The 125,416-nt window shown below is 43.6% G+C and overlaps 1 protein-coding gene and 1 pseudogene across 2 annotated transcripts; one reads left to right on the plus strand and one right to left on the minus strand.

The window, feature by feature from the left end:
• Positions 1-11,168: 11,168 nt before the first annotated feature.
• On the minus strand, positions 11,169-91,046 carry PDGFRB (platelet derived growth factor receptor beta). Of its 2 annotated transcripts, none has more exons than XM_033140286.1 (23): positions 90,694-91,046; positions 56,910-56,992; positions 50,797-51,069; positions 49,971-50,237; positions 49,297-49,439; positions 48,121-48,295; positions 45,965-46,157; positions 44,572-44,687; positions 39,305-39,431; positions 37,793-37,998; positions 28,810-28,904; positions 27,711-27,843; positions 26,745-26,849; positions 26,006-26,116; positions 24,286-24,439; positions 23,454-23,632; positions 23,091-23,200; positions 19,604-19,726; positions 17,286-17,397; positions 15,798-15,897; positions 15,266-15,371; positions 14,577-14,824; positions 11,169-13,990 (listed from the first exon to the last, which is right to left on the minus strand). In XM_033140286.1, the coding sequence occupies exons 2-23, from the start codon at positions 56,962-56,964 to the stop codon at positions 13,855-13,857; spliced, it is 3,267 nt and encodes a 1,088-aa protein (XP_032996177.1). In that variant the 5' UTR covers positions 56,965-56,992; positions 90,694-91,046; the 3' UTR covers positions 11,169-13,854. The 2 variants fall into 2 exon arrangements, with proteins under 2 accessions (XP_032996177.1, XP_032996178.1); XM_033140287.1 differs by lacking the exon at positions 90,694-91,046 and adding an exon at positions 67,582-67,664.
• LOC117043052 lies at positions 41,595-41,663 on the plus strand (annotated as a pseudogene).
• Positions 91,047-125,416: the final 34,370 nt, after the last annotated feature.

Here is a 125,416-nt window from a genome sequence, read left to right on the forward strand (position 1 = left end):
CACTATGCTGATTAGGCGGTTTGGGGGGACGACTAAACCCAGCCCTCTGTTTCCCCCCTCCCAAACCACGGATAGGTTCAATAACACTGGACTGGAAAGAGTCGCTGAATTTGTGCATAAGGGTCCTCATCCTGCTAGGAATATGTGTATGGAAACCTGGATCAGTGTATCTCATGGCTGAGTATCTCTTGGTTGTACTCTTGTTTGGTATTGTTTTGATTGGTTCTGACTCCCAAATGATGTGCCACACCCCATTGCTGCATTCAGCCAGAGAAGCACTCGTATACCTAAAATTGCAATTTAGGGCATTTTGACAGGTGTGGCTTATCTGCATTTAACAGTATTTCAATTGATAGTTTATGGAAATTAGTCATTGAAACCCCATAAAATGATTACAGTATTGTAAGTAGTTAGAGCAATGGATTTGGACAAGGGGAAAACCTGCATTTAAATCTCCAGCCGGCCCTGAAGCTCACTGGGTGACCATTGAGCCAATCACTGCACCTGTCAGCCTAACTCACCTCATTGGGTTGTTGTAAGGATATAATTGGATACTGGCCTAAGGCAGTAAGAAGAGCCTTGCTAGACCTAGACCAAATTATCTTCATCTAGCAGCCTGGTATTATACAGCGGCCAGTAAGATGCTTCCTGAGTAAGGACAAACAAGGCATGAAGTTCCTGAGCTCCTTGGGGAAAGGCCAGGCCATAAATGTGATAAATACATAATAAAGCACTTGCATTTCAAGGTCAACATTTACATTTCAGATGCAAACTGGAATGCCAAAATCTGAAATGCTGGCAAATTTTGAATATTTGCAGAAACGCTCCTTTCAGTTCCAGCAGGAACAATTCAGAATGATAGCTAGGACCAAAATGCAATGACCCCTATCACCCTTAAGCTAGCCTGGAGGAATCCATGCTTTCCTGCCTGATGTTGATGAAACCAATGAGTCACCTATGAGGGAATTGTTGTCAGTGTTGTGAAAAATCAAGAGCGGGCTGGCTTTTTGACACACAACTCTGTCCCAATTCCAAAACAAGCAATGAGGAATCCTTTGTCAGCTACAAGGGCATTTGTTGAGCTGAAAGGTTCCCTTCCTTTCAAAACAAAATAAAATAAAAAAATTCTTTCCAGTAGCACCTTAGAGACCAACTAAGTTTGTTCTTGGTATGAGCTTTTGTGTTAGTTGGTCTCTAAGGTGCTACTGGAAAGAATTTTTTTATTTTATTTTGTTTTGACTATGGCAGACCAACACAGCTACCCACCTGTAACCCTTCCTTTCAGTTCATGGTTGGAGTCAGCCACCTCTTATCATTGGGCATCTGCTAGGGTCTCTATACCCTGCCAGGGGGCACTGCTGATACCTGCCCTAACCTCCACACTCTACTTCTACTACTGCTACTGCTACTACTACTACTATTCATTTCCTTTGTATACAGCTTTATATTTTTTAGGGGGAGGGGACTCAAAGCAGTTTACAACCTATATCAAAACATCGAGTAAAACAATCCAGAATAAAACATTACTGAAGAAAGTCAAATGCAAAGTATACATCCAAAGCTACATAATATTTTAGTTAATTATCTTAAAAGAGTTCAACTACTGAATGCATATCAAATGCAGCAAAGTTAACATTTTTTTTAAATCTTAAACAATTCAGAAGGAAGTCATATATAAATACACATTTAAAACAGCATAATTAGTAAGAGAATAAAATATTAACTTAAGCCTTGGACCTATCTGCTGTTGTTGCTGCCAATGGTGGACAGTGGCTGTGGAAGCTCAGGCTTCATGACCTGGGTCTTCACTAAGAGACAGCCAAGATGGCCTCTGGCTTCTTCAGCAGCCTCAGCTTTTGCAGCTGGAGTAAATCAAGGCCCCTCCCTCCCAGGCCAGGTGGGGAAAGTCCTGTAAGGCAGAGAGCAGGTCTTCCAGGACTTACAGCCTAGACCATCTTTAAAATACGGGGTCTTGCAAGAAGTACCACACACCTAGATCTCACCGCCCTTTTAATTTCCCCAAATGCTGCTGACCTAGTCTCACTGTGGGGCATAGTGAGAAATTGAAAGGTTGCCCAGTTCAATGTGTGAGCATTGACCCCACAGTCAGGTATGCTCATCAGAGTCCACCAGAGGACATTTGTACTAGAGCCCCTTAAAATTACACCCGGCCCTATTTATGCTGCAGTCCTGTACACATTTACCCACTTACTCAATGTGTCCAATTCCGGGCACCACAATTTAAAAACGATGTTGACAATTTGGAACGTGTGCAAAGGAGCGCAACCAAGATGATCAAGGGTCTAGAGCAGGGGTCAGCAACCTTTTTCAGCCGTGGGCCGGTCCACCATCCCTCAGACCATGTTGTGGGCCGGACTATACTTTTTTGGGGGGGGGGTATGAACGAATTCCTATGCCCCACAAATAACCCAGAGCTGCATTTTAAATAAAAGCACACATTCTACTCATGTAAAAACACCAGGCAGGCCCCACAAATAACCCAGAGATGCATTTTAAATAAAAGGACAGATTTTACTCAGGTAGAAACACGCTAATTCCCAGACCATCCGTGGGCCGGATTGAGAAGGCGATTGGGCTGCATCCGGCCCCCGAGCCTTAGGTTGCCTACCCCTGGTCTAGAAACTAAGCCTTATTAGGAGCGCTTGAAGGAGCTGGGTATGTTTAGCCTGGAAAAGAGGAGACTGAGAGGAGATATGATAGCCATCTTCATATATCTCAAGGGCTGCCACATGGAGGAGGGAGGGAGCATGCTTGTTTTCTCCTGCTCTGTAGGGTAGGACTCGAACCAATGACTTCAAGTTGCAAGAAAGAAGATTCCAACTAAACATCGGGGGGGGGGGGTATTTTCTGACAGTAAGAGCTGTTCAGCAGTGGAACAGACTCCCACAAGAGGTGGTGGACTCTCCTTCCTTGGAGGTTTTTAAACAGAGGTTGGATGGCCATCTGTCATAGAAGCTTTAGCTCAGATTCCTGCATTGCAGGGGGTCAGACTAGATGACCATTGGGTCCCTTCCAACTCTATGAATCTATGATTTGTGCACTAGAACTGCAGTAAACAATGAGTGATTTGTGAGAACAGTAATACAAATCTTTTGTTTTACTACTAGATTTTTTGAGCATAGAGTTAAGGATACCATCCTGGCTGGTAATGCCACTGCTCAAAAGTCTTGACCAATGCATATTTTTAACAGAAGGTTGTTTTTTAAAAAAGATGTTTATTTCCTTATTTATCCGTTTTTCCAGGAACAAATGCCAACTCAAAAGGAACTGACTCAAATATTAACTTGCTTGCCCAGAGAGGAAACTATCTCTCAGTGGTATGTCAATCGTTTCTATCCACAGATGAATGCCAGACAATTGTTAGGTCTAAAAACTGACATTATCAGTTCATATGTTACTTTCGTTAAAGGGTCTGGGGTTACATTTAGGTTATGAGGACTGTGTCAGCATCGAGCAATTCAATAACTGGAAATAATTACCTAGAATGTGGTCACAGAACCACCATACATTTAACTGTTTTCACCTGTCTGTCTTGGGAGACAATGTAGCAGATCCTCCAAGTGTCCCTATTTTCCAGGGTTGTCCCTTATTTAGAGAAGCTGTCCCGGTTTCTGTAATAATAATAATAATAATAATAATAATAATAATAATAATAATAATAATAATATCCTGGAATCAGTGGCGTCGCAATGGGGGTGCAGGGGGTGCAGTGCGCCTCAGGTGCCATGGCAGCGGGGGGTGACAAGAAGGCACCCCATGGGGGCTCGCCCCACTGCAGCGGCACAAGCAGACATTGCGCCTCCACAGCTGCATGTGGAGGATCCTCCATTCGCAGCTGTAGCCGCGAGCAGAGGATCCCAGTGCCGGCAGCAAACCGCTATGTACAGCACATGCGCGGCGTTGCACACATATGCTGTATGTAATGATGCGCTGTACATAGCGGTTTGCCACCGGCGCTGCTTGAGCACCGTACAGGTGGCGGTGGGATTCCTTTGTCACTGCTACAGCAGCATGTGGAGCGGCACCGCCAGCAAACCACTATGTACAGCACATGTGCAGGGTCGCTACGTATGGCACATGCGACGCCGTGCCCCGGGTGTCACAACGCCTTCGTTCGCCCCTGCCTGGAATGTCCTACTTTTCCTTAGGATGTCCCTATTTTCATTAGAAATGTTGGAGGGTATGGCGTTATCTGACCCCCATGCCGTTTGAAGGCAATCCTGTATAGAGGTTTTTTTTATTAAAAAAAATGTTTAATGTTTAATGTTTTGATATATGTTGGAAACTCCCCAGAGTCGCTGAGTAAACCCAGTAAGATGTGTGGGCTATAAATAGTAAAATTATCATTATGGAATGGGACATCCCTATTTTCATTAGAGAAATATTGGAGGGTATAATGTACAGTAAGAGTATGCCTTGGGGGTTAAGTGCTTCTTATTTGGGTTGAGGAAAAAGAAATTGCCTGCAATGTCAACCTTCAAGCAGGTTCTGGTTTATTATTCAAGCCAACCAGGTGGGTTCTGATTAAGGCCCAATTAAGACAAGCTGTGTCAGGTGTAAGAGGCCCCATAACATGACCCAGAAAGTGTGTGTTATTCCAGCAGAAATTATAAACTTTTCTATTTGCATATATAGGCAAGGTTACAACTAAAAACATATATATCTTGCAATAAGCCTATTTGCATTTGAAATATCTTTAACGGAAAACAGCTTACGATTTCTTGCTTGACATATGTAAGAACTTTTAATGTTCAGCAACACAGGAGCACACATGCAGTTTGCACTTACTAAATGGAAGCGGCGATAAATTTAAAACTGTTTTGTGACGTTTTCACGAGCAAACTCATGGAAATTTAGTAGAAAATAATTGGAGGCCCTTCGTAAATGGAGCCCCTAAGCTATAGCTTACTTAGCTTGTGCATAAATCTGACACTGGTTCTGAGGTAATTTTTGTTTGGACAGCCCTAATGCTCAGGTAACTTAATGTCTGCTTCCATTTGAGGGGTGTCTATGGTTTACCCCACAGCCACTGAAGTTTGTTGAGTTCTTTTCTTTCCCCAAAGGCTTAACATAAAAAGGGTTTGTATATATGCAATATTTTTTGATGGGTTAAGGGTGATTATTTTCCCTTCTTTGTTGACTCAACTATTAATGACTGTTGGTGGACAGAGCTGCCGGTCTTCACAACAACATCTCAGCCTCCGCCTATGAATCATGCCTTCTCCAATGAAAAAGCCATCAAGCTGTTCTCCTCAGCTTAGTCGCAGTTCATCTGTGTCCAGGGAAATCAGCCTCAGGAAGCTTTGACTGGGATGTCTTCTAGCTTTGGGACTGAAGCTGCACCTTTATGGTACATTTCAGGGTCTTAAATCAGGCTCGTTTTACACATGCACATGAATCATCTTCTATAGGCTTACACAGTTTACTAGCTGACACAAGCAGGAAGGAGGACAAAAACACAGCATGCTGTAGCCACAGCATCACATTTATTTTAAAGGCAATGAGTTTTGAGAGTTTCAGCTAACTGGATGCAGCGGCGTAGCAAGCCCAGACTGCACCTGGTGCAAAAAAAAATTAGCACCCCGTACGGACTGCGCATGTGCGGCATCCTGCGCAGTCCGTCTGTGCTGCTGTCATGCGTGGCAACTCATAAGGCTGCCATGCACAAGCAGCAGTATGGACAGGGTGCCACAGCCCATCCGTGCTGCTGTTCGCGCGCAGCAGCCTTATGAGTTGCCACTCGCTCAGCGGCTCATAAGGTTGCCGCAAGAGCAGCTGCACAGATGGACTGTGCATGTGCGGCATTCCGTACAGAGTGCGCATGTGCGGGACGCCGCACATGCGCAGTCTGTCCATGCTGCTGCTCGCGTGCAGCAACCTTACAAGCTGCTGAGCGAGGCTTTTTACTGGGTGGCGGGGCTCGGCTTGGGAGTCGCAGGGAGCCGCCAAGTGTCACCCTCCTCCAGGGTGGTACCTGGGGCGGACCGCCCCCCAATGCACCCACCTTGCTCCGCCCCTGACTGGATGTGCCAAGGATGCTCATTTTACCATCTCTTTTCAGAAAACCATCTCATTAGTCACCTGCACCCAGTTTGCTAGCAAACATTCATTGAAGATGCATTAAAACAGCTGTTTTACAAGACGGAATCATTTTTTACTAAATTAGCAATACAAGGGAGAGGGAGAGGGAATTTAAGGGTTTGACAAAATGCTGAACCAGCTGTTGCATCGGATAATCTGCAGTAGCTGAAACGTGGCACAGGAAATGTGTGAGAGACTCCAACCAGGACAGGCATACAGATGGTCTTGCAAATGGGGGGGGGGATATTGGGCAACAAATAATCATTTAGACCAGGCATGACATGCCCGCAGACCACGTGATGCTTTCTGCAGCTGTCCTTGGCTGGATCTAGACACTTCAAAGAAGCGTTTCAGTTAAACACGATGTAAACTTTGTATGAGAAATTGGGTTGGCAAAAACGGAACTCCACAGCACCATCTGGTGTCACAGTGTTATAATGCATACACAATGCATATAAAGCACTCTTTTTTTTTTTTTTTGGTCAATGTAGCCAAGTCCCTTGTGTCCCCTGATAAAGACCAATCTCCTGGGTCTGGGTTACTTTTGGTTTTTGCCTTGTGGCTGGGTTGCATTTTTAGGTGAGCCACACAGTTAGTTGACTGCGTAGAATTCAAACGAATACATGCAAAAAGCAACAGCCCCACTTTTCCCCAGGACAGGTGGGGCAATCATTTACTGGTATTTAATGCAATTTATAACCCCACCCCTTTTCTTTCTTCATGGAACTCAAAGTGGCATACATGGAATTCTCACACTGTCTCCCATCCAAGGACTGGCTGGTCCTCACCTTGCCTGACCATCTCAGGGCAGCACCATGAGCCTCAACCTTTGATGTAAAATATAAGCTTGGTATTACACCTCTCACTTTTCCTCAGCTGGAGAAGAATGTGCAACTTAAGGGCAATTTAAACATGAAAATTCTCTGCACAGATGACACTTCAATATAGGAAATAGCATACATATGTGTATTTTGCAGAGTCTGTATGCTGTTCTGGGAAGCTGCAAATAAATGAATGTATATGATAATCATCCCTGATGATGAACACACATTTTGTATTTAGTTTCCCCCATGGAATTGGAGAAGAGCTCTCATAGTTCAGAGAGGTTGGATGGAAGAAACATTTTCAAGCTAGCCTCCAGTGTTGATTTATGCTAGGGCAAGGCTTGTATGTTCTCTCAGGTGAAGCATTTTCATTGGACACTACTTGAATGCACTGCAATAGGCAAGATAAAAAGGTAAAGGGACCCCTGACCATCAGGTCCAGTCATTTCCGACTCTGGGGTTGCGGCGCTCATCTCGCTCTATAGGCTGAGGGAGCCGGCGTTTGTCCACAGACAGCTTCTGGGTCATGTGGCCAGCATGACAAAGCCACTTCTGGCAAACCAGAGCAGCGCACGGAAATGCCGTTTACCTTCCCGCTGGAGTGGTCCCTATTTATCTACTTGCACTTTCACGTGCTTTCAAACTGCTAGGTGGGCAGGAGCTGGGACCGAGCAATGGGAGCTCACCCTGTGGCAGGGATTCGAACCACCGACCTTCTGATCAGCAAGCCCTAGACTCTGTGGTTTAACCCACAGCACCACCTGGGTTCCTATAGGCAAGATAGGTCCTGATAAATTAATTGGTAGGATTCCAAATATTGCAGGAGACCTCAAAGTCTTGGCTCACACGTCTCAGAGGCACATACAAACAACAGACCAGGTCTATGCTGTTGGCAGACCTGCTTGTATGTCTTCTTACACACCTACACAGCACCTGTAAGCTCTTCTTTCCACTTACCTTTTTTCATGCAGTCCACTGAGTCTTCATCTGCTCACAGACTCCGTCTCCATTGGCATATCATTTTTGCTATATAAGTCTTTTTTCTTTCTCTCCCTCTCTCTGTCACGTACACTCTTTCCCTGGTACTGCAGATAAGCTCTCTCTAAGCCCAGGAGTTATATTAACCATGTTCAACAAAGAGTCTTGTGGCACCTAAGCATATTAACATTCTTCCTCTCAATGCTGTTAATTCATTTGCTAAGAAATTCAGGAGAAACTGCCTCAACCCCCCATGTTTTCTAAGAAATATAGGCAGTAGTAAGATCACAGAGAAGCCCCAGGGTTTTTTTTAAAAAGCTCTTTTAATTTTAAAAATCTTTTTAGAAAACACATATGACAAGTTTACAGCATAAAAAATAATATCTCACTGGTATAAATGTGGCTTAATAAGAGTCTTAACATACATTTGTAAACCTAGGATAACATTAAATCTTTGGTACCTTAGTTCAAGACACCTTTCTGTATTTCACTCCCATGATGGTGTACAAAGGATTAAAAAGACAAGAAATGGATTTTGTTTCCCATTCAGAGACTGCTGTCAGTTGCTATAAGAAAGAGTCTCTATGGCTCTGCCCAGAGACAAGGATTGGGAATGCCAAAAAGGTGCCTGGAAAGTGAAACAACTTCCTCCACAAAGAGGAGATTTGATGGATGAAGAGGAAGAGATACGTTGCGATTCATTTCTAATGTTATTTCCCCCCTATTCATTACTTTAAGATACATGTAACAAAACAAGAATAAAGTGGACATTTTTGTAGGTGTCTAAAGATTATTAAGTCCAAGTCTGATACACACAAATGACAAAGTTCTTCTATCTGATTCATCAGAATCAGTGGCAATCTTGGCCATTTTGTCTCAGATTCTTTAAATTAATAGAAGAAACATAACATGGAACTGACCCTTTTTTAGAGGTGTTCAGATTATCTTAATACTGACCATATAATAACTGCCTATAATAATTGTCAATAAGATTTGCATTATGAGTGCCTGTAAAGAAAGTAATCTGAGAAAGGATTCCCTTTTGCTTGGAACATGTGCAATGCTTTGCAAATCAAATGGAACTGGTTTGGTTCTCCAGTCCTCAATTTAGTGTTTACTGGTTTCCAAACTGTTTTTGAATGGTCTGCTTATTTCAGCAAGCTGGTGAGACTATGAAGAAGGGAGCTTAAATGCCAATATTGGCCAACTTCAATAACATTGTTTAATTGCACTTCTATCTCCTGTCTTTCGATCTACGAAGGACACGTTGGCCCTTGGAAAAGTAGACAAAGCAACTCATTGTCCACCATACTAAAGGCAACTAAAGTCCACCATAATATGGATCACACAACAGCAACAGAAAGTAAAACTCTGCCATTCTCTGCATCCCTCACTTAATAAAAACAACACAGTCAAACAGAAATGGAAAGGCAGAGACAAAAAAAAAAACTGTATACATATCAATCTCATAAGCATTTCAAAGCACAGAAAACATAAAAAACATAATTTTGTAATGTGACAATATTCCTCTGGTACATTCTGGCTACATAGCAGTAGTGTGTGGCTGGAGAAAGGTGCTTATATTTGAACTGATAACAGTGAAACAGCTGCAGATTAAAATATTACAGAGACTATACTAATATGCTAGAAATGAGGCCAAGATTGCAAAAATGAATTTGAGACATTTCTAAAATTTAGCATGTTTCAGTCAGGGATTTGGTTAGCCAATATTCTAAAAATATAAAATAAAGCTAAGCAAACCCAAATGACAATAATGCAAAAATACAAAAGAGCAATGGACCCCTGGGGGAGGGAGACTCATAGGCCAAACCATGGCCATAAAAGTTGTGGAAACAGAAGAGATCTTTGGTTAAGTACCTCTTCCTACCTCGCACTCTAGTCTTGCCAGTGTCGGGGTCTAATTTGCAAAGCTCAGCTTTCTTCTATTAGTGTGAAAGTTTTATTACCTAGAACCCGTTGCAGCTGGTGCCACCTGGAGACTGGGGCCCAGCAGGTACGAATGAATTGCAGTGTTTGAAAAAAAACAACATGGTACCCAGCAGTTTGAAACAGTGGAATGAAAATGCCTAGTGACTTCAGATTTCCTATCTGTTTTTTGTTGGTGAGGAGTTTGGCTCTGTGCAAAAAGTGACGCCTAATCCTCAATTTCAATTGTTTTGTGTCCTTGCTATACAAGCTATGAGAACATCCACTGGTGCTGCTTCAACCCAGGGAGGGGTGGGTGGGTACCTTGGCATTTGGCAGTGTCACTTGGCTGCTCCACTGGCCTCGGCTGGAGTCATTTTCGCTTGCAGCAACACTGTTAAGATGCGAAACTGAAAAAATGATCCAGCTGAGTGGAGCAGAAAGCAAATCAGGTTGTTCATCCTTGTCAAGGAACCTTAGGTGCAGCATATCTGCCCAGTTACAACTATAGCCCACTGAGCTATATATATAATTATATGTGGCTACTGTGCTCTTTAAAATGCTGGCTTTCATTTCAGGTCACACCAAAATCCCATCACAGAGCATAGGAAGGTGCCTGACAGCACAGCAGACTAAACTGACTGGCAATAGCTCTCCGGGATCTCAGTAAATGTCTTGGCCAATGCCAGGGAGAATGTCTGCATGGAAAGCATTGTGTGCTGTTGCCACTGGGCTACAGGTCTCTGGCCATGGAAAAGTACTAAGCCCATTGGGCTAACACTGCTTAAGCCAGCTGGGATAAACATTGTCCGTGCGTGCTATGGCAATTTATGAACATGGTGTAGTTACTATACTACATAGGTAGCACTTAAAAAGAAGCTATGCCATAGTGGTCTTACCCATCCCCACCCAGAGATATTTCCATCATATCAGTGTCCTAAAGTAGAATACCAATAGGTCATTTCTACAGGCAGCAATATCATCAAGTAGGTTACTACTTTGAATTACGAGTGTAATTCAAAGACTGATTGAAAAAGATGTGTCTTTCAGTTGGAAAGAGATAAACCTGGCACTGCCCATGATTTATGAAATATACTTTCTTGCTGCCATAACACTGATCCTTTTAAGTGGCACATTCTTTTGAAAACACTATTACTAGTACTTAAATCTAAATGTATAACAAGAAAATTAGCAAATACAACATTGGGAGTGGGGTAGTGGTAGGTAATAATGCTTTTTTTTAAAAAAAGTCACCATTATAGTAAATGTACTGAAAACCCATATTTCTCTTTCTTTCTTTCTTTCTTTCTTTCTTTCTTTCTTTCTTTCTAATGTCTCCTTTAAAAAAAATTCCTAACTTGACTCACCACCCCTCCCCCATCTATATCTATGGAAGGCAGTGAAAGATATGGTACAAAACAAAATAAAGAACATTTTGTTAACAGAATGCATATTTAGTGAATTGGAGGAGACATTAGAGTCAACTCTGCCAGGAGTTGCTTCTGTTAAGGAAGGCTTCGAGAAAAAGCAGTTTTCCAACTGGGGCATTTCTGGCTGAGGCAAGTTTGGAGTTGATCTACAGATTATGAAGAATGAGAACCAAATTTGTCAGTTCATGACCACAGTGAGAAACCATATTTTTAAAGCCCTTTGCATGTAATAGGCCAGCACTCTAAAGAGAAGGCTACACAGCTCTGCTGTGCTATACATAGTGATTTTCTTTTTTACAAGGGAGAATATTCAAAGTGTGCCACCCCCCACCTGTAATTTGAAGTAGCATGGGAAAGAACTCTGCTAGCTCATTCTGTCTAAAATGTAGATTAGCTCTGAGGCACACTGGCAGGAATTTTTCATGATTCTCTTAAATAGAATATATTGAGAACCTCACCTACCATCTACTGCTCATCTTTGGAGTAGAATCTCCTCTGCCCATCCTCATCATCTCCCAATGCTTTGTGCTTAAAACAAGAAAAGAAAAGGTTCTCTATATAAGTCTGATATGAGATGCAGGCTATGCCATATGGTAGGCTTTGGCGACCTGGTGCCCTCCACTTGTTTTGGACTAACTTCCATCAGCTCCAACCAGCATATGCAGCTGAAGGGAGTTTCTACTGCTACACTGTGGAAGACAATTATTATCTCAAGGAGATTTGGGTGGTGCCCAGCAATTGCCTCTCTCATGTCCAGATAATATTTAAAAATCCTGTGGGTCTGGGCCCTTTAGGTGGTTACTTATGTTTATTCCACAAACTAGTAGTTTCTCACAGTTCATCATGCTGAGACAGCACTGTGTGGAAAACATGACCTTCTAGATAAGCTTTCACAGGGATATAATCCTGACACCTGCTATAGGGAGCATTAGCTAGCTCTGGAAGTGATCTGTGTTGACTTCCTGCCAAATATTAGTTAGTCTTTTGCTCTGGTGGGAAACTGATGTATCGCCCAAATTCCAGCTGTGTATATATACCCCCAAGAGCATGATTGTTAGTCAGAACCTCTACACTAGGCTACCTGGAAAGTGCTGTATACTGGCCAAGCTCCACCTGCAGGAATCATGCCCACTGTCTGTTGATGGGCTTTCCAACAGCATCATGGATGTATGAAAATGGTAATGCTTTGTGGCTTTCTTTGGGCTGTTTAATAAAATCTTCAGCCTTCATCCCATTGTGTTCTGAATCCAAAACAACCATTGCCCCTTTGGGTGCAACAGAATTGTAGTCCAAAACATTTGGTGGGCATCAGGTTGGCAAAGGCTGCCATATGCACAACCTGCATTTTTCCTGAAAGAACCTGCCAACAATCCTTTCCCCTTAGAGACAGAATGGGACAGACCAACGACAACTGCTATCAATCAACCTCCAAGGTAAAACAAATACCTGTATAGTGCAGTTGCCTTTCCTCGCAAGGTACACTAGCATCCTCCTACTGGCCTCAGAAAGACCCACTTGTTCCTTTTAAAATGAGAAGTGTGATAAAAGACAGAATGCAGAGAAATGTAGCCATGGACTGTCCTGCTGTTGCCACAGCTGAGTCATTAGTTCATGGTCTCCATTTGCTCAGTATGTCCTTGGGCGATAAAGTTGCGGCTTTAGGTCTAGCCTAGACAATCTCTGATCCTTGAGATCTATTAGTACCTGTAATCCACGGTACCTGTATCTGTACCATCATTCTTGTGATCCTGGAACTACTCAGCAAAAGCAGTGGAGAACCAAGGCAATGAAGAGCAGAACCCGAGTGAAATGTCTGATGTTGCTCTTCTGTTGCTCATCATCATAATACTGCCCTGAACAGAGAATCCATGTCTGTACATTGGATAAAACTGTGGGCAGATCACTTCTCTGTGTCTCCTTCACTAGCAAAGCAAAACACACACACACACACACACACACACACACACACACACACACACCACTGTCCATACATACGTACATTCATACCCCACCCACACTTTCAGGATAAGTTTTAAAAGGTGTAATTTAATAATCCATTGATTAGAAAATTCATTGAACAGTTGGTGGCCTAAAAAATAAGCTTGCAAAAATAGAAAGTGAAACAATTAGAGTAAAGGCACTCCTCAAGAGAACCACTGGAGGTTTTTCTCTTTGGCTTGATACAAGGGGGACATGCCTTATTGTGGAGAGATTAGTCTTATATGAAGGTTCATTCCGCTGCAGCAATAAGGTAGTGAGGCTGTCAAGCAAAGAGTGACATTTCTCATCATGATAGTCTTGGTTAGCAGAGACAAGTATGAATGGAGAATGAATTCTGCATTAGGCAATGGAACGAAAATAGTCTCGGTTATGAAGCGTGAGGAGCCATATAAACTTCTACTCAATCCTGGCTGCAGAAAGTCTCTTCAGCGCTACAGTTTCTGGGTTCTGCTGTGGGCTGAAGAGAATGGAAGATAATGGCATATTGCAGTAGGGCTGAAGGAGAGGGAAGCACCAATTTGTGACCAGAACTCCCCAGCACCACTATGCATGCACACACACGTGCTCTCTCTCTCACACCTCTCTTAACAATCCTAGCAGTCTAGCTTTAGTTCTGGTGCCTTTTCTTCTTTTTCTTCTTCTTCTTTTTCTTTTTCTTCTTCTTCCTGTGGGGCTAGAGGGCTGTCGCAGGATATAGTAGACGATGTGTGCGCTTCATTCAATGAAGAGCTATTGGTGGAAATAGCAAAAAAGAGAAAGAGAAAGAATCAAGTTTCAGCTTTAATCAGGAGTCAATACATTACGAAAGCCTTAGCTGGGTGCCATGTGGGCTGCCGTTCTGATTTCTGAAACCAGTTCTTCTTCTTAAAGAAAATCCCATAAGAAGCTTTGGATAACCATGTCCCCCATCTCCAAAATGGAGTAAATATATGGGGGCCATTCAGTGACTATACTGAAAGGTCCTTCAAAATATGGGTTTCGAAATCTGCAGTCATTCTACCTAAGATTATTTTCTCCATTTGTACTTCATGATCATTTGGCTGTTAGGCTACCACCACTTCAGGGTGTTCCAGGTGCCCTGATATTTCAGGATACTTCAACAGGAAGAGCAATAGGTGAGAAAAACCTTTGGGAACCACCACTTCAAGGCACACAGAGCCAAGACTACCAGTAATCCACTCAGCTTCCATATTGGCCACTGAGTATAAAAACAGTTTAGTCTACTTCACCTGCCAGATAACCAGTTGGTAGAATAGAGATAATGGAGGTCTGGGAGTGAATAATATCACAGTGGAAGAAAGATTAAGATTCCAACCTTGCCCGACTGCTGGAGGCCTCCTGCGGGTTTTCATTGGCTCCCTCTGGTTTAAGGTCCGGCAAAGGAATGATGTAATCATTGTCCAGTCCATTCTGTTCAACAGCTGTATAAAGGACAGTGCCTGAGGTGGCGCTGGAATTGATGGCAGTGGACCTGGAATTGTTGAGACCTGAGTTCCAGGGCCTTGTGCGAACAATAGCAGGGTGGTCGCTTTTCAAGAATTCTTCATTGACTTGTTGGTACTTCTGCTCTCATATAAGGCAGATAGGACAGAAAGTGCTTGTGAGTGCATGAATACCACATGTAATGTTTCTGCACATGGCATTTTCACACAAGGACAAGGTTATTACACAAGATAAAGGCAATGCTGAATTTTTATTGATTCTAAATATATGGATAGCCCTGATGAATCTACAGTTTCTTAAGAGCACAAGTCTGTGAAAAAGGCTAGCTCCAGATCTGGAACTGAAAATGGCAATGAAGAAACCAGAATCGTACTAGAAAATATTATAATGTTAGACAGCCCACTTTCCCCACCACTTTCCCTCTGTAATCAGATTTACTCCCAATCTTTTGCACAATCTGTTGCACGCTGATGTCAACAGTCATGGACTAGTTTAGAAATGAGGCTGTTTTCTGTGCTCTCCTCCTATCATTTTTATCCTCTCAGCCCAACCCAACCCTACCTTCTTATAGCTGTCTGCCAGCAGGTTCCCCACGAGTACCACCAGTTGAGAGAAAGAAGGTCGGATCTCAAATTTCTCATCCCAGCATTTCTGCATGATTTCATAGCTGGAGAGACACAAAAAGCAAATAATAATAATTTGGGAAGTGCTATACTGGCTTGCCGATCAGAAGGTTGGCTGTTCGAATCCCTGCAATGGGGTGAGCTCCCATTGCTTGGTCCCTGCTCCTGCCAACCTAGCAGTTCGAAAGCAAGCAGTGCAAGTAGATAAATAGGTAGCACTCCAGCGGGAAGGTAAACGGCGTTTCCGTGTGCTGCTCTGGTTCGCCAGAAGTGGCTTAGTCATGCTGGCCATAGGACCCGGAAGCTGTACGCAGGCTCCCTCGGCCAGTAAAGTGAGATGAGCGCCGCAACCCCAGAGTCGTCTGCGACTGGACCTAATGGTCTGGGGTCCCTTTACCTTTTTCATACTGAGAGAAAGGAAGGGACTTTTTTCTGTACAAGATAGGCAAACATATGCTGTTAACGCTTACATTTCATCAGAAGCATGTGTAGGCTTGGACATACGATAGCCGCGTTTGATAGCATTGTAGAATTGCTCATTCATGGGCAGTTCAGGATATGGAGTCCCACCTAGGGATAAAAAAGGAGGTCAAGCAAAAACAGTTAGTGAGGAAACTTCTGTATACTGCATGCCAATGCCAGCACCACCCCATTCTAGTCTCTCTCACTACCAGTACAGCAATGGTAATGGCAACAGGCTATTGTTTGGTGGCCCCTCTGAGGACCGCACTGACACTACACATGAAATTTACCACATGGACTTTCAGGTCAAACTTCTTCATTCACAAATTGCCAGTACAGGGATTCCAGCCTGTATCAGAATGCTGGCCCTGCCCCACCCCCACTTATCCCTTTGCCCCTACTGTGGTCTCATTTCAGATCAAGGGGTCTGTGCCTGCAATTTGCATTGGGGGAAAGAACTCGAATTCACTCCACTCGTGAGTTTTTCCTCAATGCAAGCTGGATGGATAAAGGGTTATAGCCCTACTAAGCCCATGCCATGGTCCCAGTCTAGCCCACACACAGGAACGTGGTCAGTGAATGAACTAACAAATGATGTGAATAACTTGCAGACCCAGGCTGCGCACTCCCAACCCCCAACCCCCGCTCAGGTGAGCTGCCAATAAAGGAGAACACACAGTTGAATGGGACTAAATCAGGCTACAACTTTATTGACTACAGATGAAGTGGTTTGGCATAAGCATTGGGTAAGCATTTATTTCCGGGCTGCCTACCGTAAATGACACCAGCATCCACCCGGCAGCAGGGATTCCTATGACTTACATCAAATAGGGGGATCCCCACAGGGATCCCCACCTCTAGGAGCGCTGAGGCCCAAGCCTGTCTGGGCAAATGGACAGAAGCAACTCCATCACAGATCCCTTTAACGGGATACCCTATTTCTGGAGGGAAAGGTGAGGGTACAACTAGGCAAGGGTACAATTAGGCTAAGGTTACCCAATGCCTAAACCGCCACTGAGCTGGGCGTTGGGGGCCGGCGTGGGCTGTTTTAAGTCCACTGGGAGAAGACCTGAGGGAAGCCTGATTGTTCCCTCAAGCCCACCCCCAGAGAGCCCAGCCCTCCGTGCCAGCCTGCCATTTGCCAATTCGGGAGGCTGATGCAGAGCAGGATTTCAAGTCAGGAGGGCGAGCTCAATCTCGCGCTCCGGCAGGGATCAGACCCTGATGCCCAGTCCTGCATTGTAGGCAGGAGAGGAGGCGCTGGCCATCCTGCAAAGCCGCTGCATCACTAAAAATGGGTAAGCGGACATCATGCATAGTTTAGTCCTTAGCTTGAAAGATGAAGGATGCTGGGCTTGTGTGAAGGTACTTATAGTGTGGCATGAAGCACATGTAGATTAAAGAGAGTGGGAAACATTGTTTTCATTCCGTACACAGGAAATCCAGTAAGTGGGATGGATCAAACGGAGTCTGGGTGACACTGACCAGTTGCTTACCCAGAGTGAATATTTCCCAGAGGAGGATTCCAAAGGACCACACATCACTCAAGGTGGTGTAGAGGTTGTTGAAGATGCTCTCAGGTGCCATCCATTTCAATGGCAAGAAGGTCTATAACCAAAAGACACAGCAGAAATGCAGTGATCTTCAATGAATTTTCATCTGTTTGCTAACAGTGAGGGACTTCCATGTAACTTTTGATGAAACCTAGTCTGTAGCATAGGACCCAGGTGGCGCTGTGGGTTAAACCAGACTCTAGGGCTTGCCGACCAGAAGGTCGGCGGTTTGAATCCCTGCGACAGGGTGAGCTCCCGTTGCTCGGTCCCAGCTCCTGCCCATCTAGCAGTTTGAAAGCACATCAAAGTGCAAGGAAGGGACTTTGGCAGGAAGGTAAACGGCGTTTCCGTGCGCTGCTCTGGTTCGCCAGAAGTGGCTTTGTCATGCTGGCCACATGACCTGGAAGCTGTCTGCGGACAAACGCCGGCTCCCTTGGCCTATAGAGCGAGATTAGCGCCGCAACCCCAGAGTCGGACACGACTGGACCTAATGGTCAGGGGCCCCTTCACCTTTACCTTTTAGTCTGTAGCATGGGAAAAGCCACCAGGTATTCTATTTAGGATTATGGTATATTCCAGGGGAAATATATGCATGGAGACTTTTATGCACATAGACTTCCCTGCATAGAAATCTGTGTGTGTAGGCTTTCCGTGCTCAGACATCCATGTTCAATGCATGAGCATTGGGGTGGTGTGTGTGTGGAGGGGGGGGGGAGAGATGACACCAGAGAACAGTGAAACACCAAGGACAGGGCCTGTAGCACATAGAATCCCCTTCAACATGGCAAGTCCTCTTCCCATCTATAATGTGTGAAGGGAGTTAGTGAGTTTCCAGTAGTCGGAGCTAAATGCTTATAAACACGCAAACCCTGGGCAGGAACAGTCAGGTTAGGCAGTGTGCCTGATAGAAAAGAATGAACATGATGAACATAAGAGGCTCTGGCAAAAGGGACAGACATACAGTTCTTGCTACCCTCATTTCCTGTACTTGTCTCCGCAGTTTCCAGCCCACACTTATTTGTGACATATGAAACTAGCCTGCTTCTGGTTTTCTCTCTAGCAGCTTGCGTGCTGCTTTCCTATTACAATTCCCTGAACTCTGAGTGGACTTATTTGTGCAACCAGCATCAAAAATAATCTCCAGGGAGGATTGCGAAGGACCACGGTTTCATTTCCCTGTTCATCTAAGAGAGTGGTCGCGTAAGGGAGATTCAGAGATGTGCAAGGTGACTCACAGTGGTTAGATTATTTATGCTTCTGAAAACCTCAGCCTGTGCATTCACACAATCAGCTCAAGACAAAATAATCAGATATGTGGCTCTTGAGGATAACAGCAGAGTTCTTTGAGCCTTGTGTATATGGGTATTTTTTTATTAGAACAAGATGCTATCCAATGACAGCAGGAGCCAAATGTCTCAGTGGCCCATATGTAACTACAATGGTTGTTTCAGTGGATATTTGGGGTAGTCCCACATATAGGAATGTGCCATCACAGACTGCAGGTTGTAGCTTCTAGAAAGTTCTTGAAGAATACTCTTTCCATGCCCCATCCACCATAGCCGTCTGTGCTGAGAAGCCTCCTTGCTCAGATTCCCAGAAATTTGGGAAACCAAAATTGGCAAGGCTAGCATGGATCAGCAAGGATGCAAGGAATTTTGTTGTCTAGTATCTAGTAAGATGACTCATGGAATTAAAAGGGAACAGAGGAAATGCATAAACCATTGTGAAGCAATCCATTGTTGAACACATGAAGGGCTTTGGTGCAGAAACAAGAAAATGGATGTGGGCCTTGTGCTGTGAGAAGGTTAGAGGCCTAGAGCTGAGACATGCCAGTCAATGTAGTATAGAGGAGGAGATGGAAGGCAAAGATGTGAGAGGAAAGGAGCAGAAGAACCCAAAGCTAGAGGGGGTGCACCCACAACCTTGCAATTAGAACCAGGAAGGGGGGTGTCCGGTGTGCAGATTTTCAGGGGTGGAATATGTTGTAAAATTAATTGCTTAGATAAGCAGCAGCGGGCTGGACTGGTTTCGGTGGCTCACAATCTGGGTCCACGCGCTTCCTCCTGTGCATTCGTCTCACAGTTCAAAGCAGAGCAGAGCAGTTCTTAGCAGAGCAGAGCAGCGCAGCTTAGTCCCTGAGAATAAGGCTTCTGGAGTCTGTAGTCTTTTATCTACAAACTACTGTCATATGGCCCTTACACAAGACAAGACTCATGGAAGTTCAAAGGGACACTCAGAGTCCATGTAATCAAGTCACTCACATTGCCTTTGGAGATGTAATTTGAATCCCGCATTATGTCTCTAGCTAGACCAAAGTCACAGATCTTCACCAGTTTCCCCTCGCAGATCAACACATTCCTTGCAGCCAGGTCTCGGTGCACACACTGTGGAATAGGGAACAGACACAGTGTATAAACTGTTAAACAGTTATGATTTTTCAAGAAATCTGCTGCTTTCAGCAGGAAGCACCTTCAGACTTTGAGGACCATCCCTTCCATTAGGCAGATCTCAGGCGGCAGATACTAAGGAGCAGTGAGGTGACAGACAACAGAGCTGTATGTGTGCCATGCAGCCTGCCCTACACCCCTTAAGCTAGCATGTTGTCCTCAGATGCAGTAGAGGACACAGTCCCATCCCCAGTGTTGAAGTCTCTGCCAGTCTGGTGTTATTTCATCCCTCCTATTGCCTGTGGTTCATACATTGGTGGGGCTTTTCTTCTCCTGTCAGGCTCCAGTTTCTAGTTTTGCAGGGTTTTGTAGTGCTTCAAGTAAGACTCTGAAAAACCTGAATGCAATCAGCCCTAATGCAGAAGACACACATATTATAAAATGACTGGTGCAGGTTTTGAGCTGCTTTATTAATGATGTGGAAATGCAAATGCATAGCCAACCGCTTTACAAAGCAGGAAGAGGGGGTGTAAGGCCTGCTGTTCAGAGCATTTTTTTGTGTAGTGTCCCTTTTATTCTTGACACTGACTACTGTCATAGAATCATAGAATTACAGTGCAGGAATATGCAGCTGTCCCATATGAGGATCTAACCTGCAACCTTGCCGTTATCAGCATCACACTCTAACCCAGGGGTTGTCAACCTGGTCCCTACCGCCCACTAGTGGGAATTTCAGGATTCTAGGTGGGCGGTAGAGGGTTCTACGGCACAAGCTGAATCCTCCTTCCATTGAGCACTGGTGGGCGGTAAGGAAATTTTACCATCAAGAAAGATGCATTAGTGGGCAGTAGGTATAAAAAGGTTGACTACCCCTGCTCTAACCTTTGATTTGCCTGGGGTAGTTGTTTCCATTTCTCATTTTTCCAATCTTAAATTTAGTTCTCCACATTTCCACATCAACTTGTGATTTTTTTTAAGTGTTCATGAAAATTCACCAGCTTTTTATTGTAGATTTATTCTAATGTATAAATCTGTATGCACTTTATTTATGCAATTTTCCTTAAAATAATACATTTTAGTTTGCTACTTTTACTGATATATGCATTTTTATGCACATCTTCCCTTAGTATTTTTGTATACATTACTTGGCTGGAGAATTGCAATGCAGAACTTGTGAATTTTGAAGGGTGGCTGTGTTGTGGTTCACACATTGTTGTAGGAAGTGCAGATTGGGTAGGTTTGCCTTGAAATGCAAACTGAACCAAATTTACCTTTCCTATGCGGGACATACGTAAGAAATTGCAGTTTAGGAATCAGAGCAGGAAAGCAGTGAAAATATGCTCTCCACGTTATATATGATGATGGTTGCAAAGGAATAATAATTGCACACAGCCTGAGAATCTAACATTGTGGAATTAATTAACTGTGTTTTCTTGAACCTTTGTGCTTTTAGTCTCAGAGTTCATTACTGAACGGAACCTCTCACGAGGGATGACACCTTTATTGCATGCAATTGTCTTGCCATTTTCACTTCTCCATTCTCTTGCACAAGTCTGTTGCCTAACAAAAGCCTTTATATTAGCACTGCTTCAGTATGCTTACCTGCGGTACCATTAATAGCCTGTGGCATTTGTGTTGTATGTGTAATGTTTCAGAACAACTGTGGCTTGCGGGAATGCTCTCTGGGAAATAACCACAGGGCTTAGGTGTGGTAACTCTTAGCAGTAACTTGGCCTGCACGAGTTTGACCACTTTCCCCATGCTTCCTTTTCCCATAGTTGTGTTTTTTTTAAAAAATACCTTCTGTGAAAAGGATGACTCAGCAAGGATCAAAAATAATACGGCATCACTGAAATGCCATTGGGTGATTTACAGTCTGAAGTTATCCCAGTGAAATGGCAATTGTGTTAGTTTGTGGCAGCAAACATTACTTTGCAATTCAGCTTTAAGAATACTTACATTGTCTAATGCATGCTATGCCACGTAGGGGGGGGGCTGTGTTTAGTGTGTGACTATACATCACAAGGGCATACATTCAGACTGGCTATGCAATTAATCACCTTGAGAGACTTGGTCTTTCTTTCTTTCTTTCTTTCTTTCTTTCTTTCTTTCTTTCTTTCTTTCTTTCAATTTTAAAGTAAGTTTAGCCCTCTAAGAGTCAGAGGAAGTACCGGTATACAGAAATTACAGAAACCAGTAAGGGAACAAAGCAGTATTTGCAGTGGCCAGGTGGTGGGACTGCAGTGGCTGCATAGCTTTTTGCTTTCCCCCCCCTTCCCCCATGACTACGAGAACCAAAATAAACTATGTAAAATATATGCAAATTTATTAACTTGTAAAATTTATACCAGTCAAAAAATGTAGGTTTTCTTGCACAGAACTTGAGTCACCTTAACAAAAAATTTTTTAGCAGTCTTACATGAATAATGATTTCTACATTGAAACGGGGAAGGTAACTTCCTCAGCGTGGAAGAGGATTGCTTTCAGGAATAGTACTGGCAGATGCATTTTTAATGGTATCTCCATAGTCCATATTAGCACCAAAAAGACCTGAAATAGGGACTGAGTATTGCGTGACTAAACTCTGGTCTGTCTTGAGCCAGGAAGAGATACTACTGACTTATAAAGCCTTAAACAGCTTAGTACCAGGGTACCTAACAGATCACCTTCCCTACTACAAGTCATATCAACATGGCCAGCACCTCTGTGAGGTGAGGTGAGGCAGCTGCCTCGGGCAGCAGAAGCCTAAGAAGCAATGCCCCCATAGATGCCCTGCCCATTCTGCTGCCTCCGCTGCCAGTGGAGAAGCAGCGATGGCTTCTGGCAAGATGTCACAGAGCACATGACATATCTCCAGAAGAGATGGATTTCTAGTGTGTGTGTGTGTGTGTGTAAAATACTTTTGATTTTACAGTGAAGCTAGACTGCATATCATTGCATTATAATAAGTTTATTCATTCATATTTCATTGTATTATAAACCACTGAAGGTTTTGCTAAAAATGTAAGTGGGATAGAAATTACCTGAATGAATGAATGAATGAATGAATTAACTTATTAAAATGCAATGATATGCAGCCTACCTTCACTGTGTCATGTCTCTGGTCCGCACCCTCATGTAATGAGATAATATTGCCTGTTCCCAAGATGAAGGAAGAAGCAGCAATGTCTAAAGGATGGCTAAGTACGACATGACTCAAACATCCTGTCTCTGTTTATAACGAAATGTACTAAAGCTAGCTGATCCTAAACCCCTCTACCTGCTTCCATTTATTTCATATTCCACAGACATGCACAAAAAGACTTTGAAGCCAGTCATCGCTAGGTATTATTACATCATTCTGAATATAAAAAGTACTTGCATTTTTGGAGGCTAGGAACTCCATTCCATTGGCAACCTGAAAACTAATTCCAACAAGATCCACATAGCTGAGGAGAGGAGACTCATTTATCAATGCCACCCTTTCAGAAGCTGAAAACAAAGAGCAGAGATACAATCAGACACCACACAGGTCTAAGTACACCTACACCCACACAATAAAACCTTGCTAAAACATGGGACCAAGGAGATATCAGGAGTAATATTAGATGCTTACTTCTCCTGACATTGAAAAAACAATTTAAGGATGACACAGACAACACCTTCAGTTCTGCATATTGGATTTTGAAGCAATTAAACCGTTTCACATTGGTATGACTGGACACCCCTCTGTCACTTCTCTTACCTGATGGTGAATAGCTGTCCAGCTCATAGGTAGTACCATAATTAGAGGCATCAATGTCCACGTACTTGATTTCACCCTTCATATCTGACATGGGCACTGCCATGGGCACATAATCCAATGACTCATCCTTGCTCATATCCATGTAGCCCCCATCACTTTCCACAGATAAGGAAGCATGGCTGCAAGGGGGTGGGGAGAGAAGTTTATTTAAACCATGAAATAATCTTCCTGGTTTCCTTCCTTAGTGGGCATTTTTGTTTGTTTTTTATTTAGTTTGGTCTGAGGGAATTTCTTCAACCATCTGCATTGTTCTGCTAAAATATTATTGCACATCTGGAATGGGATCAACAGTTGGCCTTTGATTTTCTATATGCTGCAATTCTCGATAATCTCAACGCAGTGAATTAAGCAGTAAAGAATCACATGTGGGGCAAATGCCTATGCATTTTTGTTACATGGAACTTGAGTTCCAGGTGGCTCTCACTTTGGGGCAATTCCAAATGTCAGCCCCATGATTGAGGGAAATGCTTATGTAAATCCTCTTTCAGCAAAACAAACAACACAGAGAAAATTGTACTGGAATCTAGATGTCAACTCCCTTGATACCGATTGCAAAAGAGCCCGCCTTAGAAATGTAGAACTAACATAAGCACACACACAAATGCAAGGGAAAGCCAACTCTGTGCTGCATTTGCTATCCTTTAAACTTGTTTACAGAGACGCTATAATTCACAGGTTTCCGTTTCAGAAAGGCCACACTCCTGTATGTAGATGGCAATGGAACAATAGTAGCATGCACTAAAGAAAGGGAAGAGTGTCGAACAGCAGGTACCTCTGCACCCTGTCCTCAGGGGGGGCATTCCCATACACCTCTGCTTCCTGCTTGGCTTTCTCACTGCAGCACTGCAGGAAGGTGTGCTTGTTCCTGTGCAAGTAGTCCACCAGGTCTCCATAGCGACAGTACTCTGTTATGATGTAGATAGGGCCTGCCGAGGAGAAGAAGAACAGCTCTAGCCATCCAGGTGTGAGTATTGCTTTCCTTGAATATGACTCAAGAATAGGGCAATTGTGGCCTTACAGAAATGGTAATCCACTTCAGACTGCAAGTGTGGGGCTCATGTTTCTGAATGCTTCCACAAACAAGAACAAGAACAACAAGAACAACAAGAACAAGAACAAGAACAACAACAACAACAACAACAACAACAACAACGCCATCCCTTTGCAATGAAAACATACATGCCTGGAGGGATATTCTGTTAAGTGAATCTCTGCTGGCAGTGGTGCAGCTAGACATAGATTTTACCAGCCAAGTGTGAAAACTAGGTATGTGTGTGTGCATTATTTCTTTATCAGAGTTGAAAGCAACATTGCTTGCTTTGTCTCCACACGTTTTAAAGTAAGCAGGTAATAAAATCAGCACACTTAATAACGGGCAGTGCTATTTTAGAATGCTGTTGTCATTTGTCTGTGTTCAAAGAGAGAGAAAAGTAGCATTCAAGTGGGTTGCTCATTTTGATATGAAGTGTGTATATGATGGCTAAACCCCGTTCCCTACAGCTGATGTATGGGCCAATTCATGTATACACCTGGCTGAGGATCCTTCCCGAGTGATGCGAGAGTGGGTGCATAGCTCCTTCTTCCCCGCATCAATTAATGTAAGAGCCAAACACTCTGTGCTTAGACTTGTGCTTGTGTAAACTTGATTTGAGCAATCTCCCTCTGAAGCACTTGTGTTGCATGTTGCCTCCTGCCTGCTATTTGACCACACAGCACGGATCCCGTGCAAGGTTAGTGTACGAACCAGGCCCTTTGTTGCTAAAGGCTGCCTGTTTGCATTTACATTTCACATTTTCCGCTTTCATTTATTTAGATTAAGTAGAGGCATTTTCTGAGGAGTTGCATAGATGTGTGCATAAGATTGTGTGGACCTCCACTAGCACTGGTCCATGTTCGTAAGTATGCAGGCCGGCCGGCCAAACAACTATTCATTTCTATAAGTGTCAGGAAGTGTGTAAGGACTATGCATGCATTGTATCAAAATAACTGTTTTGCTTCCAGCTATTTTGCTGCCCCTCCCCCACTGTGTCTAACTTGTCTTGTTGTGAGATCAGTCTCTATAGCACTAAAGGCCTAGAAAAAAATGGAAAACATGGTTTTGAAAATAATGGGACGATTAAAAATTATCAGAGCAAAATAACAATGGAAACATTAAAAGTGCACAATGGGGGGGGGGGCTATCATTCTGGTGGGCAGTCTAAAATAAAAAGGTGGAGAGGGTGGATGAACCTTTCTTTCAGTTCCATAACATGTAGGTTTCTATAGTGACAGGGCAATTGGCAGGTTTTCTTCGCCTGCCAGAAAACAATCACATGGAACAGCACTTTAGTTGATGGAACAGCAAAGCATGAAACCCTCCTGACTCTCCCTGCCCCAATGCAGGTTTGTTATTTTCTCAGGTTAAAATAAGACCTGTTAATGATAAACGTTTCAATGTGCATGGAGGGGAAGAGAAAGGCAAGGGCACAGGAACACAGTCCTGAAGTTGTTACCTCCTTTGGTGCAGGCTCCAAGCAGGTTGACAATGTTCAGATGAGGCCCAAGGTGACTCATGATCTTCAGTTCCGACATTAGCGCCTGCTTCTCACTGCTTCTGGCTGTAGCTGTAAGATGGGTGGATCAAATTATGAAATGCAGAACAGCAGCTTAAAAATACAAGGGGGGGAGTGCTCTAGACAAATCCATTTTCAGAAAAATGTTAACATCGGATAGACACAGAGGGAGGATCAGTAGGTGACCAGTGGGAAGAAAGAGACAACAGGTGACAACAGGTAAGGGGGAGCCTCCTCTGGATTGTACACTTGAGGGCTGACAGCACAATCCTATACGTGACTACTCAGAAGTATTGGGTTCAAATAAGATTACATCCATGTGAGCATAGATTGCAGTATGATCCAAACATCACTCACCTCACCTGGCCACTACCAAAAAGTAGATTTCCATGTGGCTGTATTTCATACTGTTATATTGTGGCTACCACATAAGCAAGCTACAAACCACAAGTGATTTCACATCACCTTGGATTCAGGAAATGGCTAAAGGTTACTATGTAAAAAATTTTGGGAGGGGGACAGTTTGCTTAATGGCATGCTTTTACGCGTGTCACATGAGCAAGGCCAGTGAATACTGAAGACACAGGCAGAAGATGGTGAAAATATATTAGAAAACAAGGTGCATGGAAAGGGGATGCGAACACTTGGCAGCAAGGAGGAGAGAAGATTCCAAACTCACACTTAAGCATTTTCACAGCAACCCTCATGGTAGACTGTGAGTGGCTGAGGCTGTGGGCTATTGCTTCCACCACACGCCCAAAGGCCCCGGAGCCCAGTGTGCGTCCTGCAGCAGGAAGATGAAGGCATATTCTCCATCAGAAACAACATAAGAAAATCATAACTTTAGGACTTTCCAGCTATTAACAGTAATGGGAGGCGTCTGCAGAACAGCTGCATGGAAAATGAACGATTGGACAGCATGAGTTATTCCACTGGGGAATGACTAAAGTTGGGAGCTATGATGTCTGGGCAAGAGATGGTTTCCGCATGACCGATAAGACTCCTGCACTAGTCACGCTTTCTTCTAAACAACATTGGATGCATTCTACTTGGGACCGCTAGGTGGGGAGTTTATTGCAAATTCCACAGCATCTCATTCCTAGCTGCTTATCTCTTTACATATTCTCTGATTATGAGAATATGTGCCTAGTGGACTCAGTATAATTGGGAACCGATCCCCATTAGTGCATTTGTTGATCACACTCCACCCGCTATTGTATGGCGCTGCTTCCTCTTCTCTGCCTGGCAGGGGTTTTTCTGTACCGCTCCTTCTAAGACAGGAGCAACTTGCAAATTAATGCTATTGCTGAACAAGTGTCGCAATAGCATGCCACAGCTTTCTGGTTCCCCCTAGTGGTGCATTGGCTACCTGAAAGTTGAGTTAGTTCTGCAGCTATTGAATTCTGCTATGGAAACTTGAAGTGCTTTTTCTGTGTACTGCCCCCCAGTATCCAAATGCAGAGGACTGAAGAAGGTGGCTCTACGAGGGACTACAAAAATTATTCCTCATCTCTTGTAGTATTGGAAGTTGTAGTCTAAGCAAGACATGGAGGTAGTAGTCCTCGAACAGACCTGCCCTTATTATGCTTAGTGGCACTAACCATTTAAGCATGAATCCTTTCCCATGGCCTGTTCTTCCCCTCACCTAGCACAAGCTTGTCTCTGGGAACCTCCCAGCTGGAGTCATATGGAAGCTGCATGGGGTCCACATAGATATATTCATGTCCATCAGAGCTGACTGACTCAATCACCTTCCAGCGGATTTCATAGCGAGGCTTCTAAGGAAAGGAAAAGGAAGGTGTTAGAAAGGACTGTGCTGTGTTGGTATCCAGGAAGCCTGGCAAGATTAGGTGTCCATGTAGTTTTCAGTAAGCGCATCCACACATTTCCCCAATCTCCACATATCAAGGGATGGTTTCTGACTCTCCAGGAAGGCTAATCAACTGAAGTGATGACATTGTGAACACAATGACACAGAATTATGCACAGCTAAGTCTTATAGAAATCAATGAGGATTAAGTGAGCACAGCCATTCTGAATTGTTCTATAGCTTTATCTAAAGCCCACCATGGAACAGCCACATGAAAGCAGCCACACTTCCATTGCTATTTATCATCTTATCAAAAGGAAGCACTTCCCCAAAGTTCCAAATGTCCATTCAGTTCCTGAAACCATCCATTTTTAACTAACTGGTGGGTTGTTGTTTTTTAAACTAAGTTGGCAATTCATAATGGGGGGAAATTATTTTACAATCTGGAAAATATATTGTGTGTCTCCTACTAGCTCTGGTGAGTAAGATTCTCCTGCAGACGTTAGTGGATTTTCTGGGAATAATTCCTTATTTATATTCCAGGCTTATTCTAGACATGCATGCTTAAATCCTTGTCCACTCACAGTTCATAGTGGTAACTGAACTGCTTCAGCCTAGCAACTATTACCACTGGATCCCTGAGGTTCCCTGTAGCTGAATAGCTAAAGCTTCATGGTTGCTCAGCATAGGAACATAGAAAGCTGCCTTGCACCAAGTCAGACTATTAGTCCATCTAGTTCAGTATTTTATACACTGACTACCAGCAGATCTCTGGGGTTTGGGTCAGGAGTCTGTCCCCTAGTCCTTCAGGCCCTTTTCCAAATTGTTGAACTCATTCTGTCAAAAAAGGCTTAGCAGTAGGGAAGTCATATCACTACCAGTCTCTGTATAGGACTTTCACTGAGACACAGAAAAGAGTCAAGCATGCTCTTACCTTTCGCCACACAGCAACGAGGATCACCAGGAAAAGAAACATGAGCACCAGCAAGGCCAGGATAACTGAGATGATTATCACTTTAAAGGGCAAATCTGAAACATTAAATGTATAAAGAAACATAAGGTCCAATTCTAGTTCAGAGAATACCAAAACACATTTTATTTGCTTAGATGTATATTTTAAAGCCACTTTTCAGCTAGAGATGCTTACAATAAGAGAAATAAAAAGAATACACCATTGTTTAAAAAAACAAAATGCACAAACACTGCCAAAGGCTCACCTTATATTAAAACCAGAAACAATGAGCAAACCTGTAAACCTTCCCCACTCAAGAGGGAAGTGTTGAGAACTGAGTGGGCAGTGCTGGGACACTCAGGGACATTTGAAGGTGGGCCTTGTGTGTGTCTGATTCTGAAGGTCATGGGTTGGAGTCAACTATCTTTTACTCAACAGGCTTAAGTTACTCATGGCCATTCATTTCAGTAGGTCTACTCTGAGTAAACATTAGTTGACTACAACCCCATATATCCAAGCAAATGCCCAAACAGGACTCTTATCAGTGTAAATTACCTGCTTGGAGCTATCCAAGGTCCTGCAACTCCTGCCAGATACTATTTATATATAATGGGAAGCCACCTCAAATATCTGTCATAATCCGTGGGGTCCTACTCTGGTTACAGCAAGACACCATTACAGACATTATTTTAAAAACAAAACAAAACATGAAAGAGAGGTGGAATGGGACTGCAGGTGCCTGACCTCTATGCATCCATAAAAAAGGTCTGAAAAGGACCTCTGCCCTGCATGTACACCTGAGCATATACATCTCCAAGCCCTAAGTGGTTATTTTTCTTTTTCCTCTGCATGTGCCAGTGCTTTTCTAAACAGGCATGTCTTCAAGAGGAATGTCTTGTGTGAGTGACTCACCACCATTTCTCAACACAGGCTGACATCTCTGCTACTTCTCATCAGTCTCTGCAGTTGTTAATGCATTGAACATTAAGAATAACTGGGATGTGGGCATGTGCCAAAACAATTGCATTGACTGTTTTGTCACATACTCAACTTCATTGCTCAGCTTGCATCGTTGGTCTCCTTCAGAGTTTTGTAAAGCAGCTCATATAGGTTCTGACAAAGAAGTCAGAGAAGCCATAGCTATATAGAGCCACAGAGAACAGCAAAGGATTGAGAAACACAATGCAATGTTGCCGTATGTTGCTGATTGCTTTGCTGCCTTATCTGGTATGGGAAGGACTGTAGCTCCATGGCAGAGCTCATGCTTTGCACACGAAAGGTCCCAGGTTCAATTCCTGGCATGTCCAGGCAGGGCTTGGAAAGACTCCTGCCTGAAACCCCGGGGTGAGACTGTGAGTAAACAATGTTGAACTAAATGCATCATTAGCCTGACTCAGTATATCCCTGATATACTGAGAAGTATATGTGAAGAAGAATATACTGAGAAGAAGTATCTGAAGAAGTGTGCATGCACACGAAAGCTCATACCAAGAACAAACTTAGTTGGTCTCTAAGGTGCTACTGGAAGGAATTGTTTTATTTTGTTTTGACTATGGCAGACCAACACGGCTATCTACCTGTAATCAGTATATCCCTGTGAGGGATTGGGGGGCGGGGCGAGAAAACGGAAACATTTTAAAAGATTGTACACTCCCATCCCCTTTGCCTTTCTCAAACCTTTAATGGTTTGGGGCACACAGAGGATAACTGCAGTCAAAAGGAATGGTGGTGGCAAGCTTTGCAGGCACTGGACTGTAGTGGAAACTCGCGGAAGATCTTTGTAATCACGAGGAGTCAGGTTACATGTCCTATTCCCTTTTCCTCCTCTAATTAGCAAAGTAAGGTTGCTTGTGAGGAGGATGCAATTAGTCGAGAACACCTTCAGCTGCCAATGACCTTGGCCAAGCCACACTCAGGTGCCTGATTCCCTGACCATTCGGGAATGGTGCATGATGGCCAGGTGAAAACAATCAAACTTAAGTCGGCTATATAAGCAAGGGAATGGAGGGGACAGATTGGGGCTTCGCCACAGACTAGGTCTTGGGTGCTGTGGGGTTTCTGGTGTGAGGGATCTCTCCCGCTGCTCTCTTGAAGCCCCGGGCGGCAGAAGAGGAGGAGATTTGTGTTTGGGCGTTGGTCAGGTACGCTACGTTTGTCTGATTGTATCTAGAAAATTAAAGCATACTTTTTTTGTGTTCTTCTTCCATCTGTGTGTTTTATTGGATCCAGATTCAAAAAAAGGAGAACCCTGCCCCTTGGCAGAACATTTGGCGCTGTGAGCAGGATCTGGAGACAATGCCCTGGTGGAAGAAGAAAAGCCCTAGGCAGGAGGATGGCCAGAGCCATATCCCTGGTTGGCCCAGCACTAGTGCTTGGGCACCAGTGGCTCAAATTTTGAACCAGTTGACCCCACCAGTGTCATGGGATGCTGAGATGGCTGGGTTTGGAGGTGCTACCCCTATGGCTGTGTCTAAGTGTTTGCAGCTAATGGGGATAGAGAAAGGTGCGGGGCAGAAGACAGTGGGGGGGCTTGGATGGGTCCTACTCACTGCGCTCCGGAGTGTTTGGGAGCAATTAGAAGCCTCTCAGAGGAAGGTACAGCAGCAATTAGAGGACATCGCTGCTTTAAAGGACCAGCAGGCAATTCTTAAGGAGGTGCTAGAAAGCGCTCGGGGGAGGGAAGAACTGGCTAAGGAGCGGGCTGCCACTATGGCTATTCGCTTCGCTAAAATGAAACACCAAAAGCGGGTAAGAAAGAAGTGTATCCCTAACCCTCGGAAGGTTAGAGCCCTCATTGCTTCCCGGGAATGGGACCCCAAGACATGGAGTGGGGACATTTGGGATTCTAGTGATGAGGAGTCAGAATGGACAGAGGGAGAAGATGAGGGGAATGAAGAGGAATGGGTTGCTGAGGCACGTCCTCTAGTGACCAACAAGAGTAAGGGACCGCCAGGTAACCCACAAGCGGCCCAGGCCACCCGGATAGTACGGGATTACACTCAGCAGGAGTTGGCGGAAATGGCAAAGACAAACAGGCAAAAACCCGGGGAGGGGTTGAGCCAATGGCTGGTTAGGTTGTGGGACCAGGGAACTACCAGTCTTTACTTGACGGGGGAGGAGTTGGTAAAATTGGGGACCCTATCTCGTGATACATTGGTTAATCAGTTTTTGCGCATGCCTAATTTGGGTGCAACAGGTTCCCTATTTCAGTGGTGTGTAGAGGCTGTATACGCCAGATACCCCGCCCCAATGGATTGGGAAGAACAGCCAGGCCCCTGGCAAACCATTGAGGAAGCCATAGAACAGCTGCGTGGCATGGCTTTGCAGGCTGGGATCTATCAGCAAGGGTTCCAGGGACCAGAGAGTCAGCGTCTCACTGCCGGCATGAGGGCGCGGCTGTTAAAGGGCGCACCTTCACATATGCGTGGCCCATTGTTAGCGCTGCTGGGCCCCGCCCAAGGGAGACCTGTTGGTGAAGTTGCTCTCTTGATAGGACAATTAGGGGAGGCAGAGAGAGAAAATGTCGCTAAACCCCGCGCCCGAATAGCACAGGAGAAGGGAAAATCAGGGACTGATAAGAAGTCCTTCACCAGGACAGATAAAACATCCTCCACCCCTAAGGTGACGAGGAAGCAGATGTTTTTGGAATTATTGGAAGCAGGGGTTCGCAAGGAAGATATAGATGGCATTCCCACTGCAGAAATGTACAACTTGTGGAAGCAAAAATGTGCAGGGAAAATTAAAAAGGAGGGGACTGGCCCCCGGGTCAGGGGCACGGTTACGCCGACTGCCCCACCCCCGGAGTCACTGTACCCCTCTTTGTCAGAACATAGGTGGGAAATACCCCAACCTACTGGATAGGGGTGTGGCAGGGCTCCAGCGGTGAGGCCAATAAAGACGGCTATCCCTGGGGACCCGCGCCCACACATTCCCTTAACCATTCATTGGTCCAAAGCAAATGTGCAGCGAGTGTTAGCTCTCATGGATACTGGAGCTGAGGTCACTCTGATACATGGTAATCCGGCAAAACATAAGGGAGAGATTGTATATATTAACGCGTATGGGGATGGGGAAGAACTCACCACCCGAGTAAGACTGCGTGTGGCTTTGGGGGATTCGCTCCCCTTTTGGGCAAGAGTCTACATATCCCATGTACCAGAGTACATCATTGGGATAGACCTGTTGCAAGGTCGGGAGTTTTATACCCCGCTAGGAAGATACGTTTTTGGGGTCAGAGCAATCACAGTAGGTAGGGCCAAGTGGACCCCACTCAAGATACCACCACCTGCCAAGCCTGTAAATGTTAAACAATATCGGCTTCCAGGTGGCCATGAAGAAATATCTCGTACAATCCAAGGGCTCCTTGAGGTGGGGATATTAAGGCCGGCTGCATCTCCCTTTAACGCCCCCGTGTGGCCAGTGAAAAAGCCTGACGGTACATGGAGGATGACGGTAGATTATCGTCAACTGAACAAACATGCCCCGCCCCTGGCCGTAGCTGTACCTGATATGGTAACTTTGTTAGAACATATTGAGAAGAACGCCGGGGTGTGGCATGCGGTAATTGACTTAGCAAATGCCTTCTTCTCTATCCCAATTGATGCAGAATCGCAAGATCAGTTTGCTTTTACATGGGAGGGAAGACAGTATACTTTCCAAGTCTTACCGCAAGGGTATCTGCATAGTCCCACCTTATGTCATGGGCTAGTGGCTAGGGACCTGCAGCAGATTACACTGAGCCTAGCCCTGTTTTTAGCCCACTACATTGATGATGTCTTTATCTCGGGACCCACGGAAGAAGATGTGCAGCAAGGGTTAATAACAGTGATTGACCATATGCGGTCCCGAGGGTGGGAGATCAACCCCAAGAAAATTCAGGGCCCTGCTCAGCAGGTACAATTCCTAGGGGTGGTGTGGGCTGGACCAGTGAGGCATATCCCTGAAAAAGTTCTGAATGTAATCGCTACCCTCCAGGCTCCTACGTCCAAAACCGAAGCCCAGCGGCTGGTAGGACTGATGGGGTACTGGAGACAGCATATACCACATCTAGCCCAGATACTAAGACCCGTGTATAACGTGACACGAAAGAAGGCTCAGTTTGAATGGGGGGAGCTGCAGGAGAAAGCTCTGTCTGATGCCAAAGCGGCCGTGGCAGCTGCTATGCCTTTAGGTCCTTACCTTAAAGGGCAACCATTTGAGTTACAAGTCTCTGCAAATAAGGAAGTTGCAGTCTGGAGCTTGTGGCAGAAAAGCCTGCAGGGGAAGCGCGTCCCCCTAGGATTTTGGTCTCGTAAATTGCCCACGGTTCAGTACACCCCTTTTGAAAAGCAGCTTTTAGCATGCTATTGGGCCTTGGTTGAAACTGCTAGGCTAACTGGATCCGACCCTGTTGTATTACGACCAGCCATTCCTATCATGGCTTGGGTGAATGATAATTCTACCAGTCCCAGGGTAGGGAGAGCTCAACAATCTTCCCTTATAAAGTGGAAGTGGTATATTGCAGAAAGAGCTAGACCTGGTTCTCATGGGGTGAGCGCACTGCAGGAGCAAGTGTTGGCTGTGACTCCTACAGGGGAAGAAATCCAAGAAATTCCTAGCTTAGAACTTAAAGATCCCCCAGCACAGGAAGCTCCCCCGTATGAGCAGGTTACTCATGACGAAGTCTGGTTCACCGATGGCTCCGCCCGTTACCAGGGAAATGAGCGAGTCTGGCGTGCCGCCGCTTTAAATCCTCGAAAACAAATTACTCTGACCAGAGGAGGAAAAGGGAAGTCCAGCCAATATGCTGAGTTAATGGCTGTATTAATGGTCATGGAACATGCAATTGAGCAAGGAGGGGATGTTGTATATATCTATACTGATTCTTGGGCTGTGTTTAAAGGGCTGACTGTATGGTTTCCAAAGTGGAAACAGGATGGCTTTTGCATCCACAACCGACCATTGTGGGGGCAGGACCTCTGGATAAAACTGGATCAAATGCTCTCAAAAGTACAAATGCACATTGGACATGTAGATGGACATACAACAGGGACACCTGTTGCCCTGTACAATCAGGCTGCTGATCGGTTAGCAAGAGTACGGACAGCTACTCCAGAAGACGAAGACGAAGAGTTATTGGTATTAGCACGCTGGGCGCATGTCAAGGCAGGGCATCTGGGGGCCAAAGCCACCAAAGAATGGGCCATCAAGAGAGGCATTCCATGTTCAGTGAGTGCCGCTGCCACAGTGGTTGCTAATTGTCAAGTGTGCTCCCAGGTGAGACAGATGCCTCTGTCAAAGACACCCATGGGAAAATTACATCGGGGAAGTGGTCCTGGGCAAATATGGCAGATTGATTATATAGGACCCTTACCCAAATGTGGACGTTGGCAGTATGCATTAACCATGGTAGACACCTTTTCAGGGTATCTTTTGACTTACCCCTGCGCACGAGCGAACCAGCAGAACACCATAAAGGGGTTGGAGATGTTAATACGGAGGTATGGAGCGCCCCTTCAGGTACAGAGTGACAATGGGAGTCATTTTGCAGGGGGAGAGGTAAAAGATTGGGCAAATGAATGGAATATCCAGTGGATATATCATATTCCTCACCACCCACAGGCTTCTGGGTTGGTAGAACGGCTAAATGGGTTACTAAAGCAAAAGCTTAAACAGTTGACCCCCACCCATACCCTGAAGGGGTGGGGTAAAGTTCTAGATCAGGCGGAATTTGAACTAAATAGCCGTCCACTATGCGCTGGCCAAACACCATTGCAACGAATGATAAGTTTGCCAGCGCCAGCACCAGTGGAGTACCTAAAGGTCTGGAAACTCCAACCTTATGGCCAGCCACCCCTCCGAGCGACGCCCGATAGTGCTGGGGCTGACCTCATAACCCCTAAGGATGTGGTGGTACCAGCCGGAGGGCAGGTACTAGTACCCTTGGGGATTGGGGTCACCGTTCCCCATGGAACCTATGGGCGCATCGCACCTCGATCCAGCCTAGCCTTAAAAGGCTTGCAGGTTTTAGGAGGGGTGGTGGACGCCGACTACCAAGGAGAAGTAAAGGTGCTCCTCCATAATGTCAGCACTCAAGATGCATCTCTGCTAACAGGACAACGAATAGCGCAACTCATTTGCGAGCGTATCAGTGTACCCGATATTCAGGAAGCACCAGGTCCACCTCCATCTACTGTCAGGAGGAGAGGAGAGTTTGGATCTACAGATACCACTCTCACCTCTGGACAGAAGGTATGGGTGGTATACCCCGATCAGCCAAACAGACCTGGAGAGATTGTTAGTAAGGGACCTGGGGCCACCTACTGGGTGCTTTTGGCAAATGCTACTGCACCCATATGTTTAGATGCAGCCAAGCTGAAGCGGCGAGAATAATGACTCTCCTATTTCTTTGTAATACGCCATAATAATTTTCTTATTATATGCTTCTAGGACACCATGAATTGGTGGTGGTGGGTAATAGTCTGCCTCTGTGCGCACATCTATGATCAATCGAATCCTCCTGAGTTGAACACGACTACGCTGCTGCTGTGTGAACAACCAGCTCTGTCTCAAAGGCGATGGCTCCCCGGCATCCATGGCAGATGTATGAATGTGACTGGACAGGGGACATGGATGATGTCTGGCAAACGACTGTACTTCTCCATCCCATGGACGTATGATAATTTTACGCTGTCATGGTCCATCACATGGAATGTCACTTTCCAATATTTTAATGGCCAACGATGGATAACGCAGGGGAGTTGGCAGGATATCACTAGGTGGAAAGATTCCGGAGGACAGATTGAGGGGGGATCATATAGATAGTCATGAGTATAGTTTTTTCTTTGTAAATTTGATTAAAGGAATGATGTTAAAAATTAAACATGAGGGAGCAGAGTTAGTGCGAGTGATGCGAGATGTTGGGGATCTCACTGTGCATCATTGGTGGGACATATTCTCCGGATGGAGTCCCACCATGACCAATATTTTGAACCTGGCCTTGCATCCGGTTATCATTGTTTTGGTGATTATATGTATTTCCATGATCTTCACTTGTTTTTTGTTTGTTAAAATTAAGCAGCTGTATGCAAAGGTGCAACCTATGTGGGCTATACTCAATCAAATGACACCGAGGATGAAAAGGAAATAGGATATGTTAAGGGGTGGAGTGTAGTGGAAACTCGCGGAAGATCTTTGTAATCACGAGGAGTCAGGTTACATGTCCTATTCCCTTTTCCTCCTCTAATTAGCAAAGTAAGGTTGCTTGTGAGGAAGATGCAATTAGTCGAGAACACCTTCAGCTGCCAATGACCTTGGCCAAGCCACACTCAGGTGCCTGATTCCCTGACCATTCGGGAATGGTGCATGATGGCCAGGTGAAAACAATCAAACTTAAGTCGGCTATATAAGCAAGGGAATGGAGGGGACAGATTGGGGCTTCGCCACAGACTAGGTCTTGGGTGCTGTGGGGTTTCTGGTGTGAGGGATCTCTCCCGCTGCTCTCTTGAAGCCCCGGGCGGCAGAAGAGGAGGAGATTTGTGTTTGGGCGTTGGTCAGGTACGCTACGTTTGTCTGATTGTATCTAGAAAATTAAAGCATACTTTTTTGTGTTCTTCTTCCATCTGTGTGTTTTATTGGATCCAGATTCAAAAAAAGGAGAACCCTGCCCCTTGGCAGAACATGGACCTGTAGGAGAAGCTAGGCTATGCATTTATCACATTCATGCTTCCCTGTTCAGTATTTTCTCACTAACTTAACACCATCTGCTTTTGGAACTATGCCTCTTCGTTTTCTCTTACTGTGCCTCTATAACTTGTGCTCCTGTGAGTTAATTTAAACACTGCCATATAATTCTAGGGATATCAGATGGGACATATGGCATAAGTCGAGGACATGACGATGTTCCTGCAATCCTACGCTGAAATAAACAATGCTGTGTGCGTGCGTGCACACACACGTATTATACAAGACATGCTGTGGAACTCACTGTCTGGGACCAGGGTGATGTTCTGAGTATCTGTGCCCAAGAGGTTTTGAGTAGCACAACTGAGGAAGACCGGCTCATCTACTCTGTGGAGGTGCAGCTTGCTTGTCACGATGTAAATCCTCATGTCATCTCGGTAGGTGGTGTTTGTTTCCAGAACCATCTCTTCAGAGGTATTCACCAGGAGTTTGGTGGCTTCTGCATCACACCTGTTGTTGAAGATAATCAGCCAATGGAAGGCAGCCCAGCTGAAGTGGTATCTTCAGATGTTTGATTCATTCATACTGCACCTGAACTGCTGCAACCCACTCCTATGCCTGCTTACTTAAAAGTAAGTGTGTACAGGATTGTATGCTAGGTCTAGTTGGAGACATTCAGTGCAACACTGAGTATGACCCTGAAAGTACAGGATGCAGCCCCCTTGCTGAAGCTGCATCTGGTCAGTGACCACCTTGGAACCCCAAGTGCACCACCTTGAGTTCCATGAGGGAAGGAAGGCAGGATATAAGTGTAATACAACATTTTTTATTGGGGTTGATCTGCAAGCTGAAGAGGCCTGAGACCATATTGGCTGTGAGTTGCAGAAAACCTGCTGCCTGCCTTGCAGGCCTTTCCCACCTGGCTTTGACTGACTCCAGCTACAAAAGCTGAGGCTGCTGAACAGACTCTTGGATGGGGTATTTTTTGAGGGTTTTATGGGAGTGTTGTTGCTGCTATTACTGGCATTAATTTTTTGTATCTATATTTTAAACCTTACAATTTGGGTGGAAATTGTTCAGTTTGGTTGTATACTTTTTGAAGTTTTATTTATTGTTTATTACTACTTTTGTTACATTGGAATTATGGTATCTCCCCCCTTGTTGTAAGCCTCCTTGAACGTGGTTTGAACTATGGAAAGGCAGCATACAAATAAAATTATGTATGTATGTAATTCAAGTTCAAAATGTTTGGAGTGCTGAAACTGTGAAAATAGCTATATGAAAAGCATGGTCAATAGAAGCTATTAATCCTTTTAATAGGGAAGTCAGGTGTTATGGCCAAAACTGATAAAGTAGAGAAAGGTGTATCAACATGCTTAGGTGAGGTTTGCAGAAGTAAAAAATACTTTTAAAAAAACCTGTAATGGGGCATAGTAAAAAAAAAAAAACCAGCCTAATGAGATCTGATCATGATCAGTACTCACAGAATGTTGGCTGTCACTTGGAAAAGAAAAATGAGGGCAAACAAGAGGTGATGGAATAAACTGCTAGAGAAGGATCTGGCTGCCTGGAGCACTGAAAAGGAGGAGTATTCCATCCAAACAGGAGGTGAGAAATATTGCAACATTCTGTTGCAGACCCCATCTGCCATGCACTTATTTCAACCCTTTGATGAGTAGCATGCCTATTGGAATCCATTCTCTGTGTTATACAGTTACTGAGACTCCTATTCCATCATATTTTAATTCCATCCTATGCTACTGGAAGTCCCAAGTACAAATGTACCGAACAGGCCCTTCAGAAGTGATCTCCTTACCATTTGGCATTATTGCAGGTATACCAGGCAACCTCTGGCTGGGGCATTCCTTCTGTGATGCAGGTCACTGTCTGCTCCCCACTGGTCGTGTTGCTGTCCTCTCTCAAATGGGTCACCTTTGCTGGTACTGGTTATATTGGAGGAAAGAACACAAGAGAACAAGGAGCTGCTTAAAAGGCAGGAAAGAGGTGGTAGGAATAAACAATTCTCAGAAAGAAGACCCCCCCCACCCCTGCCACCTGAAAGAAACATTTGCATTACAAATGATACTATTATTGATAAATACCCAGAATCAGAAACATAGTAGTCCAATTTGAGTCCCTAATTTTGATAGTGTATATATAAACATCCCATTTCCTGATTTCCCATCCTAATAATCAGAGCATTTACATGTGTGCTGAATTTCAGGGCTCAAATTCATTGAAAATTGCCCTAACAATTGTGATGTTCTTGTGAGTCAACTGGTTACAGAGAAATCCTGTGCTTTTGCTGCACTGTAGGTTGCTAATGCTGGTGTGTGTGTGTCAATATATAGTCATGATCCTGTGCACTTTCAGAGAGAACAGACAGAGCAGCACCCATCATAGGACATTTGTGACCTTCCAGCTGCCCAACCCTTGAACCTAGTCATATACAGCAACCCTTAGGAGCCACCAGATGGAACTGTTGCTCTGTACAACAGTGCAGGTTTAACACACATGAGATTCCAGGTTCAAAGCCTACATGTGGTCACATGGTAGAACAGGCTAGGAGGTCAGAGGCTAGAACATGAAAGCACCATAGCCAGTCAGAGGAAGTAATTCCATGGACTGACTTGTGGGTGCTTGTCATCCTTCCCACCTCCTTGATCCTATTCACCCACATGTGGTTTTCCATTGTCTGCTGCTTATTGCTCCAGCGGATCTTGTTATGCATCTGCCCCTCCAGCCTTCATTTCAGGCTAGATCTACGCACCTATTTTTAAAAAATGCTCTGAAAATGATCTGCCAAAAAACAAAAACATTGCAAAGCTCACAATTGAAAATATCATTGAGTTGTGATTTCAGCTCTACAGCGCCACCTGGTGCCACAGTGTTATAAAGCATTTATAACGCAGTATTTGGACTAATTTAGCGGAGTCTTCACACAGTCCGATTGTATAGTTCACCAGGGAGATGGTGAGGTACCAGGATGCTGTCCTCTTGCTAGAGAACATAAGACCAGCCTGCTGGATGAGGCCATTGGCTCATATAGTCCAGCATCCTGTTCCCACATTGGCCAACTAGATGCCCATGGAAACCTGCAAGCAGTCTGCCCACAAGAAATTTCCAGCAACTGGTATTCAGAGGCATAATGCCTCTGACGTTGAAGGTAGAACATAGGCATTGTCTAATCTTCTCTTAAAGCCTTCCAGGTTGGTGCCCATCACTGCCTCCTGGGAGAGTTCCATAGTTGAACTATGTGCTGTGTGAAGAAGTACTTTCTTCTGCTTGTCCTGAAACTGCCAACATTCGGCTTCATTGTGTGTCCATGAGTTCTATTATGAAAGAGGGAGGGGAAAATTTTCTCTATCCACTTTCTACATGCAATGCATCACTTAATAAACTTCTATCGTGTCGTCTCTGACTCACCTTTTCTCTACACCAAAAAGTCCCAAATGCTACAATATTTTCTCATAGGAGTACTGCTCCATTCCTTTAATTTTGGTTGCCCTTTGCTGGACCTTTTTCAAATCCTACCTACAACATATTTTGTTTTTTTGAGGTGAGGCAGCCAGAACTGTACACGCTATTTCAAATGCAGTCACACCATAGATTTGTATAATGGCATTATGATATCTGCAGCTTTATTTTCATTTTTTTATAAGAATTTATTATATTTTGATAAAACAACAAAAACAAAACACTAAAAAGATTACACAAAAACAAAAAACAAAAATACAAATACAAAAATACAAAACCAAAAATCTCAACATAAACAAAAACACATATTTAATTATACTCACACTATTACTTAACATTATTAGGGGTCCTCCTCACATCCTCTCTTTCTACGTTCATTGCATATCCTCTTTAGTAATTTCAAAACATTATATAATCATTCTCTTCTAATCTTATTTCAAAAAGAAATTCTATTACCTAATTCTTATCTCCTATCTTAAACTAACTAATTTCATAAATGTAACCTTATAAGTCCTCTGATTCCATTCTCAAATAGCAATCTTTACATGCTGTTTCAAATAGTCTTTAAATTTCTTCCAATCCTCCTGCACAAGGATGACACGCAAATTCGTGAAGCGTTCCATATTTTTGTGCTCGCTTCGGCAGCACATATACTAAAATTGGAACGATACAGAGAAGATTAGCATGGCCCCTGTGCAGCTTTATTTTCAATTCCTTTCCTGAAGATCCCGAGCAAGGAATTTGCCTTTTTTACAGCTGCCACACACTGGCTTGACATCTTCATTTAGCTATCTACTATGACTTCCAAGGTCTTGCTCTTGGTCAGTCACTGCCCATTTAGATTCCATGAGCAAATTTGTGAAATTAAGATTTTTCGCTCCAACATGCATCACTTTATACTTGCTTATGCTGAATTCCATTTGCCATTTTAACACCTTTTCACTCAGTTTGGAGAGGTCCTTTTGGAGCTCTTCACAATCTTTTTGTTTTAATGACCACAAACAATTTAGTATCATCAGCAAACCTGTCCACCTCATTGCTCACCCCTATCCCCAGATCATTTATAACAAGTTAAAAAGCACAGGTCCCAATACTGATCTTTAGGGGACTCAACTTTCTACATCTCTCCATTCAGAAGTTGAATACAATGCATAACCTGAGCTCTGGTGGGATGTGGGAGTGTTTAATGCTTTAGGCTAGGGATGAGGAACTTGTGGCATTCAAATATGTTGTTGCTGAACTCCTGCTCCCATCAGCAGTGGCCAGGAATGATAGAAGTTGCAGTCCTCCCAGCAACACGTGCAGGGCCAAAAGTGCTTCATTCCTGCCACAGACCCTCTTCCATTAGGAGCTCCATTGCGAAGGTGGGTAGGAAAATCCCTTTCTGCTTTGTGTTATTATCACACAGAAACAGTTGTCAAACAAGCAAATTTTTATTGAACAGCCACAGTGGGAGAATAGGTTCAGAAATTAAGATGGGCACATGGGGTTCCCAACTTTCTTGTTCCAGCAGGGCTCCTAGGCCTTTGAAAGCTGCATGAAACACAACAGAGTACCAGGAACATATTTCGCTGTTACTGCATCCACATCCTAGAGTGTGACTGCACCTGCTACATGGCTGTCTGTGAAGCAGCTTGCACAGGTACAGGAACACTTTGAAAGCAAATGATGGTAATCCCATGTGGAAACAATTGCATTCACTCTGGTAGCTGTTGTTGTGGCAGGTCTTGCTGCAGGCCTCGACCACAGCCCACATTCTGTTGGACTTGGAACCAGACTTGCACCTGCACCTGTTGGAGGGTTACCTGGAAAGAGAGACACAGGGGCAGTGATGAGTAATGGCCAATAGCTATGTTGTTCTGGTGCCCAACAGGTGATTGTGAACAAGTGACGAAAACAAAATGTTTTAACCTTAGTGCTCTTCCACATCCCATGCCCCAGACCGCCCCCCCCCCCCGGGCCTGGAGACACCTGGTAACTACATTCAGAGACTCATCTGGCCATGGTTGCAGAAACAAAGCTCACCTATCCCATGTAGGGGGGCTGTAGTGGAATTCTGGCTGCTACTGCTGTTTATTCCTCTTCATGTGCCAAGTGCTGATCCTGCAAAGAAAAAGAGGTCATGTGTTTTTGGCCAGAAGCAGCTGCTGTGGTGGTTGAAATGAGTGCTTGGTTTTCTCCAGCAGAAATAGTTGTGCTTTCTGCTGCCTTCACGGTGTCTGGTGTAGTTCTTCCTCCCTATTTATGCTGTGTGCCCTGTGTGGGATAAAGTTGTGCTATCTGCTGAGCAGTGGCAATGGGTGAGGTGGGGTGGAGCCACCCTCCCAACACTGCTTATCTGAGATAGTGGAGAGATAGTGGAGAGATTGGGGCCATGGGTGGGTCTGCTACCAGCATTCCATTACTTCCACCAGGACATCCATATGGCCCTAACCTCACTGTCATCTTGACTTGTCATAGGCCTGCCCAGATATGCCACAGTAATGCTGGCATTGCAGGTATGGCTCCGCAGCTCGATCCCACTATATATGTCTCTATTCTGCTGCTGGGAAGGGTTGTTTACCAATATGAAGTTCCCAACATTGTGAGGAACTGGGAACATGGAAGGTATGTCATGTCATGTCATGTGCAGAATTCGTACTTTGAGGCATGGAGTTCCCCTTCCTTGCTTACCTGTGTGGAGAACTTTGTCCTTGCATCCTCTGTCGCAGGAGTGAAGCAAAGTTTCCCTTGGGGTGTTTGTCTCTGAAGTCCCGAGGCGAAGTTATCTGCAAGGGTTTTTGCTCTCTATTGATCCAGCAAAGCAATTCTTATGGACTTAGCAAGTACACCGTGAAAGAGAGAGCAGAATGAGAGGGCCAAGAGAGAGTGGCATGGACTTACCTACAAAAACATTCTAGGATGCTTGGCTTGCCATGTTTAAATGCACCTGTCACATGGGCAGGCCCATTCATGGGCAACACTCACACAGTACTGCCATACACAACCGCACTGCTGATTGCAAGCATGCTAAAACTCCACATGTGGTGGCAGAGTAAACACACATAAACATGAGCACAGATGTAACTTTTGCATGAAAAATGTACCCACTCTTTCTGAGTGCTTAATACAGTACAGCAAAGTGGTCAGAGACTTGATGAAACATGAACAGCCCGACAAAGTACGTTTTCCTTTCCTAAGTTCTGCGAATAGAAACCTGCAATCAGTTAATCCTCCGGTCTTGCATGTGAGTCTTTGGCAAGGTCTGCAGTGCAGTGGGAGGGAGCCAGGGATGTAAAATATGCACCACTCCGATTTTATTGGTGCGCCTCTGTCATCAATGCTGTTCCCTACAATTGGTTTTTGTTTGTTTACTGTGCTATGGCTTTGTTTGTATTTGTACTTCAAAACAATAAAGCATATTTGAAAGAAAAAAGAAAAAAGAAAAAAAAAAGAAAAGAGACTCATTTGTTCAGTGGTACAGAAATGAGTGCAGTGTCAATCCCTTTGGCAGTGGGACAATGCTTGTTCCCTGCCCTTGACATTTGTGTTGCTTTTGTTTAAATGAGCTGGGTTGATAAATAATCGTCTAGTGCAAGATGAATTTTTGCAAATAAATCTGCTCACCATTAATCTGTAAGGTGAAGGAGAGCTCTTTCAAGTCATCTTCATGGAATGCTCGGACAGTATATAAACCTCCCTCACTCTGTTTCACTCTCACAAGGGTTAGAGTAGTATGGTACCTGGAGGAATTAGAACCTTATGTAAATTAAGATGCTGGGGCAGATGATCAGCTCAGGTAGAAGCATGAAACCTGCTACAGTTAAAGTGGCACTTCTGCCAAGTCCCTTCAATCAAACTAAATTTGAAGAGTCCTGTGAAATTATTGGAGCAATCCAGAAAATTGCCCATCATGGGCTAAAAGAGAATTTTTCTTTGTTTCAAGGTAGAATTCCCCCCCACAACTATATATAGAAAAGGAAAGCCACAGTGCTTTTGAAACATACTGTAGTCACAGTACTTGCTCTGTCATCTCTTTCCCATCATCCTGGTTTGTTCATGCAGGCTGGCAGGGTGTGTGTGTGTGACCATGTGGATCCAGGCAATGGTTAATGCATCTTTGTATGAGGAGATGGTCCCTGTCGCTTTGAAGGAGGTGGTAGTGTATCCACCCCAGAAAAACATGATCCCTGGACTCTGAGGTACCTGACAACTACTGATTGGTCACTAAGATCCTCTTTTTGGGCAAGGTGCTCAAGGGGGGAGTGGTGGTTCAGCTGCAGGAACTTTTGGGGAAAATTGATTATTTGGACCCATTCCAATCTGGGTTCAGGCCAGGTTTCAGACCAGAAATTCACCTTGGTTGCTCTGATGGATGCCATTTTCTGAACAAGATTGCCAGTGTATGAGTGGTGGTGGCACCATCTGAAGCTGGCGATAGGCACTCTTTGCCACAGAGGAGACTTGGGCCTCCATGTGCAAAGGTGCTCCCAATACCCTCAACAGCATACCTATTCCTTCAGAAGCAGTGCAACCCCTTCTAGAAAAGGCGAAATCCCCAGTTCCTGGACCTAGGAACCACTCAGACACAGTGTCACTGCTTTTAACGGGATTCATTTTGTGAGCCCTCATTCACAAAGCAGGCACTGGTTCAGCTTGTGCACAGCCTTAATGAAGACTCACAACTGGGTGTGGTCAGGATTGTGCACCCCAGAAACCTCTGGTGACTAATCCCAATGGCTTCATATAGATGCTAAGTAGCATCAGGGATAAAATAGTGCCTTGTGACACCCTGCAGCTATGTTGCTAGGGTGTGGCATAGACTCCCGATACCATTCTTTGAGACTAGTCTTGCAGGTAGGAGCAGAACCACAATAGATCAGTGCCTTCAACTCACAGAGATCTTCTTGGAGGATGCAGCGGTCGACAGCATTAACAGCCACTGATAGATCCAGAAGGAGCAACCAGGGTCACACTCCCTGGCCTGATTTTGCTAGCTCATCTGACAGCAGACACTTACTTGGTTTCTGAGGAATTCCTGGTGCTGATGGCAAATTCACTGTTGCTCTCTGAAGTCAGGGGATGATTATTCTGAAGCCAAATGATGGTTGGGCTTGGATATGCCTCAATCAGCACATGGAAGGTGTGGCTTTTGTGCAGTTCAGCAGACACTGTGTCATTCAGAATAGTGTGGAAGGTCACAAAGCCATGCTCTAGGTAAGAAAAAGTGGGGGAGAGAATTCACAGGTAAGCAGAGTGGCTTTGACTTTACCATCTTTCCAGCTTCCTTTCAGATCTATGTGCTCTTCAGTTTGAACAGCTGAACAGAAAGCAAAGCGACTGAGTAGGAAGGAAATGGGATCAAGTTGAGAGGTCGGAGGTAGGAAAACAGAGCGACCAGTGGGGAGCAAGGGGAGAATGTAGGGTGTCACAAGGGGAAAAGAGAAAGAACAGAGTCTCCAAGGCAGTGCAGGTGCACACATGTTGGATCCAGTAAAACAGATGGTTTTAATATTGCACTTCTTTCATGGGTTACCAACATCCCACCATCAAGTCACGGTTCACACCTGTTTCTTAATGGAAACAACAGCAAAATCACAGATCTGACACTTTCCAATGCTGCCATGATGCAAAAGCATGGATCTGAGGCATGGATCCTTAGGGATCTTTGTAATTTTTACAATTCCTCTCAAAACCACCATCAAAACATAGGTCACCTTTGTGTACACAGGTGTGTTTGTGACTTCTTGGTGGTTTTGTTGTCATTTAGTATAAACAGAGCCGTCTCATTCATAGGGGCAGGTGGCGCGGTGCACCAGGGCGCCAGGCCCCCCAGGGGCGCCCCCGCGAGCCCGCCGGCATACCGGGCGCCCCCTCCCCAACCTGCCCCCGCCCCTATGGGGCGGGGGATGAGGGGCCTGGCACTGCAAGCCAGCCACCCTCCGGAGCCCCAGCTGGAGCGCTGGGAAGGGCGCGCAAAGCCCCTCGCTGCTCCAGCGCCACGTCCATCATCCCCCGAGGGGCGGCCAGCGCGGGAGGGAGGTGGGCGAGTGGGGGATGAGGGGCGTGGCGCTGCAAGCCGGCCACCCTCCGGAGCCCCAGCTGGAGTGCTGGGAAGGGCGCGCAAAGCTCCGCGCCGCTCCAGCGCCACGCCCCTCATCCCCCGCTCGCCCGCCTCCCTCCCGCGCTGGCCGCCCCTCGGGGGATGATGGACGTGGCGCTGGAGCAGCGCGGGGCTTTGCGCGCCCTTCCCAGCGCTCCAGCTGGGGCGCCGGAGGGTGGCCGGCTTGCAGCGCCACGCCCCCCTCCCCGGCTCGCCCACCCCCCCCTCCCGAGGGGCGGCCAGCGCGGGAGGGAGGGGGGCGGAGAGGCGGCCCACCGGGGGCGCCGAGGGATCGTCGCGCCAGGGCGCACGATCCCTTTGAGACGGCCCTGAGTATAAAAACCATGAATACATGTGAGGCTCTGTGTTTTGGAACAATGCTTTTGCACTCCTCAGAAACACCAGATCTGTGATTTTAACATTTCACCAGTGCAAGCTTTTGGGGGAACCCACTGAAAATTATACAGTCAGGAGAATCTACTTTAATTCTACTGGATATCCAGACCCCATGGAAAAGTGTTCATGCTTTATGCTTTTCTGTCTGTTGATGTATGACCTGGCTGAAAAGGGAAATAAGTGACCAGAGGGAGAGGTATATATATATATAAAAGGATGTCATATAGAGGAGGGAGAAAGGTTGTTTACTGCTGCTCCAGAGAAGCGGACACGGGGCAATGGATTCCAACTACAAGAAAGAAGATTTCACCTAAACATTAGGAAGAACTTCCTGATAGTAAGAGCTGTTCGACAGTGGAATTTGCTGCCAAGGAGTGTGGTGGAGTCTCCTTCTTTGGAGGTCTTTAAGCAGAGGCCTGACAGCCATCTGTCAGGAATGCTTTGATGGTGTTTCCTGCTTGGCAGGGGGTTGGACTGGATGGCCCTTGTGGTTTCTTCCAACTCTATGATTCTATGATTCTAGGTGCCCATAGGCCCCACAAAGGTTGGCAACTCCTTTGCAAGATAATAGTTCAGTAAAATAATCAAAGCTCCAAAAAACAAATGGTTTATAGAGTCAGTTCAACACCATCTAATTAAATTTCACCATGCTGATGGAATTTTATATGCAAACATACCAATCACTCTGATAAAGATGCTTTGTGTTTCTTTTTGCCCATGATAGGTGTCAGTGGCCTCACAGATATAATCTCCTTCATCCTCCAGCTCTGCATTGTGGATGGTTAAGGTGGTACTAGTATCACGACTGCCCCTTGTTCCAACATCGGTCCATGGTTTTACCTCCTTGCCTACCTGCAGAAGAATGGCAAAACGATTACATGATGTAAATAGTGCTTAGCATTGCAGGAGTTTTTTCAAGTGTGTCGAAGGGTTTGTTGACCCCCACATAGCCATGCTCAAATGATTGAAGGTAAGAGCATAAGAAAGTGAGATAAGCCTGTTGGATCAGGCCAATCGCCCATTTAGTCCAGCATCCTGTTCTCACAGTGGATGACCAGGTGCCTATGCAAAGCCTGAAAGCTGGATAATGCCCCTTGAAGTGGAGGTAGAGCATAACAATCATGACTACTAACTACTGATACATAGGTAAAGGAGCCTCTATAGGAGTCATTCAGGGATGTGCAAATTACTTCTCTGTTGTTCATATGGCACTTGCATTTGGCATCTATTTTCCATCTAACAAATCAACACATCTGATGCTGAAAGGCCCTTAGAAGAAAGCACCATGGCAGTTTGCTAATACATAAGTAATAAGGCAGCTTGGTATGCTTTTCCCCATTCTTCTACTCAAGCAGCAGATTGCTTTCACTCTTTTATTTATATTTTATTTTTAATAGGAGTATTTATATATTACCATCTCATAAAGTAACAAGGCAGTGAACAGCAATGGAGGGCACTTTATTAATGAATTCATTAATATTTCCATCCTATCCTAGGTGCTCATGGAGTATTCAGTTATCAAATTGTTAAATAATATTTATATGTTACCCTGCAACCATGTTCCCAGGGCATTTTACCACAAAAATCAAGCAAGTTAATGATGCAATCTTGCACATGCCTTCTCGGAACAGACTTACTCCCAGGTAAGTGTGCATAGGTATGCAGTCCCAAAATAGTTACTGATTGTGGGAGGGAGTGTCCAACATTTGGCTTTGTAGCCCAGTTTTTACACTCAAACAGTTGCCTCTCTGCTGTAATGACTGCCCACCCTTCTACAGAGAAGACAACATGGCAATTAGTCCATCACTCCTCTCCCTCCCAGCCACTCCCCACTCCCCCGGCCCTTTACTTACCTTCTGGCCAGGATAACTCCAAGTATAATTGACCAGATCAATGCCTCTCACTGCACAAGTCACACTGATATTTTCCCCTTTTTTCAAAATAGTTTGCACAGCACTGACAGTGACATTGATGACGGAGGTAGGAGAAGAGGAAACTATAAAAGGGGAAATTTCAGATTAGTATGAAAAGCTGCCAAAATTACAGGAAGACAGTTTCACGTGACTGAAAATGCACATGGGATGTGCACCAAGTCCATATTGCTCGCTTCGTGGTTGTTGTATGATTATTCCTTAGCACATTAAGTTTAATTTTCCTCTCCATGAAGATGTGAGTAATCCTACTGCCACCTCTCCCCTCAAAAGATAAATCTCAGGATAGGCTGAAGAATAAACATGGCAACACAATGGAGTAATACATCAGGCAATTGTTCCAGGTGCAAAGCACACTGAACACTATGTGGACACGGCCAATTTTAACTGAGCAGGTCCACTTCCAAAAGGTTGCCTTGCACTTTGGGCAGGAGGGTGGAGTGGCTTCATCTGCTACATGTTGTTCAATGGGTGAGACTGAACACCAAAACACAAAATTAGGCTGCTATATTTCAGTACAGAAAAACAGTAACTTTTAGCTGAAGAGCAACTCCTTTGCCCACATTAGATGGGGAAAGTATTATGAAAAAGTTCACCTTGGATACTGTACACATAAAATGTTTCAGAGTCAAACTCCTGCTCGTCTAATGTTGCCCTGCAGATGTAGGACGTGTCTTCAAAGTACCCCTTGAAGCCTTGTTGTGCAAAATAAGTGCTGGGGATTGGGTCATCGATCTTCTTTTCATAAAGGGTCACTCTTGTGTTGGGGTCTGTCACACGGCATGGGATAATGTCTTCACCATGGCCTGTGGTGAAAACAAATGTGTCCTCTTGGCTGCTAGGTAGGAATGGCAAAGAGGGGTCTATAGGTGGAAGAAGGTGGAGAGAAACCAATTAATTGTGCAACGGCACAGATAATATTCAGTAGCAATAATAAAAAAGATGAATTCCTGACATAAGACATTTGTAAACTGAATGATGAATAAGGATGAATTAGAAGAGACTCAGCATAAGGTTTAGTGTTATTGGAATACTACAGTCCTGTTTTCTCTCTAGCTCGGACAAAGCAGTGTTTCCCTCTTGTCAGACTGGAGTTGTTGCAAAATAAGATTATAGATATCTAAGTTAAATTATTTCTTTAAGGTGGGCCATCTCTGGAGATGGTAGGGTTTTGTGGAAACTGGACATGGTAAAGAAAAGAGGAATGGGGTTAGAAGCACACTGTCCACAAGAGTTTGGGTTGTTTGTTTATTGCATATGCCACAAAGTTAAAACCTGTAGTATTCACAGTCCCAAACCACACCACAGATCACTCTGTCACCTTTCTTCAACATCTTCCTATATATTCTAGTCTTCCAGATCTCCATGCATGCACACCAACGCAGAGACTTAAAAGGAGCAAGGCACTGCAATCACCAATACCTGGTACGAAAATGTAGATGGCTTTTTCCTCTGTGGATTGTTTGTAGAGACAGGAATATTCACCCGTATCATAGCCGGTCACATTCCTGAGTGTAAGGATGCTAATAAAAGTGTTGTCCCTTCTCTCTAGCCCAGTGTCTAATACATGTTTGCTGTCCTTTTTCCAGTAAATCTCATTCTCCCCTGAGCATATCACAGAAAAATCACTGTAGAGACTGAGGATGACTTCTTGGTCATTAGGAGAAATCTCCAGGGAGCTGGTTTGTGGCAATCCTTGAAGAAAAACAAATCATAAGAGAAACATTAAAGTCCCACAGTTCAGAAGCTGAGGTGGGTGGTGTTAAAACTTGTTTGCCACTTGTTACCCAAAGGTCTCCAAGCAACTTACAATACATGGCGGTAGAATGTGCAGTGGTGAATTCAGAAAGTGAGATCGGAAATGGAAGCAACACATTCATAATGCATTCATTGTTTTAACTCTTGAATTGCATGTAAAGCTCAACCGCAATCCTGATTGCTTTAGTGGTTCTAACACACAGGTCAATCACAGATGTTTCATGAAAATTCATAGGCATATATGAGATAATTGGCCTATTTGCCAACCAAAAGTGAGAGCCTGCTGTTGGTCCTTAATTGCTTTGTTATGGCAAAACCAAACATTATAAAGAAAACACAGATTTGCTCAATGATGATTATATGGTGTGAATGGATAATTAAGGTTGCAATCCTCTACGCACTTATCAAGAGACAGGTTACATACCGGGTAGCTGTCAACCCTCCCTGCTGTTCCCCACTGCTATATACAATACACAGCTGTCAACCCTCCCTGCTGTTTCCCAATACTATAATAAGGGTATTTCCCGCAAAAAAGGGAAAGGTTGACAGCTATGGACAGGTACCATTATATTAAATGTGATTTACTTCTGAGTAGACGTGTATAGGATTGCACTGTCAGACATCAGCACAGGTCCATAGGCAGGCATAGGCAAACTTGGCCCTGCAGCTGTTTTGGCACTACAACTCCCATCATCCCTGACCCCTGGTTCTGTTAGCTAGGGATGATGGGAGTTGTAGTCCCAAAACAGCTGCAGGGCCAAGTTTTCCTATGCCTGGCCATAGGAAAGCCACAGGATAATGCATATATTTTCATCTCCTAGAATGTTTAATATTCTGGCTTTTAATACTGAGTTGAAGAAGAAGGGGAGACTCATAGGAACAAGCTGCATTTCATTGCTCTTTTCTATCATGTATTTAAAAAGTGATGTATCTTCCATGACACTTATTTCCATTATGTGATTTCATTAGCAGGTTGCGTTGGACAGATCCAGTCATGTTCCAAATGTGAGAGGAAAATCACAACAGAACTAAAAGTAAAATTGCCAGGAAATCCTTCGGAAATGTTAAGGTAGACAATGTCTTCCTGAATTACTTCCTATGAGCCCATCACAGCTGCCAGCTTCCTAGCTCTTGCAGAGAGGTTTCCCAATGTTACTAGAGAGTGGAAACAGCCATATAAGAAGGATATGCTATACTCCACTTAACTGTCCTTCTTCTCATTGTGTAATTGTGCTCCCACAGTTCATGCAAGTACAACAGTCATGCAAGTACAACAGTCACAAATCATTTCCCATTGCATAGGACAATGAAAGGAGAGTGTAAAATGCTTTGGTTTAAAAATGTGCACTGCAGCTTGTCCTTAGAAAGACAGAAAGATTCTTGCAGATTTATCACCAGGCTATGTCTCCATGTAGTACTGCCAATTCCAGGATTTCAAAACTCATCAATCTGAGCTTCCAAAATATGGATTACTTTATTTATTTATGGTGCTTTTCAGTACAGTACCCTGCCTTTCCATTAAGAGGTGGCTTACAAATGTTAAAAACAATGAAATAATCCACAACAAAAATGGAAAAATATAATAAAGGGACCCAAAATATTTGAAAGACTTTTGTTTTTGTTGTTGTTTTTTTAAAGAAAATGAACAGCCACCCTGATCTGCTTTTCAAACATATTTTGCCCACATCTAAATTAAATAAAAAAAGTTCCCCACAAATGCAGCAACAGAGACTTACTATGCTCGGGACATTTACAAAATAACATGAATAAAAGGTGTAATTGTAGCAGGGGAAAAACAGGATGTTAAGGGACAGCAGTGGAGACTGAAGCAGTAAGTTTTAAGCGTGGGCATCTAGGAAGCAGTTCTGGCCTTGCTCTTGGAGCATAAAGAAAGTGAAGGTACTCATGTTGATTCATTTGGTGCCAAGGCACAAAATCTTTATTTTTAAGGTCCCTTGCCTGAAGGATGTCAGAGAGACAGCTTCTTCAGCTGCCAGAAAACCTCTGCCAGAAATCTTCCATTTGTGTAGAAAGAAGGAGAAAAACACTGTAAGAGACCTGCACAACTTGCAAATAGGGATGAACAGATCATTTTATTTCTGGTCTGTATTAGTTTGCATGTGCTCCATTTTCCATTTAATCTCCAATTTTAAAATAATTCAAAATTCATATTTTTGAATGTATCTTTTCTAATAAATATACATTTTGAAACTCTCCCCCCTCAAAACACACATTTCTAAATGTATTTCTCCATCTTTATATGCATTAGGGTATTCTTTTTAAGGCAAGAAAGGTGCAAAGCCTGAGGGATAACTGTGTTCCAATCTGCGTAGTAATCCAGGAGATGTGGATCAGATCAGTTCATGTTGAAATTCACAAATAATGGTTCCGGCGGCGACACCATCGCGGGCGGTCGTGGGTTGCCTCGGCAGCGAGGCGACCCAGGCTGGCCCGGCGGTTGGAGCCCCGCTACCGCTAAGCGGGGCTCCGGTGAGGCGCGGGAAGAGCGTCCCACGCCTCGGGCTCCCCGGCGGGCCCACTAAGGCTCCGAACCCTTCCCTCGTTCCCCCTGTAAAGGCGGAGTGGGGGTGAAGGGACAACGGAGCTGGGCCATTAGGGGACATGCCCCAACCGGGTCAGCGAAGCGGCGGCCGCCGCCCGCGGTTAGCGACATCGTTCTCCCTGCAGGAAAAGAAACAAGGAAGCCCGGTGGCTGTGAGTACATGATCAGACTTATTTTTCACATTTAACGATCCGGGAGGTATTATGGAAAGGAAGCCTGCCTCCCTCCCTTTGGTGAAAAGAAAATAACTGTTTTGAGAGACTGCTGTTACAGTGATGGTTACAAAGTATTGCTTTTTTGACAAGTGAGACTATTTAGACCTCCCTGTGGGGGAGCAAGACTGTGGAGAATATCTCTTTTTAAAATTATATTCTTTGCGCCCTGGCTCCAGGGAAAATGGCTGCGAAAGCTTGAGATTGAGTGGAAAACTACTGGTACTAAGATGGAAAAAGACTGAAATTGAAACTGAAATTTGATACCAATGCCCGCTTCTGCCATGCTGGGTTTCGTTTTTGAGTTGGTTCTAAACCACGGATTGACTGATGAACAAAGGATTACTTTTTTGAGACTGGAACTGCTTAATCAGAAATTGGTGATATTGAACTGGACATGGCAGAAAAGGTATTGCCCACAGAGGAGACTTTTCAGGACATGGCTGCAATAGAAGAGAGCCTTGGCAAAGAGCTGAAGGGGATGATTGAAGAACAGAGCAAAATGGCTTGGCGACTCCGGAAAAAAGAAACGTCCTTTGGGGGTGGCAGACCCAGGACGGGAAAAGAAGAATGGAATATTGAATCGGAGAAGCTGGAAGAAGATGATCTGTGTACCCTGATGCTCTATGCAAGGATTGTTGTGGACTTTGTCTGGATCTGTGGACTTACAAGAAAAGAGGACAATTTGAGGAGTGGTTCCGAAGTACGTCGGAGAAGGAAAATGGTCAGAAGGGGGATAGGGTGAATTGTGTTAAGGGTAAAGTAAAAATGTTTTATTACGGTACCCTGAAGCCGAGGTGTCAAGATTTTAAGTTTTTGAACTAGAAAAAGGGATATTTTGATTTCTTTTTATTAGCAGCAGTTTAAGGGAAAGAAGATGTCTGTTATGATTTGATTTAAGAATAATACGTTAAGACATGGAGTTTTGTTACTAATTATTATGAAGCTATAATATGATCTGATTTTAGTTAGTTAACAAGTGGAATATTATTGTAAACTAAAAAATAAGATTTTAAGAAGAATGTTTAGTTCTGAATTTTTAAATGAATTAAATTTTTAGAATGTGAAGTTATTAAAGTAGAATCTGGAATTGGAGCCGAAGGAGAGAAGGCAGGGGAAGTCAACTGTAATGATTCGACCAAGAAATTTTTTTTTTGTATCTAAACAAGAAGAAGAATCGTTGGTATGTTTGTATTTGTTTAGTTTTAGTTGTGGTGGGTAAGTGTTGGGTTAATGTTGGTGAAGGTGTTGGATTGTTCTTTGTTATGGAAAAACCAATAAATTCTTTATATATATAAAAAAAGAAATTCACAAATAATGAATTCCTTAAACATTGCTGTTTGTAGGTGACCAAGGTGAGCTCAGTCCATCCAACAGCAACGCCAACTTCAAGCGAAGTGCTTCAATGAATGGATCTGCCAATGTCTGCTTTTATATAATAATAATAATAATAATAATAATAATAATAATAATAATAATAATAATAATAATAATAATTTTATACCCCGCCCATCTGGCTGGGTTTCAGGAGACACAGCAGCATGATGAAAAGCTGGCAACCCTACTATGCACACACAAACATTTCTTTCATCCCACCATCACTTCTGATAAAGCAGGTTTTTCAATTTTTTGAAGCAATACCACAACATCTGAAAAAAGCAGGAAGAATGTACAGCAAACCTCTAGAAGCATCCCTTTTTTAAAAGTGACTTAAACTTTCTGGGAAAAACCCCCCACAATCCTTTAATTTGGTTTGGCTTCAGAGAAGCATGAGGGTGCTTCTGCTTAAACACAGGTTATTTTCAACTTCCCTTTTCTGATAGCAACCCTTATTTTCCCCTTAAAGTCTCCCTAAAGGTTTTGGGTGGCACTGTGGATTAAACCACAGAGCCTAGGGCTTGCTGATCAGAAGGTTGGCGGTTCGAAACCCTGTCATGGGGTGAGCGCCCATTGCTCGGTCCCAGCTCCTGCCCACCTAGCAGTTCAAAAGCACGTCAAAGTGCAAGTAGATAAATAGGTACCACTCCAGCGGGAAGGTAAACGGCGTTTCCATGCACTGCTCTGGTTCGCCAGAAGTGGCTTAGTCATGCTGGCCACATGACCCGGAAGCTGTCTGCAGACAAACGCCGGCTCCCTCGGCCTATAAAGTGAGATGAGCACCGCAACCCCAGAGTCGGACACGACTGGACCTGATAGTCAGGGTCCTTATATGCGGTTCTTATCAGATTGTTTGCAATTGTATATTGAATCATTTTGAATTGTTTCACTTACAAGGCAGTGAAATGACTTTAAAGAGAGGTGGAATAGAAATGTTTTAAATAAATAATAAACAACAGAATAAATGATATTTATTTACTTTTGGCATTTATTGACAACCTACTAATAACACCCTATAGGAAGAAAAGAGAACATTTAAACATTAAACTAGTACATGCTTGAGAAAGCCTCCAACCTTCAAGACAGAGCTTGAGAACCTGAAGTCCTCCAGATGTTGTTGGACTCCAATTCGCAGCCTGCATGGCCAATTGGCAGAGATTAAAGGGGTTGCAGTCCAGCAACTTCTAAAGGGCCACAGGCTCCCCATTCTTGTTTTAGGGGCTACCACTGATAAGCAAAATTAGCCTTTCCCTTGCCTATACAGAAGCACATTGCACATACTTGGGTTCATCCAAGTCTCTGTCTACAACCTAAATCTAGTTCCTTGTAGCTGTTATAAATGAAATTGTGGGCTGCATATTTATTCCTGTTTTGTGAGTTGTACAGGCCTGCTCTACAAGAACAGGGAAATGAGCATGTCGCAGCCTATGAAGTGGGGAAATGTCTTTTTTTTAAATGCTACTGTGTCTGCACACTAACACTGCATGCACATGGCTAAGACAGGGGGACATGTCTCAACAGGAGAATTGCCATATCTGCACCTCCTTTTCTCTTCATCTGTCCTGTGCACCGTGGGGATTCCTCGAGCAGTTCACACAGACACACTTAGTCATGTGTTTGCTTACCTGTGAGAAAGAACAGCAAGAAGAGGAGCATCTTCAAAAACAGAAGTCGCATCATGGGAGTTCCTTTCGTAGCAAGCAATGCCCTGTTAAAAAAGCAAATTCTTGTGAGCAGAAAGCTGGAGAATACCCAAGTTTCTTTGGAGAAAACATGAGATTACAAATGTGACTAGCAATTCCACAGGAGAAATCTTCTCCCTGTAGACTTTATTAGTAACATCCTCTTTCTCAGCCCCAGACAAGGGACCACCTGTGTAGGTGGAGAGAGGAAATCAGCAAGGGAAATCCAAGGTAATCAAAAGTTCAATATGGTTTTTGGCTGCCAACCTTTTGACAGTGAACACTGAAGCGAGCCTCATACAGAAGGCAAATCCACAAGGTGCAAATCCTTGGACTGGTCATACACTGGATCAATGTTGGTGAACAGCCAGACTATGCTATCTTCCTCCACACTATAGGTTGGTTGTGTATTGAGTGCATGCTGATTGCTGAAGATCCAAACAGAGTCTGCAGGGATTGTTCATAATTCCTCAGCTTTAATTTTGGAACAGGGTTAGCATAGGATCATAACCACAGCATTCCAGATTAATGAGCTACGAAGCATCTTTGTGATGACTCATGGTACTTCCTGCGTCATCTAAGGGCCAATTTATTTTACTAGCTGGATATAGTAGGTGTACAGAGTGTGTATGTTTAAAGCACTACAACTCATTTGGTTTTTATATATGTCTTCTGACCAACAACACTTCTCCTGTACATGTGAAGATTACTACTAATCATAACACTTGGGGTTTATAGAGTGATTTTATTTTTTTTTGCAACGTTAGCAAATTAGAAAATTATAGAACTGTGGAGTAAATTCCTTTTATTCCCACTTTACAGATGAGACAGTGAGCCTGAAGATGGAGGCTTACTCAAGGCCACCCTCTTTATTTAGCAATTGGCTGTAGTACTTTTTACTATGTTCTTATGAATATTCAGTATGCCACTCAGGGTACTTTTAGTAAAATAGTGAATGAGTATGAGCAGGACAACACATCCTGTATTGCCACTCAATGCAAAACAGGAAGTGCCAACCTGCCCTGCCCTGACGCACCACCCACTAGGCCACCTGCACCAAAGAAGTGGTGCTGTTTTCCAGCAAGATCTCACTGAAATCTTGTGAGATATTGTGCACTCCACAATATCTTGTGAGATTTTGGTGAGATCAGCACTTCCACCTCATGGGTGTGCTGTGCCTGGTTATGTGATTGATGTCTAACACTCACAGTTTCTTTAAAATCCTTTCTTTAAAAAATCTAAAATATATGGGGCAGGGTTACATATGGATTTGCTGTTGTCATCCATTGCCTATATATCATATGGTGTGTGACTGATTCTATTTAAAAACAAACAAACCCAACTTTCCTATGTTCAGTGGCCAATTAGAAATTCATTGTATTCTTATGACTCTTTGAAAGTTCTCATGACTCTTCAGGGGACAAGCCCAGGGATTCAGAGGAAATATCATTGCCATATGTTCCCACTGCACCAGAAGGTTTAGCATAAGCAGAGTCTGAGTTGCCAGCACCTCCCTAGTCTGGTGAGTTCATATTGCCTCAGTGAAACCATAATTTCCCCTGGTTGCTGAATTGGGCTAGACCCCTTTAAATGAAGAGGCTTTGAGCACTGGAAGGGGAGATCACCACCCCGGAAAGAGCTGCTGTTCTATTTAGGGCTCGCTTTGTGTTTGCCTGCCATTGAAGCATTTTGAATTTGCTTGCATGACCTTTCAGCCTGAGCTTTGCATGGAGCTATCCAGGGTGCTACTTGCTTTGCTCGAACTTTGCCTTGCTGGAACCTGACCCTTACCTTATTTGGCATTGCCTTACCAGAACCGGAATCTGGCTTTGCCTTGCTGGAATCTGAATCACTCACCCAGCTCCCTTCCCACCACCGATACTTGGGATAGAATCCTATCTGGCTGAGACCACTGAAAGAATAAATAAATTCCAATAGACAGTTGGTGTAATTTGTACGCCCCTTCCTGTGATATGTTTTCCTTTGCAAAATGAAATATGTGCCTTTCCAGCATGCAGAGATTAGTACATTACAGATTTCAGTTTATACAATCTGTTTATCATATTTCTTGTGTTAAGTATATATAATGAATATTTTTGCAAGGTTTTTTTTTAAAGACTTCGTTTGAAGAAGACATATTCGGCCATAATTCTATCATTCCACAGTTCTAGTGACTAGAATTATGGAACTACTGTATAGGGACACATGTTGGCGTGCAAAGAAGATTCCTCCTTCTCTCATGAGCTTTCTTTGCCACCACCATCAGCAGCAAGAGGGCTGGGCAGGGGTCTTTGTACATCACTCGTCCATAGTGACTCCAGTGACTTTTGCTCGTAATAGCTCTATGAACTGTGATCGATTGATACCACATGCCCAGCGATGGTAGCAGTAGTGGCAGAAGAAACACTAGTTTAACTGGGGAAAGGGCTCTCAAAAACATGATGCTCAAAAACATTTCCTTACCCCTACTCCCCTGGTGGACCTTCCTTGATACAACACATGATACAAGACTTGCTATTCCAGATCTATCACTCTGACTGTCTATGTATCAGCCGGGTTTTATTATTGTGAAGTGCTTTGTGAGCCATTATGACGGACATGCATTATGGGCAAGTGTTGTAAAACAATGAATGGATAAATGAATTCCAGAAAAGTTAGGCTGCCATTCTATGTACACATACTTGGGTATAGGTTACACTAAACCCAATGTGCATGCATAGGATTAGAGTATTACTATTTGTGAACAGAAACGAGAACTTCTCCACACCCCACAAGGACTAACTTTCATATCACAATGGTAGCTTGATAACTGTGTAAATGTAATGGGGTGAGAATCTCATATATATGGAAATGCCTATTCATTCAATTTTCCTATGTGCAGCTGCTCCCTTTATTCCCATAGGGTTCAAAGGGATATTATTTATTTATTTATTTATTTATTTATTTATTTATTTATACATACCCCGCCCTCCCTGGCAAAGACTGGGCTCAGGGCAGCTAACACCAAATATATAATACATTAAAAACACGAAGTCAAATGATTGGTTAAAATACAGTTCAAAATCACATTTAAAATGAGAATAAAATTAAGTGGGAACCCACGAATCCCAGCCGTAGGGGTAAGGAATATTAAATGTTCACCAGGCCCAACCACCCATGCTGGTCTCATAGGGGCCGATAGAAAGAGCCAAGGAGGCCACTTACATACAGGGTCCCACAGAAAAAAGGGGGTCAGACTGGGCCTGGACCAAAGGCCTGGCAGAACAGCTCAGATATGAAATTCACTAGGCTATGTCACAAAACACATGATCCAGTCAATTTCTTCCCCCCCGTCCTTTACCTTGTACTCTGTTTCTTTCAAAGGTTTTTCATCCCTCTGTCTCTCATTCACTCACTCACTGTTTGGCCAGAGCAAAGTAAGACAACCAATTTGTGTCATATTAGTTAGTATCAAATAGAATAGATAGTCTACTATAACCCCTAACAGCAAACCAGATTGAGCTTCGCTCACTAAAAGTACTAGCCTCTTCCTCACAAAACCCTAGTTCATCCCTTGTGCTGGGGGAGAAATGCTTAGAAAAGGAAAACCACAGAGCCAAAGAAACAAACAGAAAGGAGAATGTTCCACTTGCAAAAGAACAAAGAAGATGGCAAATTCCTGGGAAATTAAAAACACTTGAGGGGGGAAAGTTGGCTAGGATTGCCACGAGATAGCAACTTGTTCAGCAAGAAGCAGCACTTGCTGTAACTGTCTGCCTGAAGAGAGCATGCCCATATCATGTATAGAAATAACATTTGTGGATCTGATTTTATCAGCAAAGGAGTACAGTGTTCTCCTCCCTAGTGGCTTATTCCCCCAGTTTTCTTCCCCGAGTGCTTACCTCATCAACCTGGGATGGGGACTATGCAAAGGAACCAGCACCCTTCACTCGCACACCTGCTTGCTGTATCAAAATTGGATTCTTCTCTCCGTTATGTGATTTGCACAACTCACCTGAATAATATTGCAGCCATGATCATTAGCTCCCTTCTCTTTCTTGGTTTTAGCCTACATAAAAAGTCTTAAATGGTTTAAGCCCCATATATCGTCAAGACTAGGTCCTCTCATATACAGTATCCCATTCCAATCTGTAAGATCAGCCAAGAACATCTTCTTTCTGATACTGTTTTCACACAGCAATAAGGCATTCTCTGTGGCCGTTCCCTAGATACGGAACAGTCTCACCCTGCAGGTGTAAAAAAATCCACCAAGCAGAGTCCTATCAGTCTGGGCTGGCTTTCAGACTGAAGGTGGCAGAAGGTGCACATAGGGTAGCTTTTAATAATGGCATCTCACTCTTAAAAATACATATTTTGTTATCCTCTTGAGCTTTCAGATTGAAGAAGGCTAGAAAAACAAAGAAGCAAATAAATATTCTTTTCCCAAGAAGTAGTCCCTTTCCAGACAACTGTTTCAAGGGAATGTGCAGACATCAACCAGCTGCACAGGAAATCCAAATGTTTCCCCTCCAGATAGTACATCAGTTGTGGGGAAATTTCATTTTGCAAGCCCTCAAACCACAAGTTAATGGTGCTGGGAAATGCAACCCCCCCCCCCAAGGCTCCCCCGCCCACCCGCTCTGCTGGTTCTCCTATTTTGATTTATTGTGCCTTGTGGAAGGACCTTGCTTGGATGTCATGTGCAGCTGACGGATGGTGCCCATGGCATCATTGGTGACCAAAGGCATACTCTTGCTCATTGCTGCTCATGGCATTGTTGAGAACCTTTTGGGAAGCTATTTGCCCATGTTAAAAATTGCTTTTCTAAGAAGCTGAGCTTTCTCTGCCCTATCAGACTATCAGGTTCATATAACCTTTACATTTAAAAAAAAAAAACACCATAATAATCCTGGTGAACACCAGCACCTTTCACCACTGCACTTTCATCCCCTGCCCTCTAGTTTCTTCCTATTTTATTCCTCTTTGGCTCTGCACTCCTCTTCAGTAATCACCTCTGCAGCATGCATGTACTCTGTTTTCATTTTTGGTTTTTTTTTGGGGGGGGGGTGGAATAGCAAACAGGCACAGTACAGAGCTATTTCTCACTGCAGCAAGGAGTTAATAGTGGGACTAAGAAACTGCATTACTAGTGCAAATCAAGCCAGCCCTATGTTACCATACTAACATAAGTATTTATTTATTTATTTTACTTTAAAAAACATTTTTATGGTCCACAGGATGTGGCTCTCAATCAGCTTTCCCGCTGGAAATTAAACACTGGTCCTTGCCATTATGGCTCAGTCACCAAACTTTATCCTCGTGAGAAAAGTGACGAGTCGTTGTCTCCAGCGCACAGAAAAAAGGCTGACAAACAGGAAATACCTTAAGGCCTAAACCATTTAACATGTCGTACTTTTGAACAGCCTGGACCCCCAAGATGCAGGACCATAAAAGTGAATGCCACAAATAAATCTGTTTGGGTGCAATTCGTATACTGAAGATTTGGCAGGTGGGAAGGCTAAATCTGTTTGGGTGCAATTCGTATACTGAAGATTTGGCAGGTGGGAAGGCTATGGGATTTGGTAGGCCGCACTATGGCTGCAGAATGTCAGATTCTGCACTGCCACCATGTCAGAAATCCCAGTTTATAATATCTAGATAGTAATACCAACTCAACTACAGGCCAAACTGCACTTTACGTTAAACATACTGTTTGGTGATAAAAGTTTCCACATTTTTAAGTTAAATTGTAGCCATTGGTGGTGGGGATCAGGATCTAGACTATGGTACAAAAGGATGGGAGTTTAGCACTTTCCAGTATGAAACTTGCCCCTGCTGAAACTGCTGCTTGGCACATGAGGGAAGCTGCTATTTGCAGCTGCTGTTAAACTTGATGAAGAAATAATAATAATAATAATAATAATAATAATAATAATAATAATAATAGTTAGTAGTAGTAGTAGTAGCAGCAGCAGTATATCCAACATAAAGAGAAGTAGTATTAGTGTCAGCACTAATCTGGATTTACTGGACAGAATAATGCAAAAAGACAGTTTTCTTCCTCTGGTGGCATGAGAAGCAAAAACTAAACCAGAAGTCATGCCAAAATCTTACAGCAGAGCTCCTAAAGACTGTGCCAGGTCTGGCTGCAAGAGCTGCTATTGAACCAGTATGTTGTGTCTTGGCCTCCTGGTTGCCTGCTCAGCTTTGAAGGGGAAATGAGTTTTTAAATTATGTGTGGTCACCAGATATTTTTCTTATTCCATCACTTCAGCTTAAATTAATTGATTTACCAGCAAATCTTAATGTGTTTCTGATTTACTCATTAACTTTTCCCAAAGTCTTGTGGGTTTTTTTTTCCTGCTTTCCCAGGTCTTGTTCACATGGAAGAATTTACTTCCTGTTTACTTAGCTTTTTAAACAGTCATATGCCATATAAGCAGCCTAGCTGCATTTATATCCATCTCCATTGTAAAATAACCCTGATGTAAAGTAAGGATTTTCTTCTAGGGAGGCTCAGATTTATTTCAATTGTAATCTGAATTTTTAAACCAATTCTATATATATTGACACAATTTCCAATTACATGCAAAGAACATAGATTTAAACTGGAGCTGTTATGCCAGGAGATCTGGCAATTATTTCATATTACACAAAAAAATAGATTTGAATATTTTTTGCTGGAGCGTAATGTTTCTTACTCTATGTATTTATGAATGAAGACTATAGATTAAAGAGACATGGTTTTCACTAGTGCCAACCTCTACATTCTAAAAAAAATCATTAATTAGATTTATTTAGCTAATATAATTTCTAGATCACTCTCAGCATAAAATTTCTAGCACAGCATGCAACTGATCAGCTTTGAATAAAAAAGCATGAAACAAAAAAATAAAAGCATATAAACAGAGGCCATAAATCCAGTAAAATCTATCAGAGCAATGCTATACTACATTCCTGGGAGTACAGTGGTACCTCAGGTTACAGACACTTCAGGTTACAGACACTTCTGGTTACAGACTCCGCTAACCCAGAAATAGTACCTCAGGTTAATAACTTTGCTTCAGGATGAGAACAGAAATCGCATAGTGGTGGCACAGCAGCAGTGGGAGGCCCCATTAGCTAAAGTGGTACCTCAGGTTAAGAACAGTTTCAGGTTAAGAACGGACCTCCAGAACAAATTAAGTTCTTAACCCAAGGTACCACTGTATAAAAATGTCTTCTCTGATACCAAAGGGACAGCAGAATTGGTGCCAGTCTGCATTTCATAGGAAGGTCATTCATTGCACTATGACCAAAGAGCCTGTCTCTGTCCAGTCACCTCTGCCTAATCTCACATCAAGAATGTTATCCAGTGAAAAACAGAGGGTTCAGGCTGGCTTGTGTGGAAGAAGGCAGTTCTTCAGGCAGTCAGCTCCCAAACCATTTAGGTAGTAACTAACCTGTCCCATTTAGCAAACTAGCCGCTGTGTTTGTACTAACTGAAGTTCCATAGAAGTCTTCAAAGGCAGTTCCATGTACAATGTTTTGGAGTGGCCATGTTGGCTATCTCTGTCCAGGAGGGGCTGCGGTTCATGCAGCTGCTATAGCTGGTGAAGGCACTGTGAGGTATGGTTGTATCAGTACCACCAAATTGTGAATCTGATCCTTTAAGGGGAGTGTGACTCCACCCAGGACAGGTTGAACACAACTTCTCTAAAATTATACCTGCCCTTTAAAAAAACAAAAAAACAAAACCTATACATACAATCTTGGTAGAAGGGGTTTGTCCGTGAGAATAAAATCTATTTCAGAATAAAGTAGGACACAGCAAGAAAAGGAAAATGATGTGAGATGAGAAAAGTGAAGCAAGTAGAGTGCTGCTTGATGTGAATGAACCTTTTAGGGAGTTTTCAGGACCTGCTGATTTTCAGGAATCAGCACTGCCCCCAACTTAGAGAGATTTTATAAACAAGGCTTAAATTGGTTGCTCCAAATCTGTCTAATAATGTGCTTGCAGAGCCAATGTTGCCCAAACTGTCCATCCTATTGTCTCTGCTGCAAAACCTTCCACATTAACAAGATTCACATTTTGCATTGTGAAGCCAAAGAGGCTTAAATATGCTTTTATTTTAGCGTCACATGTAAAAACATCATTTAAAATGAAGGTTAGAATTAACATAAGTGTGAGAGGCAATTGCTACAGTGTTATTTCCAGACAGCCTTCTCACATCTGTGTTCATAGCTCATTTCAATCGAACAATTTGCAGTAAAGTAGCAGACCCTTCAAGTGTCCCTATTTTCTAGGGATGTCCCTAATTTAGAGAAGCTATCCCGGTTTCTGATTTGATCCCGGAATGTCCCGCTTTCCCTTAGGATGTCCCTATTTTCATTGGAGAAATGTTGGAGGGTATGGAGTTATTTGACTCTTGTCTGTCTGAAGGCAATCCTGTATAGGGATTTTTTTTTTAATGTTTAATGATGTTTTTATATATGTTGAAAGCTGCCCAGAGTGGCTGGGGGAACCCAGTAAGATGTGTGGTGTGGGGTATAAATAGTAAAATTATCATCATGGAATAGGACATCCCTATTTTCATTTGAGAAATGTTGGAGTGTATGAGGTAGTGCTTACAATGGTGTCTTTACATTGTCCTTTGTATATCTGCCTTGGTGGAATGATTAAACATGAATACCTCGAGAAAATATTGGGGATTTCCAATCTCTATGAAAATGTTCATCATTCCTAGCTCTTTTTCTTTCAAATTTTGACTTCATGACTGGAAGAGATAAAAGGAAAATAAGAGAGGGGGCACTCCTGTTTATTCAACATGGCCCTTTCCCAGAAGGATTCAATGTACTACACTGGAGAACAAATCTTTCTGTTGCTCACTAAAGCTGTTCTCATACTCCTATAAAGGGATTTCATGCTGACTCAAAGACTACATTTCATTTAAAATCCATGTGGCTTCCATCAAATGCCATGCATTTGACCTTACCAGATGGAATACAAATAATTAACGTCATGTACTTGCATCTGGTGATAGGAAGGCATATCAAGAAGTTGGGGGGGGGATGAGTAAGAGGTGATAAAATGGGTTAAAAGGGATAAGCTGTAGTTGCGTTAGGCTGGGAGAGAGGGGCTGCAATGAAAAATATGTTCGTGTTTGTAGCAGAGCTGCAAAATTGAGTGTGCCCTTTTTATCTCTTTGAACCTCTTTCAATGTTACTTTTTCCTGCTTACATCAATAGGCAAGTAAGGAAAGAGGAAAATAATGTCCACCTTCTTTAATGGCCAAATAGTCGGCTGTAAATCTGTCGCATGGATGTTGTGAATCTCTTATGTGTGGCCTGCAAGATCTGTGATCCAGACTCATACGTAACCCTCCGGACCAGGCATCCCCAAACTGCGGCCCTCCAAATGTTTTGGCCTACAACTCCCATAGCTAACAGGACCAGTGGTCAGGGATGATGAGAACTGTAGTCCAAAACATCTGGAGGGCCGAAGTTTGGGGATGCCTGCTCCAGACTCTTTGTTGGGTGTTTGTGTTTCTGTCCTTTCAACTTGCATCGTTAAGATTCTAACAGAGAAAATCCATTTTGCAGCAGCTGTTATTACTAAAGGATGACATTTGCATTAGCCTTTCTCAATGTAGTGCCCTTTGGCTTCTGTGGACCAAAACTCCAATCAGAGCTGAGAGTTGTAGAACAAAACATCTGGAGAGTTTCAGACCATATGCAATCGACTGAGAATGAGGATCTTACACTGTTGCTCTGTAGAAGAGGGGATCTTGGCAGGTGTAACTGGTCCTTTGTCAGAGTAATTTCTATCATAGCTCATCAGCAGGTTGCATCAACAGCTGGCACTAAAAGCACCAGTACAGTGGCAGAGTGACTATCTCTGTGCCTCATGGAATGGGTACACCTCACCTCTTTACTCCTCACTTCAAGGAAATAGGCAGAGGCACAATGTCTTTTCACACGCAGCTTAACAGTGTAGCAGTCAAGTCAGTCAAGTACGGTATAATATGATGCAGCTACCACTCAAACCCCAGGTAATTAAAAGATGAGAAGAACAAGAAAAGTACTGTTCCAGAACTGAAGAAAGGCGCTCGAGTGAGCATCCTCTGACAAGCTAATTGCACAGTACCCTCCTTAGCCCCCTACATCTTTGGAACGTAAGAATATATGCATACGTTCAAAATCCATCCAAGTGCCAGCTACGGTGAGGTCCAAATAAACCCAGAAAAAGCCTCATTGTGTTTACACAACCCTTATCTTTCTCCATTGGCTGTTGTTTATTTTTTCTCTCTCTCTCAACCACCACTATTCCTTTAGGATTTATACTGTAGCAACAGAAATGATTCTGGTCACCCTTTTTGCCCCTACCACAGAACTGCTCAACAGGAAATAGTTGGGAGCCTATCATGGGAATGATTTGTTATTGTAAAAAAGGAATGTGACTGGAAGAGGAGACGAGAGGTCACTTCACTCTGGGGTACAGCCTCTTCTAAATGGGAAACAGGCACTTCAGTCCCTGAAAAGCACAGTGCCAGATGTAGTGAACAGCTCAAATCAGTTTTGGACTATCTCAGCACCTAGTGTCAGACAGGATTTCCCACAACACAGCCATACACATGTACAGCTCCTGAACACTTACCCTGGCAGTCAACAAGCTAGTAGAGTTTCTTTGCTTGTATCAAAAAGAACAGACCAACTGAAAGGGACTGGTTATTTCTGTGCTGGCAACTTGTTCAGCACTGTGTGTGTGTGTGTGTGTGTGTGTGAGAGAGAGAGAGAGAGAGAGAGAGAGAGAGAGAGAATGGAGTCCATCTTGAGATAGGGCTTAGAAACCAAGATAGCTGAAAACTACTCTTTTTAAAAACTTGGTTTCAGGTTTTTTTAATAATATGTTTTCAAGTATATCCATGGGTCAATGAACGTCAAAAACCTACTCCTTTCCATTAAATTAAAGGAAATTATTAAAATCCTTCACATCATTCACTAAAATTAATAGGAAGAGTTAGGGGTGGCCACAGGGCTCATTACTGCCCTCGGGGGCTGCATTGAATTGTTATCAGCACTAGGAAAAGAATACGGATACCAGCTACTACTACGCATGACTTCGCATTGTGTCCAAACTGTAATGTCTTGCCTTTCTTCCAATCTCGTTATCACTCTGCCTTGCATAGTTTAGAAATGCTTGCATCCAGGGGCATAGCGAGCCGCTTTGCCGCCCAGAGCAGCAAAGCGGGGGCACCCCCCTGGGGGTGGGGTGCCGCCCCCTAGCGCGCGCGCCGTGACATCACGGTGTGTGTGCGCAGCATCCTGGAGGGACTGCGCATGCGCACACCACCCAAGATGGCGGGCGCAAGTGGCTGGCACCCCTTCCGACCGTGCGGTGGTGGCACAGCAAGTTTTAGGGCTGCAGTGCACGAACAGCAGCACAGACGCTGTGCTGCTGTTCACGCACTGCAGCCTTAAAAGTTGCCATGCGTCGGCGGCGCTGATCACAGGGACAGGGTGCCGCCCCATGTGTCACCCCTCCAGGGCGGTACCCGGGGCAGCCCGCCCCCCTGCCCCTTGCTCCACCCCTGCTTGCATCTCAACAGATAAACTGCTCAGTAGTTTCCTTTGATGGAAGATGTCAGTTTGCAGCCTATGGTCACTAGTATCCAGAGAGGAGGGAGATGTGTGACTCGTTTAGCTTGCAAAAAAGCGGGGCGGGGAGAGCCTTTTTTCAGCACTAATATAACAAAGAGCAGATTATTCTGGCCTCAATGTAGGCAAAGTGTGGGCAGATGCTGGGCACATACAGCTCATTTTTTACATTTTATTATGTGTTTATGTAGCACACTTCAACTTATCCATTCACATTGCAGTTCAGCATTATAATTGTACATACTGCAGTAATTTAGGATCTTTCTCTCCATATGTTCAAGCAAAAGCCTCTTTTCCCATGAGAATTTTTTCTGAACCTACTACTGAAATATAAAATATTATTGTTGCTAAATCATATTGATTAATTGTGTGCAGAGCTTGACTTATTGATTACTCTTGCTGTGTGCCGTGATCTTGTATGAGGTCCATGCTGATGCACAAAACAGGCTGCATGAGTTTAGGCACAACAGTCAAAATAGTATTATGGGCTATGTTAATGCAACAACTTTGATTTTGTTGCACCTCTGGCACTTATTTTCTGTTTACTAAAAACAGCAAAACACTTAAATACATGATAATGGACAATAATGAATGACGCTGTGCTGCAAACATGCAGATCAGGATTTATTCTGTTAAATTTTTACCCATATAGCTAAAATTTTAAATATGCATCTTTTCCAGCTCTTTCCTAGACACAGTTCAATGAGGTTCTTCATTGTTATTTCTATCTCACTTATCCTGAAAGGTCATGATTTGAAAGGTTTACCCAAGGCCAATGTGTCTGACGTCAGGACTGAATCTACCGGGTGCAAATCCAACTCTAAGTTATTAGACCCTGCTAGTTTATATATACAAATGGGGAAATCTGAGCCTTGAATTATACAGTGTAGATTAACCCACTGATCAGGTCTGACCTTTTTTCCCATTGCAAGGCCATTTTTTAAATTAAAAAAACCATCTTATGGTCGATATCATCCATATCTCAATTTCCTGAACGAGCCAGTGTGTGTTCAGATTTTAGGCCATTGTGAAGAAGAAGAAGAAGAAGAAGAAGAAGAAGAAGAAGAAGAAGAAGAAGAAGAAGAAGAAGAAGAAGAAGAAGGGGTTCATCCATTGTTGTGGCATTTGTTGAACCTCTAGTCTGCAGCACCTATCAATATGATCAGCTATAGGTTAACTTGAAATGGAGGGGGAAATACGTTAATCCACTTGAAGGGCACTTCCAGGCAAAATGTTGTTTTTCTTCCTCTCTTAATAGCAGGTATGCTGATTCAGCATGCCCGACACTTCTAAGCCATGTAGAAACTATGCCAACCACCATGTTTATCCTTTGCTAGCCAAATCCTGTACTTCTCCAAGCTAGCCAAAAGGCAGACTGAGGATTAGTAGGATCAACATGAATGATAAATCTCTCAGCTGCAGCTGTTTCACCCAGATGTGTGCACGTGCACACACAAACCCTGATGTAGTGCTTAATTGAAGCATCAAAAGAATTGATGCTTTTGAATTATGGTGCTGGAGGAGACTCTTGAAAGTCCCATGGACTGCAAGAAGATCAAACCTATCCATTCTTAAAGAAATCAGCCCTGAGTGCTCACTAGAAGGGCAGATCCTGAAGTTGAGGCTCCAGTACTTTGGCCACCTCAGTCGGACCTTCAGTCGGACACGACTGAATGACTGAACAACAACAGTGCTTAATTCTTTCCTGTGGCCTCTTTTCTTCTACTCCTGGGTTAGTATTACCACAAAAAGAGTAAAATCCAATGGGTGCCATTTTGTTAATAGAAGGCATCTGTCTATGGAACAGGAAGGTAATATTTAGTACTTCCCCTTCCCCCCCCCTGCAGCCCCCCTTCCATGCCTGCAACATCTGCTCTGCAGGGCCCCCTAACCATTACTACCAACCAGAACCAGCTGGCATTATGAACAAGGCTATCTGCAGAGGAAACTGTTGGATACTCACGAAAGTTGTTGTTTTGGAAGACCCCAAAATTGTTGAGCTTCTGCCTTTGAGATCCCTACTCAAACACCAAAAGATACCTCCAAGGCTATGCAGCTTTCATTTCAAAGATTTCTGTTCATGCAATGGGGCTCCTCTTCTCCCCACTGCAGCCACCAATACACCCTCACAATCTACTCTACAGTGGTACCTCTAGTTACGAACTTAATTTGTTCTGGAGGTCCGTTCTTAACCTGAAACTGTTCTTAACTAGAGGCGTGCTTTCGCTAATGGGGTCTCTTGCTGCCACTGCGCCACCAGCACACGATTTCCGTTCTCATCCTGGGGCAAAGTTCTCAACTTGAGGTAACTCTTCCAGTTTAGCGGAGTCTGTAACCTGAAGTGTTTGTAACCTGAGGCGTTTGTAACTTGAGGTACCACTGTATAGGCTTGGGGGACCCTGTGGAGCACATTTTGGGGGGTCTTATGTGGGACTGGAACTCTCTGACAATTTCTCAGGCACCTACATTCAATGCATTTAATTGAGTGATAAAGATGTTTTTATGGTCTCTAACTTTTAATATCATTTGATTTTATTGTTGTTTTGTTACTGGTTACTGACTGAGCTAATTGTAAATGTTTTGGCAGTTCCAATATGTCTTTTCTTTTAAAATTTTGTTAGGCACCTTGAGAGTCTGTCTGAAAGGGAAAATGAAAATACTTATAAAGAAAAACAACCAAACAAGTTTTCTCACAACTTAGGCAATGGTCACTCCCCCCCCCAAAAAAAAACACGCCCCAAAAAGTATCTGTTTCCAACTCTATAACTCTTTATATTTGCTCATTACAAAGGTTAAGATGACCCCTTATTCCAGCTAAGTGGATCCAGGAGCAAAGGGAAGAAGGTGGGGGGAAATGTAGAACTCTGATCCACATGCACTCTCAACAACCAATGAGTCTATGAATAGTCACTCTTTCCCTCTCATTTTTCTTTTTTAATTCCCTGGGGTGTTTAGCTAGGAAGATAAATAAATTTGGGAAGCTCATGGCCCAGCAGAATGCTTTACTTGACCTAAAACAACATCTTATTTATTTATTATTTAGAATATTTATTATCAAATTCCAGAGTGGTTTACAAATCACATTAAAACAGTAATAAGTTCAAACCATAAATACATTAATGCACAATAAAAAAAGAAAACATATCACTAAAGGCTACAAGTTAAATCTTCATTTAACTCCATTTAAAAATTATGAATTTGGACCTGGATCCTGCCTTTTTCTAGTCTACTGGAAACAGTGTCTATTTTAGAAACTGCTGCTTAACTGGCCTGCACTTTCAGGATTTCCCACAATGCCTTGCTAGACTGAGACACTGCCAAGCAAGCAGAGCACAGCTGTTACAAATTAGAAGAAAATAAAATACATTTTATTTTTGCTTTTAAAAATGTATCTGAGTCATTAAGTGAGATCATACATGCCCGTGTGTAATGAGGAAGCACTGTCAGAGCCCCAATACTATTCTGGCACGTACCAATGTCTCAAGCAAGGTTCTGGTTTGATTAAAAAGTTCTAAGCATTTCACATTTTTTGGCAACAAATTATTCTTCCCGGGACAAGCCAAGGTAAACTGTAAAAATGCCCCATCTAACACGTGGATCTGCCTTTGCAATAAGCACTAACCCTCCTTCTTCCTGTCAACCTGGCCTCCTCTCCAAGTCCATTTCTTTCCCACTCTATAATCTAAATAAATCAAAGCATTTTATGGTTGTTGTGTTTTGTTTTTTTTATTATTGCAACATCTGTCCTCTGGAGTCTTCAGAGTCCCATGACACCATGTTTACTCATAGTCCAGATTATCACGAGAAAGCCATTTTCCCATCCCCTCATTGAAATCCAGAAGAGCAGACACATGTGGGGAGCCTTTGAAAGTGCATAAACAATTTATGATAAAACGCAGATGTTTGAAAACTGCAACTAAGCTAAGACTGATGGTCTCAGGAGGCTGGTGGTCTCTGTCCCTGAGAAGTACAAAGTCTCAGGGATCCTCTTTCGATTATTGTTGTTGTTATGATTATTGATTAGTCACTTTACACATGGGAATGACTCAAAGCAACTAACAGACACAACAGAAAGCCAATTACAATAAAACACAATTTTAAAAAACAAAATAAACATCTTCAGGTTTTGTGTTGTTTTTTTTAAAAAAGCATACAGCTTCTAGATAACTTCCACTTAAGAGTGGTAAAAACTTCCACCTTATCTAATCTGTACAATCAAAGAGAGGAAGATGCTGCAATTTGGGTCAGAATTTTGGCCCATAGTGTAAGCAATTGGTAAAATTGTGAGGCTAATGGCAGAGGAAAGGGAAACAGAACCCGCCCGCCCCCCTCAGCCAATGTCATTATTTCCAGTGCTTTTTTCTGGGGGTTTGCAGGGGTACGCATACCCCTAAACGTTTTGTGAATCTAAGTTTGGCCTCATTGAGGGGCAGTATTTCAATATAAGTTGGAAAAGGAGAATACTCCCATATATATATATACACACACACACATACATACATACATATATTAGGGGGGAAAGCACTGTTTATTTCTATAAAGCATTTATGTCTCACCTTTCTGATGCACAAGCATGACTCAGGAAAGTTTACAACGTTTAAATATAGATTCCCCCCCCCCCAAAGCAACAATATACAACAGCCAACCAGGCAGACAGAATCAGCAGTATAAAAGATCAAGCATAAACGCCTTATCTGCCACATGCAACAAAAAACCTGCAAGAATAAAACAATCTTTAGGAACAGACAAAAAACAGGAAGGAAGGGGCCAACCGTACTTCTCAGGGCAAGATGTTCCATCATCTGGGTGCAGTCCCTGTGAAGGCCCTCTCTCTTGTCCCAGTCATACATGGTTCCACCCTAGGTGGGACATGAAGGACAGTCTCTCCTTCTGATTGAAGGGAGTAGGTTTGATAGCATGGAATAAGGAGGTCCCTAATATATCCTGGAGGACCCAGGTGGCGCTGTGGGTTAAACCACAGAGTCTAGGGCTTGCCGATCAGAAGGTCGGCGGTTCAAATCCCTGCCATGGGGTGAGCTCCCGTTGCTCGGTCCCAGCTCCTGCCCACCTAGCAGTTCAAAAAGCACGTCAAAGTGCAAGTAGATAAATAGGTACTGCTCCAGCGGGAAGGTAAATGGCGTTACCATGTGCTGCTCTGGTTCGCCAAAAGCGGCTTTGTCATGCTGGCCACATGACCCGGAAGCTGTCTGCAGACAAACGCCGGCTCCCTCGGCCTATAGAGCGAGATGAGCGCCGCAACCCCAGAGTCGGACACGACTGGACCTGATGGTCAGGGGTCCCTTTACCTTTACCTTTAATATATCCTGGATCTAGGCATTTAGGGCTGTTTGTGCCCCTGCTTATTACGCTGAATTGCAGCAAGCTGAATTGCAGAAAGGTTTGGTTACAGTTTCAGGAAGATCTCCTATCTCACTGACTGTACAGGACCAGGCCTGTATTATGAACCTGTTAAAGAGACTCCATTTGTCATCCTGTGGAAAGGGGAAGTACAACAGTATGAACATAAAGGCCGATGTAGGTAAATAACAGCCTGGGAGCTGCTTTATTAATGCAGGCTTTCTCAAACGCCAATGAAAACATATACAATGCATGTGTTGGGGGAGCTGATCCTGTTGCTGTCCAGCACCATGCTGAATCTGGCTCTAGTCTGACACTACTCACCCTCCTTTAATTTGGGTAATTGTAATGGAGAACTAAAAACCAAGGCAAGGATACTGATGCCTAGAATATAAAATAGTAGCATCAGCCTGTAGACAAAGACTAGCAGTGGGAACAAAGAAAAGAAACAGCTTTGTTCCATGGGCTAAATGTGGTAATGAATCATGAGGGCTGAGCAGCTTTCATACTGTGCTGGAATGTGCTTGCTGATAGATAATCTCTGGTAGAGCGCCCATAGCAGGCGTGCTGCTAACAGCAATGGGTTGTGGATCAGGTCGCTAATGTGTCAGTTTATCCTCTACTGCCATTCCCTCCTTCCATTTCAGAATGAGTGGAATACTCCAGATGGACACAAATAGCTCTTTTCTTTAAACAGTAAGATCCATGCCCTTCACTGATGCAGGGATCTGTGACCAAGACTGATTTCACATTAGGCTGGCTCAGTCCTTGCACTCCACTCTGGGAAAAGAACCGCACCGTCCCCATGCCTTGTGGAGTCTCAAGGCTCCACCTTGATGAAAAGCCACATTCTGGGATTCAAGAGCTTTGACTGACAGCCATGCTATATTTAGATCCATGAAGGATAGCAGTTCACACTGAGCTTTGGCTACAATGGCCTGTTTCTGACAGCAGGCAAAAGTACCAGTCAAAGAAAGGGTGTTTGCCTATATATCCACATGCTCTTAAGTGAGACCAAGGTGGGCACATGCATTTGTCTGTAATTAGTGACAGACATGTGAAACAACCCCAAGTTTCCGAATGTTTATTGCTAAGTGCAGGGCTTGACCTTTCAAAACACTTGGCAAGGGCTAGTAATGAGAAACACAGTTACAATAGAGGAAATGACTATTGGAAACAATGATGGGTGCTTTTCTGTATTATGCAGTGAGTGCCCCAGTTGTGTGACTCAGCTATTTTCTCATAACAAAACCAGACTGCCTCTGAGGTTCACAAGTGTTCAGTATTAGTTTATGTGTGCAGGGTTTTCTGCATTTTTGTGCATGCATGTGTGGGTCAGCCTCGCTAATCTGGAAGTGTGTCTGAGTGTAAAGCCAGGAACGTGAATGATATGTTATGTGTGATCCCAATACTAAAGTGCTGCTATGAGTCTATTCACCACATTTCTTAGGAGAGCACAAAGCATCCCTATTCTAAGCTTTCCAGGGGATGCGGGATCAAGTCATAGTATGCTCCCCCACCCCATTCGGGTCTATGGGGGCAGTAGAAATGGGAGCCTGCGTTGTTTAAGTTTAAAATAAAATGGAACATCTGTTTGGCAAGCTGCCAGTGTTATAAATAATTCCTCAGTCTTGGAGCATTGATATTATTCACCCCGCTCACTGCGTATGCTTCCTCTGCCCCCAGCTTCATGTTAAAAGAACAGCCCCACAGTGCATTCGCTTGCTTCTGAATAAAGAGAAATCTTGGAACTGTTCATGGGAAAATATCTCAATGTATACAGATGGGGCAGGCACAGAGGATGCAGAATGGCTTTCCTGAAGATAGAGCTGGGAGCAAAAAATAAAATAAAGCCCCTTCCGCCCTTAGAAAGGAGGGGGGGTTGCAGGCTATCACGAGCCCTTCACGTGCTCAGGGGATGCCAGCATCCCCTGGCACTATTGGGCGAGCTCTGGGTGCGGTGCCCAGCCGGCTGGCCAACCGGCTCAGCCGGCTAGGGCGTGCCCACCGCATTTAAGTGGGCACGCAGCCAGAGCTCGCCCTCTTTCTCCTGGGCTCCCGAACTCTCCAGCTTTCCCTTCCCACCCTCCCCTTTTTAGGTTAGGTTTTATTGACCTTGCTATGGATCACGATTGGTCGCCGTTGAGGGGCCAGGTAGGAATTTTTCCACCTGGCAAATTGGCTCCGCCTTGTGGTTTTTTCGCCTACCTCGTAGCAACGCGTCACAACTTTGGTTTGGCGGTTAGGCATTGGATAAGGTCAGGAAGGTCAGGATGTGGGGGGGGGGAGGACGGGCCAGCACCTCCCCCCAAGCGCTGAAGGGTACTTCGTAAAGGAGTCCGGGGGGCGTTTCCGTGTCCGAAGCCATGGGTGGTGAGGGCCTAAGGCACGCCCCGGATCGGTGATCACGGGGTGTGTCCTTAGCTGATGTGCAGCAGCAAGGGCTCACCCCAACAGTGGTTAACCCTTCCTGGACTGCCAGCACGACGTACTGGAGTCGGATATAGTCTAGTTAGATCCAATGCCTAATGCCAATACCGCTCAACAACCGGAACCAATAAAGTTGTGGCCTTTTATTCTCCATTTAACCTTACTTTACGGTGTCTTGTGTCGTTATTTCACGGGAGGGATCGGGATATCGACATGCAAAAACCAGTAGGGAAGGACTAGTTATACCTCCACACAACTTTGTAGCCACAGCTATTACAGTCCATTTTAGAGAAATGCACACAGATAGATGCAATTACATGCAACCACTTGATTTCTTCCAGAGCTTATCACAACCCTCTTCTCCTATCCCATAATTCCAGATTTGCCGTCTCTATAGATGAAACTACTTCAACTGGTTACTAAGCTCCCATTCACTGGCCCATAAAGATCAGTGCTGGCCTGTGTCTCTGATTCTGCCAATTTTGCATGTCTGCTCCATTTGAGATGTGTTGTCACTTCTAATGGCACGGAGCACTTTCTCATGGCAGCATCTGCAGAGTCTGCCCTCCAGACTGCAACTGTCTCTCCCTCAACCCCACCCCACCAACTGCATATTTGGCATCTGGAACTAGGACATAAGGTTTGTCTGGGTTTGCAAAGTCACTTTCTCTATAAATGCAAGCAGTTTGGAACCATCCCGAGTGATGAGGACATCCCTTGTGTTTCTGGGACCAGCTCACCCTTCGTGAACTGGAGCAAGAAACCTAGGTCAATGATGCCATCAGATCAGGACTTCTGGGTGGGGCCTAGATCAGCAGAATGGGCATAGCTGTGTGTCCAAGCACAGATGGGCTGGCTTTTCTCACCCACTTTGGATCAAGTGAAGTTAATACACATTGCTATCTAAAGAGCAGTCTAAGGGCGTGGAGTGTCTATTAAACCAGAATCTAAAATTACCATACTGCACCACTGGTTTAAATTCAAGTGGGTGAGAAAAAGCTTTTAAAAAAAACCAAACAAAAAAACACACACCAGAGAACTGGATAGAAAAATTATCTGGTTGTGAGGAGAAGAATCCCTTTAAATGAACAGAAAGAGAAGTTTTTGTGTTGTCAGACAAATTCGAAACTGCTAGGAAACTGTGATCCATCATCAGCTTTTATTAATTAAAGAAAAATGTTTTTCTAAGGAGTACATGAGGAAAGAACAGAAAGGAAGAAAGACTAATATGCTACTGGTGTGTGGGAGGGATACATCCTTCAGCTGCTTAGTTACAATCACTTCAACTTTGTCACTGTGGTAAAAACTAAACTAGGAGCAGATTCAGACATCCTCCCATGTATCGACCAGCTGCAGTCGTTCTTTAATGATAGACCAGATGAAGAGGAAAAGAGGAAGGGAGCTAATTTGAAAGCCAGGAAACACCCACCCTCTCATGAATCCTCATCATTAAGAATAACAAGGATGAGAGTGCTGAGAAGAAAACAAATCTAGGCAGTAAAAGGGATCTTATAGTCTCGCTAATTCACCTGAATATACAGACTCAAATTAATGTATGTTCCCACTGCATGAATTGTTCACCTAATCTGAGTACCATAGGAGAACTTCTGCGCAACATGAAGCTTTCAAGTTGCTGCCCAAAGTCCTTGTGGATACTTTGTGTTAGGCTATGTGCTGCGGCTGTTTCCAGACTGTCACTATTTTGCAGGTATGAGTCAATCCAAAGCCCAGCAAATTTTGTTTGCGCAGTTAAAATGGATTTAGCGCTCTTGCAAACAAAGCTGCTTCCAATGAAACCCTGCATTTTTTGTGGTAAGAAAAGGGGCAGGAAAGTGCTATGGAAATGTGGGATAATGGCTACATCGGGCAACAACATACAAGTTCCACACAAACAAATCAGAATGAATGCTCAATAAACAGTGATGTCATATAACCTCAGCATAATTTTTCAACAAACAAATCAGGATGAATGCTCAATGAACAGGTCATCTGGAAAAGCCCTATGTCTTCATGCTGCTTCCCAGGGGGAGGCATAAAGCCAACACCAGGAATATACACTGCCTCACCTTCTATTTTGCACTCACCAATATGAACTCCCCTGCTCACTTTCCTTGTTGAACTTAACCATGGTTGAACATTACATTTATGTGGACAGTGCACTAACAATTACTAACACTAACCAGGGTTCCCATTTCATTGAGATTAAGAGGTGGGTTTTAAGTGGTTAAAAGGAATCCAGATTAGCATTCAGAAGGGCTGTGCAGAGAGTGGGTGGAACAGGACTGGATCTCCCGCCATTAGATAAAAACAAAACAGAGCCTACATGGGTACAAGATGCACATAGACCAGGGGTCAGCAAACTTTTTCAGCAGGAGGCCGGTCCACTGTCCCTCAGACCTTGTGGGGGGCAGGACTATTTTTGGGGGGGGGGGATGAACGAATTCCTACGCCCCACAAATAACACAGAGATGCATTTTAAATAAAAGGACACATTCTACTCATGCTGATTCCAGACCGTCTGCGGGCCGGATTTAGAAGGTGATTGGGCCAGATCTGGCCCCCGGGCCTTAGTTTGCCTACCCATAACATAGACTCTGTCTGTATAAATGGGAATAATAGAACAGCAGGGTCCCAAGTTCCATGAAGCCTCCTGCATGGCTAAGGTGCCCTTTGTCTTCCTTGCAGAACAAAGCCTGGGAATGCTGAACATGGATGGAAAAGGAAGTACAGTGGAGCCTCGGTTTTTTAGCGTCTCAGAAGCTGAACGATTTGGAACCCAAATGCCGAAAACCCGGAAGTAACTGCTTCCGTTTTCGAACACGCCTCGGAAGTCAAACAGCTTCCAAGGCGTGTTTCTCAATTTCCCCCATTGAACTTGCTGACAGCCCATTGTGCCTCAGTTGTTGAATATTTCGGAAGTCGAACAGTCTTCCAGAACGGATTACATTCGACAACCAAGGTCCCGCCATATACCTAACAATAATGTAGCAATATGATGAGCTGATGTATGGGCAGCTTCCAGTTAGGAGAACCCTGAACCCTGTGCATACAACATATTTGCAAGCGCTAATGTATATACTGGAGGATGCAAGGTCACTCCTGCTGCCCCTGACTTGCCCCTGACCTCTGAGAGTTCAGCCACAGGTCCGACCAAAGCCTACAGCTGTGCAACTGAACAGGACGTTTGCTTTTCCCAGGATTCTTGATCATGAAACCTGATCATATACATGTAGGCCCTATTCAAGCATTCGGCTCTGTACAAGCAATCACCAAGCATGATCCCAATGTCCCAAATCCACACATTTATGGATATATTATTTTCAATGAATTTTTTTCCAGTAGAAAAGCAGTGGGTCAGGTGTCAGCCTGGCCTAATTTCCAGGTCTGCTTCTACCTTTTTGGTTGAAAAGAAGGTGTTTCAGTGACTCATTCTTTTCCACATTAAATCTAAAAAAAAACCATGCCACTTTAAATTTCTCTACAGAGTAAATCTTTGAGTAAATACGTATATGCACAGGGCCTAGCACAATGTACCCCTTCTCTTCACTTAAGGTGTGCAAACCCAACTAGCATGCAAATTATGTATTTCAAAAGAAAAAGGTATTTCTGTAAGCCTCCCTACAAATACAATTGAAGGGTGGAATAAAAATACTTATAATAAATAAGCAAAAACACTCTTCTACATCAAGGGTCAGAGTGGCACCTCAGGTCTGGGAACTAAATGTGACCCTCCAGGCCTCTCTATCTGCCCCAGCCACATTCTCTCCTCAGGTCGTACCCATCACCTGCCCTGCTCTGCACTCTCGTTGAGTGCTTTTGCTCAACTGGAATGTGTTTTTGAAGTGTAATAATGCCTCTTGCTTGCCTGTATGAAGGATGGAGTGGTGTGTGTGTGTGTGTGTGTGAAGCTGCTTGCCTGGTAGGGTGGAAGCATATGACACTAGCTTTCTGGCTTTGACATCACTGCTGCTTACTGAGAGATGGTGGCAGGAAGTTGGAGCTGCATGGGTGCACTGGTAGAGCCAATGCAGCCATCTATGCTTGCGCCCAGGGCACCAGAATGGAGGGGGCGCTGGCCAGGCTTGGGCGGGGGGGGCGGCTAGCAGCAGCTTCTCCGCTGTAGTGGAGAGGTGCTGCTTGCCCCCAACACCACCCCCCGGCTCCCGCTAAAGCAGGCTTTGGCGGGGGGCGGGGCGGGCGAACAGCAGCTTCTCCGCTACAGCGGAGAAACTGCTGCTTGCCTCTCCACCACCCCCACCTCCCGCTAAAGCAGGCTTTGGCAGGGGGAGGGCGGAGGGGGGTGCCAGAAGGTGGTCTCGCCTAGGGCGCAAGAAACCCTAGCGCCGGTCCTGCTTGCGCCCACCTAGTAAGCAGGGCACTGAAGCTGGGAAGGTAGCACTGTTTCTGCCATGGCTTTTTCAGTTGACTGGGAGACCTTGCTTGATCCTTGTCTCTTTCTTCTATCAGTCCTCCTCGGTATTGATCTCCTAGAAAGGTACAGTAGTGCCTTGTGGGGTGGGTGAGAATGCCTTGCTCTTCCGCCTTCACAACAGAGCTGCATTGTTGCAACTTGACTGAGAGGAGACACAAGGCACAGGGAGCTCAGTATGGAGCATGGTGGTGGAGCCAGTCTGGACACCAAGCTCCCTGTGCCTCACCCCTTCTCCTCTCAGTAAGCAACAGCAATGTGATGTACTGGGAATGCAGGAGAGCAATACGACCCTATTCACACTGCCCCACCAGCCACCATGGGGAAAAGGATATTATTCACCCTGCATGCAGCTCATAGACCATCTCATCTGCCTTGCTTACTGAAGCAATTCAACAAGTGCCCCTTTTCTTATGTAGCACAGAGAATGCAAATGCTACTGAAATGACTGGCTTGTTAGCTGCCCCATCCTCAGCAAAGCTCAGCCCTCTGTAGCAGCAGGAGGAGGCCTGGTACACAGAGAACATTCTGTTAGTTCCATGAGCCTCTCCATCTCTCAGGGATACGAAAGCCACAAGAAGGAAAAGGGGGAAACAAGCCAAGATATACTCATTCCAGGCCTGGCATACCATCAGCCGCAGCCACACACAGAAATTCCAGCTTTTTTGCACAATGCCAAGCAGCAAACTTGCAGCTAGATTTTGCAGGACGCTTCAGTCAGACAGATGGGATATAGTTACTGGATATTAGCTGTGCCTCCCCACCCACCCCAATTCAGATATAAAAGCTCTTTTCAGGGTCAGCCCAAATGGCTCTGACCTTCAACAGTCAGTGGGTTCAGGTGGATGGCTGAAGGGGCTTCACCACTGCCTCCCCCACCACCCAGCATCAAGCACCTGAGGTAGCCACTTCACTAACAGGGATTGGCCCTGGAAGTTTGGGTAGTGATTTTGAGTGGAAAACTAGCTGTCCGAGGAAGGGTTAATCAGCCCCACCACCTGCTATTTTTCCATTTAAACTCACAGTCTTTTAAGGTTTTGTTGGTTGGTTAGTTGTTTTAAAGCCAGGGGAAAGATTCCCATGCCTTCATGTCACATCTAGTTTGGACCTGAGCCATGTGTTGTGCATGTGTGAGGGGGGGGGGGTGGAGAGAGGAAGAGTGTGCATTTCACACATAGTCACAATTCCCTTATAGTAGTGATGCCATTGTGAAGGCAGCTTGGGAGTTACTAAAATGCACCCAAACATTGTTAAAATCAATGCAAACCAAAGAAAGAGGGGGGATCATTCAAACTGATACAGAAAGGAAATCCCAGGTGTGAATGCTTGGATGCTAATTCAAACAGAGCTGTCACTGTTTCATGGCGTGCTCTGCATTGATATGAATACCTATTCTTCCAGGGAGAAAATGCACCACGGGTGTCATGGGAAAAAACCTACAGTGAAATAGCAGAAGGCAACACGACACCAACTTCCAGCAGATTCTAGCCAAAAAGGAATGAAAACAGACAGAAATAGAAAATGGTGTGAAACATGAAGTTAGCAAAATAATTAGCAAATGGTCCATCAGACAGTACGTCCTTTAAACAGGGGAAATATTCTTTTTTCTGAACTAATAGGCATAGTTGCTGAATCAGGTAAACAGTCATTCTGTCATCTAGCATGGAACTAGAAGCTTGGTGTGTTGCGCTTTAGTGTCTTACAGTCTTTTTCTTAACTGTTAATAAGGAAGAAAGCTAGACCACTGTGATTTGCATCCTTCTTCAGCTGGTAGCACAGACACCATAGCTCTGCAATATATCTTATTTTTAACCTCCTAATCTGACATCCTTGGAATAACAAACAAACCTAACTCTCAGTGCTTACCAGGAACATAACTACAGCCAGTCAAATCTCAAGTCTCCTTTCCACACACACCCCAACACTAAAAAAGTGCATCTTTACCAACTACCCCTGGTATATACTTACAGTCAGAGAGCAGTATGTCTCTGAATGCCAGCTACTGGGGAGTGCAAGTGGAGAGAGTGCCTTTGTGCTCAAGTTGCACTCATAAATTGTGGTCTTGTTTGTTTATTAGGTATATTTATAAGCCCACTTAGCACCATCATCATAGTACATCAGCATACAACAATAAAAACAGGACAACTAGAAACAGGTGAAACTGTTCTTTAAAAGCATCCAGCTACTTCATGCGAATAAACATCCTTGTGGGGAAGCCTGTAAAAATAATGCACTTTTTAGCACCTGACAAAACGTTATCAATTATTGGAGTTGCAATGGGCTGTGTGTTGCACAGGGCAGGAACTGCTGTCTTGAAGGCCCTAGTCTGAACTGCCATGGAATCTACCTCTGGCTGCATTCAGCATTTCAAGAAGGACCCGCACATGTAACTGCATCAACAGGCAGGTATACAGTGGGACCTCAGCTATTTTGTCCCAAAGTTCTTTAGGGCTTTATGTACACAAACAATAAAATCTTAAACTCAGACCCATCTTAAGCTCGGACCAATAGCATTTTAGCAGTTCCCTCAACAATGATGTTATGTGCTGATACATAACAAGGCAATCCTGGCCACAAGCCATGTTGCTGCATTTTGCACTAGCTACAGCTTCTGGAGCAAGCAGAAGGGCAGCCCAACATAGTGCTTCTAGAATACATACCTATTCCTTCAGAGGGAATGCAACCCCATCCAGAAGAGGTAACTGACCTTTGCCCTGGAAAGTAGAACCACTGGTTGCAGGACCTCTGTCATATCAGAATTCAGTTTCAGTTTCAGCCCTCATCCAGGCCTGCACTGCATGCAGACACTGGCCCAGTCCTGATTCAGATATCACAGCGAAACAGAACTGGGTCTCATACTGATGACAAAAATCTCCTAGTACACAATTCCCAGTGTAGCTATTAAACAGCTTGGGAGTTCCCCATAGGCATCTGGTGTGCCATTGTGGGGACAGAATACTGGGCTAGATTGGGCAGGGCTCTTCTCATGTACTTATACTTTGAGCATTTGAATCAAGATCTGATTTTTGGATCTCTGAGGACTGAAGAGTTAATGCCCTGGTTTCCCCATCTTGAAAGAATTCTTCTCCTAGCTGCAACTATGTATTGGAAAATTCCCAAGTTTGGAAGGGGGAAATCTGCAGTACTTTAAGAAAAAGGGACGGCACACACACACACACACACACACACACACACACACACACACAAAATGCACAAGCCTCAGACAAGCAGGTATTCTATTTTACAGCTTGTTGGAGGCAAAAATAAATGAATAAATCAGTACTCTGGAACTGAGGTGGCATCCAGCTTGCAAAGGGAGAATATGCCTTCAGAGAAAGAGGCTCAAGATGGTTTAGTTTCTCCTGGCCCTGATTCAGAGCAAACCACAAAGCAAACATACTTTCAGTATAAATAAGACAGTGTGTCTCGCCAGTTAAAGCAATTCAAACATGAATGTAGCAATTTAATTGGTGCCAATTACTGTTTCTCGGTAGCATTAAGAATTTAGTCACAGCTCCTTAAAATACTGCAAACACCAAGAAAAAGAAGGTAGTGCTCAGAAAAGTGGCCCTGTACCAATGACTAGCCCTGTTGAGCTTGCAGTCTATCTTCTGGCCATAGTTTTCTGCTAAACAAGCAGATGCAAGAAAGGCTCATCCAAGCATGGAAGCCAGGTTATGGTGAGTGGTGAATAAATCAGCAATTAGTACCCATTCCATCCCACTGGAAACTTCTAGGATTATCTTCCAGAATTATTTTTCTCCTAGGAACAGAAATGCCCTGGTTTCCCCTGGGTGATAGCCTCAAACTCAGGTCTTCTCTTTTGCAGCAGGTGCCATACATGGCTAAACAAGCTAAGACACTGATCCAACAAGGGAGGTGGCACCAGGATGGAAGCTGAAGCTGGCACTGGTGCCAGGGGCAAAGTAGGCAGCATACATGGGGATGAAGTGGAGTGCAGGGGGCAAGCTGTACTGCTCAGAGAAGTTACAGGTAGGTAGCCATGTTGGTCTGCCATAGTCAAAACAAAACAAAATAAAAAAATTCCTTCCAGTAGCACCTTAGAGACCAACTAAGTTTGTTCTTGGTATGAGCTTTCGTGTGCATGCACACTTCTTCAGATACACAGGTGCTCAGAGAAGATTTGCGTTGTGTGTGTGGCACACAAAGGGAAGGGTTTCTTTGCACAAGGAGAAATCCTTGCATTGATGAGACAAATTACTTGGATACTGCCCTATGAAATCTTGTGGTCTTGTTGTCCCATTACTTGCAAGATCATCCTCCATACATGTTCCTCAAGTATAATAATATTCAAATATGGGAAAATAGCACACATTCCTTCATTCATTGTTCCTTTGTCACTACAGTTTCCCAGTCCAATGGATGTTTCAGTTTGGTTTTCTCCTCTACCATCTCAGACCTTGCCAAAATATTGTGCATTCTTGGAAAGAATAAAAAAGGCAATCCATAAAAATCTGTATTTGGCCAAATTGTGCAAACTAAACATGTTTTGTGAAATGCACAACTTTTACTTTGGCTTTCAAGTGCAAATAAATATAACTTTAAAACAATATTATAAATAAATGTGTGTGTGTGTGTGGCTCTCGAGGATGAATTAGAATGGTGGGGCAACCCAGCCACATGGGTGGGGTGTTGGTGTTGTTTTTGTTGTTGTATTGAAAACTGGCCTGTTAACATCACAATGTGAGATACAGATAATAAAACGTATTTGAGAATTATGGCCCTGTGCTATTTTGAAATGTATTATGAATTTGCCATTTTTCTTTGGATGGTTTGCTAGAGCACTGATCCTATGACTAGGCAGTGTCTGTGGCATTTTATTATTAGATTTCTATGAATGCAAACTCTCACTACAAACACTGAGCAAGTAGGACCGTTCTTTATTGGAGCAAATGATGTAAACAATGCTGATAGAAAACTTTTTGAGTCATCCTGATTTCTTATCCTAGTACAGGAAATTTGAGGCGAGTAGAAGATAACTGCATTGTTAGGGTGCTGCTTGCTATCTTTTCTGCTTTTTTTCTAATGAAAAGATCAGTTCTTGAAAGTGTTCTTCCTTTGTTTGTAATGAAACTATTGTTTCCCTTGCTCTACAGTTCTTTTTCAAACACACCATGGGGCCACCGTTAAAGCAATCTATCTATATAGCTAGATGTTTCATTTTCATTTCATTTCATTTCACAAAATTGAAACACTGCTTGATTGTAATAAAAAAAACCTCTAAGCAGTTTACAACAAATAAAAATAAAATATATTTGAAGGAAATATGGTTGTTTATTCATTCCAAACATTTGAATGCTGTATTTCCAAGGTGGCTTCCACCCCTCCCCCCCAAAAAACAAGCATAAAATAGTGTCAAATTATAAAAATGAACAGACTAGACAACAAGAATATATGTCCATGAAAATGATATATATTGCAACCCCACCCCCCAAAAAAGGCCAGTGAGAAGTCACTACACACTTCTGGACAGAGTTGTTTTTTCGTCGTCTTCAAGCAACTGATACAGAGGCTTTACTTCTAGTTGTGACAGTAGTTCACATGGAGTAGGGACACAAATCAAGGCCTGATTAGAAGACTGACATCGGAATGGAGCTTTATATCCCAGGAGTATTACTACCAGAGACCCCTGAACACCTTTCAGCACTATTGCGTCTTGAACAGACATGTGTAAACAATGGACGGGATTCAAGTCCCCATGCCCACCCATAAGCATTTCAAATTATGCACAAGCGCTTTTGCAATGTGCTCTTCTAGCTACCAGCTTTTTGCACTATACTAGATGTCTGGCTGATGGTGGACTTTCAGAAATGGCTCTTTGGAATGCTTAGTGTCAGCAGCAAGGTTAGCAATGTGAGTAAGAGGAGAAGAAGAGAACAAGCCTACGATTTATGAGTTCTACTAAGATAAGTCTATCAATTGCAACAATTGTTACACTGATATATATTTGGAGACTATATAAGCCACCTACTTAATTGTGCCCTATTTATCCATCAGTTCAAAAAGGCTCTCTAGAGCTGTTTCAGCATCTCAGGAAACAATGCACAGCTCATGGTGTTCCTATCAAAAATATTATGTTTGGGATTTCTCTCTCTTTAAATGAAAGTAAACTCCCAGCAGCATTTTGACTCCAACCTCTGCCTCACTTTTTTGAGTTGGGAGAAGCAAACCCCAAATAATTCCAAAGTTATAACAAAGCCTTCTTCCATTAAAATCAATGAGAACATTCTGAGAAACTGTAACAGGATGAAAGGACACAAACCGCAATTCCCAGGTCACAGAGTCACAGCTTGCCCTGGATGTTTCTTTTTTTGGGGGGGGGGTAGTGGGAACCACATGTCCTTTTACACCAGAGTCAAAGGAAATGGAAGCAGTCAATGGGACTACAGTATACTGTACAATCTATTCATTTGGGAAACAACTCTTGGAAACAAATAATTTTCTTCTTGTTGTGAAGAAAACACATTTGCATGGAGAAAAGTAATGTGTTAACTGTCCTATCACTCAACAACTGTGGCACATCCTGCAGTCATCATGGCAGAAAACAGTACCGCCACAGGAAATGTTTCTGGCCATATCTATTATCATGAGTTTTCCTATTACAGCTTGGGCATTTGGGTCAATATGGTTCACATATAGAGGAAAAGCATTGTGTGAATGCTAATAAACAGCTAATAAATTCTAATAATGAATACTAATAAACAGCCCCACACCACACACAAATCCCCATCCTAATATTTTGCGCTAATAAATCTGGAATAACTCATGTGCTGGAAGAGTGGGGTGAAACAGCTTTTTATTTTTTAAAAAAGCCATTAAGTGTGAATATCTATTACAATTTTCACTGCATTGTGCTGTCATTGCTGTCATTATTATTGTGATTGACAGCCATTGCCACAGATGGCACTATTATTTCTTGCTTTAAGTATATAGTCAGAAAAAAGTAGGATACAAGTTTTACAAACTAATGAATTAATGATGCAAGAACAAAACGGTACTGAATGTGCTGATACTATCATGCAACAGCATATAGTGGTGGGCAGTTTTTCATTTGAAATGTGGCAAGCAGTTTTGAATTATTATTATTTTTTAAAGAAACTTTTTAAAAAAAAATGATGCCATTTTTGAAGAGAGTGATAAACATGCTGAAACATTAATACCAGAGGCTGTTTCAGTACTTTGATCACTCAGGTCATCATCCAGAGATGTTGCTATGCATGAAGATCTGCCCTTTGAACAGATGTATAACACTGTCTGTGATGGTTGTCCTTAAGTGTAAAATTGGAAACAGATGCTACAATCAGTTTTTCTCTCCATCCTCAATACACTGTCAGTTGATAGTGCTGATCATCTGTATGCAGATTGATTGTGGGTTTTGATACAGCAAAGGTTTTGTGTATGCAAATGTGTGTTAGTTGTGCATTTTTTGTCTATGCTACATACCTTTCACACAAGAAGTCCAATTTAAAATGCATCCACATACATATCATTCATGGGCATACAGATGAATTTTTCCAGGAGGGACAAATTAAATACTCCAAATGAATAAATAAATGTACACAAGTAGGATCAGAGAATGGGTTAACCATTTCTTGTAGCTCAGTTGACTGAGCAGCAATAAGCCCTGGGTAGCCTTGGCGGCTGAGAAACTAATATTCCAGGTCTGCTTCTCTGTTGTTTCTCAACAGATAGATGAGAGATTCATCAATGAATAGATCTGGCATCCCACCCACAGCTGAAACACTCAGTTATTTCACTGGCACTCTTCATCTCCTCCAGCGCTCCCCACTTAGGATCCCCAGTAGCTAGTATTCAGAGACGTGCATCTCTATGCATGTAAATATATAATATGGGTAGTTGGCAAAAACTATGCTGGGTCCTTAGCATGATGAGTCGTATTAGCATACTTGCATGGTATTTTGTCAAGGCCACAGCACTGATGGATGGGAATAGCCCAATCCAAGTTGATAGCTCAGTTGGTTAGAGTGTGGTGCTGTTAACAGCAAGGTTGTAGATTCAATCCCCACATGGGACAGCTGCATATCCTTACATCACAGGGAATTGGACTAGATGGTCCTTATCATCCCTTCCAAAATTATTTTTTAAGTATAGAACCTCACCATATTGTTATGATTGCAACATTATAATGAAATGACAGTGTAGGCACTCAAGAAAGTCACAACAGAAACTCTGCTTCCAGTAAGGATCACAATGAATGCCCTTATCAAACAGTGATAAGCACCTGTGGTAACAATAGTTGCAAATCATCAGTCAATTTACCGGTGCTCAGTAAAAACATAGCTTTTTGGGTTGTTGACTGTGAAAACAGTAAAAATGATCATGCCAAGCAGAAGCAAGTTGTCTGTCTACATCAGTGTTGGTTTGACAGACACAAAGAGTGAGAGAACATTTTGTGGTTACGAAGGAGGTGCCAATCAGTTTCAGGTGGACTTGTGATTATGAAAAGTCACCGAAAACAGGATATAGTGAAGGAAACCTATTTATTAATTAAATTTGTTTCCCACCCTTCCTCCCAAAGGAGCCCTTCTATTGATTGAAACAACCTATTGTTATTTGGGGAGGGGAATGCTATTGACCAATGGCTTTGCCAGGTTTTAGCATAAAGGTAATAGAGACAGCAATGGAAGTGCATAAAGATGAGGGCTCTCAGCCACTTCTGAAACATCCAGGCAAACTCTCTGTCAATGTAGGTAACATCAAGCACAGGAGAGTCCCTCCTTTCTATTTGCTTAAGCTCTTTTAAAGTGTTTGGTGCTTTTGCTCTTGTGTGTATAAGAAACTTGTTTGTTATCTTTCCAGCTAGTAAACAAAGTGTCCAAATCAGCAGTTAACCATGTTTTGATTGTGCACTACTACTGGTAGTACAACTGGCATCTGCTGACCCTCCCACCTACAGGTTTGGGGAGTTCCTGCCAATGTGAGCTGCGACCCATCTGCAACTCTTCAATGATAAACAGTTCTAACCCCAGACATGGGTTAGAATCTAATCTTTCAGCATACAAATAGCCTGTTCTGATGCAAGACAGATGTTCCTTGCGGATGTTAGAGTGGCAGTGATGGGGAAAGATTCTCCTCTGTCCAATCAATCCACCATCCACCCTAGGAAACTAAGCTCCAAGAAGTTTTGAGCATGGGAAAGTTATTTTCACACATCAGGATCACAGGCATTCTCTTTCTGCTGGTTAAGAAAAAAGACAGACCCAATAATAGCACTTTGTGCATCCCATAGCTTAGAACTAGCTTAGATCCGTTGCATGGATAGATAGATGGGCAACGTACAGCACAGCGAGGGAGATGCCAGAGCACTGCTGCCTCTCCTTACCAGACCTTACAAGAAGCAACAGGCTTCCTCCTCCCCACCCGGCTCTACTCTGGAGCCTGCAGGATGCTGAGAACAGTTCGTCCATGGAGGGGCATCCATCCAAGGAGTTTGGGGTGGGAAGGAGGAGGCTAGGCAAGGAGACAACCTCATTTCAATCCCCGGAACCGTCTTCATGGTGACGGCTGGGCTGAGGGGTTCAGCTCCTTTCCGGCCCTCTTGCAAGAGGCAGCCCCCCTGAAGCAGCAAAGGTGGCGGTGGGGAGGTCCTCACCGCATCCCCTCTGCCCGGTTCCTTTGGAAAGCAGCGGAGAAAGAAAGCGAGGGTGCCGAGAGATGCAGGCGAAGGATCCAGGCGTCTGCAAAGGAAACTGGCTGGGTTTGGCCTTTTGGAAACTTGTTATGGAGAAAAGGAACAAGGCTGCGGGCTCTCCACATCTGGATTTGTTAAAGGAGAGTTTCCATTCGCAGACTGGGAAAGCGAAAAGGAGGCGAGCTGCTGGGAGTGAAGGAGAGAGACCGCTTAGCGCTTACCTTACTTCGCAGAGGGGGCAGGACGACTTTCGCCAAATCGCGCCCAGAACTTGCGGGGACTTTCACCCCCACTTCTCTCTGCCAGCTTTCTCTTTTATCCTTCTCCTGAAGTTTCCCCGGTTGCTTTGAGTACGCGACCCCAGCTTCCTTCGGCTGAGCTGCGCAGCCCTTTGCAGAGCCTGCGGGGAGGGAGAGTCGTCTGCAGCCCGGAGAGGCGGGACTGGGCGATGGTGGGGGTGGGGTGTCCCCGCTGTCCAGCGCGCCGGCTGCCTTGCTGGTGCCTCTAGCGCATTTTATTACCCCCCAGAGCATTCGCCAGCATCCAAGGCTGCGCGGCTTTCTCGCAGCTCCGGAGCCTTCTTTTTCTATTTTCCTTCAGAACAACAAGATGCCACGAATGGTGTGCGCGCGCGCGTGTATTTGAGCTCCTACTTGGCTCAAACTTTTTGGTCCACTCTCGCAAAGAAAGATGTAGGGCAGGGGAATAAGGCTGGATCTATTTGCTGCTGCTTCTTCTTTCTTGTTGGGAAAGACAGAGAGAGGGAAGACGCAAAGAAGCTTCAGTGGGGTAGAGACACAACAAACACCTCCGTCGTCCCCAAGGTGGGCACGAGGAGAGACAGACGCGAGCAGAACTTCAGTCGCCGAATTTGGGCGGGAGAGACCGAGGGGAGCCTCTGGGAAAGCTCCAGGCGCCAAACAAAATAAAAACAAGAGGAAGCAAAAGCGTGCGCGTTTTAATTCATGACTGGACTTTTTTTTACGAATTAAACCGTGAAACTTTCCTCACACGCTCCTGTTTGTGTGTGCGTGTGAACGCGCCTCCTTTCGATTCTGGCCTCTCTCTCCCCTCTCCAGCCCCTCCTGCCTTTTCCCTCCTCTCTCTGCTCTCCCCTTTCTCAGGATATGAGGGGATGTTTAGAAAATCCGCTGCCCACGCCAGCCGCTGACTCATGTTTTTATTAAAGAAGAGAGGCCTGTGTGCCTTAAAATTGCCTCCACGTCTTCAAATCCCTGCGCGCGCCAGGCCTCCCCTGGCCCCCCTACCCCACACAACGCGCTCGCTGGCACCTAGCCTTCCCCGGGAAGGGCCGTGCGGGGTGGGGGGTTTCTGACAAGCGGCGACTACGGTGGGCTTTGCCCAGTTCCTTATCGCCAAGATAACGTTTTGCTACAGGGCGGCTTTGTTTGCTGGGCGGAACCGCTGTTTACAAGCTCCTTTGAAAGGCTTTTCTTTTTTTCTTTTTCTGCCAAACAATAGAGCTTGTGGAATGGTTCACAGGCCGGAGTGGGACTCATGTGCCTCAGCATCGTCTGCTTCCCATTGATAGCGGGCCAAGAGGAGGCCACTTAGCCATCCATCTTCCGGCCCCTTGCAAATTAGCATACAGTACTGTGGGGTTCTCTTTTCTGATGGAGGCCTGCAACCAAGACAATTTGGCATCTGAAGCGAACCAAAACATGGGGAGAAGGGGTGACTGAACCAGGAGCAAGGGAGGGGAATAAAGATCTACAACATCGGGGTCTGCTGCCCCTGCGGATACTGTGCCACTTGAGGCGGTCGCCTCATGTTGCCTCATGGGTGGGCCAGCCTTGCCTGAAAGAGAAACGAAGCACATTCATTGCTGGATATTGAGGATGTGCATTCTTCCCCTACCTGAAGAATGTGCAAGATTTATCAATATGCACACACCACTGTGAATTTTGCTCACTTTCTTCTTCTTTGGCGATCACTCGCACTGGCAAATAAAGCCGCATGGTCACCCGGAGCGGCAAACCCAGGGGCACCCCCCGGGGGCGGGGTGTCGCTCCGTAGCGCGCATGCACAGCATTGCTACATATGACGCATGCATCTCTACGTATGACACATGCATCATATGTAGCGACGCTGCACATGCGCACTACAGAGTGGGAAGAGGCGAGGGGCAGGCCAGGGAGGGGCGTCAGCAGCTGACGCCCCTTCCTGGCCCGCCCCACGCCTCTGCCCCAGCCGGAAAAAGGAAAGTGTGCGCTGAGCAGGTTTGCGAGCAAGCCATTGGTGTGCACTTTCTGTCAGGCGGCAGGGCTTGGCTTGGGCATCGTGAGGGGGGCGAGTGTTTCCCCCCTCCAGGGTGGCACACGGGGCGGACCGCCCCCAACGCACCCCCCTTGCTCCGCCCTGATCACTCTTAGCCAAGTAAGATTGTCTTCCATAAACAGTGAGTCCTACCTAAGTGACTGTGGAGGCCAATTCTGGATCCACGTGTCCTTCCACAGTGGGGACATAGGTTTCCGGGTGGGAGCTGATCATGGTGAGGGTTTGCCAAGCGTGCCTTCCTCTTAGCTCATTTCTCCCTTTCGTCCTGAGTTCAAGCGTCTTCAAAGCCCACGACACCTTTGGTAAAGGCTGTTTCCCAATTGGAGCGCTCGCAGGCCAGTGTTTCCCAGTTGTCAGTGTTTATCCTACATTTTTAAAGATTTGCCTTGAGAGAGTCTTTAAATCTCTTTTGTTGACCACCAGCATTATGCTTTCCATTTTTAAGTTCAGAATAGAGTACAGTAGTTGCTTTGGAAGATGATAATCAGACATCCACACAACATGACCAGTCCAACGAAGCTGATGTTGAAGAATCATTGCTTTGACACTGGTGATCTTTGCTTCTTCCAGTACACCGGCATTGGATCCGCCTAGGGTCCTGTGAATGCAACAAACACACACACACACATCATACAAGTACATCAGGATGTTCTCCTCTTTACCTGCACTCAGGAAACTTGTAAAGCCTTTCTTCATTTATCCAGGCTTTAAGCCAAAAAATTTATGAAGTTTGTCAAAGTTTACCCCCAAACAAACTTGTTCAGTTCACCAAGCAATTATCAGGTGTGCTATATTTTTGAACTAATTTTTGAACCAATGCAGTTAAATTTCTTAAACTGAACTAATTCATTCCAAGCGCTGCATAGGCATATTGCAATTAGAGACAACCAATGAATTTTAAAAACAGGTACATAATACAATTACATGTCTTGGTAGGCTTGCCTAGACAAAAAAGGTTTTTAGCAGATGTCAAAAACAGTGAACACTAAAATATCAGTTTTTGAAGATGTGGAGTTCTACTGAACTTGAGTCTTTTTATAGCAAAATTTGCTCGGGGGGGGGTCCTTTTAATCCCTAGCGAGCTTTTTAGGAACAGTCTGCTTTAAGGCAGTCCCAGAGGATTTGCAAAGCATCTTAGTTTTCTAGATCTTTGTCTTTTATAATATAATTCAAAGGAAGTAGATAAAGAGAATGTGATCAGGGAATAGCATCTTGAGATGTATATATACACTAAGGGCTGCTGCCCCTGATCTCTCCACTCGTCAACCTCACGTACCCACCACACTTTTGCCAACTACCCTTCTCCAACCCCTGACTAAACTCTCCTCCCTTTATACCTTACCCACCCATCCTCTTACAGCTAAGTGGGCGGGTCTTTCCACAGCCGCCCACCTCTTCTAAGCCAGCCACAGTGCATCTGTCTCCTGTATGCTCCTGCTGGTTCCATAAGAGCATAAAGGAGGACTTAAGCCCTGACAACTGGACGTAGTGTGGGAGAGAAAGAGGAGAGACATATGTCATAGGCCCACAGCACATGCTCAGTAACTCCTTAACATTCCCAGTTGGGTTCCACTTATTAGAGGAGATGGGCAGCCAGCCAGCCACCTTTTAATCAGCAGAACATGACCAGAACATAAGGAGTCATAGCATGCGCTGTGGGCCTGTGGAGTGCCTCTCTCCTCTCTCTTCCATGCAGGATGCTCTTTTCCCACCCACCCTCTGACCTGCTACCTGGGACACATGCCTGCTTCCCCACCCCCACCCCCAATCTGGGCCTGTTTCTAGAAAACTCAAGTGTATGTGAACAGGTCTATTACCATTTTCTTCTAAAATGAAGATGGTCCATTTTTGTATTCTGACAGCCACTCCGTTATCCAGGCTGGAAAAAGTTGGTTGCATAATAAGTTTGGCACTAGCCAGCAGTAAAGCATACCCATTAAACAGCACATGTGCTCAATACACAAAAATATCTCTATGTACATATTGCATAAAAATGTATAAATGATGGGAATCTGTTTTTTTAAAGGTCTTTGATAGGGTCACTAGAGGCTGAGTAAAATCACTTTGAAGCCCTATCCAGTCACAGCTGCCAGTTGTCCGCTTTTCACATTAAAATTTGGTACATTTTCCATTCCTCCAATAAGTTTTTAATGTATGCATGTGTACTATAAAGGTGCTGGTATTCTTTATAACTTTAAATGGAATGTGGGATTACAACAACAGACTCCCAAATAAGATGCACTATTGGCTTGGTGTATTAATGCTCATGATGGAACTTAGATGGCATCCCAAACAGCAACAACAGAGAAAACAACAATACTCCATTGGGGTGGGAGGTGGCAGCGCACCAGGTTTTTCACAGGCTTCAAAATGAGTGTTTGCCTTTGGGACAGCTGAGACGAAGGCATCTTGAACCATTTTAGCAGACTGGAAATTGGTGCAATGTGGTCCCCAGATGAAAGAGCAAATGGTTTATTTTATCTGCAACGATAGCAGCAAATGCTGAAATGGAGCCCAGAAAGAGGCAGGAAGTACTGGTGTGATGTCAGGAGATATCACATATCCAGGCACTGAGTAACTGTTCTGTTGATGCCTGTTGCTTCCCTCCTGAACCTTCTCTCTTTAAGAAAAGAGCAAACACTGGAAAGCTGCACCAAGTATGAATGGCATAAAGCTGAAGGCGTTTCTACATTATATATTTCTGCGGCGCTGACAGCATTATCTTTTAAAGGGAAGGCAGTCCTAAATTTGACATGTTCTGTAGAGATGAGATCAGGGGCAGCCGAAGATTAATGGCTCGGAAACATACTGGTCCTCTGAATCTGGCCCCAGTAGTTGCTGTGTTGACTGAAGTTGCATGCCTGACATCTTGGGGAATCTGCTGACTCCCAGAGCCTCCTGCACGCTCCCTCCTTGCTGTTGCCACTTACTCACTTGTCTCCTCCAACATTCGAGCTGCAACAAAGGGAAAGGGGTGCAGCAGTTTGTAACTGCCTTGTCCTTTCCTTCCGAGTAGTGGTGTTGACTGGCCCCAAGAGAGAGAGCAGTAGAGTAACAGTGGCAACAGTCCCCACTGCCACCACCAAATCTGGATGTCATGGACTGGTTCGAAGCAGAGGAATGGTGGGAACAGTAGGTGGGGAACTATCAAGGGAAGAAGGCTCGGAGCCCAGGGAGTGGTGGTGGGACAAAAATGAGTGGGTAGAGGGAGAAAAGCGGGAAGAGGAGGTGTCAGAAGCTGAAAAGATAACAGGGTTTAGTGAACTGGGAGAGTCTGTGACAGAAAGAAGTCCAGAACCAGAGGAAGAAGCTGGAGCAGGATAGCGGGAGGAGGGAGGCCAAGAGGCAGAGATGAGTTAGGCGGTGAAGAGTCACGTGTGTCTTCCCCTCCTGCTGTGACAAGCGCCCCTCACTGTTGTCTACCAGAACCAGAAGAGGCATGAAAAGGGCAAAGGACAGGATAGTCTCTTATTGCTTTGGAAAAGCCCAGGAGACGACAGAACCTAAGACGGCTGTGAAGAGGCAGGGACTTTCAGTTCGGCAACTGCTTTTCATGGAGCAAGACCACTGAGAATCAGCTGCTTTGCAAATTAGTGGGGTCGCTGCCATATTCACAAACCTGCAGTTCATGATGTCCATGGAAGGGGGGAAGTCAATCTGGCCTCATCTGGGTCAATTGCTGTGCCATCTCTCAGCTAAGGCTGTGTACACCCTATACCTTAAAGCATATTTATTTATTTAAATTTATATATCGCCTGATTGGTGGGGTTTTGTTCTTGTTGTTTTTTAAAAAAAAAAACACCCCAAAGCACTCATGAACTGTCAGCCATGAAACAGACTCAGTCCTCATTCAAATGCAAATATTTTAAGAGAAGCTTGGTAGATAAGAGGAGAAATCTAACAGGTTTTCCCCATAGGATGGCCTTGATTACAGATTACATTGATTAACCAGAATGGGATTATAGGTTTGTTGTAATACTTTAAGATATCTGCTTTAAAGCCATTGTTCTTTGTGTTTTACAAGATTATACAGTCTCAATGACATATTTAAATGGCTATACACACTTCCTTTTACAAGGATGGAGGTTAGAGTGGGGTAGCTAGTCTATGTAGCCCATTAAACATCTATTTGGTTTCATCCATGTGATTCATACTAGGACACAGTATCAAGTTCACCAGATGCTGTAATTTGCAGATTACAATTTCTTTTGTATTTTGCTTAGTGGTGTGCAAAGTTCAATTTTTATGTGAAATCTGATGCTTTGCGGGGGGGGGGGCTATCTACAAAAAAAATCCCCTAAATTCTACACTTTTTTGTTGCATTCATTTGGAATTATCGTTTTAATCTGCTGCTCCCTTGGCATCAGTTACTCCCTCTTTACTCACACTATTCCTTCACTGTGTGATCACAGGGATCAAGCACTGGTAATGATTATTTCACCATGCTGCGGAGCCAGTTAGATCTGGGTACATAATAACGCCTCTGAGCACAAACAAAGCTTTCCCATTGCCCTCAACTTGAATGGGAGAAAAGACAAAATGCATTGCTATTGCATGGGCAATCATGGCAACGTTCCCTGTTTTGCTACACAGCACTGTTGGCTTCACTTCCCAAGAGCAGTGGAAATCAAAACTTCTGCATCAATACAGCCCTAAGTCATGTATGGTTACATGTGACTAGTTTAGGCAGGCAGGCAGAATGGGGGTGCACATCACTTTGGAAGTAATGGGCATGTGATAGATTGATGACATTCAGATAACTATCCAGATACAGATGTCGTCCACTGTGACAACCAGACACAGATGTTGTCCACTTTAAATGGCATGTGCATTCAGATGCACAAATGATTGCATATCCCTATTCACATCTGCCCCCAAGTAAAATACCGGTACATGTGGTTGGTTTGGGCTGAGAGTACATTAGCCCAGCTGTCTCAGCAATGGGGATCTTACGCATCCCTGCTTCCCCAGTCACTCCTTGCAAAGAAAAAATTGAACCTTTTCACACAGGGCTGCAAAAAAACAAAACAAATCACCCAAAAGGGCTTTGCAGGGTCAAATTGTCTGTGAAGCATGCTTCTCCTGCTGCAGCTCTGCTCAAATTTTATTATCAGTTGATTATTATAAGTTGATTAACAAACTACACAGTTTATTTACTCTATCAATGGATACCAAGCAGAACTGTAGATTTAAATCAGCAGTCTCACCTCTGTTTGTTTCCACAAAAACTGAGTTGTGTGTTTTTACCTAAGCTCACAAAAAACCAATCTCTTTTTTAAATTTGCTTTTCTGTTTATCATATCATCAATGCATAGTATGTTACAGTCAAACAGATGGTAGTAAGAAAGAAGAAAAGAAAAGAAAAGAAAGGGGGAATAATATAATTATAAAATATATTTTTGTAAGTAATAATAGTAACATAACTTATTCCTCCAATTTAATTGACTCTTCATTTTAACTCCCCTTCCACTCTTTCTCTGGTTTCCTATCTGTTGTCTTTTTGACTGCATTTTCTAATTCTACTAAATCATTTTCATTACCTTACATTATCCCTTCTCACATCTACTGCTGAGTATTCTTTTTTTCAGTCTTATTTTCTTGTTATGATATTTCCCCATATATTCTATATATAATATCCAGTCCTGTTTTAAATTCTTATCACCTTTATTTCTTAATCTATTAGTCATGCTGGCAAGTTCTGTATATTCTGATATTTTAATGTGTCATTCTTCTTTTGATGGTACTGCATCTCTTCTCCACTTTTGTGCTACCAGAATTCGGGCAGCTGTCGTCACATACATCCAGATAGTAGTTTGGTTTTTTGGGATTTCTGTTGTTTTTATTCCCAGAAGGAAAGCTTCTGGGTTTTTAGGAAACGTTCTTTTCAACATTTTCTTGAGTTGTTATAAACCACCTCCCAGAATTCTCTTGTTCTTCTACAAGACCACCATGAGTGATAGATGTTGCCTATTATTTCTTTATATTTCCAGCATACGTCACTTTTAGTTCTAAACATTTTAGCTAGTTTACTTGGTGTCAAGTACCACCTGTAGATCATTTTTAAACAGTTCTCCTTTAACACTTAACTTGCAGTGAATTTGAATTTATTTTCCACAGATGTTCCCACAGGTTCAGATCAATATTATGACCTACATCTTGTGCCCAATCTGATCACAGACGATTTCACAAGTTCTTCTTTAGTTTCCCAATCTAACAGTATCTTGCACGTTTTAGATAATAATAATAATAATAATAATAATAATAATAATAATAATAATAATAATAATAATAATTTTTATTTATACCCCACCCTCCCCAGCCAAGACTGGGCTCAGGGCGGCTAACACCAGGTATAAAAAGAATTGATTAAAATACAACTTAAAAACAAGATTAAAATACAACATTAAAATGCAGCCTCATTTCAGTAGAAACTCAAAATCAAAAACTGTTTGGGGAAGAAAGCGTCAAATCTTCACCAAGGCCAACTATCCAGACTGGTCCTACATGGGCTAGAAAAAAGCCAGGGAAGTACCCAAATAGGAGTTCCACCACAGAAGGAAAAAGGAAAGAGGAGGAGGGGATCAAGTTGATTCCAAGCCAAAGGCCAGGCAGAACAACTCTGTCTTACAGGCCCTGCGGAAAGAAATCAGATCCCGCAGGATTTTTTTTTAATTCTTGATCTTAATATTACTTTTGCAAATTGTGATGGTTTTTCTTCAAATCCCAATTTCTTATCTACCTTGAATTTTGATTTGATTTGATAATAGTTTAGCCAGTCTGAAACATATTCTCTTCAAACCCCCCCCCCCCCCATTTTTGGTTCTTCTTCTGAAAAATCTAACAAATCGTGATAGGTACCCCAGTTTCCGCTCATATTAATTTTGCCCTTGTTTCAGCTTCTATTGGAGATAACCACCTTGGTGTTTTGTTTTCTAATAAGTTTTTGTATTTTTCCCACACTCTATTTTTTTTCTTCTAATAACAAAGCTGGCAAAGCTTTGACATATTCCCGCTTTGACATACCAAATAATAATTAAAAAAACAGTCTCAAAGAATTTGAATGAGGTGGGTGAAATAACTGGGAGCTTGATAAATAACTGCTAGTGTGAAAGCCACACTTTCTCATTGCCTGTCGAGGGTTCAAGTGGTTGATATTTCCCATTTCCTAATGTGGTGGAAAGGAAAGAGGGAGGGGCTAGTGTTGTTCAAGTGCATTGCAAGGGAGACCTGCCACTCAGAACATAGTTTTCTGGCTGAGGATTCAAAAGATAAGCAGATGTAACAGGGGCGTACCCAGGATCAAAACTAGGGGGGTCGGGCAAGCCATGGTTGTTCAGGTTCAAAAACAAAAACAGCTTCAAAAAACAGAAAAACTCCCCCCCCCCAACAGAAAGCCCCAAATGGCTGAAAAACTCAGTTTCCCAGGATCCTCAGTCCTCACAAAGGAACTACTCACCATGCAAGGGAACTCAGTTTGCCAAGCTCCCTTGCAACGATGAATCCCAGCAACGATGAATTCGCTCCCTGACACTGCCCAAGTCTCAGCCTGCATCCCCATTTGACCAAGCAGGGTGCAGGCTAGGATCCGGTCTCTGATAGGCATGCCGGCATGAGGGAGGGGGAAACAGCCGGCGCAACACACACACACACACACACACACACACACACACACACACACAGAGTGGCCAACTGCCTAGGCAAGAGCGGAAGAGCTCAATTGTTACTGAGATTTTGGGAGGGGGAGAAAGACCAGTCTTGAGCTTTTTTTTCCTTTTAGGCTGCCGATAACCATTTGATATATTATTTTTTTTGCTTGGGGGGGTAGTTGCCCCCTCCCCCCCCTCCCGGGTACACCCATGAGATGTAATATGGCACAGGAGGGCATGTAAGTGTGTTATACTCCCATTCTGGAAAAATCAGTTGTATTTCTCCGATGGTGATCATGCATTGATGTGAAACACCACGTGAAGCTGGCTTTCCATCTGCGGACATCCCTACTCCTTGCAGTCTTCTTCCCTTAAGTGGTTTCCTAACTGAACTTGGTGGGAGAATCCACATTCTCACAGGCAGCGGCCCAACTCCAGTGTGAATATTAATAGAAGCACCTTCCGGTCACCCAGTCATTGGAGCACATCTGGAGCCACTTACATTCTGGGAAGATTAACCATTTACTAACCAAGCTGTTGCAGATTCTTGCAAGTCCAAGGGGAGGGGAGGGAGTGCTGTTCACAGCAGGCACCAAGCCCCCTGTCCCCATATTGTATTATTTATATGATGTTAGTCACTCTGAGCCCGGCTCCAGCCACTGAGGGCGGGGTACAAATAAAAATTTATTATTATTATTATCCCTCTAACTTACCACACTGGATATTCTCCACTCACTTCACAAACAACGTCTCAGAGAAGATGGGTTGTGGAGTTGTTTTTAAAGTGCTCCACTGCAGGCCTGCAGAAAGGAGAGGAATAAAAATGGAGACTAATCCTAGAAACTGAATGTGGAGTTATCTAGATTTAGCGCTGGGCTGCAAATACTGTGTGTGCCTGGGCCCACCTACATCTAGAAACTTATTAACTCTTGGGCTTGCATGGTCCCTCCCCTCTTTCTTCCCCCCTTACACACAGATGCCCCTTCCGTTTGATGGCTTGCAATAACCATAGACTTTGCAATGGCATCTGAACTGAGCAAACTATTAAGTTTGCATCAAACCATGGTTTACACACCTACTTAAAACCATAGCTTCAAACAACCAGCTAGGAGACAATTCCCAATTGGTGCTAGTCATAATTATTGCATTTGGGCAGTATGACAAAAATATAGTCATTCCATGGTGTAGAGCAGTGTTTCCCAACCTTGGGCCTCCAGCTGTTTTCAGACTACAATTCCCATCATCCCTGACCACTGGTCTTGCTAGCTAGGGATGATGGGAGTTGTAGTCCAAAAACATCTGGAGGCACAAGGTTGGGAAACACTGGTGTAGAGCAGGCATCCCCAAACTCAGCCCTCCAGATGTTTTGGGACTACAACTCCCATCATCCCTAGCTAACAGGACCAGTGGTCTCTTCCAACTCGATGATTCTATGATCTGGAGGGCCGTGTTTGGGGGTGCCTGGTGTAGAGTGCAAATCTGCACATGAGAGGGAATGAGGGAGTAGAGAGAGTTCACAGCACATTCCCATTGCTCAGAGATCAAATTTTGTGACTTCTAAATTGAGCCTCGGCAACTGACCCCTGTTAGGTAGTGCAAGTAGATAAATAGGTACCGCTCCGGTGGGAAGGTAAACGGCGTTTCTGTGCGCTGCTCTGGTTCTCCAGAAGCGGCTTTGTCATGCTGGCCACATGAACTGGAAGCTGTACGCCAGCTCCCTCGGCAAGTAACGCGAGATGAGCGCCGCAACCCCAGAGTTGGACACGACTGGACCTAATGGTCCGGGTTCCCTTTACCTTTACCTTTAAATATGTATTCCATACAAGGGCATGCAGAAAAATCCAATCAGCCTTCATTTTTTAATTAATTTCTGGAGGGGGAAGGCTAGAGTTGGGAAGCTGTGAGAGGGGAAAGAAAGAATATTTAACTCTTTCCCTGTATGCCCCTTCTGCCTCCTCTGTGAAGTTTCCAATGCATGCAGACTAATTTGGAGCAGTTAAGTGGCTGGTAGAGAAATTCGTAACCCTCCTTTTTCTGCCATTTTGCTGTCTCAGCCTGAAGCTGCTTTTCGTTATTTTATTTTATTTTAAATTCCATCATGGTCTTTTAAAAATAACCTTTTACACAGGTGTTAAATTCCACTGCTGCTTTTTATTTGTTTCTTTATTTTGTTTGCTTTTTGGTCCCCTTAGTGGACAAGCAAAGGGAGTTCATCTCACTAGACTGCAGGAATGGAAACAATGCATTCCAAATACTTGAAATTATTTGGACTGAGGCAGGGATGGAGCTGCCTCTGTCGCCTTCAGCATGCCACAGGCATAATGTTCAGTGGTATGTATGCCTTGGAATGGACGTGCGTGGGGCAGGAGTTATGGCCAGTTAAAAAATAATTAGAGAGGCAATGCCATACTTAATCAGCTGATTTTTGCCTTTCCCCATTCTTTCTTCTGCTTGCATTTCTGCATCTCTCCCTGCATATTAAGCAAATGCTTAGACTCTACATCGAACTCTGTGTGTCCTCCAGCCTTGTTTCTAATCTTTGAATATCCAAGTACCCCACTGTACTTGCACACCCTCCAACATTTCTCCAATGAAAATAGGGGCGTCCTATTCAATAACAACAATAACCGTTTTATTATCCATACCCCATCCATCTGACTGGGTTGCCCCAGACATTCTGGGCGGCTTCCAACGTACTGTATATAAAAACATAATAAAAAACATAATAAAACATTAAACATTAAAAAGCTTCCCTATGCAGGACTGTCTTCAGATGTCTTCTAAAGGTTGGCCTGGGGGGGTCGCATTACTCCATACCCTCCGACATTTCTCCGATGGAAATAGGGACGTCCTAAGGAGCGGGGCATTCTGGGAACAAACCAGAAACTGTTACCGGTTCTGTAAATCTGGGACAGTTCCTGGAAAGAGGGGCTGCAGTTGGATATACATGGGGCAGTATAGATTAGATAGATAGCCATGCCTAATATGAGGAAGTTGCTGTCAATTCCCTTCTCACTGCACCACCTGCTGATCACAGGAGGTAGCTGCAGCAGTACTCCTGTCCAAGCAGAAGCTGTCTTTGGAGACGAGAGAGAGTTACACATAGCTATATAGATCATCAGGCAGACAGTCCATAGACTCAAATAACTAGACGTCCCCTCCTATATAAACTTAGAGTCTCATTTCTGGTTAATAAAAAGGCTCCACCAAGCTTCTGCCTTTTCTTCAAGCTGTGCCTTGCTTTGCCTAGAACCATCGTCATATTAAACTCCATCACAAACTGTGAACCCACACGGGGTGCATCTTTGCTCTCATAATGTACACAGCAGTAACCACCAACTTGAGCCCTCCAGATGTTGCTAGACCACAGCACCCATCATTTTTGACCATTGGCCCATGCTGGTTGGGGCTGATAGGTCCAATAACATCTGGAGGAGGAAACCAGGTGGTCTACCCCTGATTAGTGTTAACATGCATTTTCAAATGCCCCCACTGACCAATGCTGGATTTCTTTCAAACTTCTATGTTGCATTTTACACACACACACACACACACACACACACACACACACACACACACACACACCAGAAGCCAGAGGAGCAACAAACAATAAGGCTGCCTCCACCATCGGGGGGGAAAAACTCACAGTGCAATCCTACAAACCTTCTATGTGGAGATTTTTTACCCCAGGTGATATCTCTATTGGATAGAATAATTTAAAAAACCCTTCCAGTAGCACCTTAGAGACCATCTTAGTTGGTCTCTAAGGTGCTACTGGAAGGAATTTTTTATTTTTTTTAATTTTTTTTTTACTATGGCAGACCAACACGGCTACCTACCTGTAACTGGATCTATTGGATAGAGTTAACTTCTGTTTTTCCTTACTCCCAGGTATGTGGGAGTAGGATTACAGCGGTGACCACACAGGGTAATGCACCATTACATACAAGAAATGCTGCTTTTCTGTGTGCCATACAAACTGTGGAGTGTAATGCATTTGACCCTTTCTTTGGACAACAGTATATGTAAGGTCTTAAAGTCACTTCATGCATTACCTTTTCTGCCAAGGAAAAGCATAAACCTCATTATGCAACATATTTTTTTAAATGTCATGCATTGCCTTGAAAATGTGACCGAGAAACTGTATGAATAATACATGATGATAGTGCGTAAAGGGTAGCACATTTCTAGTTGTAAGTACTTGCATTAATATTTCTGATTATGAACACACACAAAGTGCTATCCATGTTTTTCACATATTAAAAGGACTACTTGTAAAAAAAACAAGCAGAGCTAGTTGCTTGTGTTGAACTTTTAAAATTCTTGTTCATTTTTGAGCAAATGGGGAACTTCTGCCAAATATTTTTGTTTATAGTTTTAACATTGTTTTATCTGTTCCTTTTATTAAATGTATTGCCGATACTTCTATGATGCTCTCTTCCTGCCATCTGTGATGGATGCTTTAGTTGAGATTCCTGCATCTATAATTCTAGTTTCTATATCCTTATCAACTACTAAAGTAAATCATTCAATATCCTTACGTGAAATAGCCCTCAGATCTTTCCTGGTACAGATTGTTCTGCAAATAAACAACCCATTGTAGAGATGGAAACAGATTCTATGCTGCTTGTTTCAATTCTGCATTAGTCACTTCCCTTTCTGTTTGTTTTTCCTTCCCTCCTTGCATTCTGGACATCTCATGTGGCCGTAAGTTTCTTCTCATTTCCCACAAGGTGGCACTGTTATATCAGAGATAACAAGAAGTGCCCCACAGAGAAAGATACAGAATACATTGTTTTTAAAATCTACCTTAGGGCAATAAATTAAGCCAACTAATTTGTCACAAAAGAGGGTGGAGGCTTTTGAGTTCTCCCAAACTGTTCCATCAAGCTAGATGGAAAGGAAGTTGGCCAGGGATTCTTAAATTCACCATCACAGTCTTAAGAATAAATGTGGGAGGAGGTAGCAGACATTCAAATTAGGCCTTTGCTCTTATTTATCATCTAGCCTGATTTCTGGAGAACTCAAAAGTTAGTTCACTATTTTGTTACATATTGGTTAGATTAAAAAAGGTATTGTCCAAAAATGGATTTTGATATTTTCTTATAGGCCAACATGGCTACCTGTGACTTGGAAAGTAGAGAGTGTGATGGCTTTTATTGGGCTAATTTCTGCCTCTTATTTAGCATCCCAATACTTCCCTACTTTATTCTTCCCAGGGCTTTGTGTGTAAAAGCTTGGGTGTTCTTTTATCAGTTTACTTTCTGGATTCTGTCTTTTTTTTAATCCAAAAAAAGTCTTTTCTAGAGATGACAAATGAAGGGGGGAACAGAACCATGTCACATTGTCACAATTAAAATCCATAGATGCATAAGAGTTGACCTTCCGGACTATACAATAATTGCATACACTAACATATTACACCAGCTAGACTCAAAAGGACAAAGTAGGAAACACCATCGGCATTTGTAGGCAAGGAAGAGCTCAGTAAGACAATGTAACTGGTTCAAAATGAAGGGCTCTTCCACATGATGTGGAAGTCGAATAAATAAAACTCAAACTGGGAAGCAAGGATATCTTGCCCAGTATCACAATACTGTGTGACTCCTACAGCATCTCTTTCCCCACATCTAGTGAGCCAGTGTGGTGCAGTGGTCAGAGGGTTGGATCAAGACCTGGGAGGCCAGGGTTCAAATCCCCACTCAGCCATGAAGCTCACTGAGTGATCTTGGGCCAGTCACTGACTCTCACCCCAACCTACCTCACAGGGTTGTTGTGGGGATTAAATGAGGAAGAGAACTATGTCCGCCATCTTGAGCTCTTTGGAGGAAAAGGTGGGGTGTAAATGCAATAAATGAATGAAATGAAATCTGACTGGCAGTGCCATTTCATGCAGTAACTGACAAAAGCATCCTGACCTCTGTTCACCTGCCCTGACTATCTCTGAAAACTGTGTAGATATCCCCTCCTTGCTAGGCACCACGAAGCAACTGTCTAGAAAGACAGTGGCAAGATCAATTTGACATTAGGCTGTCAGTTCTTCCTATATTATAGCAGCACTGCAGCTTGCCAGCTTCTGCCTGCAGATATTCTGCAGCGAAGACAGAGCATTGCTGTTAGCAGCTGCTGCATCCAAGCAGCTTATCTAACGTATCAAGGAGAAACAAACATGGGAGATAGAACAGGCTGTATGTAATCAATGTGATAAATGAATAGCCTTTGTCCGAGAACTGAGTGCAAGGGAAGGCTGTCTCTCCTAGGGTGCCGGAATTCCTAAACCCCATCTTGAAGACAAGCAGACATTGGTAGATCGTAGCAGTCAGAAGGGATCACAGGGATCATCTAGTCCAACCCCCTGCAATGTAGGAATCTTTCACCCAACATGGGGCTTGAACCCACGACTCTGAGATCAAGAGTCTCATGCTCTGTTAACTGAGCAATCTTCTCACTACCTCACCCTTTGATTTGCTACCCAGACAAAACTGTAAAGGCCTGGCCAGAATTGGGCTCCTTTGACCAGCAAGCAGAACTGGAGGTTGCAATATTACAGAGGAGTGGGGTCTACCTAAGCTGTTCTTGCTGCAGTGCACATGCCTGTTCATATAAGGGTCAGTGGTTGCATTCATGTATTGCATTCATCTCCCCCTGCCCCGCTTTTTTCCAGTGACCCTGAGGCATATATCGTTCCCCCCCTCCCATTTTATCCTCACAACAACCTTGTAAAGTACATTAAACTTAAGAGATTGTGACACCAGTGGCCTGCTGCACTGATGCCCTGCCAGGAACAGGGCCTTCTCGGTGATGGCACCGTCACTATTGAACTCTCTCCCTGGGGAGATCCAGCAAGATCACCATTTCCTGTTTTACCATGAATAATGAAAACTTTTTTAAAAAAAAATCCCAGAAGATAATTTTGATTGAATTATTGCTGTTCTAGTTAGATCATCTATTTTCTGGTGGTTTTAATGCATTTTTACTCACTTATTTTTAATGTTTTATGGTTAGCATATTTTGATCTCTCTCCATTTTTTGTAATGTGAAGCGCTTTGGCAACTTTTTAAAAAGTGGGATATAAGTAACAGGAATTAAAGAAACAATTCCTTCCACCTTTCCTTTCTTTATTCTGTGCTCCCTTTGAGCTCTGCCTCCATTGATCCACTTTCTTGCATCTAGGCTTCAGAGGATTACAGAGCCAAGGGCCTCAAGCCTTTGCTTTAATCTGCCCTTGACTGGCTGTAAAAGATTAAGGCAAAGACTGATGCATCTGACTCTGGGACAATAAAGTGCTTGGTTTGCTGCTCCCTCTTGATTCGTAATCAGGTGAGAGGAGGTTGGGTGGGCTCAAGGACTTCTAGAGGGTATTCCAAAGCGGACATTGTTTGCAGTAGTTCTTGCCCAGAGGAGTTTGTAGAGGGACTCTGAGGCCTTGCATCACTGGAAAAGTACAGAAGGGAGAAAGCAACTGCAACTTGGGGAACTGCAACAAGGAAGCTGCCATCCAGGGGCGTAGCTAGGGGGGCAGAGGGGGCGGTCCGGCCCATGTTCCATAATGGAGGGGGTGACAAATTATCAAGGCTGGGAGGAGGGGGAGGAAGACTAAGGCCAGCTTTCCTTCTGCTTTCTCCAAGTTCCAGAACATTGTTTGGGTGTGTCTTACTCCATCAACCGCCAACCCACACAGCAGTAGTGCTTTATAGCAGATGGCTTCAGCACTCCTGTGTCCAAGCTTCTTTGCAGCAGTTTTGCAACACTGTGACTCAGTGCCAGACACTCTGCTTTCAGACACTGGCCTAAGTTGCCTCCCCCCCCCCCAGGAATCGGGAGGGGCAAGATTGGAAGATAAATTGGGATAACTGTTTGTTGTTTTGTATTGCATCAGTGTAAGATTTTGCCTAGGATTTCCTAGAGAGATTGCAATAGTAAATAGCTGTAGCTGTATTGGGCAACACCCGTTGTCGATCTCATTCAGTATCCCATCTTTAACAGTTATTAAGTAGGAAGACTCAAGAGAGTTTGCAAAAAACATAATGGGCTATCCATTCCCTGTTTTTAGGGCACCTCCATAACAGCCTTATCACAAGAGGGAAGGGGTTGGGAGGTACAAAGGAGCGAGGGTGAGTTAGTGGAGCGAGCAGGGATGGCTGCCCTAGAAACATAAACTCCTTAAGCTCAGGGGCAACAACTAGTCTATTTTTGCCCACGTAAGGTTGGGTACACAGAAGTGGCTTAGAAGACTTCTAGTTCTTTTTCTCAATTCAGATCAAAGCTGGTTTGGGAGGGAAACACATCAAAACACAGTATTTCTCAAGAAACAACAGGAGACATACATACAGTGCAACCGCCCCGTTTTGAGTGTGACATCCCAGATTTACAGAAGCTACCCCAGATTGGGATGCCAATCCTGAATGTCCCTTTTAGGCTGCCTCTGCCGCGGCCATACTTCCACACTCGCCCAGGAACCAAAAGAGCGTGGAACCCAAGAACGTTGGGTTTTTTGGTGCTACACTCTCCTATTTCTCTGGCACTGCTTCTGGAAGTGTGTGCATGTGCGTGCATGTGTGCATGTGCATGTAGCAGTGGCTGGTGATGAGGTAGGGAGGAGGCGGCAGGGTGTAAGGGCAGCTGGCGGCAGGATGGTACGGGGGGGGGGAGAGGCTACAGCGGGATGGTGCAGGGTGTGTGTGTCCCAATATGCACTCCCAGGATGTTGGAGGGTATGGACATATGGATTGTGACTTCCGTCACACGTACACCGTTTCACAAGTCAGTGGTGCAAGCTCACTGTATGCAGAGTAAACAGGATTTTGCACACAGCCTAAATTACTCTGAATTGAACTAAAGGAGGTTAAAGTCAGATCTGGTAAACCCAAATCCATGCAGTAATAACAGCAATAGTCAAGTGTTTGAAGCAAGGTGGTGATGGAGTAGGGCCCACTTACCTCATAAACTTTTGTGTAGGCCCATTAGTTACAGTTTTTAGAAGGTGAGGGAGCAGGCTCATATTTTGGTGGAGTCAGGGGTGGGACTTGTGGTTTCCACATTTGCTCGTCATCACCACACTCCTGCCCCCATAATTCAAGAATTGGATGCGGGTGGCGCTGTGGGTTAAACCACAGAGCCTAGGGCTTGCTGATCAGAAGGTTGGCGGTTCGAATCCCCGCGATGGGGTGAGCTCCCGTTGCTCGGTCCCAGCTCCTGCCCACCTAGCAGTTCGAAAGCATATCAAAGTGCAAGTAGAAGGTAAGGTTTACCTTCTGGCAGGAAGGTAAACAGTGTTTCCGTGCGCTGCTCTGGTTCGCCAGAAGCGGCTTAGTCATGCTGGCCACATGACCCGGAAGCTGTACACCAGCTCCCTCGGCCATTAACGCGAGATGAGCGCCGCAACCCCAGAGTCGGACACAACTGGACCTAATGGTCAGGGGTCCTTTACCTTTACATCTGTAACCAGATACTTACGTGTGTCATGTATACAATAAGCACTACGTTTCAAAGGGCAAGTGCTCTGAGGAGAAGGCAATGAGTTTGTCACTGGAAGTTGCCCATGAGACCCTCACCTCTGCTCCTCCGCATTTCACTCACACACCACTATACACTTCCAATGCATGCATTTGTGCACCTATATGCTCAACCACCCAAAGTATTTTAAACGCTAGATTATTATAGATACAAATAGTCATCTCAGTTCTCTGGGTGGCTGTCCTTATATAGTCAAAAGAGCACCATCTACACAGAAGAGGGGAGGTGTCAGCCAGCTTAGGCAAACCAAGCAGCTTTGCAGAAGTTTTCATAAAAGAAACCCTAAAGGTGGGGACTCCAAAAACAGCGCAGTGAGGAATGAGCGTGTATGGTGGTCACAGAATGCAGACAGGTGACAGAAAACTGGGTTATCACTTCAGGCTGTGTTTACACATGTGGTACTTCCTGCCTGGATGAGGAATGTGATTTCCCAAGCTTCAGCACCCAGAGCATTGGTTTTTGTTTTTCCCCCCAGTGCCTGCATTTGTTGGGCTGTGCTGAGGAGATTGGGCCGACCCTTGTGAAGTACTGTATGGGCATTTCCATGTGTATTGCCACTTTGAATCAACCGTTCACAGTATGACTATTTTTATTCTATAACACAGTCACACAGAAGCAGAGCTGCAGAAGTGAACAAAAAATTAGTGAGTAGGATGGGGAGCTCACTGCCAACTGAATGGAGTCACACGATCAACACAGTAACATGGTCAGCTTTGGAACAGACAATTTCAGTCCATTTTGTTGTGTGAAGCATTAAGTTGAAGCAAGTTAATTATTTGCTTCACTATAATGGTAACCCCCCCCCCCAAAGCATAGTAACACTGCTCCAAGAGACCCATTCCCAATTGTTCCAATGCCAAACATGCAGGCTAATGATGAGTTACAGATGTCTCTAAATATCAGCACTGAAGTGTGATAAACACTGAGTCCAGACATCACCAGATGCCTATCTGTTACTTCCAATGACTGTTAACAGCTAATGTCTGCTGGTGGGGATGACCTGTTACTACTACATTTCATTTTACTTGTGCTTTGGAAAGATGTCCAGGTCTTGTGTTACCTTTTCCCACCCCTAGACTGGAGTTCTCCAATGCATTACACAAGCAACTTTCTTTAAAAAGGTATTTTGTCAGCTAAAAGTGGAACCGAGCTGAGGGAAGTCTTTCTCATTGTTTGAACACACTGCTTCCACACTCATAGAAAAACCATAGCAGATTAAAGCCGCTTCCTTAACTGTCTGGAATAGCACAGGCCTGATGGCAATTGGGCCACCAGGATCAGGACATTTACAATTCAGCACTCTGAAACACCAAATTCTGCACTTGGAGGAAAGCAGGTGAGTTGCTTTGATTTACAAACAATGATGGTTTGAGGGACCTGAGTGACGAGATACATTACCTGCAAGTGTTCTGGAAAAACTGGGGCATCCTGGATGATGGCCATTTTGGGTGTTATGATCTCATGTGATTTCATGCTGTGATTTCTTGGGATGCAATCTTGTGTGGTGCTCCAAAATTGTATTTTTTTGGCATTGTGCCCGAAAAAAAGAGTTGGGGGGGGGGTTGTGTGGCGAGATCACAATGCCCAAAATGACTGCCATCCTCTCACGAGAAGAAATGGGGGGATGGGGTCCCAGAAAGTGGTGTCCCAGTTTTTTACTTCAATGCCTATGTTTGCCATTTTCTGCATGTTTGAAATGTTAATTTGTTCAAGCTTTCAAACAAAAAATTAAAAAGAACAAGCTGCTTAGAATTACCACCTTACTGATGGAGTATGCAGAAATGGCGAAATTCACTGGAAGATTAAGAAGTCTAGAAGAGAAGTTGAGGCTCCAGTACTTTGGCCACCTCATGAGTAGAGAAAACTCCCTAGAAAAGACCCTGATGTTGGGAAAGATGGAGGGCACAAGGAGAAGGGGACGACAGAGGATGAGATGGTTGGACAGTGTTCTCGAAGCTACTAACATGAGTTTGGCCAAACTGCGGGAGGCAGTGCCTGGCGTGCTCTGGTCCATGGGGTCATGAAGAGTCGGACACGACTGAACGACTGAACAACAACAACGGGGGAAATTTATTGATGATCTGAAGAAGAATTATTCTAAACAACTTAAATCACTAGCAGGACTGATATAAAAAATGTGCAGTGAGAATAACTTAAATAGAATATAAAGGATGACTAGTAGATAGATATGAAATGGATATGCAGTGGGGAAAGATATAACGTAAGTAACCACAGAAAGGGGGGAGGGGTCAATGATTGGATGTTTCAATTGGATCAACAGGATTCAGATGTATGATTATATTTTAAAACATGGAGATGAAAAAGTAAGATATTAAAAAAAAACAAAGAATTGCCACCTTGCATAAACTGCAGCGTGGCCCATTTCCTTCCATGGTTATTTTCAGTAGCCCATGTTTTCTTTTTTAATATATTTTTTTTTGTTTCATTTTTGTGCATATAAAAAACTGAAATGACAAGCAAATGCCCACACTTTCTTCTTTTTGGCCTTTGTTTTGGGGATGGATAATGTGGAATTGTAAAGGGGAATACAGAGATACAGGGAATACAAAGGTGCATTAAGTGCTGTGCAGAATTACGATAGACCCTCCTTTACTAACTGCAGAAGAGCGATGCCTCAGGTGCACTGAAAGGTCCCAGGGTGTAAAGAATAATAGGAACAAGGAGGAAACTGAAATAATACAGGGTTGCATTCAATTTTGGCTCTACTCAGAACAGATCCGTTGAAGTTAATGAACCTGACTAATTTACGTTCATGGATTTCAGTGGGTCTACTCTAATCAGAACTAACATGAGCTACAACCCACCATCTTTCATGACAAATTCTGAGACTAGGGAAAACCCCTCCATTTCAGAGCTGCTGGGAATTTTAAAAGATGCCAGGGGAGGGGGAGCAGAGTGATAACATCCTGCAACTTCCTTTGATAATCTCTGATAATGACATCAGAGGCCTCGTTTGCCAAGGGCGGCGTTCTGCTGCATACTTACCATGATTGCAGCCAAGATACTTTTTTTTTAATCGCTGAGCAGTGACATATAGTTTGCCTTTAATTTTAAAAATAAAATAAAAAATGGGGCAGGGGTTGAGAGACAGAAATGGGATGAAAATGAAAACTGGAGAAGGATACTTAAGACTCGTGGAACACTTTAGTAAAGGCAATAGACAAGTGTTGGGTATTCTCATTTGTGCTAGTGCAGGAACCTTGAAACAATACTTTTCTGCATGTGCTGAGTCTGTAATTTAAAACCTAGCTGTTGTACATTGGTGAGAATTGTAATCATTTCTTACAATTCAATCCATCCTCCCATCTAGGAGCTCAGGACAGCCATAGGGCTCTACTGTCCCCTCCCTACCTCCCTGCTTTTGAATCTCACAACAACCCTGTGAGGTAGGCTATGCCATAAGAAAGACTGGTGCGCTGGTTATGATTTGAATAGGACCAGGGGGCCGCACACGCGCACAACATTCAGTCATGAAGTTCACAAGGACACCTTACACTTTTAAGTACTAGAACACATTCTTCTGTGGCATTCTTGTGTTTCTATACCACCTTAAGCATATGCACAAGTGGTTAAAAAAAAAAAGCATGAAAAAGGCACTGGGCAAGAAATGTGCTTGTTTAAAATGATAGCTATTCCCAAATGTAATAATAGTCATACCTCAGCTTCCAAACGCCTTGGGAATTGAACATTCCAGCTCCCAAACGACTGGAAACTGGAAGTGAGTGTTCTGGTTTTTTAACGTTCTTTTGGAACCCGAATGTCTGACGGGTCTTCCAGAAGCCGTGCTTTGGTTTCTGAACGTTTTGAAAGTCAAACGAATTTCCGGAATGGATTATGTTCGACTTCCGCAGTACAACTGTACATGCTTTTAGCCTTCATTTATGGCATTACATCTAGGAGAAGCTATCATTTCAAGCAAGCACATTTCTTGCCCAGTGAGATTCATGGCTCAATGGGGATTATGAACCCTGGTCTCCCAAGTCTTAGTCTGGCACTCTAACCTCCACACCACACTGGTATTTTGTTTCTATGTGAGCATTGCTCTTTTCCTTACAGCAAGAAAGTGGGGATGGCTGTACTTCTGAAAGAAAACTCCTTACCAGACATTGTATTGGAGTTGTACTATCCAGCCTGGAAGGGAAAGTTACAAAATGGCCAACCTCTGTCCTTACTTTGTAGAAGCGGTGATTGTGAGGTGGAGATGCTCTGTAGTATGACCACAATGGATAGGTGGTTTTTTTGGTGTGTGTGTTTTTTGCAAACAAACTTTTCCAAACATGATTCTCTTCTGTAATAAAAAGGGACCAAAAGGAAAAGTTATCAGTGGATCTTTATGGCTCTATTGTCGTTCCAGCTCATCTCTCTTGTCCCACCTAACCCTCCCCACCAAAGTAAACTTTCACCACATAGACACAGAGGGTGGGTCTGTAAGCAAGCACCTAAAAATAGAGTGCTGCATTTTAGACCTTATCTGCTTCACCAGGCGAATGAGAACCAGAAAGACATCATACATTTTCTATATAGGACACCTACACTTATAATATGCTCCTGACGGTTTCCCAGGTGTTCATGCACTGAACAGCAGCTAGCTTCATATGGTGTCCTGTCTGGCAGCAGGTCTCTAGGATTCCACACATGGGATTCGCAGCCCTACATGAAGATGCCGGCGGGCGGGGCGGTGGCAGGGATTGAACCCATGCCCTTCTGCATGCAAAGCAGATGCTCTGCTAGGTGATCTACGGCCACTCTCAGCCTAACCTACCTCACAGGGTTGTTGTAAAGATAAAATTTAGAGGGGGAGAAGTGTGCACACCACCTCAAGCTCCTTGGAGGAAAAAGGAGGATATAAATGTTAATGGCACAGAATAGTGAATAAATACATAAGATATAATGTACCACTGTGCGACAGCCCTTCCTTGTAGTGCCATACAAAGCTTGGTATGCACAACAAAACTGGCTGAAGACACCAAATCAAGATGCCTAATCTCATCAGAACTACAAGGAACAGCAGCATCCAGCCAGGCCCCTGTAAGTCTGACCTTAGTGCAGGACAGCACCCCAAGATTACTGCATACTCAGTCGCCACTGTTGCAGGTCACAGGCCATATGCTGATAGCCTGTGGTCAAGATAAAAGAATGAAAGAAAGAGGCATGAGCAACAGATCCCATGATAGGAACATAGGAAGATTCCTTGTACCGAGCCAGACCATTGGTCCATCTAACTCAGTATTGTCTACACTGACTGGCTGTGGCTTTGCAGGATTTCAGGCAGGGGACATTCTGAGATGCCAGGGATTGAACTTGGGACCTTCGGCTGGCAAGGCCAATGCTCTACCACTGAGCTATGGCCTGTATCCATCTGGAACTGAATGCATCTGTCACCCTTTCTTCCTCCATTCCTCTCCTCATCACTCTAGACTGGCCACCCTAGACTGGCCATCCCAACAATGTCTTATTCTTGTTGTTGTTTGGCGATTACTCATAGCTGATTACTCATTGCCTTTCATGAACATAATCTTAACAGTAAGTTTGTAAGTGACTGTGGAGGCCAATTCTGGATCCACACGTCCTTCCACAGTGGGGACATCAGTTTCCGGGCAGGAGTTGATCATGGTGAGGGGTTGCCAAATGTGCCTTCCTCTTAGCTCGTTTCTCCTTTGTGCCCTGAGTTCATGCTTCTTCAAAGTCCATGACACCTTTGGTAAAGGCTGTCTCCAGTTGGAGCATTCACAGGCAAGTGCTTCCCAGTTATCAGTACTTGTACTACTTTTTTAAGGATTTGCCTTGAGAAGAAGAAGAAGAAGAGTTTGTATTTGATATCCCACTTTATGACTACCTGAAGGAGTCTCAAAGCGGCTAACATTCTCCTTTCCCTTCCTCCCCTACAACAAACACTCTGTGAGGTGAGTGGGGCCAAGAGACTTCAAAGAAGTGTGACTAGCCCAAGGTCACCCAGCAGCTGCATGTGGAGGAGCGGGGACGCAAACCCGGTTCCCCAGATTACGAGTCTACCACTCTTACCCACTACACCACGCTGGCATCTTTAAACCTCTTTTGCTGACCACTGGTTTTTTGCTTTCCATTCTTAAGTTGGGAATAGAATAGTTGCTTTGGAAGACGATAATCAGGCATGCACACAACATGACCAGTCCAAAGAAGTTGATATTGAAGAATCATTGCTTTGAAATTGGTGATCTTTGCTTCTTCCAGTCCTGACAGCGTAACTATGTCTTGTAACTGTACCCCTGTGGAGTGCGTGATAATGTGTGAGTGTGTTAATGCGCATGTGTGTGTTAAGGTTTTCCCATATAAGAGTCCTACTATTTTTGATGTTGCTGTTCCTTTGTTTTTAAATTTGGGTTTTACATATATCAGTGCTAAATATTTAGCACTCTTTTCTAAAAACTTTTTTAGTAAGAGTTGGATATGCTTTGTGCCATTCTCCCCCAAATTCTGCCAATATAAAAAACTGAAACCCAAAACTGTATTCTGTATGCTTTATACAATTGTGATTAATTTTGCATTATTTGTTCTGACTTTCGTAGATACCCAATCAAGCTAATCCACACACAGACCACCACTACCACAGTACTCATCCCAAAGGAATAACACTGAAGCTATATCATTGTAACCTGCAGCACATAGACATAAGGTCAAGGATCATTCAGGGAATTGCTTCTTTCAGGCTGGTTATGGAATCAGAATAGGTGGCCGTAATAATTCCAACTGGCCGTTAAGAATGGTAGGGATATATTCTGGCCCCAAACTGGTGGTGAAATAAATTCAGATAAGTCCTATTCAAATTAGCAGGTTTACTTCAGAGATAGCAGCTTGTAATCTGGAGTTTACATGTAAACTCCCCCCCCATCTTCTTCATTTTCACAAGAATAACTGCATTGATGTTTCATTTGATTTTATTCTATATAAGCAGAGCTATGTTTCAACTTTCGGATGACCAGTTTTGTTTTGTTCTAAGAAGAGAAGAGTAAAATAGATCACACACTCCCAATGATTTGTAGAGTCCATTCTCCTAACTAATAATATAAAACAAAAAACAAAACAAAAGGTTGTCTTTCTGCACCCACATAAACAGAAAGGCAACACAGTGTTACACAAAGAATAGGAAGAAATTATCTCTGTGTTTGATGATATTACATCCTCTCTGACTTTTCCTACTGGCCTGTGCCCTAGGAAAAAGAAATATTTAGTTGAACAAAGGGATTTCTAGTTTGAGATGAATACAAGGATTGGAATGAGCACTGTGCCCCTTTGACACAGAGCTTTCCCCCTTGGATGTTCCAGCTATAGGTGTGGCTAGAGGGCGTGACAGTATCTGTTGACTCTATAGGCCAATTTGTTTTCCCTGTCATTCTCTCTGACTATTCAAAACTGACTACTCCTTGTAAGGGTATCTGTGATCCAGCTGTGGTAACTAAAAATAGAATTTGCTCTCCATGTTTGTTATGCAGCAAGGAGAGCACTGTACATGCTGAAATGCATGTGGGGTAGCAAATCCCCATTGCCAAGCTAGGCGTGGGTGAAGAGAGTGGCTTGAGGAAATAAAGGAATTCTAAATGGAGACTCCAGCATGAAACTGCTGAATTAGAACTCATCAAGAAACTTAGATTACATGCATTTGGGCATGAATAGAGACAATGGTTTCCTATACCACTATCATTATTTTGTGTACACTTAATCTTTAATTTAATTATCTGTACTTTTTGTTTTCCATTGCCACTTGAGCCCACAGCTTGCAGTTTCCCTAGCCCCTCTATGACACCTCATGCCCCTAATGAAGTAATTTGGGGTTGTTGTTGTTTTGTTTGTTTGTTTTACAATTAAGCAAAAACCCTAAGACTCTGCTAGTTTCCCATAAAATAACAGTCCCTTACTATGGTGCACTAACCACCTTGCTATATTATTTCATCACCAGGTGGGAATGAGCCACAATTGTGATTGGATCTTTTACTCCTTTGAGCTGATCTCATTATCATTTGCACTCTGCATAGTAGTGTGACACAACCACATTTCACACTGATTGGTCTTTAAGTCTCACTTCTCCTTTTTCTTCTGTGTATAGATAGATACCTGAACACTGTAATGAAATGGGCTCTGGCCCATGGAATCCAATTGCTAGTCTTTAATGAGCCACTTTAATCTTTGTTGTGCACATATGAAAAACACTCGCTTTGCGCCTGAGGGTTTAGAAAGTGACACCCTAAAAGTGGGAGCTGCTAAACTGTACTAGGGTTGCCATTTTTAAAGCTTGGGTCAGGCTAGTGTCGCACCCAGCACAACACCAAGTTGTGGAGATCATGTGACCAAGCAGGACTCTCATTCGAAAATATATTTCTGTCCCCATCCTATTTTGTGCACTGCCAGCCCCAGTTGTTATGCGGAAAGATAAAGCCGTTCCTTTACCTTCCACTTGTATTTCCCCACAACCTCAGGCTGGACCTTTCACCCTGTTGCAAGGAAAACAAAAGCTGCTTATACAGTCTCAAAAAAGGAGGAGGAGAAGGAGATAAAGAAAAGAAAAGGAGTTTCCAGACACATGAAAAGTTTCCATTCTGCTAAATTACTAGATACATGGAGAATAAGTTGCTACAAATTAAATAGTAAATCACAAAATTTTAGTCTGCAATATAATTATCTTATTAAATTGTTTTGATCTCAACATGTATGTGTTTTTAACCTATAAACACTTTGAAGACCCTTGGGCAGAAAAGCGACCAAAAATAATACATATTCATTATAGTGTGTGTGTGTGTGTGTGTGTGTGTGTGTGTGCATATGTTGATCATTTTGGTTCAAGGCTCATCTGAGTCCATTTTGTTCCCCCATTCACTAGTTCGAAGTTTAAACATAGTTATAACTTCTGTTTTGTTTTGACAGAAGTGGATGAAATTTGCAGGCACATGAGTTCCTGAAGAATGGATAAAGCCTGTGAAATTATGGGCAACTATAAGGACCAGGAGCTATTGTGCTGAGTCCTTTTTAATTATTATTTTTAAATAAAGCTCTAAAAATATGTTTTGGGGGGTTGGATTAAATTTGCAGACAAGGTGATACCTTCCAAGGGCATAAAGCCTGCCAAATTTCAGAAGGATGGCTGCAGTGGGTTTCCCACAAAGGTCACTGTTATAGTTTTTGGGTGGATAAAAAAGGACCACTTAAGACTCCCTAGTGCTTGGTGGACAATTGGTCTGAAAAGAGCGGACATAAGAGATATGCCGCTGGGAAAGAACCCTGCCAAATTGTAGACAAATAAGTCCGGGACTTTTTTGCTAGTCACTTTTAAAGTTGATTGGAGGCAGGGGGGAGAACTTAATCTTCACCTTGATCAAATCGTTCAAATAGAGCCCAAAAATACTTCACATTTGTGAACATTATGTGCTCTGTTTAATGAATGATTTCCCCTTCCTTCCTTCCAAGATGGTTAGTTTTGACATAGCTACACTGCCATGTACTTTGCCTTCATGGTCTTCAATAGTAAGGATTGCTGTTGTCCTCCCCTTTTTGGCGTAACAAATTATAGCCATTACTACAATGTGCACAAAACAGGCAAATCTCTTGCATTACTTAATAATGGCAAATTTATTTCCCACTTGCTATGTGCTGTTAACAAGTCCACCACATATGAAAATGAACTCTATCTTATTTTTGACATTTCCAATGTTTCTTGCTAACTATACTTCATAGGTTACATGATTTCACTGCTGCTGTTTGCCAGTATATCATCAGCCCAACACAGTGGTCTTGATAACATGCACAAAGTAAGCAGTTTATTTGCTCTTTTCCTGAAGTATTCCCAGACATCAATGTTCTAGTACATCGCTAAATCTTAATTTTATCATCACTTTAACACAATATAACACAGTTTATCATTTTAATTTAGGCTTATTTTCCATATTTTAAAATCTCCTAAGACAGGTCCAAAATCGAACACTTCTCCATATATTACTGTACATACATATGATTTATATGATAAATATATGACACACTGTCTGTCTATATTTATCTCGTATGTTTATTAAACTATCAAAAAGTTAGATTCAGAATAGTTCTACTTATTCTTATTATCCATCCACATGATCCAAAGAAATCCACTTGAAATCCACTTCTGTATTAACCTTTAAGGTGCCACAAGACTCTTTGTGGTTTTTGTTGCAACAGACTAACATGGCTACATCATATCACTGGACGTTGTTAACTAGGAGTTGCAGGTGCTTGAGAGAGCATATCACACAGGGTAACACACTTCCCTCTTTCTCTCAAACTACAAGACCAAGGCCGTGTGCTGGCAGATCAGTTTATAACTTTGCTTGTATTCTTCTAACCCTGCTTCTGATTCGCTCTGAAAGATTTCACAAGTTCTGGATACCCTAAGGGGAAATAGGGATATAAACATCTTAACTGTGATAATCCTCAACATTTTAACCTGATTCCCAACCACCCCTGACAGTAATCACCTTGCAGCCCCTGTGGACCTCTAGCCCTCCTCTCATCAATGCTTGGATGCTGACTCAGAGCTATATTGCCCCTATTTGTGGAAGTATCACTTAGCTGTGAGAGTTAAAAGTTGTTGATAAGACATCTCCTCTGGGAATTTTCTTACCCATTTTAAAGCTAGTAGCCAATACCACATTTTGTAGTCAAATTCCTAAGACATGCATCATGTGAACAAGTGCTTCCTTTTGTCGGTCCTGAACTTAATGTCAGTCAAATCCAAGTTATTGTATCAGTATAAAGCAAACTTGTGTGGTAAATTATTAAGTTATTAATAATTTTACACAGCTTTATAAATAAATCCTTGCTTCAAACCAGGGATGGGGAGCCTTTGTCTGCCTATATGATGGGAATGATGGGAGCTGTAGTCCATCAACATCTGGAGGGCTATAGTGTTCCTTTGCTGCCCTAAACTAAAAAGCTTCAGATCACTTTAGCATTCCCTAATAAGGAAGTTGCTCCAAAATCTCTATAAACCTTCCATTTTATTGCCAATCCCTTTCTGAATTAATCCCAGAATTGGGCTTGCCGTTTTGCTACAGCTGTCATTCTCAATGAGCTTTCCACCGCTCTCCCAAAATCTCTCCTCTCTCAGTAAATCCAGAACAGCAAAGGCTAAAAATACTTTGATCAACTTTGCTCATGATGACTTGTCATTGCACATAATATATAAGTCCATTTTACCCAACACAGAGAAGCTTCTGTTGTAATCTTGTTTGTTTCATAAATGCAACATATTGTCCCTTCAATTACAACAACAAAAAAGTATTCAGATTGCTATGCTCTTTTTAAGCATATTTTAAAGTTATCTAGTGTTGTATCATTTTGTAACTCCCTCATGCACCTGCATTTCCCACAATTATCCCTGGCTACCTGTAATGTTAGGTCATCAATGAGTTGTGAAAGATTTTGTAGCAAATTGCTCATCATGGGGAAAATTATTTCATTTTAACAGATTAATGTCTGTATTTACAACACCTTCATAATCTTTTTTTTATTTTGACCTGCAAGATAAGTACAACTGATATTTAAAAAGAAACAAAATGGGAGAATATGAATTTAATTAGACTTTTAATTAAGCTGCTGTGTAATTCCTAACCCTGTTCATCACTAGAACGGCTCTGAAATCACCAAGCACCTCAAATTATGACAGTCAGTTTTAAAAATGCAAAAGCTTGACTTTTAAATTAGCTTTAAATTTCCTTCTAAATTTTAGGTAGTTGGACTTGATGACCCTTGAGGTACCTTCCAACTCTACAATTCTATGATTCTATTATATCCTCCCTTTTAAAGCCAAGATCTAGCTAAGATTTTTAGAAAAGGCATTTATTTATTGTTTTCTGCAGAGATCATGCTAAAATCTTAGGGTATGCTGTATAGTTTTCTATTGCTTGGCAGTTATAATAATTTTGCACAGCCCAGTCAAATATTGGAATCCTACCCAGAGAGTTCAATTGTTTTAAAGCAAAGAGTTAAAGTATGTGTTTAACACACTCTCAAAATAACTGAAAGGAAAATTCTGGATTAGAAAACATTGTGAAAAATGCCTTGAATTATTTCACAACGTTCCTTTATAATATCTAATTACTGAATTTGTATAAGCCACCCATTAACATTTGTTCTCTTGATGGCTTACAGAATAAATTACAATATTAAATATAAATTACAATATTTAAAATTAAACAACAGAAACAATAAAAGCTGCCCTTTCTAGTAGAAGATAAACAAAACCACTTAAATTATAAGATATACCTCTGGGGTGGTACCACTGAGCAGGCCTCTGAAGAGGACCCAAGGCATGTGCAGAAGGTGGCAATCACATAACTGCATTGACGGTCTTCCTTTTTTAGAGTATATCAACTATCTGAACAGAGGTACTGAAAAACTTTAATAAAAAACATGGGGTTTTAAAACAATCCCCATTTCAATAGAAGTATCTCTATTGTACAGAAGGCAAACAAGCACTTCGGACCTAGGTTTGCTTTTTCAGATTTTTCTGTATCTGTTAAACTGTGAGCCAAACATGAACGAAGTGCTTTCAGAGGAGATCCAAATGACACCTGTAATAGACAGGTCTCTTAATCAATTGACCACTTTGCCACGGTGTGTGTACAACTGGGAATGCTATGTACAGATAGAGACAACGTCATAGTGTAGCAAAAACCATTACGTTCTTTACCATTTCTCCGCCCTCAACACACACAGGGAGATAGGCAGTTCCCTAAGTAGATTTTGTGCACTACTTGAGTGTTTGTTGTTTATGAGACAGATTAATTTGAATTAGGAGCACAGATAGTATTATATATATATTTTTGTAGGGGTTAAAGTTGTGGTGCCCATGAGGTCTTTAAATGACTGAGAATCTATAATCTCATGGGGCTGAGCTACTCCTAGGAGTGCAACAACTAGCTGGAGACTCATTAATCTTCAGAGGGGTAGCCCGCTAGTCTGCTTCAACAGAAATACCAAAGAGTTTTGTGGCATTTTAAAGACTAACAAATTTATTATAGCATAATATTTTGTAGACCACCGTCTCCACTCTATCAGATGCAAGAAATGTTATCCTGAGTTGCAGGTATAAGCACACATTGGTGGTGCATCTAACAGTTTACAACCTCCTCACTCCCAAAATGTGGCATGTGTCTCAGGATAACATTTCACGTATCCACATTTCCTGCATCTGACAAGTGGACTCCAGTCCACCAAATATGATGCTGTAATAAATTTGTTAGTCTTTGTTCAAATTAAACTGGAAACTGCTGAGGGTTTTGAGACCCTTGGACAAACTCAAGCAGGCAGAATAGTACTCAGCTTTCAGTTCAACCCTCTAAAATCAGTGAGACTTTCTCCAGTGAGGAGAGGATTGCAGCCCGTGCCTTTCTTTTCTTTTCTGGGCTGCTGACCTTGTCTCTTCTTCCAAGTTAAATAAGGAAGCCGAGAGCAGGAGAAATCCCTGCCGTGGAGCACGACCTCCCTCCTTTGCATGCGCCTTTTGTTAGGGGCGCTCCTCTTCTCCCCACGGAAGGAGGAGTTCCTCTTCGTGTGGGACAACGGCTGGGCTTCTAGCAACGTGTAGGTGTGAGTTGCCTTCAAAAGGATAAAAGGCACGGCTGGCGGGGTGGGGGCAGTTTGGAGAGGGCAAGCCCTGACACTCACGAGGCTTTTGGGGATGGAAATCTGAGGGTGGTTCCCAGCAGCAGGTTCCGGCCTTCCTGAATTCAGGATCTGCAGGAAGAGTGGTTTGAAATCTCGGCGCAGTAAATCACCTTGCACGGAGATCCTATGGATTTCATTGCCCACATACATTATCTTATTGGTATCGGCAAGCCCCTCTCCTTTGAATTAGCCGCGTTGGCGTTTCTTATTGTAGCAAACGGTTCGTGCTTGCTGCTCATAAACGAAGGAGAAAGGCTCTTTTAAAAATTTGATCTATCTCAATACCAAAACATTTATGATCGTTCCACGAAGCCATGCTCCGTGTTTCTTGCCCTGTCAGGGAGATTTAGCTACCAGAGTCAATATCAGTGGGTGTTTTGTTTTGTAACTCCAAAAAATACCGAAGAAGAGATGGTGTAAACAAGTGTGTATATATACGTGCGCGCGCGTGCGCGCACACACACACACAGTTGTTACGGGGTCCAAATCCCCACTAAGCCATTAAGCTCGCTTGGTGATGTTGGGTTCGTCACTGTCTCTAAGCCTAGCCTACCTCGCAGGGCTGTTGTTGGGGCGGGGTAAAATGGGGAGGAAGAGAATCATGTGTGCCCCCGGAGAAAAGATAGAATACAAATGTAATGAACAAATAAATAAATAATATTACATTAGAGAGAGGCACACTAGAGATGTAGTTTTAAACCTTTTTAATGACACTAAAGATCGTTTTGATGATGTTTTGTTCGCTACGCTGGGACGCTGCGAGAGGAAGGGCGGAAGAGAACTATAATGGAAATGTAATAAATGTCCTAAATCGACTGCTGAGTGAAGAGCGAGCAGCAAATATTTCGAACAGACACGTAAACATAAAAGCTAGTTTTGGAAAGCGTTCCTGCCAATTTGTAGTATTACGACCTCTGCTCGCATCAGAGACGAGCGTCACCAGAAGATAAATGAGCACTTGCTTTCTCTCTTCCTTCCTCCTCCCGCTTCCCTACTTGATTTCTCTGTTTTCCGAAAAATTTAATTTAAAAAATCTCATTTCAAAGGTGTAGTGCAATGAGGATTAGCGTTTCGAATTAGTAACAGCTAACTTTCTTAATATTCATCGAGGTGTTTATTGGAGAGATCCACTGGAAGAGCACAACGTCTTTTAACAAGGTCAGGGCTGCTGCCTGTCATTTTTTGGGCACTTCCGACAACCAGGAAAAATGGTTGTCCAATGATGGTGGTGGTGGTGATTTTAAAAGACCGGTGTGTTTTTTCTTATTAAAATCTTCCTGAATGGATGCAGTTGATACTACTTGAATATTTTAACAACAACAACAACGTGTTCTTCAAAGTGGAGAAATTTGTGTGTGTGTGTTACGCTCATTTGAAGCAGGAAGCTGTGAAAACTGAACCTTTCAAGAAAATGTAGACTCGCCCGATTATTAAGTTAATATTTATAAAGATAAAGCTCCCCGACCCAATATCTCCAGGTAAATATTAGGCCCAGGTATCTGGGATATCCCGTTACTGCATTCTCAGACATCTGGCAGCCTATGTACAATCTAAAATGGTTGGAATGGGATTATTAGAAAGACCTCTCCAGCATGGCTATGTGGCTTCAGGGTCTCAGAGGGATTTAAAAAGTGGAATCTGTGTCCATTTTTTTCCACGGAAAACTATGCTTTTTTTCACATGATAAACACCACTGCTTCCACACAGCTGACCGTAACGAACAGACAAAAACCCCTTAGGACCCCTTCCATTTTTTGTAAGTCTCTTTTTAATCAGGTGCTCCAACTGGTGGAGATGC

The sequence above is a fragment of the Lacerta agilis genome, chromosome 2, assembly GCF_009819535.1.
Source record: "Lacerta agilis isolate rLacAgi1 chromosome 2, rLacAgi1.pri, whole genome shotgun sequence".
Classification (NCBI taxonomy): domain Eukaryota; kingdom Metazoa; phylum Chordata; class Lepidosauria; order Squamata; family Lacertidae; genus Lacerta; species Lacerta agilis.

Excerpts from the sequence above, each read along its gene's own strand:
- PDGFRB (XM_033140286.1), bottom strand. The coding sequence starts at position 56,964 with ATGATGCGACTTCTGTTTTTGAAGATGCTCCTCTTCTTGCTGTTCTTT. Across the intron at positions 49,440-49,970 it reads TTATGTGTACAGTATCCAAG|TTTCCTCTTCTCCTACCTCC; the intron begins GTGAACTTTTTC and ends CCCCTTTTATAG. Across the intron at positions 23,201-23,453 it reads GGACAGCTATTCACCATCAG|CTTCTGAAAGGGTGGCATTG; the intron begins GTAAGAGAAGTG and ends CTTTGTTTTCAG.